General features: G+C 39.2%; 16 protein-coding genes and 1 long non-coding RNA gene across 20 annotated transcripts; 8 read left to right on the top strand and 9 right to left on the bottom strand.

Annotated features, from left to right (window-relative positions):
• Window positions 1-9,580: 9,580 nt before the first annotated feature.
• Window positions 9,581-27,477, bottom strand: LOC6568111 (transcription factor IIIB 90 kDa subunit). The gene is made up of 7 exons (XM_001994876.2): window positions 27,242-27,477; window positions 26,810-27,178; window positions 26,632-26,736; window positions 11,226-11,375; window positions 10,930-11,156; window positions 9,916-10,834; window positions 9,581-9,851 (listed from the first exon to the last, which is right to left on the bottom strand). Exons 1-7 carry the CDS (start codon window positions 27,312-27,314, stop codon window positions 9,691-9,693), a joined length of 2,004 nt encoding a protein of 667 aa, XP_001994912.1. The 5' UTR covers window positions 27,315-27,477; the 3' UTR covers window positions 9,581-9,690.
• Window positions 14,931-25,684, top strand: LOC6568112 (BTB/POZ domain-containing protein 6-B). The gene is made up of 6 exons (XM_032740512.2): window positions 14,931-15,008; window positions 20,649-21,067; window positions 23,021-23,545; window positions 23,608-23,761; window positions 23,815-24,489; window positions 24,564-25,684. Exons 2-6 carry the CDS (start codon window positions 20,764-20,766, stop codon window positions 25,120-25,122), a joined length of 2,217 nt encoding a protein of 738 aa, XP_032596403.1. The 5' UTR covers window positions 14,931-15,008; window positions 20,649-20,763; the 3' UTR covers window positions 25,123-25,684.
• Window positions 27,478-27,735: 258 nt separating the features above from the next.
• LOC6568110 (protein phosphatase 1 regulatory subunit 7) lies at window positions 27,736-28,968 on the top strand. The gene has a single exon (XM_001994875.3). The coding sequence runs from the start codon at window positions 27,890-27,892 to the stop codon at window positions 28,880-28,882; it is 993 nt and encodes a 330-aa protein (XP_001994911.2). The 5' UTR covers window positions 27,736-27,889; the 3' UTR covers window positions 28,883-28,968.
• A 134-nt stretch (window positions 28,969-29,102) lies between these two features.
• Window positions 29,103-30,721, bottom strand: LOC6568109 (protein CREG1). 3 transcript variants are annotated; one of them, XM_001994874.2, is made up of 4 exons: window positions 30,628-30,721; window positions 29,858-30,323; window positions 29,702-29,783; window positions 29,103-29,630 (listed from the first exon to the last, which is right to left on the bottom strand). In XM_001994874.2, the coding sequence occupies exons 2-4, from the start codon at window positions 30,302-30,304 to the stop codon at window positions 29,521-29,523; spliced, it is 639 nt and encodes a 212-aa protein (XP_001994910.1). In that variant the 5' UTR covers window positions 30,305-30,323; window positions 30,628-30,721; the 3' UTR covers window positions 29,103-29,520. The 3 variants fall into 3 exon arrangements, with proteins under 3 accessions (XP_001994910.1, XP_032596405.1, XP_043070923.1); XM_032740514.2 differs by having other exon boundaries at window positions 29,858-30,409; window positions 30,628-30,673; XM_043214988.1 differs by having other exon boundaries at window positions 29,858-30,392; window positions 30,628-30,653.
• A 1,748-nt stretch (window positions 30,722-32,469) lies between these two features.
• On the bottom strand, window positions 32,470-39,026 carry LOC6568108 (leucine-rich repeat protein soc-2 homolog). Of its 2 annotated transcripts, none has more exons than XM_032740513.2 (3): window positions 38,747-39,026; window positions 34,777-35,320; window positions 32,470-34,555 (listed from the first exon to the last, which is right to left on the bottom strand). In XM_032740513.2, exons 2-3 carry the CDS (start codon window positions 35,198-35,200, stop codon window positions 33,111-33,113), a joined length of 1,869 nt encoding a protein of 622 aa, XP_032596404.1. In that variant the 5' UTR covers window positions 35,201-35,320; window positions 38,747-39,026; the 3' UTR covers window positions 32,470-33,110. The 2 variants fall into 2 exon arrangements, with proteins under 2 accessions (XP_032596404.1, XP_001994909.1); XM_001994873.3 differs by lacking the exon at window positions 38,747-39,026 and adding an exon at window positions 37,202-37,254 and having other exon boundaries at window positions 32,490-34,555.
• A 287-nt stretch (window positions 39,027-39,313) lies between these two features.
• Window positions 39,314-39,688, bottom strand: LOC6568107 (U-Kazal-Dg21.2). Its single transcript, XM_001994872.2, has 3 exons — window positions 39,646-39,688; window positions 39,452-39,577; window positions 39,314-39,384 (listed from the first exon to the last, which is right to left on the bottom strand). The coding sequence occupies exons 1-3, from the start codon at window positions 39,671-39,673 to the stop codon at window positions 39,314-39,316; spliced, it is 225 nt and encodes a 74-aa protein (XP_001994908.1). The 5' UTR covers window positions 39,674-39,688.
• Window positions 39,689-39,896: 208 nt separating this feature from the next.
• LOC6568106 (U-Kazal-Dg21.2) lies at window positions 39,897-43,162 on the bottom strand. Its single transcript, XM_032740630.2, has 4 exons — window positions 43,146-43,162; window positions 40,368-40,655; window positions 40,114-40,293; window positions 39,897-40,044 (listed from the first exon to the last, which is right to left on the bottom strand). The coding sequence occupies exons 2-4, from the start codon at window positions 40,606-40,608 to the stop codon at window positions 40,004-40,006; spliced, it is 462 nt and encodes a 153-aa protein (XP_032596521.1). The 5' UTR covers window positions 40,609-40,655; window positions 43,146-43,162; the 3' UTR covers window positions 39,897-40,003.
• A 119-nt stretch (window positions 43,163-43,281) lies between these two features.
• On the bottom strand, window positions 43,282-43,605 carry LOC122322497. Its single transcript, XR_006246652.1, has 3 exons — window positions 43,564-43,605; window positions 43,445-43,494; window positions 43,282-43,390 (listed from the first exon to the last, which is right to left on the bottom strand). It is a non-coding gene; the product is annotated as an uncharacterized LOC122322497 (long non-coding RNA).
• Window positions 43,606-43,872: 267 nt separating this feature from the next.
• LOC116805837 (vasotab) lies at window positions 43,873-44,242 on the top strand. Its single transcript, XM_032740570.2, has 2 exons — window positions 43,873-44,063; window positions 44,121-44,242. The coding sequence occupies exons 1-2, from the start codon at window positions 43,922-43,924 to the stop codon at window positions 44,183-44,185; spliced, it is 207 nt and encodes a 68-aa protein (XP_032596461.2). The 5' UTR covers window positions 43,873-43,921; the 3' UTR covers window positions 44,186-44,242.
• A 428-nt stretch (window positions 44,243-44,670) lies between these two features.
• Window positions 44,671-45,960, top strand: LOC6568105 (aspartic proteinase A3). Its single transcript, XM_001994870.3, has one exon. The coding sequence runs from the start codon at window positions 44,676-44,678 to the stop codon at window positions 45,807-45,809; it is 1,134 nt and encodes a 377-aa protein (XP_001994906.2). The 5' UTR covers window positions 44,671-44,675; the 3' UTR covers window positions 45,810-45,960.
• A 417-nt stretch (window positions 45,961-46,377) lies between these two features.
• On the top strand, window positions 46,378-47,042 carry LOC6568104. The gene is made up of 4 exons (XM_032740566.2): window positions 46,378-46,391; window positions 46,463-46,645; window positions 46,713-46,865; window positions 46,933-47,042. The coding sequence occupies exons 2-4, from the start codon at window positions 46,471-46,473 to the stop codon at window positions 46,944-46,946; spliced, it is 342 nt and encodes a 113-aa protein (XP_032596457.1). The 5' UTR covers window positions 46,378-46,391; window positions 46,463-46,470; the 3' UTR covers window positions 46,947-47,042.
• Window positions 47,043-47,590: 548 nt separating this feature from the next.
• On the top strand, window positions 47,591-48,152 carry LOC116805840. Its single transcript, XM_032740619.2, has 3 exons — window positions 47,591-47,794; window positions 47,854-48,006; window positions 48,063-48,152. Exons 1-3 carry the CDS (start codon window positions 47,620-47,622, stop codon window positions 48,074-48,076), a joined length of 342 nt encoding a protein of 113 aa, XP_032596510.1. The 5' UTR covers window positions 47,591-47,619; the 3' UTR covers window positions 48,077-48,152.
• Window positions 48,153-49,587: 1,435 nt separating this feature from the next.
• LOC6568229 (U-Kazal-Dg21.2) lies at window positions 49,588-50,200 on the top strand. The gene is made up of 2 exons (XM_001994868.3): window positions 49,588-49,988; window positions 50,066-50,200. Exons 1-2 carry the CDS (start codon window positions 49,589-49,591, stop codon window positions 50,116-50,118), a joined length of 453 nt encoding a protein of 150 aa, XP_001994904.2. The 5' UTR covers window position 49,588; the 3' UTR covers window positions 50,119-50,200.
• Window positions 50,201-53,684: 3,484 nt separating this feature from the next.
• Window positions 53,685-73,895, top strand: LOC6568227 (peroxidase). The gene is made up of 10 exons (XM_043214962.1): window positions 53,685-54,214; window positions 63,608-63,766; window positions 69,112-69,194; window positions 69,274-69,364; window positions 71,340-71,728; window positions 71,788-71,961; window positions 72,090-73,020; window positions 73,081-73,359; window positions 73,418-73,514; window positions 73,599-73,895. The coding sequence occupies exons 1-10, from the start codon at window positions 54,204-54,206 to the stop codon at window positions 73,644-73,646; spliced, it is 2,262 nt and encodes a 753-aa protein (XP_043070897.1). The 5' UTR covers window positions 53,685-54,203; the 3' UTR covers window positions 73,647-73,895.
• On the bottom strand, window positions 67,294-68,837 carry LOC6570633 (bifunctional arginine demethylase and lysyl-hydroxylase psr-1). The gene is made up of 5 exons (XM_001996814.3): window positions 68,669-68,837; window positions 68,065-68,256; window positions 67,686-67,997; window positions 67,497-67,626; window positions 67,294-67,437 (listed from the first exon to the last, which is right to left on the bottom strand). Exons 1-5 carry the CDS (start codon window positions 68,801-68,803, stop codon window positions 67,352-67,354), a joined length of 855 nt encoding a protein of 284 aa, XP_001996850.2. The 5' UTR covers window positions 68,804-68,837; the 3' UTR covers window positions 67,294-67,351.
• A 201-nt stretch (window positions 73,896-74,096) lies between the features above and the next one.
• On the bottom strand, window positions 74,097-74,872 carry LOC6568226 (eclosion hormone). The gene is made up of 2 exons (XM_001994865.2): window positions 74,715-74,872; window positions 74,097-74,651 (listed from the first exon to the last, which is right to left on the bottom strand). Exons 1-2 carry the CDS (start codon window positions 74,821-74,823, stop codon window positions 74,467-74,469), a joined length of 294 nt encoding a protein of 97 aa, XP_001994901.1. The 5' UTR covers window positions 74,824-74,872; the 3' UTR covers window positions 74,097-74,466.
• A 24,090-nt stretch (window positions 74,873-98,962) lies between these two features.
• Window positions 98,963-122,605, bottom strand: LOC6568225 (Down syndrome cell adhesion molecule-like protein Dscam2). The gene is made up of 33 exons (XM_032740715.2): window positions 122,525-122,605; window positions 121,674-121,932; window positions 118,464-118,606; window positions 117,019-117,180; window positions 116,480-116,629; window positions 116,293-116,413; window positions 114,129-114,246; window positions 113,618-113,841; window positions 111,358-111,485; window positions 111,132-111,232; window positions 110,761-110,965; window positions 109,033-109,164; window positions 108,760-108,909; window positions 108,514-108,659; window positions 108,256-108,391; window positions 107,806-107,925; window positions 107,459-107,611; window positions 106,868-107,390; window positions 106,591-106,801; window positions 106,263-106,518; window positions 105,752-105,895; window positions 104,564-104,872; window positions 104,284-104,439; window positions 103,895-104,074; window positions 103,440-103,814; window positions 103,122-103,247; window positions 102,146-102,461; window positions 101,597-101,760; window positions 101,239-101,487; window positions 100,681-100,902; window positions 100,422-100,617; window positions 99,578-99,823; window positions 98,963-99,441 (listed from the first exon to the last, which is right to left on the bottom strand). The coding sequence occupies exons 1-33, from the start codon at window positions 122,556-122,558 to the stop codon at window positions 99,390-99,392; spliced, it is 6,207 nt and encodes a 2,068-aa protein (XP_032596606.1). The 5' UTR covers window positions 122,559-122,605; the 3' UTR covers window positions 98,963-99,389.
• Window positions 122,606-141,354: the final 18,749 nt, after the last annotated feature.

Genomic DNA, 141,354 nt, shown 5'->3' on the forward strand with positions numbered 1-141,354 from the left:
GAGATGCTGTCTTGCTGATAAGGCCAGGTATCGCGACTACCAAACGGCATCGAGCTAACAAATAGAGGAAGAAGAGAACAGTGCCAAATAATCGCGGGGTTGCTAAAAGCTAAATACCTATACTCGTTATATATAAAATATAGCGGAATAATAACAACCTATTCTGATTATCTTTACTGCGCATGCGTAATGGCAATTTGAGTGAAGTACAGGCAAATACTGGGAACAGTTATGAAATGACGGTGTTTCAAATAAAATTGATAGCATTCCTTAAGTGTATTCAATTAAATAAAGTAAAGTAAAAGACATAAATTGAAAAAATGCATTGTCTTCATATATTATATATGAAGAAAGCTAGAAAATTGTAACACATTTTAATAGCATAAAAATGATTATCATGATTTCATGATAATTAATAACAGATTTCAATCATCATAATACATTTTATATTAAATATATTATATTATTGCTAAAAATATAATATATTTATATAAATTTGTACCCATAGATGAAAAATTAAATTATATATTAAATATATTATATTATTGCTAAAATATAATACAAATATGTACCCATAGATGAGAAAGTCATATTAAAAAGTTGAATACGAAATACCAATAAAAAAATAAATAAACTATTAACCTAACCTAATTTATTGAAATTTTTCTCATATTTTGATTGATAGCCTAACAAAATAATATATGTGTCTGTGTACACACATAGTTGTGACAGTGGGTATTGTCCTTTAAAGATAGAAGATGTTATATATTTTTACCAAATGCCAAGCAAATTGCTTAATACCTCAGATTTATGATCCCAGAGCAGCTCGAACGTCTGCCCAAAAGCAACCACAAACCACTATCTGCCCGAATAAAAATGAGCTTGCAATATTTTTGGGCTACATATGTATATGTATTTTTATCTACATCTATATAATGAGCTAAAAATGTAATCTAAAAGCCAGAGCAAATTGCCAGAGCCTAAGCAGTTGCTCATGCGGATTTGGTATTATGGTTCAGCACTGCTGCACTTATCGCGCAATTGACATTGCTATAGAGTTGGGTAAATACCCACAAATACATTCATTCACACACACACACACATATATTCATACAAATAAGGGATGAGAAGGATAGTTCTTTATATATATATATATATCTATGATTATGGTATATGGTCAAGTCATATGCGGCATTCCAATGAGATAAAAGTTGTTTATAATATAAAAACGATACACATACTCATACGTTCATATACATATAAATATAAATGTATATATTTGTGTATATGTATGTATAATATAGTGATTGTGTGTGCGTATATCATAGCGAAGTGCACATCATGATTTTATTAAATGGAGTCTGATGTATTTATTGTCCGGCAGCAACGTGACTTGTGAATTGATTTCATTAAACGTAAAAACTTAACAAAGCACCGCCGTCGCTCCAGCAACATTTTTGGCAGCGACTTGCTATATATATATCGCTGTATAGATAAATATTTTCCTATGCTACTGTCCACACCAGCTTGCATGCATCTGTGTGTATGTGTGTGCGTGTGTGTGTGTGTGTGTTTGTGTTGGCTTAAGGACATCTATCGTTAGTAGCACTCCGGCCAGTACAGCGAGCAAAATCATTGACCAATAGCAACAGCGTCGGACATCAAGCATGGAATATCAATGCGGTCAAGTGGATGACTGCCCAGCTAACTGTGCAGCCAGCAAAGCAGGGCTGCGGTCCAACTGACCAACTGACTAACTGATTGAAGGACTAAAGGACTGACTGGGCAGGCAGGCTGTGGCTTTCGGCCATTTCGCTAGCCACAAATCGTCAAATTGTGTGCGGGACTTTGGCTGGTTATATTTTGTACAAATAACGTTGATAGGGTTGGCCGACTTAACGCACATAATACAGATTAGCAACAGGCCAGACATGTTGCCACAATCGAGCAGTCGGCGACGACAATTCCAAATATACATTTGCTTTGAGACCAGCTGCTTAATTAAAGCCGCTCAACTTTCAGCTGAATGTCCTTCGGCCAGGCATTCGTATTCATTCGTCTGGCTTTAAAGACATTCCCCATCCACATTCACCAACGCCATTTTATACCTTGTTTTGTGTGTGTCCTTGCAATGCAGCACGAAGCGCTTGCAAACAATTTATATTAAATGTGCTTTTAATTGCCGCCGAGTGTGTGGAGGAGAGGAGAATAAGGAAAAGGACGGGTGTGAATCAGCGCAACGGACGGAGTTTCAAGGCGTTTCAACGCCATACGTTGACATGAAAAATGTTCGGCACGAGTTCTCCCTTTCTCCCTCTCTCTGTCTCTCGCCCCCTATCTCTCTCTTGAACCCACTCCCATTGCAGAGCTAACGAGGCGAATGCGCGATGCCTGAATGCCAGCTAATTTCTGCACAAAATGATAAATTTCTAAGTTAAATACAACTTACAGTAGTCCTTCCACACACACACGCACAAATGTGTATAAGCAAAGGCAGACTTAAGGCTTTATTACTTTGCCCATAAGTGAGCTGAAGGGGGTGGCAGCCACGCCCACTCGTTGTTGTTGCTGCTGCACTGTAAGTTGTCCCTCTTTTAAAAATGTTGGCGGCAAGAACCACTTACATGAGCCATTTGCATCATATTTCTGTTGTCATTTGTTGACATTTTACTTGCTTTGTGTTAGGACGGCGGCTTTCTGCAATTGTGTATGTGTGTGCATGTGTGAGTGTGTGTGTGTGTGTGTGTGTGTGAGTGCGTATGTCATGTTTGACGTATACTTAATGTGCAGTCATTATTTTCGAAGAAACAAGCGCACAAGCAAACCAGCCAGCCAGTCTGCCAGTCTGCCAGTCCAGCCAAGCAACATCAAGAACATGAAAAAGCATGCAATGGCAAAAGGCAAAAGGCAGCAAGGCAAATAAAAACGTTTTACTACATAAAGAAAACCCACCACGCCCACTTAATGTGGGGCCAACAGAAAGTTGTCGGCTGGCCTGTCCTGTTGACCAAATAAAAATCAAGCAAACGTTGCACAGGCTGCTTCATCATTGCTTACCATTCTGCTGGCTGGCCAGTCTCGGGGCTTGGCTAATTGTTTTGGACCCAGTCCATCGTTTCTTACCAATCAGTCGAGCGAGCACTAATTAATTATCTGGGCATATGCCACACCATATTGAAAGCTGATTTTTCGCTGATTTTTGTTTAACTTTGCCTTGCTAATTAGCGGAAATTTAATGGTCGACTCCCAACCACAAGAACTATTTGACTGGCAGGCAAATATAAAACTTTACTACACAAAAAGTTTGCAACAGCTTATATAAACTATTATTTCAATTTTTTTTTTTATAGCTTAAAGTTGCCGTATGCAAACAAAATTTGTTAGTTACTTGCTCTAAAAAGCTCTTCTATGGCAAAGACATTTTTGGTATTCCACATAATCTGTTTGCTCTTTGAATCTTAGCACGCAGTTTTCTCCTACGCTAATAAATTAGCCAAGTGATAGGTGCAAATTTTAATTGCCACGGCTGTCATTTTCAACAAGCAGCTTTGTCGACAAATTTTTGGGTCTAAAACTTATCAACTATTAGAGGCCAGAACTTTATTACAAGTTTTAACGTATTAAAGCCGTTAACTTGAAGCACTTTGTAGCTTTCAGCTATCATTGTTCTAAATTCGACAACGAAAATCTGCAGGTTCTCCAACATAAATTGTTATGCACTTTTGGCAATTAAGCAATTATTTAAGCTTAACAATTGTCTTAAATGTTGAAATGTATATGATTAATATAAATATTCATATTTGCAATTCTTGGTATTGAAACTGTATTATAATTTGTTAAAAATATGTAAAAGATCAATACAACATTCCGATTACTAATGTTAATAACAGAAGATATCGATACTGCGCTCGATACCTTTACTTAAGAATACATTGAATAAATTCTTCTTAGTCTAACCGCCAAACATAGTGCATCACTTTTTGCCGCTTAAAAAACCCAACATAATTATATTGTTTTTGTTTTACTTTTCGACGTGCCTTAGATGCTAATGCAAAATGAACTTAAGCCATTTCAAGTATACCTTTATTATAATCAATATTACAAAGCTTTTTAAATTAAATTCAGTGCCTGTTTGGCAATCTGAAGGAAAAGAAAAAACACAACAGTTTTTTTTTCATATTACATTGCGATATTTATGTTTTCAATTTAAAAAACGGAGCTGTGATTTAGTAAGTTTGCCAATTCGGTGCGACATTTTTGTGCGGCAATTAACTAAATGACTGTCTCGACATTTAGCTAATTTGGCATGGCGTCAAGCAGCCAAACGCAGCGCTGCCAATTGGCGTCAACGCAACAACGCATTGCCGCCATTTTGTTTTATCTCACACGGTTAGCGATGGCGCCGAAAAGCCGTTTGTAACATTTAGTCCGGAGATATTTTTATATATATATTTTTTTTTTGCTTGCACCGGAAAAAAGTGCAGCGTTTTTGTGGCGCCCACGATATGATGCTTTTAATTTTATTTTTTTTTTATCTATTATGTGGCAGGCGAGCGAGGCAAGTCGATTTATGATTATAGGTTTGAGCAACGCGTCGGTTATTAAGGTCCATTTTGCTTATCTCGGTAGCCGCACATAACGCTAAATATTCGTTGGGTCTTACACATTACGCAGCGCTGCACTCAAATTTCACACTTAAATAAACAACTTCCAAGCTGGCTGCTGGCTTGCTGGCTGCTGGTTTGCTGGCTGCTGGCTGCAAGTTCCACCCGTCCGAAATGGGAATCCGAGTTCAGGCTTTCGGCCCACGGACCACGGCTCCCATCGCCCATCGTCCGTCTCCCATCTCCTTGGGTGCTTGGCCTACTTTTGTGTCCGCAAACTACTAACTGGCAAACACAATACCCAGCCACACATACAATAACAAAGGCTCGTGAGCTGTTGGCATACACGCATAAATTGAACAATGCCTCGCTCCTTGTGCTACTGCTCTTGTGCCACGGGCTGTGACACGGCACAAACTGCGCCACATGTTATGAATGTGGTGGGGGGAGGCGTTGTGGCTGAGGCGTGGCTATTGGGCGTTAGAGTGTTTGCATGGCTTTGGGGTTAACTTGCTTAAAGTGCTTTTACTACGCTTAATTCGCATAATTAATTTTGTTAGTAAACTTTGGGCTAATACATATTTTTCCACTGCTGATGCGAATGTTGTTCCTGTTCATGTTGGTGTTGGTGTTGTTGTCTTTGTTTTTGTTGTAGCTGTTGTTACTTTTGCACCCCATATACACAGTCGTATACACACACACACACACACACATAGAGATGGGTGCTGTTTATGTGTTTGCCATTTTATGTTTATTCATTGAATTTATGCCATTATCGTTGCCTATTTTGCGGCGCAGATCCTGCCAACCTGCTGCCATAAATGCAGGTCCAAGTGTGTGTGTGTGTGTGTGTGTGTGTGTGTGTGTGACTGTGTTAACCCGGCAGGGCAGGTAATTGCAGTCGTGTTTTGCAATCACAGCCATGCATAGTTTGCCAGGCACTTCATGTTCAATACACAGACAACTCACGTGTAATTGTGTGTGTGTGTGTGTGGGCTTAATGCTGCCAGCGGAATAATGGAAGGTGGTCTGCATTATTTACTTTATTAGTGAGTATTTGCATGCAGGCCGAAATGTGCGTGGTTTATTTATGCCAATCTGTGTGTGTGTGTGTTCATTTAAGGGTTTATGCGCTGCTTGCCTGCTGCTTGGCAGCTGGAAATTGTCTGTTAACTGCCGTTGCGCAGCAGCCCAGATTGACCAATACTTAACTGACCTCTCCACAGTGGCTTTGCCATTTGATGTCGATTTCAAATGCTAACCCTTTAGTCCTTTAGACCAGCCGCTCTAATTGCGCTCGCATTTAGTGTTGACTTTGTGTAAGCGCGTGAGGTAATTGACAATAAATGAGCAAGCAGCATTGCCAAGCCCATTACCAATTGTTAAGTTGTAGCTTAAAAGCGTTTAAGAAAAGCTTAAGATATTAACGATAATCTGTTATATTTGTTATATTTGAATGTTTAATGATAAATAGTTGATTTTGTCACATTGTATTTATTATTACAATTAATAATATACATTTACTGTAGTTTTGCTTTAATTTTAAATGTAAGCAGACAGCTTAAACAATCCCTCTTCCGCCCAGTCTGGAATTCGAGCCCGTAAAGACCTAGCCACTTATATAACTTCATAATCAATCACAGCAGAAAGGTGGCCACAAAATAATAATATTTGCAACTGAAACAAACTAATACTGGTAATATATATTAAAATGTGAGCTAATTTTTTAGATTTTGATGTTATATTACGAATCCCCTTAATGAAATACCACAGTGTGTGTATAGAAACCAATTACTAAACAAATCATTTAGTAACGAAATTAATTGGTGGGTAGCTGTGTAAAAAGCATTTAATTTATTCATGCCACCGAAACTACAAAACAACATGTATAATTAGCGCATAAATTAGATACACACAATTTGTAAGTACATATGCATATATACATATGTGTGTAATGACATTGGAATAAATCAAGTTAAACAAAATTTAAGTGCCACCTGCCGTGGGAAACTCACACACACACACCCACTTCTAAATGTGTAGAAAATCGCGTGAAAATAATCTGATTTCGCTGTGGCAAATGTGAATATAATTTTAGGCATGGTTATCTTACTCATGGGATCCATGGAGTCTCGATGCTCCAATTAAAAAGCGGTTTCTGCCATGTTTTTCGAAAATTTCTAAGGATTTGTTGGAACTCGAGTGCCATGTCGAATATTTTGTTGTGACCAGGACCACCAACCAAAGAATATCCTTTGATTGATCTACTGGTGACATTTTTAAAAGTGATGGGTATCTACGATGAATCTGTAATCCTTGAATGCATTCCAATAGTGTTGATCCTTGTGATTCTAGTACAGCAAGTGAAAATAGGTCCTACTTTTGCAAAGTGGAGTCGAATTATAATTTTAACAGCAATTTTAAAGCAAATCACTCATCCATATTGACCAGGGATATGGCCAAGTTAAGTCCTTTTTTTAGCTTAATGGAAAAAAAGCCATGAATCGAATTCGCCTACACATTCTATCCAAAACAGCAGGTCGCAAGAAAACGAAGCAGAATAATAATATTTGCCATTCGATAAAAGAATAATTTCGTTTTTGGCACACTAAGGGTGTGTCTATTTATAACCTGGTTTGGCCTATAACTTGATTTGTTTGCCATTGTACAGCTTCGTGCAATGTTTATTTTTGATTAACAACAATTTATTGACCACCTACGTAGCTCTTCAGAAAATATAATCGGCAATATCATTCAGATGGGTATTGCTAGGACGCAGGCTAATAGCTTTTAAAATGCTCTCTGCTACTGATTGGCATGTCCTTTCGCCATTGGCCACAAATTAAAATCCGCAAATCCATAGGCAATGTGTAAAGAGCGGTAAAAAAAAAAAAAACCAACCGACTGAAAGAAAAAACCATAAAAATGGCTTCAGCTTGGCAATCTTTTTAATTAAACTGCATTAAAATACAAATATAATACGTCAGCGTTAAAACTACATACACGTAGGTGGGCATAAATATATATATATGTATATATTAAATATATATAAAATGTGTATATATGAAAAAAAAAGAGAATTTTTTAATTACAGGACCGCAGATGACAGTTAACAAAGGCACATAAAGGCGCGTTGTTCATGACAGAAAATGTTTAAAGATTAATAGCTTTAATGATTAATGAATGGATTATTCCCAAATTATGCACATCAAAAGCGCTACTTAAACTGCACTCAATTTCCAATTCGTAAAATTGTTTCTTCCTTTCTATTAATGGCTCTGTCTGTATCTCCATCTCCACCTCTGTTGCTTTCTATTCTGCATAAATTTGGGGCAATGCTTGGTTTATTTTGGCCGCCCAGAAGCCAGAAAACTTTCAAATATCTGGATGGCGGCGAGAGTAGAAAGAGTTGTCCCTCTAATTGCCATTTGGCTGTCACATTTAGCTGGATTTACATGTGCATACATTTGACGTTATTATATAAAGTTGGCCGCTGGCAGCTAATCCAGTGCCACGCCCATAACTGTAACTGCACTCCAAGTAATCTAAGTGGACGTGTGCGTTTTATTAATCATTTGCTTTAAGCTCGGAGCTTATGCAAATTTGCGGACAGGCATTAAATGCACGCAAATTTGCTACAGCCCTTTACCCGTTGCTAATATTTACGACCTGAACCTCTACGGCATGCAAAACAAAGTCGTTTATCAGCCCAGCTCCAGGAGACAAAGCAAACAACATTACCGTACCGGAGAACAAGCCCTACCCATTCCGTATACACACCCGATTCTCTAACAGAACACCAAGCCATTCCAGATTACTTAGTATATCGATATGTGTACTTCGAAATTACAAATGATTCTGAATAGATTCTGAAATTGGCTTACTGAAAGTGAATATTTTACAAGAGTCCTTAGGGTTTAAGGTTTCCACAATCCACAATTAATATTTATTTTATTATTCAATTTTGGATAATCTAATATGTAATTTTATTTAACATTTTTGTTTATTTAAAGCCTCGGTTCCAAAGAGATATAAAAGAATATAAGGATTTTAACTTATCTATGAATATAATACTGGTTATATTTAAAAAGAGTATCATTGTTTAAATGACTACAAATACATACCTCATACAATATCTTCAAGATTAAGTTCCTTGAAGCGGTATCCTATTTAAGACTTTGTATTCATGTTTTAAGTGCAACTTAAAGTGAAAGCTAAGAACTGCAGCAACTGTGAACACAATACGTCGACTCAAGTTACGAAGATACCAAACCGGAAATGGTAATTGTGCAACAGCCCAAAAGTATGAAACACTTTGCGAATTGTTAACTTAGTTCGGCTGCCGTGCGCAAGCAACTAAATTAACACTAATTACAGCGTAATAACTATAAAATCGCAAAGACAAGTGCTTCAAGGACTCAACGGCTCATTGCCGAGCACTTGGCACTCAACAGTACCGGCCAGCCCGTGGAGCCCCAGTCGAGCAGCCAACTCAAGTTCTTGGCTACCGACATCTCTGACCGGCTGGCTGCATGGCTGGCTGGCTGGCTGGCTGGCTGCCTGGTCGACTTGCCGCCTGGGGCGCAACAGCAACAACAAGAAGCAAGCACACAACACACAGTGAGCGCAAAACATGATTAAGGGTGAAATATTTATTTGCAGCACTTGGAGGCGCGCCACGGCAGCGCCAACAATTAGAAGCAAACTAACAACAAAGAGGCAGCAACAGACCCCAACATTCCACCAACACCATCCACTCGACTTCACTTCACTTGAGGCCTGGAGGCAACGGCAACACGGCTTAAACATGTAAATGGCTGCGTTAAGGCCATGGGGCAGGAGGAAGCGATGATTTAATGGCTGCTAACGCGCAAAAACAGACGGGGAAACTGCAACAAGTGCAGCTAGTGGAAAGTGGCAAGAAAAGCAACACAAGGAAACAGGACCGAGTAAAAAAACAGAATACACTCGAACAAGGTGGATAAAAAATTGAATGCTTAATTTAATTATAATATGAGTTGTCGCTGATTAGTGTATAAAAATAATCATGCAGAATGTGCGCCAATTCTAAATGCAATTGCTTAGTTTAATATTCTTCCTCTTCATCGAAGCCATAGCCGTATTCGTCGTCTTCATCGCCAGCGCCCTGGTTCAGCATGTCCTGCAGCGTTGCCTCTGGCTCCGGTTCGGGGTCGACATCGACATCGGCATCTGCCTCATCTGCCTCGGCCTCCTCGTCCAAGTCATCTGAAAATGCAGTGATTTAAATACAAACTATGCCAAAAAGTAAAGCGCACAAAACTCAACTCACCTGGCTCAACGGCAATCTCCGGCTTTGCCTCCAGCTGTTCCTCGGACTGAGTGACGGACAGTGCCGCCTCCACTTTGACGCGCTTTCGACTGGGTCCTGGCATATCGTAGTTGGGTTTATCCCGGCTATTTTTGCTCGAGATGGGTCCCTCCTCGACAATGACGGGCGTCTGTTCCAGTTCCTCCAGTGTCTTGGGTTTCATGGGCTCCGGTGCTGACTCACTGTCGCCTGTTAATGTGCCCATGCCTTCGGTGAGGGTCTTCAAAATGTCATAGTTAATTTTACTGGAGATCTTCTTTTCCTGCAGCATTTTTTCGATGGCCTCGCCAGCTGTCGACGATGGTCCGATGACCTTTTTGCGCGGCTTACGCTTCTTCTTCTCCGGCTTGCCCTCCTCACGTTCCTTGGCCAGGCGCTCCTCGCGCTCCTGCTGCTCGCGAAGGAATTCGGCATTTAGATTTTTCCACATATCCAACTTAGTGTCCGCCTCCTGCTCCGTCAGCACGTACTGATCCAGCTCCTCATCGTTCAGATCATCTATGAATAGTTCCGTCTCAGCTGGCTGTTTGGCACGCTCCACATCCGCCAGTTCGCTTTCGGTCACACGGCAAATGGCCTCGATATCCGGACGGAGTCCCTCGATGACGGCACTGGTCATGACCGCTTGCGGCTTTGAGTCCTCCGTGTTGCTTGTGATAAACTCTTTAATCACCTCGGCATTGGATGCCTCAATAAACTGTATGGACTCCTCCATTTCCAGTTCCTTTTCCGAGATCGGTTGGGATCTGCTGGACTGAGCAGACTCCTCCTTCTTGCGTTTTGAAGCCTTTCGCAGTAGACTGTCCGTGTATTTACCAATATCCTTCTCCAAATGCGCATCGATTTCCTTCTGCAGCTCCGTTAATTCATGCACGCCCATCTAAATGATAGAATGAGTTTAGATCAAGGTCAAACCTTAACTATTGGCCAAAAAAAATACAACTAAATCCGATTGGATTAGAGTTACATACTCACATTTTGGATGAGCTCACGATCTTTAATGCGTGCCGCTTTAAACGATGGCGGGTCCTGTTCACGCTCCAAATCGACGGTCATGAACTCCTCGAGGGTCAATCCACCCGAGGGCGTTTCGGCGAACTCGGACAAACGCTTGCGCAGCGTGGACTCGTGTATTTTAACCACACCGATAACATCGGCCAGGGTGCGACTGAACTCGTGCATGCGAGCGGCAATCAACAGTGCTGAAAAATCCCAAAGAACACATATTAAATAGAGTTGCCAATTAAACGAGCGAGGAAGGCACAACTCACCAGCGCCGCAGAGTCCTGTGGGCCGACGACCCGAGTGCATGCAATCCTTCTTCATGCGTTGCACAATGCGCAGCGCCGTCATGGACACCTCGTGCGTCTTGGCGCCCAGCTGGAGTCGGTTCGCGAAGCGCATTATGTACAGACAGGGATCTGCAAATAAGGAATTTGTCAATCAAAAGCACCAAACCAAAAAAAAAAGAAAAAAAAAGAAAAGAGAGCAACATGTTTTCTGCTCTTAATTCAAACTTCAGGGCCAACGCAAGTCGGATCAGCAGCAACAGCAGCAGCAGAAGAACTTGTTCAGCGACCTTCAATGCGGCTCTAAGCATTGAAATCGAAAATAGTCAATAACCGGCCAGAGCCGAAAAACAAACTTGAACCCCAGCGCTAAGCTGCTATATATTTATTTTTTTTTCTCGTTTTTTTTATGTTTAATTCATTCAACTTTTACAAGATGCTGACATTGGGCGCCGTCACGAAAGACATGCAACGAGAGCGAGCCAAAGATTGAGTAAGAGCGTGAGAGAGAGAGAGAGAACAGACAGAGAGAGGGAGAGAAAACGCGACAGCTGCAAAGTGGGCTTTTTTTTGTAGCATGCGATAATTTTTTGTTAAAGCTGAAAATGCAAGATAATATTGCGCATACGTCACGTTGCGCATGGCACGAAGCATTTTTATTCTCGCTCTTTTTTATGTGTTTGCCCATCAAACGAGAAATTAGTTCTACTTGGACTGGAAAAAAGGTGAGACCCATCAGCGTGTTGCAATTAGTAATTGACCAATAGCAAACATCGGCAATAACCACAAACAAACAAAGAGCAGCCGACGACAAACACGCAACAGCCTATTTGGCTCGAAAATGTGCGAAAAAGTGTGTGAAGAGCCCAAGCAACAACAACAAAGAAAGAAGGCTTTCTGACGCATGTCGAAGATTAAACACCCTCTTAGACCGGAGACAAATTGGCATTGTCTCAAATTTACTATAAGTTTAAGAACCTATTTATTATTCTTGAACATAAGTGAAGAGTTTGGTCAGGATAAATTGTTTATATAAAAACTGGTCTCTCGGCTGATTATTCCTGTGACAGCTATAGGATAAAGTAGTCTGATATTAATGACATTTTTGTCCAAATTTCATCAAGATAGCTTTAAAGCTGAGCGACTAGTGTGCGTAGACAGATTAACAAGTCCACAAAAATATACACGGCTGGTCACGCTGATCAGAAATATATATATTTTATGGCGCCTGAGACGTCGGCTGCAGTGCGTTACACATATCACGACCAAATTATAATGGCTTCTACAAGGGCATAAAAACAATACAAACATGAAAAGCAAATACCAAATACTAAATATTCAATACAAATGACTAAGTCCACAATAGACCACAACAGGCAACCTTGTGTTGCGATCTGCGCAAAGCGAGACGATGCTAATATTTGAGAAGCAATTCAGTTGAGACACAAGGGGAGGCAGGAAGGAAGTGAAGGAGGAAGTGTGGCAAACAGTTAAGACTATGCACAAGTGAGTTGACCGTCAAACGGCAGCCTTAAATTTGCATTCAACGCATCATACAAAACTGAATTATTAAATTGAAGTAAAGAAATTGTGCACACATGCTGTATGTGTGTGTGTGCGTATGTGTGTGTGTGCGTATGTGTGTGTGCGCGTGTGTGTGTGTGTGTAGGGGAGAGGGGATGTGCCAGACCGCACATTAGCCCATTGGGCCGACCCTTAAGAGTTGTTTATGCAACAACTTGACACACTGAGGCTGCTGTTAAGCGTCGACGGCAATTACAACCACAGCGCTTATCGCAAAATCCGGCAACAGTGCTTGAAAAAATATTTATTAAACCCTAATGAATGCGCATATTTGAGGCAGCCGGGTCCTGCCTTACTTCTACCCCTCACCATACCAACCACACCCACCATACCCACTCATTCTCGACTGCCGAGTCAAGTGGCTCCACTTGAAAAATGATGCCGTTGTCGCTGCTGTTGCTGCATTGACCCTTCTCTGCAGCAGACAGTCATCCACAGCAGCTGTTGCAGTTGCTAGCTGGTTGCAAACGTTCATCTACTGTTTGACAGTTGCCCGGTGGAGTCCATGTGGGTGGTGGATTGTAAGGAGAGCGGGGCTGTGGCGGGGAGGTGTTGCGTTTACGGTGTCCGCTGCTGCTAATGGTTTCTTAATGTTTCCCTGTCCGCCAAATGGCGTTCATTGCAAGCGAGAAGAGCCAGTTAAATTATTATTATTTAAACTTTATTTTTGCGTTTGTCATGACAGCAATTATCGTTTTGGGCGTTCCCATCCCGCCCCAGCACCTCCACTCCTTCTCTCTCTCTCCCTCTCTGGCCAATTCACATTGTGCCCTTGCCAAATGGCAGCAATTTGGTTAAACGCTTTCCTTGCCGCAATTAACTTTGCTCTTTGGCTTAATTGCAATTTAATTTAGCCACGATTAATTATTAACTAGTATTGCGTCAGTGGTTTGCACAAATATATTTGGCAATAACTAAATCAACAAACCTCCATTAGCCGCATTCTGTTTCAATCAATTAACAATAAATTAAGCACAAGTCCAAGCCCAAGCTGAACGGATTGCGTTTATATATCAAAAAATACATACATTCACATAAACATTTACGCTGTAAATCTATTTTAAGCACACAAATTAGTTATTTTGGAATATTACCAGAAATTATTATAATCGTTAATTGGGTGACATCAAAATTAGTCGCTCAATTTTGAAGCTATCTTGTCGAAACTTGGCATACATCCGTCACATATTACGTAGCTAGTCGGATCGACTCACTATATCATATAGCTGCCATTGGAACGATCTGTTCCCAGATGGCTTGTAAGAAAACCTTTTTTAATTAGCAAGTTACTCCAACTCAACATGCGTACTAAGATCAGACTACAATTTCATATAGTTTTCACGGAAGCAATCGATCGAAAGATGAGTTTTTTATATGAGAAGCTTTTTGTTGTCTAAGTTATCCGAACTCATTGGATGTGCTTCTTATTGAGCTAGTAATATTTGTACAAAATCATCATATGACTTTCATGGGAACAATCGATTGATATTTTAAATTTATGTTCAAATTTAGATGATGCATATTTTCTTTTTAAAACTACTTAAACAAAATCTTCGATTACCCCATTGAAATAGTGTGCATATAGAAATGATATCATTTTCATTCAATTTAAGCGATTAAGACATCAACTTGCATATTTATGTCTCGCAAATTGCTTACTTTTTAAGCTATATTCACTGTACTCCGATGTCAACTTCATTTCAAGCTGTAAGACCTTATGCAAAGGGTAAAAAAAAATAAAAATACAAAAATTAACGCTTGTCAAAAGCTGGGCATAAAAATCAAATTGAATTTGTAAACAAAACTTTGTTCACACACATCTGCAAATAATCAGTGAACAACAAAAAATAAAATAAATAAAGTTACCCACACGAATCACGCTCAATTCTCGCATGCGATAAATATATGTACATATATATACATATATATATATAATATATCTCAGGTGTCTCTCAAGGCAACGCATCAGCAGCTGAGCAACAAAAAAAAAAAAAAGAAAAAAAAACACATGAGTCGCTGCCGGCGCTCAGCGATTGTCAAGCTGCTTCGTGGCTGTCGTCGTGTCATTACGAATTCGTTCGTTGACTCGCGAACAACACTCGAATCGGTCAGCCAGCAACAGCAAGCAGAAGAGACGATCGACGCGCATGCGCAAAAAAAAAACAAACCAGATGATATAAAGTAAACACATGTAAAATATATCGGTAAAAATTGAATGCTCAAATGTATCTGACTGTCTTTGAGCATCTTCGTGAGTAACTGTTTGAATAATTTTAATTGTGTTGACGTTTTAATTTATGTGCAATTTAGCTGAGAGCCGGCAAAGTGCGTGCAGCAACAACAACAACAATAACAGCGCCAAATGTCTAAAAATAAACAACAACAAAAACAGTTCACATCAAGTGAAGTGCAATGCAATTAACAAAACGCAAACTCAACAACTAAATAGAATAAAATTACGCTGCTTGATATTCATTTCGCCGGGTTATTTTTTGTTTTCATTCATTCTCTTCGTATCTCTCTCTCTCTCCCTGCCTCTCCTTTTCTCTTTCTCTCTTTTTCTTGTGTTACTCGTTGATCCAATGTAAAACTCGTTGACCTCAATGTAGAAAACAGTGTGATTTAAATACAATTATATATCAGTGCCAGTTTACAAAACTATAACAATATTTTGATAATATATTAAAACCTGCCTTAAACCAATAGGTCTACTAAACTAGTAAAAAGAAACAGTTTTGTGTAAGCAAAAAAAAAAAAAAAAATGGTGATGCGTATACTAAAATTAGCTATTAGCAGCAAGTCAAACAAACTAAAGTTCAAGTATGGCCGCATGTCATACGATTTTATTAGAATGTTAGTTGAACATTCTGAATAACTAACTAACTAAAGTAAACAATTGGCAGGCAGTGTTCTTAACTCAGCGCGGCACAATAAAGTGTGCCGAATGATTTGGCACAATTTTGACAACTCACTGATTGGTCATTGTGAGTCGCCACCAGTGTTGAATAGCACTCGAGTCTAATGAGTGACTGAATTGTGTCGTGTTTCTCAATAATACTCAACAACACTGCATTTCCCAATAGCATACAAAATTCTACTACTACTAATAATTAAAAAAAAAAAAAATTCATTTAATTAACGTTTGCACAGTGCATTGTTAATGCGACAGCGACTTTAGCTGTAATTTCAACTTATTATCATTACGTCTTTTGCACCTCGAAATATAATTAATATATTTACCATATAATTTGCCCAAAGCTGTTATTTACTTTCCTTAATAATCAGTTATTTGCCAAGTTAAGGTTTAAGGTACAGCAGCCACGATCAGGCCCTGCACTTATTTACAAATATATTTAGATTCCATTTTGTCTACGCCAGCCAAATACCAATAGCAACAAAAACACAATTTCGCCCCACCCATTGCTAGACTACAATAAATAAGCAGCGTTTATGTATTCTCATTGAAATTCCGCTTGAGAAGCGTGAGCGACTGAATATTTAAATATTAAATAATACAAAAATAGAAGGGGATGGGAGGGGATGGGGGAGGGGGGGAATACAAAAACAAACATTTTTTGGACAACCCGAAAACCTGATGACAATTCAATGCCGCTTTAGAATATTGTCAAGCTTAAGAAATTGTGCAAATAAAGCTTACAAAGCTACAAAACTGGTTTTTTCATTTTGCGCAAAGGGGAAAATAAGAAAGACCAACAATTCAATCAAAATATATAAAATAGATATTTATATATATATATATATGAATATACATATTGAGAATGTCACAAGAAGGCGCAAACAAAAACCAAATAATGCGAATCACTCTAAGCTCGATAAAGAACACAACTTTGGATGTGCGTATGTATGTGTGTTTGTGTGTGTGAGTGATTATGGGGGGATTTTTGAACTCATTGTGAAACACTTTGAAAACACTTCAAAAGCCATTCAAAACAGAAAAATAATGTTAAGTCGGCAAGTCATTAGACTAAATGCAGCATGACATACCAAAAAAAAAAGAAAAAACGCACAACAAAAATTTGATTTGTGCATACAATGTATATATTTATATGTACATGAATGTATTTGCACAAAAAGAAATATTGAAAACGTGTTTTAAAAAAACTGCACACTAATGTCTATAAAATTATCTGCAAATCAAAGCGTCTAAACCGCAAGGCCCAACCGACTGACTGACTTAATGAGTGACTAACTGACTGACTGACTAACCCCAACCGACACCTGACTAGCTGACTACCTGGCTGGTTGAGTGAATGATTGCAAAACCACCTAAGGGCACTTGAAACGAGGCATAAAGTAATTTGACAACACCTAGCACAACTAACACAGACTACACAACACAGCACAACAGATCCCAGGCGTCAACATAAAGAATTGCAACTGAAAGATGAGTGCAGATCATAATGACGATCAGCAGATACTCTCAGCTGTCAAATGAACGAGTCTCAGTTCTTAGTAGAAACCGTGTAGATTCAATGGCAAAAGGGCAATCATATTTGACCCACTGCAGTAAAATTATATATATGCAGTTATCTGAGACCTTTTCTAACAATACTTAATTATGGATTATTTTTGAATAATTTCTATAAACATATGCTAATAGTCTTTAACGATTTGTAAAAGCAGTTTTTGGTTAACAGGAATAATAAACACTTTTATATACCTAAATATATCCCTTGAGTTGTAGCATATATTTAAATATTAAACAGACTGAAATGCTTATCTCCACTCAGCATTTGATGCTGATCAAGATTGTATATAGTTAATGCCTATTAGATACTTTTGCACAACTTTATTATAACCTTCTTCTGAGTTTGTATGGTCTCAGGGTATTAAAATAAGATATAGCCTTTAGGCTGAACATTTAAGAATGCTGTACTCGAATGTGGTCGACTACGATATACCCTGAACCCAGCTGCTCAATTTATTTTATACCACATATATTGGCAAAATTCCCTTTGACTAACATATTCCGTATCTGAACTTGATGAAATTTTTGCAATTGGTCAAAACTATATCAATTTATATTATTCATCAATCAAATTAATCTTTATGAATCGATACGCGTTATCCGATAATCGGTAAACTTGATAAAACTTATATTTCAAATTTCAAGTCTATAGCTCTGAGCGTCTCTACGATCGGTTTGTTCAAACAGACCGACCAACTTGGTTAAATAAGCTCGGCTTTTCATGCTGATCAATTATATTTATACTTTCTATATAATATTTACAGTTCCTTCTGCTTGTTACATACTTTGGGCATAGCCAATATACCCTTTCAACCCATTTTTAATAGTTCAGGGTATATAAATAAAAATCTTTGCTACATTTTCTTGCAATCCCTAGCTTAACAGCTTAGCCGTAATGCCCTTTTTATTGGGCTACACGATCAGACAAGCTCTTGTAATTAAAGCGCTAAATCGACAAATCAACAGCCACGTTAGCGAATGGCTGCTCAGACGGCGATGGCTTAGATTCAAAAGCCAAGCATGTTTTGGCCATCTAGTTTTGTTGTTGTTGTTTTTTTTTTTTATTTGTGGGGAGGGGGGGAGGTCATATTTTGGTAATCAGCGCAAATGCGTTGCTATTGCACAATCGGCTTGAAAATATAAGAAAATGCAACAAAATATGTATAATATACATATATGTTATGTATATATATTTTAAATTGGCTTGTAGTAATATGAGCAAAGGTATAATGAGAAAACAAAAGACAAAACCAACTCAGCAGCAGCGCCGCAAAGTTAACAAATAAACCGCAAACAGTTAAAACAAAAGTAAAAATAAAAAATAAAACTCTTCAGTTTTTTTTTTTGTTTTTTTTTCTTGTATTTTTGGTCTTTTCATTTCTTTGCACTGAGCGCGTGTAATGAGGAAATAAAAATCGAAAGTGTTACGCGGGCGTTGTTTTGTGGTCGCTTTGGGGTCTGGGTCTGTGCTTGTCGCATGTCTGCCCCCGTTCATCGTCCATCGTCCATCGTCCGTCGCTCGGTCTGACCCGGCCTGGCCCCAATGTGGGTCGACGCTTGCAATTAAAGATGTAATGAAAACAACTCAGCGAAGCCAACGAGACAGCGCCAAAAAAAAAAAAATACATAAATTAGGAAAAGGGCGCGTCGAGTTAATGCAAGCGGCAAATTTGAAATGCGCTTACAAAACTGGCAAAAGTCAAAGCGGAACAACACAAATTAACTAAGAACTCAATTCCCAATGCGAAAATGTGCATAAGTAAAACAACAACACAGCAGAAAAAAAAACAAAAACAAAAAAAAAAACAGCAGCAGAACCTTTAATAAAAAACAAGAGAAAATAAAAAAAAAATCACTAAGCTGATGAATACTAAACGTGACTCGGTTGTCAAGCGGTGAAATGCATTTAGCATAAATTGCAATTTTGTCTGACAAATAAGTATACGTATACTATATAGTTTATTATATATATATCTCTCTCTCTCTATATGTATATATATATATATAAAGTTTTATTAGTGCTAGTAAAATATTTATGAAAAACTTTAACTATTTTCTTTCTTTTGTCTGTTTAAAGCACACCTCTGTACTGGTATATAATATCTGTACCTGATATGTATATCTATTCATATATATTACAGATATTATTATATATCAAATAGAAAAGCTCGCTCAAAAATTGAGTTGCAAAACATTTGTAATACAAGGATCTTTAAGACAAGCAAATTACTATTACCATATTGGATTACAATACTATAATTATACAGTACATGTACATTATATATGCGCGGTATTTAAGCTTTTCTCTGGTTTTTATTACGTTTTATATACACTCTTTCAAAATCCGTTTTCTTCGACTCTCATTTGTACTCAAATCGTGGCTCAGTCATTAAAAAATAATTATTTCATATATTTTTTAATTATTATTTTCAATCATTTTTGCATTATTTTTAATTGCATTCCAGTAGCCATGCCCAATTAAATGGTATATGCCATTTCAAACGCTGCTCGTAGTTTCAAAAAAAAAAAAAAATAATAATAATAATTTCGAGATCATCAAAAATCATCTAATTAAAAGATCTACAAATTGCGTTTGCGGAAATAATCAGAAGTCCAAAATTTCAGTGGGTGCCGAACAAATAATTTGTCAGTTGCTAATTGTAAAGCGAATTCCCGCAGCCCCCTCCTCCACCCCCTCACACATACCCTCAGGCACACAGTCAGCAGCATGACGCTACAAAATTGTATTGTCCAGTATATGTGTGGGTGTATATGTGTGTGTGTGTGTATGTGTGTGAGTGTGTGTTTACTGTTGACGTTTTGTTTTGGTTACGGACTTCGCAGTGCTGCCTATTAAAATTAGCCGCTTGCATAATTTCCGTTGTGCCCGCAATCCGCGCCGGACATCTGTGTGGATTCTGTCTAAGACAATGGCTGTGAAATTGAAAGCAGCGCGGATTGCGTGAGCAGAGAGCACAGAGAAAGATAAAGAGAGAGCAGCTGAGAGCGACCCATATACAATGAGCCACAGCCGAGTCAGTTTTATGTGGCTAAGAAAAACCCGAAGAAAAATAAGCGATGCGTGTGGAAATAAAAATGGGAAGTTAAAGTGGAAGTGGATGTGGAAGTGGAAGTGAAAGTGCAGCTCAGAAGCTCAGGAGATTGGGAACAAAGCGGGTTAGAGAGAGAGGGAGACAGAGAGAGAGAGAGAGAGAGAGACAGAGAAAGAAAAGTAGAGTTCGGAGAGAGAGACAGCTAGAGAGAGTTCAGTGACTGTAATTAATATTGTTATATAATAAGATCACGTTATTTTTTCCTCTCTTTTTGATTAGTTACAGGAAAAAAAAAGCCGTGGGAGTCGCAACACGAGTAGCGTGACTGTAAAAGTAAAAAACAAAAAACCAAAAAGAAAAAGATGCCAAAACTGGACGCAATGATGCTGCAAAGATGATCGAGGCGTTCGCAAACCATTTAAGCAGTCATCTGGGCCGTCATCTGTTCTACTGGGCAACAGTCGATACGTCGAAGGCGCCAACTGGCCACGGCCTCAATCTGCGTCTCTCCGAGCTCATCAATCGATTTCACGGTCCCCTCGAGCGGGGCGTTCAGGTGCTCGATCATCTGTTGACCCTCGAAGAGGACGACTTTGCCGGCCATTGGGGCAGCGCCTATGCCCACAACTATGAGCCGGAATATGCGGCACGTGTACCGGAAAACGAGGAACAGCCGCCGCCCGAACACCAACGCAACAGTAAGTTTATTGATATTGATAAGGAGGGGGCGAAAACCATTGAAAATTCATTGGCGTAGAGGTCAACAACATAATTTTTATTTTCGTTAACTGGCTTTCTTAAGTCTGTGCCGGCTGCACAGAAGCAACAAACTGGTTTTGCGTAGAAACAAACAAACCTTCAGTGTTGACAGCATTGATGACCAAAAAAAAAAAAAAAAAAGAAAAACAACAAGCGACCAAAAACCAAATCAATTTCAAGTTCAAATTTTTTTTCGTTTGGTGGTCGTATTAAATTTATGCGCTACGCAGCTATAATCAATAGCAGTATTCGTCCACAGTATACAGTCGTATATATATAAATGACTCAAGTTTAAAACCATGCGCTTATATACTCATCTACATATATGAATAGTTGTATATATACACCTGATGCTGCTGCTGCAAGGCTATGTAAATGTTTTGGGACTCACGTACGCATTGACGTTTTTTATAATGGGGCAGCGTAAAGTGCGCGAGCGCGCACACGGGTTATCAAATTAGCATGACGGAAATATATATTAGCTGCAGCCGTGATATAATCAATAAATTACGGCCCAAAAGCGCTTGCAAAACAGATGTGAAGCTAATTGAAAATCAAAACACGCGCGCAGCAGCGCATAGTTGCCAAGAGGCTGACTGCTATAGCACACGACAATTCCAATGCAACGCTGTTGTAGATTGTAGACAGCTGCCTATTGACATACCGCCACAATCTATCGATTTAATTTATCATCTGCCGACTTCGACAAGTTCTTTTTAGCCGATACACGAAAATTTTACTTCACTTTAAAATGACGTGAAAATTATGTCGCCTATTAATTGAAGACAAAAATTTGCACTTCATGCCACCAAATACAAATAAAGGCAAAGTGCGCACACACACATGAACTAGTGAGAAATAGTTGATTTGCTGAGCTCTCTGGAAATTTTCCGTTCTCCAACTGCACAGCAGAAAAAAATAAGCAAACAAAACGCAATCATGGCCAGCAGCAGCAGCAATAATCATAATAATAGCAGCAATAATAATGCATTAAATCGATTCTCGTTAAAATCGACCAACAAGCGCAATCAGGAATCCATGTCGCACTCTCAGCTAAATGGCGGCTGGATAAATGGTAAGAAAATACACAAAATAGCAGGTGCGTCGCCTATGCATCGTATGTGTGTGTGTGTGTTATCGATTTTCCACAAAGCAAGCAGCGACTGTTGTGTTAGGCTTGCTTGTGTGTGTGTGTGTGAATTTGCGACGAGTTAAAAGGTGACGACGATTAAGTCTAGATTTTTATTTAGTGCATTTTAATTTAAGGATAAACACGAACTTGAATTAAGCTCACTCTAAAAAATATCAAACAAATTGTTTAGTTTAGCTCCCGATTTGCGTTTACAGCTAAAATTCGAATATATCACGCGATTCTGTCATATAGTAAACAACAAACAAGGCTAAATTTTCAAACTTTGCTCCGAACACACACAAACATATACATACACCACATATATATATATATATATTTATGCACTCATACAAACAGAAGAAGCGCGTTATTATTTTTATTTATGTATTTATGCAGACAAAGGTGATTTTTTTATTTTTTGGGGGGCGCCCGTGCTAAATCTCGCTAGCTGCAGATTTAGCAGCAGCAGCAGCTATTTTTGGACTCCCCACTTTACGATTGAGCTGTGCGCGCGTCTGCAATAGGGGAGCGTCACAGGAGAGGGTGGGGGCCGCCGCATTTGGTGCAGCCCCAACAAATGGGGACACCAAGTACAACTGGTAACGCATTAGCGGAAGTGAGGTCGAGGCGACAAACGGTTGCCAAATGTTGCAGCGCATTCTGCAGAGACTGGCGGACTTCGGTTGGGAATGACTTAGATAGTTTAGCAATATTGAAATCGGCGTTTCATTTTCTAAATTTATAATGTCTGCATTTGCAGTGGAGACGCTCAACAATGGCAACGGACTCTTGCACTCGCCACCGCACAATCACCAGCAGCAGCAGCAACAACAGCGCAACGCGGCACTCACCTCACCGGGAGCGGGTGCAGGTCCAGGTGCGGGTTCGGGCAGCGCCACCGATCACAATATACAAATCACACAGCCGATAAGTGCACCATCCTCGCCACTGGCCTCGCCGGGTGCGTTGAACGGGGGCAGCAACAGCGGCAGCAGTCCCACCACCTTCAGTCTGCCCTCCAGTTCGGCGGCAGCAGCGGCCATTGCCTCAGCAGCGGCGGCAGCCAATGCTGCGAATGCAACCTCAACGCTCAGCAGCGGCAGCGGTTCGTATGTTTGTGCAGCGGGCAGCAATAGCAGCTATGCCGCTGTGGGCGCCTCGAATGCAATCGACACCGCCGATCCGAATTGGCAGGCGAGCAAGGCAACTGTGTTGGAACGCAATGCGGCCATGTTCAACAACGAACTGTTGTCGGATGTCAAGTTCATTGTGGGCAGCGAGTTCGGTAGGTCAAAGGTGGTCTGTCCACTTAATGCCAGCCTTAACTTAATGTCTGTCTTCGTTTAGATTTCGATCCCATTCAAACAATACCCGCACACAAATATATACTCGCCACGGGCAGCTCGGTGTTCTTTGCCATGTTCTACGGCGGTCTGGCGGAGAACAAGCAGGAGATCAAGGTGCCCGATGTGGAGCCAACGGCATTTTTAACATTGCTTAGGTAAGAAGCGTCGTAGTTGTCATAATTGTCACTGCTGACACATTAATTTTTAGGTATCTGTATTGTGATGAAATCAAATTGGAGCCTGAACACATTTTGGCCACTTTGTATGCAGCCAAGAAGTATATTGTGCCACATTTGGCGCGCGCCTGTGTCAATTATCTCGAAGTTAAGTTGACGGCAAAAAACGCCTGCCTACTTCTCAGTCAATCGCGTCTATTCGAGGAGCCCGAACTGATGCAACGTTGCTGGGAAGTGATCGATGCCCAGGCCGAGATGGCGGTTAAGTCCGAAGATTTCGTGGACATTGACCTCAAAACGTTCGAGTCGATATTGTCGCGCGAGACGCTCAACTGCAAGGAGATCCATCTGTTCGAGGCTGCCCTCAATTGGGCCATGAATGCCTGCGAGAAGATGAGCATCGATGAGACGTCAACGAATAAGCGGCGTGTGCTCGGCCAGGCGCTGCATTTGATACGCATACCTACGATGACGCTGGAGGAGTTTGCGAACGGTGTCGCCCAGACGGGCATACTCACATCTCAGGAGACAATCGATATGTTCCTGCATTTCACGGCCAAACAGAAGCCCAGCCTCAGCTTCCCAACGCGAACGCGTGCGGGTCTCAAAACCCAAGTCTGTCATCGTTTTCAATCGTGCGCCTATCGCTCAAATCAATGGCGCTATCGCGGTCGCTGCGATTCCATACAATTCTCAGTGGATCGTAGGTAAGTTGGAGGCGAGCAGGGCACAGAAAGATACGAAAATCTTGTAACAAAAATCTCAATCTTCTACCCTGTAGAATTTTCATTGTGGGCTTTGGCCTCTATGGTTCGTCGACGGGTGCGGCCAACTACAATGTGAAGATTGAGCTGAAGCGTTTGGGTCGCACCCTTGCGGAGAACGATACAAAGTTCTTTTCGGATGGGTCGAGCAACACGTTCCACGTATTCTTCGAGAATCCCATACAGATTGAGCCCGAGTGCTGTTACACCGCCTCGGTCATACTGGATGGCAACGAGCTGAGCTTCTTTGGCCAGGAGGGTATGTCCGATGTGCTCATGGGCAATGTTACATTCCAATTCCAGTGTTCGTCGGAGAGTACCAACGGCACCGGCGTTCAGGGCGGCCAAATACCCGAGCTAATCTTCTATGGACCAACGAACACAGTCACCGCCCTCAACTCGCCGACAAGCTCAATATGCGCCGCACCCATCGGCGCAACATCGGCTGCCACAAATGGTGTCAGCAATGGCGGAACAGCTACAAATGCGACCAGCAATCTTAACAATGCTGCTGCTGCTGCGGATGAGCTGCCTGTGGCTAGCACCGCGGCGAGCAGTGATAGCAGCAACACCTGATGCGCACAGCTTTACTGCGCCGAGTGGCAGGGTGCCTGCTACTATCGCCAGCAGTCGCAACAGTCGCAGCAGCAGAAGAGACCAACACAAATACAACAAACAACACAAAATCGGAACTCATGGGTTTTCAGTGCAACACAAACACAACAAGGCAAATTGGAGTTTTAAAACGGAAAACAAGCGATATTAGCATGATAATATATACATACATAAATATGTAGTTAATAAATATATACGCATACATATATATATACCAATCGCGATTATATATTAGAGTGCTCTAGTTCTCGTAGTACATAGTTATACATATGTATATATATATATACATTAAAAAAAACATATATATATATGTGTATAGAGTCTGTTGGTAAATGCATACAAAAATATTTTAAACTCGAATATATATATACCCAAAAATAAAGGAAAACAACCTGAGACTTTGCACTGAGATGGTAATCGGAGAGGCATCTTCAACAAGCAAAGTGAACAACGGGCAATCAATCAGACAAGCTAATGATGATGATAACTAAATCTATATTCTAAACAAAAATTGAATGCGAAGCGCACGACATACATACACACATATAACAATCATATTTTTTGCCAGCATATATATACATATAAATACGGATATATACTATATATACACTTACGTCATTTTATGCGTACGCATTTGAGAGCCAAGATACACATTTAATGATATACACCGTACACAATTAATCAGAGTTAGGATCGGCGGCCCAATCTCTTAACAAATCTTTATGTATAATGTATACGCAATTGTAGCGGCAATATTTTGAGTACACTCGACATATGATGTATCTATCCATCACACCCAAGTTTTAGAGTTGATTACGTATGATTATAATATACTGCATGAATATATAGAAAAAGAATCTAATGCAACATTAAAACCCCTTCCAGCCAATTTCGCACCAATTCTTCTAGGCTGCACTGCGCAACAATGATAGTTTTGTTCAATTTTTTTTTTTTTTGTTTCTTTGGAAATTGTACTGATTTTTGGTTTTTCGAATATCTATGTGTAAGACAAATGTTATCCTATATTGAATATGAACTCTTTGAATTATGCATTATGACTATTAACCAATAAAATACATTATTAGATTTTTTCGAATTTAAATAACTATAATTGAATAAATGTTGGGTGAACTAATTGGACGGTAATCTTCAGATCTGCTCTTCACAACAAACCTAATACAAGTAATAAAGAAACGATCCTGGATATAGAAACGAGGCTATCTCGGACAAATGGGAATGATATATGTTAACACTTAAATCTTGAAGACTAAAAGAGCTGAAGACAACACATTTGATATGCACATCATTTCTAATTTACCACATGCGCTTAAAGATTCTATTAACAATATAGAGTTGAATAAATTGCAAACCTTGCACAAGAAGCACCCTCGACCAGGTCAAGAACAAGTTGACTCAAAGATGCAGTCTTAAAGAATTAGAGCCATAATCAAGTGGTCAATCACAACTCACCAACGGATGGTATATTGATGCACAGGGCATGCGATAACTTCAGGTAGGTGCGTCCCAGCTCATACGAGCAGATCTGTTGTACATCGCTAATGTCGATAAGTAAATCTGCAAACACAACACAGACAAACAACAGCATACAATTGTTATGTCAATAGTCAAACTGATTTTGATCACTTACGTGAGGTGCCCTCAGTGCGGCAAGTCATGTAGACGCAGGCCGCATAGATGTGGGTGCTCTTGCGGCCACGCGTCAGATGGCGATGCAGAGCCATCTTGAAGAAATTGAGCGCAGTGTCCGCGTAGTGCTGGGTCAGCTGTAGCTGCTGGCAGAGCAAGGTGATGTCACGTTTGGCCTTCTTGATGGTAACTTCGCGCGACTCGGTGCCGGAGCCCACCTGGAACTTGCCATAGCCATAGTTGGTGGCACCACCCGACGACTCGGCGGAGACAAACTGTCCAATGGCGGCGGCGCCATGGCCCATCTCCTCGAACTGCACCTCAGAGACGATAAGCGAATCCTCCAGCACAGAACCGCAATTCATGCAGACTGTGTACATCAGTAATGAAGTTAGTAATCAGTGGATGGATAAATATATATATGTATACTTACCGCGATCGCCGCGTGCATTATCCTCTTCGATCTCATTGGATCCGCAATTGCGACACTTTAAACCCGTCGACATGATGCTCGATAATTGCGATAATTTGACGAATTCAATGGTATTATAAAATGTATAAGACTATTTAGCCTTTAGCAACGTCATTCAGGACATTTTAATTGTTGTCTTATGTGCACAAACTATATTTTAAACCAAAAATAAAGTCGCACGCTTCCTAAGAAAAATACAAAACACATATTTACAGCTGTTGCGCTCAGTACGCTGACGACATTATTAATAGTAGACAAAATACTGGTTTCTTAATAAATCAAAATCTTCTGTTGTTGTGTTGTTGTATTTTTAAATCAACATAGATTTTCAGATCATTATAACGAATTGAAAGTGTAGTTTGTAAGTAAATGAGGAATTATACACAAATAATATTGATTTGTTCACAAGCTTGCAGCACTTATGCTACCTGCATACCAAGCGCAAATAATCGAACGGCAACGATTTGGGTGACTTTCCAACACTGATTCACAGTCGACAAAAACATAACTAAAAAATCGACGAGAGCAGACCAAGCGGCATTTTACAATTGTGTTAAATATATTGTGAAATTCATCAAATCAATCAATTCATACAAGAACAGCGCTTTTATGAATATGGCCGACGGTGATAATCCAATACCGATAAGTGGCGGCGCCAAGCCATCAGCGGGCATGAAGATAATACCCGGCGAGCCGATTGCCTCCATTGAGGAAATCGTGATGATCGATCCCGAATGCTACGAACTGGATCTGAATCATCATCGCATCGACAAACTGGAAAATTTCGAGCCACTCAAACAAATTGAGCGATTGTATCTGCGATGGAATCTCATCAAGAAGATTGAAAATCTGGAGATGCTGACAACGCTTGTGGAGCTGGAACTGTACGATAATCAAATCACACAGATTGAGAATCTGGATAAGCTGGACAATCTGGAAATATTGGATCTCAGTTTCAATCGGCTGACCAAAATCGAGAACTTGGACAAGCTAATGAAATTGGAGAAACTCTATTTTGTTGCGAACAAACTCACCGTAATTGAGAACGTTGGCATGCTGACAAATCTTACCATGCTGGAGTTGGGCGACAATAAGCTGAAGAAAATCGAGAATATCGAGACTTTGGTCAATTTACGACAGCTGTTCCTCGGCAAGAATAAGATTGGCAAAATTGAGAATCTCGAGACGCTAGTCAATCTGGAGATATTGAGTCTTCAGGCCAATCGTATTATCAAGATTGAGAACTTGGAAAAGCTGACCAATTTGCAGGAGCTCTACCTATCGGAGAATGGCATTGAGACCATTGAGAATCTGTCGGAGAACAAAAGCTTGGATACCCTCGATCTGGCCAAGAACAGATTGAAGCTCATTGGCAACCTGGAGGCGCTCGATCAGCTCGAGGAGATCTGGTTAAATGACAATGGCATTGCCGATTGGAAAAACCTTGAGGTGCTCAAGGAGAACAAATCGCTGAAAACCATCTACTTGGAGCATAATCCAGTGGCGACAGACATCCGCTATCGCTCCAAATTGCGCGACATTCTACCCCAGCTGCAGAAAATAGATGCCACACTGTGCGTCTTGCCGGGATCCCAGGCGTAGGGCTCTGAAACACCCAATATCGAATCCACATATTAAAATTGTTTAAAAAAATAAAATAAAATAAAACCATTAGAAGAAAAATATATATACATATTTAAAATTTGACTGTTCCTTGAATTTGTTAGATCTTCACTACATTCTTAATCTTGAAGCTATTGCTTTTGAAAATCGTTTCAAAATTAATTTTGCACAAAAGGTACAGAGAAACGTTCAACTTTGATATTGTTGCCGAAACTTAAAATTTATTTGTTCTTAGGTCACATTTTATGCCATATTTGTTATCAATTTTTTATAATTTGGAATTACAATATCACATAAAAGTCTGTGTTGAGACAGAGACAAAGAGGGATAAATTGATAAATTGAAAAAACAAACAAAAAAAATATATATAATTATAACAAAAAACAATGGCAATATATACATGTATTCATATATATATATATATATATATATATATATATATATATGAATACATGTATATATATGAATCAATCGTCAGTTCAATGTGAAAGTCTGCTTATCATTTAACTTAGTATTTGTTGTTTCCTGGTTAGTAAACAAAAGATTGGGGCGTCGAGTGTGTGTTCTTATATACAAATACCCCTAAGTATAGCCCAGTATTAGTGTTCGTGGTCAGTTCAGATATTAATGGCGTAATAGTCGGAGGCGCTAACTTTGTGCGGACCACCATAGAAATCCAGTACAAATATATTCTGAATGTCCAATTCGCACAGGTAGAAAGCATGTACTGCAAAAATACAACCGAAATCGGAAGAAGTGAGAGCAGCAGGTATTATTTAAAGTAATTGATGGGATTACCTTTGATCCAGTTAGCCGCTGCTGGATGGCGATTGATAAATATAGCTTGTTCCTGCTTAAAGCTTGGAGAATTCTCTGGTACCTGTTAGAGTAAAGATTGTATTGTAATGATTGAGATGCTTTTGATAGATCGATTTATCGGGTACCAACACAGACCTTTATGACCTGACCACTGATTATGACACGCGCACAGGTGGGTTCCATGGGATCCTTGTTGGTATTCTTGCAGTTCAGCGTTTGTTCGTCCGTAAACATAAAGGTCACTTTGTTGTCGTTTTGCCAATCGGGCCCTGTGAAATCCAGATCGGTTAGCATGAAGCGTATTATGCCCGATGATTTGCCCTTCAGATTATTGTCATCAATGGAGATAATATTGACCATGGGATAGCCATTCACAACGTCATTGGTCGAAATGCTGCCCACTGCCGCCCAATTGGCACGATGCACCAATTCCCTAGCGATCTTGGTATGATTCAGTCCCAGCTGCCGCCTGTACTCAGCGATAATTCGAGCATCCTGCAGAGCCGAATAGGCCTGCGTCAGGCCAACGGAAGCGCAGCCAACCGCAATTAACAGCATCCAAATACAACCGGCCGAATACATTCTGTTGTTGTTCTGGTAACTTTCAAATAACAGCGATCATTAACTGTTAATGTTGAACGATTCTCTTCGAAATGCGCACTGGTGTCGTCTATTAAAAATGCACCACTTTTAAATGCAAAACGCATTTTCAAAAAACCACATAATTATATATATATAATATATATATGCGATAAGTACGTATGTACTCAATACACTTGACTTGTGCGAACAAAGGGCAGCTAGAAACTCTTTGAGTTACTTCAAGTTTCTTAGGAAACTGATAAAAGGCATTCCAAATTCGCAATTTTCACTTCACAATTACATTTTATTTTTATCTTACTTACCTTCGTTTTTTCTATGTGATTATTATATACTAAAATCATTAACGACTGTTGTCTTTCCTGCAGAGAGACAGAGTCAAAGTCGGTGTCGACGTGCGTTCTGCGTTGTATTCAGATTGTCTTTGTTATCGTCAATGAGTCTATCAGCTGTTCTCTGCTCTCTCCCTCTCTCTCTCAATCTCTCTCTCTCACTCACATACACATACATATTCGGAGCGATAACAGTTGTTGATGTTCCAGTTAGCATAGAAGCTATTAAGCTCTGTTTAACATTGAATTTTAACATTTTGTTTTTATTTCTCAAATATGTTTCGTTTGTTTAGGAATAGCTTTACATTTTGACTTTCTCATCGCATCGCCTCCAACTCGCTATAGACTAACATATATTTTTTCGTAACTTGTACTTACAATTTCAATTTCATTTTTAACTTGACTGTGTTTGTTTCAATTTCATCGTCTCTACAGTTTTAGTTTTACATGGCACATACATATGATGTATGTATGTATGCATGTATTGTGTGTGTGTGCTTCAGGTGTGCGAACATTTTCAACATTTATTTCTATTTTGTTACGTTTCCGTTTTTGTTTTTTGTACCGTTTTCTGAATTTTACGTTTTTCGTACTTTGTTTACTATTCTGTTAAATTTGTTTTTTGTTTTTTTTTTTTTGTAATTAGATTACATCGGCCAGTGCCATTTTATTTGACAAATCTCATGGATACTTCAAATAAAACATTTATACTTGTAGATTGTTCAAGTGTTTTTAAAAAATAGTTGTATATGTATATGTATAATATGTATGCATGTATGTATGTATGTATGTAAGAGTGTAAAAGTGTAGCTTTAGCTCATATGATTTATATGCATATAGTAAAAGTTAGCTTCGTTGATTTAGATTTGTTCTCAAAATAATGATTTAAAGCCCATTTGCGTTGTAACAGAGAGCAGCTCAATTTCTGTTTTGTTTTTCTTTTCTTTTTAAAAAACTTGCAGTTCTCTTCATACAAAAATAAATTGTGCAATGTTTAAAAGACTGAAAGAGTTTTGAGCTGTTTAGACATAATATTCATTGAATGAGGCTTTAAACCCCACTTACAACACTGATAATTATATATATATATAAATACATATATATATGTATGTGTGTGTGTGTGTAGATAGAACCCGAATGTGCCGAGACATTCGAAAGATTCAATTGTTATCTCTAGTTACTTATTAATTAAGTGGCATTACACTACTCGTAGTAGTATTGTATTTTTTTTCCTTGCTTGCCATACAAAAATTTTATTGATTATTGCTAACCAAATGCATCAAATCATAATTAACAATTCAATATTTGTACAAATCATTTATAAATATGCACACACAAACACACACATCAATTTTTTTGCTTACATTAACTGCATTGTTCTTTTGTTTTTGTTATTTTTTTTTAACACTTCGGCTACTAAACACCATTTCAAATGTTTAAACATACATATAATGCATGCATTAGTTTATAATACGTTAAGTATATATATATGTATTTATTACATCCATATACCATATGCGGCGCTACAAGCAATTCCATGTTTATGGTTAATACACAAATATGTACTTAAAGTTAAAGTGCACCATTTGAATACATATGTATGTAGTATAATTTAATACACAGTACATAGCTTGATGCGCTCCAAAAAACTAGCCGTCATCGATTTCAAATCAAATTATTTTTTAATACTTTTTTTTCTTCTTCTGTTTTTGTGTCGTTAATATTCTTGCGCTTATACAAAGTAGTCTACTAATTATGTTTATATATATATATATATGTGTGTAAATATGTATATCTTTTAAGTTTTAATTAGTATTTTTTTATTATTATTTTTTTTTTTTAAACAATTCCTTGGCGCTTGCGTATTTTTTGTATGGTTTGAACATTCGATTTAGCTTTCCTTTGTGACAGATAAGTTTGTAAATGTCTTTAAACGAGTATCGAACGCAAAAAAGTCTAAGGTTTAGTATTTAATTTCATTTAGTTTAATTTCATTTAGTGTAGTTTTCGTTCAATGATTTGTTTGTTGTGTTTATGACTAGCTTGGAAGCATTAAACTAAAACCTAAACGTTGAGAACCAAATAATCATATCATATCATGTCGCTAAGCAGCATCAAACATCAACTTAAAGGTAAAAGCAAATCGGGGCAGTTTTACAATACGCGGGACATTGGTATAACATTTTAAAGCTATCATTTGCCAGGCAACTCCGCTCCTCACGCGATGATTTCTTGTCTTCGATTGTGTTTCGATTTTGATGCTGGGAGAGATTAGGCATAGCCAGGTGGAGAACTAGAACTCTCTAACTGAGCTCGCACCGTTAGCGCCGTTCGCTTGCCCCGCCTGCCGCCTGTTTGCCACCGGCATGCGTCTGTTGCTCCGTTCCCGTATGCAGCTCGTACTGATAGTAGCAATCGCTGCCCACGTACACGGTGCGCCAGACGCCATCCACATCTCACATTTGCCGGTATGGCGAGTGCATCTTGAGCCACTGCAGCACCAGCGATGGTCCACCAGCTTGTATCTCGGGCGGAATGGTGCCCAACGGGCATTTGTCAATGTTTAAATATTTCAGATTTTGGCACAGCGCCAGCTCGAAGGGTAACTTCTCCAGCCCTGGATTCTGATTGATATAAAGGTTCTCCAGGCTCTCCAAGGAGCCAATCTCCTCGGGCAAAAACTGCAGATTGTTCTCGCTTACCGACAGATGTGTCAGATTGCTCAAATGGCCAACGCTGCGGGGCAACATTGTTATCTGATTGGTTTGCAAAATCAGACGCTGCAGCTCGTGCAGCAGGCCAATCTCATGGGGCAGCACCTCGATGCGATTCTCCTCCAGATCCAGAATGCGCAATTTGCGCAAATTGCCAATCGTATTGGGTATCTTCTTGAGCATGTTATTGGACAGTATGAGTATTTCCAGATTTTGCAAATTCATGATATCATCGGGCAGTTTCTGCAGCGCATTGGTGGCCAAATTCAGTTCCACCATATTCACCCAGGTGCCCACATCCAGCGGCAAGGCGGTCAGCATATTCTCCTTCATGTTCAGCTTGGTCAAGCCCTTGGCCCTCGAGAATATCCCATACGGTATCTTGTCAATGCGATTGTGCTCCAAATTGATGCTGTACACATTTGTAAACTGTGCCGGACCTCCGGTCGGATAGCTGGTGAACTGATTGCGCGACAATGTGATCGAGGTCAATGCACTCAAGCTGGCCAGCATGCCATCCGGCAGCTGGGTGATCCCATTGCCCTCCACGTTGAACTCGTCCATGCTTTTGCAGTTCTTCAGCGAGACGGGCACACAGTTTAGGCGATTGTAGCGCAGCCCGAGACGCACCAGCGACTTCAGATTGCCAATGCTGTCGGGTATGTCCAGCAGTTCGTTGTGCTGTAAATCGAGCGCACTCAGATTCACACAGTTGCCAATGTCCTCGGGCAGGTGCTCCAAATGATTGTGTGACACATCCAGTGTGGTCAGATTGACCAGCGCACCAATGGCGCTGCCCAGCTCCTTGATCTTGTTCTCGCGCAGACTCAACATTGTAAGATTGACCAGCTGGCGCAGATCATCCGCCACCGTTGTGATTCTATTGAAGCGCAGATAGAGCGTCGTCAACGAGCGAAGTCTATAGATGACCGATGGTATTTCGGCCAGTTTGTTGTGCCGCAAATCGAGCACCTTGAGCTGTGTGCAATGCTTCAATGATTCGGGCAGCGATGTCAGCGAGTTCTCATTCAAGGCCAGATTACGCAAATTCACCAGGCAACCAATCTCTGTGGGCAGCTGTCCAATCTTGTTGCTGTACAAGTACAGCTCGGTGAGATGCACGCACTCCCTAACCGTATTGGGCAGCACAGTGATGGAGGATTTGCTCAGGTCCAGACGCTTGATGCCTATGGGTAAACAAGGACAGCATTTGAATAAAGATCCATGCTAATACACATTAAAAAATGTGGGTTCAGATTTTAGGTATCGTATAAAACAATCTATTATTTTAATTTGCCAAGTTGTTTCATTTTAAAATTAAAGTTTATTTATTGAGAATTTCTCGAATTTAAATTGAACTATGCTTTCAATTATATATACTATATTTTTTGCTGTGTATTCGACTTACCTTCGTCTCGGCAACGTTGCAGTGCCTTGATCACATCCTGATCCGCCTGGATATTCTTGACAATCTTCTTGGTGGTGGGCTTGGGTTTATTTGATTCCGGATGCTTGACCGTCACCATTTTGGGACGCGTCTCGGGCGGCATGTTTCCGTTGTTTTCGTTGTTGTGTGTCAGGCTGTGACCGTTGCTGCTCGCCGGATTAGCGCCGCCGCCACCGCCGCTGCCGCCACCGTTGAGTGTGCCTTTGTTACTGTTGGGTGCTGTATCTGTGCCACTGCCACCGCCAGCGTTGTTGCCACCGCCTCCGCCGCCGCCGCCAAAGCAATGTGTCGCCTCCGATGGACCGCTGCCGTTACTCTCCGGATGCCCTGTGGACGATAGCGATGTATTCGATGCTGTTGCACCAGACGAGGAGCACAAGTTCATAATTTTGCCCAGTCTTGCGGTCACCGGCGACAATACGTTGCCCAGATGAATGCCAAAGCGACGACAACAACCACAACAACAACAGCTCCAGCCACAGCCAGTGGAACTCGTTGCTCTACCCTGCAACAATCAGATAAAGACAAGCGCAGTAAGAAACAGTGTTGGTGTGTATACAGTGTGTAAATCTGTTTATTATTGCTGCAGTTTATCAATTGTGCGTCATATGCGGGGAACAGACAGACAGACAGTCGGACAGACGGACAGAGCGACAGAGAGTTGTGCGTCATCGTCAAAAGTTACTCGTTGACAATGGCTAAGAACGCGCCACGCAATTTATGGTTTTTGCTTTTGTTTTATCCGTTGCCGCCATTAGCATGCGATTCAGCAAGTTGCCCATCAGCTTTGCTCAAACTCTATGCTCGAAATCAATAATCAGCAAACCACCAGTCGCATCAATAACAATGTGTGCACCTCTCTCTCTCTCTCTTCTCTCTCTCTTTTCTCTCTCTCTTTTCTCTCTCTCTCTCTCTCTTTTCTCTCTAGCAATTGAGCTTGTAATTACATGCTTGGCAATTTGTTCGATTATTATTATCAACAATCAATAAGTTTAAAAATAAGTCAAATGCAAAAGCAGCATAAAATGAAGAGAAAGTGAACTTTATGCATGTTTATACATATTATTTTAAATGCAAAATAATGTTTTGTTCTTTAATTTATTTGTAAGAGAAAGTGAATCCAATATTAATAATATATTTATATATAATTTCTATAAATAATAATATATTTATTTTTGTACCTAAGCCGTTACAAGCCTTTAAACAAAATGCTGTTTTACTCTATTTAAGATTTAAACTTCTCCACTGGCGAATATTAGATAATCATATACATAAATAACCGTTTGCATGTATATATGTATCTATGTATTTAAATGCATTTACCACAATCTGTTTTTATTAACAATAACAACAACCAAATTAATGCTGGTCTTGAAAAAGTGGACAAGTTTCAAGTTTCGAGTAGCTGATAATTCCTGGAAGAGGATTGATCCAATGAGGATTGCACACGAACCACAACCACAACAAGGATAATAGCAGTAAAAAGCTTAAATTACTGTTATGCGGCATTACACTTGAGCACACACACACACATACACGCACACACACACATATGCAAAGACCACACTGCATTGTTATTTCAATTTGAGAGAAACCGATCAAATTTCCAGTAAGTCATAAGTGCAATTCTGTGTAAGAGTGTATGTGCTTGTGTGTGTACGTGTGCTTACAGAAAATACAATCAAAAGTTAGCAAGATATTTCAGTGGAATTTTTTATATGGCAACTGATTTGATGTGATAACGAGGAGTTAAAGAGGCACAAACTATATTACAAAAGACTGACTCATGTTGCAAGTCTGAATTCTGTTTCTGATTTTGATTCATGACAAATTTCCATTGCCTCTTTGATAATTATAAGGCATTGTGCACAAGATTCCCTCCTTCTTTATACAAATGCTTATTATTTTGCCTCTTGTTCGTGTTGTTGTTGTTCTTGTCACATCGTCGCATAAATTGTGCTGCGGTCGTTCGGCTCTTGTTGTGGGTGGCGGATGCGAAACGAAACAAAGCAAGAGAGATGAGCGCTAATCGCTTACCTGTGATTTGTGCCGTAACTGTTCTTCAGTTGAGAATCATATAAGTATCTGTATATATATGAATATATATATATATATATATATATATATATATTAATAGAAACTACGTTCATAAAGATAGCAAGTCCGTGGCAAAAAGTTTGCGCTTTAGTCCTTATCTTGCGATAGCATATCTGTTACAGGTCTTATCAGAGATATCTAAATTTTCAAAACAATATTCAGCCATGTTGAGAATCCAACCAAGTCACAGTTATAACAAAATCAAAGAAATTGCTCATCTCTAGCGACTATTTAACACACAAACACACGCATATGTAAACACACAGGCCACCCGCACATAAACACTTACAGTTTCTATTTAGGAGCCATCAATTATTATTTGAAATACTTTTTGTTTTTTTTTTGCTGTCTTTTTAATGCTGTTTTTCTTTATTTATATTGTTCTCAGCAAGCACAAATTAAAATTGCGGCAGCGACCGAAAAACACGAATGAGCCAATTTTACACAACACTAACAGATAACATACAGCTATGGGCACCCGAAAACTTTAACATTGTATAATATGTTATTAACACCGCATTCTTAATTGTTGCTGGAAAAGCGGCGCCTTAAGTTTATCAATCAAAACAAATATTGTTTCTGGTGGGCAATTAAGCAAGGATTCTTTTAAGGACAGGTTTACTTAAAAAGAAAGTTTGTGTAGACGGTGTCTAATAAAAAAACCTGCGAACAACACTCGAAATTGAACATAACAGCTGTCGACATTCAGAAACGATAACAAAGTAATAAAGAGCAGTAACAGAACAGCTGTGCTTAGCTATTTATCGATTATTTATTTCAAATTAGAAATCAAAATTGTTGTAACGAACAGAAAAAGGACGGATGAATGTAAGAAAACGATATTCAATACGACATTAATAATATAATAAAATTAATTGTGTTAACAAAGCAAATGCTGATAAGCGAGTTGTACAGATTTAACGAAACATAGATTGCGCCATGTACGTTACCAGCTTTCTATTGATCCAAAAGAAGTTTAATTCCTTTTGGGGATAAGAATAATAATATTAAAAACTGTGTTTTCGGTATGAAATTAAATTTAACGACTAGCCTAAATGATTATATTCCAGCTAGGGCTTACTCGCTGTAGGTATATATTTCATAAGATAAAAATTGAGCATTATTTTCTCAAGAGAGAAATAGTGTGTCCCATATGTAAAATATATATATTCATTTTGAAAATTGCACTTGAGAATTAATGGGAAATGCGCAGTTTAAATAATGGCACACACGCCTTGTGGGTGGGTGGCAAACCATACTGCACCCACTTGGCGGCATTTAAATCTTTCGTGGTCTAGGTCTAGGTCATTGAAGTGTGGCCATTGTTATCCAGTGGCAGGGTCACACTCTCACTCACATTTGCATATGCATTAGACACACACTGTCAGACATTCATCCATACACACATTGTGTGTTTTGCACGTATATTCGTATGCATGTGTCTCCTTATGGGTACATATTGGTGCGTATGTATATATATATATATATATATATATATATATGTGTGTGTATATTATATCCCTTCATATAAACTTCAGCAATATTTTGTGATTTTTTATATTCTTGTGTATAAATGTACATATATACATTTACTTATGTTTGTAGTTCAGAATGCAACAATGGGGCTGAAATGTATGCTTCGAAATGTGGCCAGCAGACATGAAAACATTTTCACAGACACTCACACACACACACACATACAGAGATACACACAATAGACGGACATTAGATTGTTATACATAAATGATGCGCAATTTGCTGGAAATTTTGCAACTGTATGCGGAAAACAGATTAAATGTCAAGCCAATTAGCAATTGGGTGAAAAATAACTAACCTGTGTTTAGATCGCCAAGCGAATAACTGCTGGCGAACTTAGCCGAAAAACGCCTTCAGTTGGAGGTTATTATTATTTTCTTTTTTTTGCTTGCTGGTTGCGTTCCCTGCCTTCCCAAATTAAGTTTTTCTTGTCGTTGTCTGCGATTTTTTTTTTTTTTGTTGGTATTATGTACACTTTTTGTTTTTCCTCGCGCACGTCGTGTGAGCGTAAGTGAAAATTTATTATAATTTGTAGCGTAGTTTTACAAGTTGTGTACAAATTTCGAACACAATTTAAAGGGTTAGCACATTTTTTGTGGGTGTTGTTATATTTTAAAAACTGGGAAAAACTTGCTTTAAAAATTTAATTATCGCTTATTTAAGTAGTAGTGGCGTGACGATACTACAGTTTAGTCAGAGAGAGAGTTACACATAAAAACAGCAGCAACGACGGCAGCAGCAGCAGCAGTCTCGGGATATATGTATATCCTGGCGACTATTGAGACACAACCACAAAACAATATTTTGTGATCAACGCATGCGCGGTTACAACTGGCGCCATCTACCGTGAGTTTAATAACCGCCGCTAGAGCTCCAATTTTTGTAGCTCCTTATTGCTGATGATTTCACAAGCTTTTTCCGATACAATTTGATATGCTAAATATAAAAATGCATTTAAACTTTTTTGTATTTGTATTTAGTCAGATTAATATGTGCCACATACCCTTCTGATACTTGCAGTTGTACATTTCCATTACACAGATGTTGGCAAAGGTGCGAAAACATCCATCATGCTGAGCACAAACCACGCGATAGACTCTGGGACACACATCATGACACTTGGTGGACGCTGAAAATGCACCCAAAAATGAAAAAAATATGTTATTCGAGTTTTCAGTTTTCGAAACAGTGACTTACCTTGCACACTCAACAGCTGTCCATACATAGCATCAATTGACGCTAGCAAAATCATCACAAAAACTTTACTTTTATAATTTTCCATTTTGAATTTGTGACTTGCTCCAACTTGGCAAATTTTTGTAATAAAATTAAAATTCAATAATAACTCGTAAGGCGTTTTGCTGAATGTTTTATATATTTGCTGTACGCATTTGTTGTAAACAATTATGTCAATATTATCTTTTAAAAATATTCTAGAAGGTCAACAGTTGCAGTTGTTATTTTCGTTTGTTTATTTTTTAACATATTTATGAAGCATTCGCTTATATTATATGAATGCAAGAGTTCTGGTCTCTACTGCGTTTCAAGTGAAGATCTAATTGCGCGCGCACTCACCCTCAGTCATACCCACATAAGCTGCAATCAAAGGGAAAGGAAAAATCATTTTGAATACACGTGATAATACTAATATGATGTGGAACATACCTATTCCACTCTGGCAAGCATATTGATTTAGCACGCATTCATTGAGGAAAGTGATTGACTTCCATTCTGGGGTGTTGTTTGCATTCATTTCAGGGAACGAGCCACAAACTCCCCTGCCTTCAAATGGACATATTTGAGGACATTTTGTCACGCATTCCTCTCGTGTTGTTTGCGTCATTTCTAAATGGAATTCAAAAAATCATGTGTTACTCGTTGTACAAAACTAAAACTTACTGAAATGCAGTTCATCTAACCTTTTTTGCAACTATTTACGCGTGAACAGTTTTCCGATGCGAATAGGCAGCCATTCTGAAAGACACGACATTGACCATCGACAATGCTCCAAACTATATCCTTGTAGTACGGGGAGCAGCGAAATGCCAAAACACATCGTCTGGGACAGACTGCCGCCTGTAGCCTAGTCGCGGCTAGTCTAGCCGTGCTCAGGCAAACTAAAACGCCGAACAGTGCAATAAATAGCGACGACTTGTACATATTACTAGCGGAGAAATTGGCTAACTAAGGGTTGGCATGATCTGAAACTGGCATTTATACGAAATTGGGTTTTTGATCTGCTTTGTTAACTAGACAACAGAAATGCGTTTTATACATTTTTCAGTTGTGCAAATATAATTATCCAAGGTGTTGTCACTTAACCCGTACGTATGTAAATCAATAAACAACGAATTTTATAAAGCACAAAGCATACAGAAGAGTGTCAAGATGGAAAATTCTTCTCATGCGTATATATGATATATATACCAATTTTTATTTTATTAACTTAACAGAGCGATTGACAGTAGTTCAAGATTTCTATTTCGATTTATTTATTTTTTTTTTAATAATATTTTATATATTTATTTTTTTTATTTTGCTACAAAATAAGCACATAAGCTTTAAAAAAAAATATTCATATTTTTAACTTTATAAAGAGACCGACATTATGTGAAGATTTCCAGTACTATTTCTAATTTGAAATAATAAATATCTAAGTAATAAAAGATCTATGAGATTAATTTTGTTAAAATGTACAACTTATTATGCCATATTAGGATTAATATCAACTTACTACGTTGTATGCCTTTCATCTACTTCAAATAATGTTGTTGTTAAGATTTTTGCGTCAGCTTTTTGAAAAGTCTGTTTTCTCTTATTTTCAGATCGTCACCAAATTTCAAATTTTGCATTGGCAGTTGAATAAACACAGATGCCATAAATCGGGGTACAAAAATAGTTAATTAGAAATTGTTAAATTTATAATTTGGCATCAAATTTTAATTTGCCACATATTAGTTTTATTGTGAAAACACCAGGCACCTGTTTTGAGATGAGGCAACAGATCAGTTTACCTGTGGAGCCTGTTATGCGACTGTTTTCAGATCAATTGGTCACTTTTTGTAAGCAGACCGAAGACCGAAGACCGAAGTAACCAAGAAATATCTTCTTCAATTGCCCGTCTCCGGTCGCTGGGCGATTTTTGAAAGTCATCTTCAAAGTTGGTGTTGTTATGCAGGTTTTTTTTATTTTATTATTTTGCTTCGCTATGTTATTCGCACATTTCGAAAGTAAAATCTTTCCTTTTGACTGTAATTGAGTTTGGTGCTTGAAATTGCCTCGATTTTGAAAGAGTCAAGTGCTGCGGTAATAAATCGCCTCTCCATCAGCTCGACGACAAAGCAGACTTTGATTTAAACGCCCACCCAGGGGCTGCCTCTGAACCAGCCAACAGCCAGCCAGTGAATGCCACTTTGTTTTATCTTGTCAGCAATTGGAAATGTGTTTACCTTTGAGTGTGTTAAGTTTTAAGTTTAAGTTAAGTTTTTCTATTAGATTAAGCTTTTGGTTATATTTCTTCGTCGTTTGGAAGGTATATCGTTGTATTCACATAGTGTTAGTAGTATTCTTGCTGGTCCTTTAATTTATGTATTGATAATATTCGTAGTTGCTGTTATTTTCGCTTTTCTGCTGACTGATATGGTAATAATGCGCTTTAATTTAAAAGCTGTCGGACAACTTTATATACAGATGAACGATCCACACCCACATGATAAATATTTGTATGTATATATATCTGACTGAACTTCTAAACGGTAAATAAAAGTTGGTGTTGAGTTGAATCCAATCGAATCGAATCGATTCGTGGCATGAAATGAATTGAATAAACTGCAAATCTAATGATTTAAACAGGCAGCATGTAAGTTTGCAGCACGCCTAGGCGCAGATCACCTAAGGTTGTCTATGATTAATGAGAGTCATTGAAAAGACGGTGGCTTAAAGGTCACGTGGTCAGCCAAATAGCCCCGTTGCACCGTTACTCAGCAAATATTATCTGGTTATTAAGGTGTAAAAGTACCTGGAAATTACGGTTCAAAGAATTCATTAAATACGTTTATCTGTGCAGTAAAACCATATCCGAAATGGGAATCACTATTACATATTTGTTTCACATCTGTTTTAGAGGTGATATTATTGTTATTGTTTAGAACTTCTGTAGTAAACCAGGGTATCATTTCTTTTTGTATAAGCTATTTTTTTTAGGATAACTTATTTGGTCTTACTAATGATTGGCTGATGAACTTGCCAATTTAAGTGACCGGTGTATTGTTGAGCTTGAGGTGCGCACTCTCCAGTGCCAGTGTATTGTTAAATATTAATGTATCACCTACTAGTACCGTTTTTTTTTTTTTTTTTTTACAATGATATATTTATAAAATTATTCAACCATATTAATAATAAAAAAACTTCAATAATTATATTTCTTACTATTAATGATTTGGATATATTCAAAGTAATTTAGGGCATTTCGCCAATTACGAGTTGCGCTTGTTTAAATACGCTGACCTTTTCAAACTTTATGGTTTGTTCATCCGCGCTTGTACGACACACGAAAGCTGATAAGAACTTATCTCAAAAAAATTGCTTGTGTTTGTAAGTAGGGCGTGGACCACACCGCTGACTGATCATTCACGTCTTCTTTGATTAACTTTTAAGGTAATCTTATTAATATCTTATTAATAATAAATCGGAATTACTTGATTTCAATATAGCGAATATGCGCGGGTCGGGATCCGTGGGATGAAGTTGTCCTCTTGGATTAAACGCACTTCCTCACTTCCGTCCCGTTGCCTAGCGACGCTTCTGATGTCGATGCAATGAAGTTAGGTTGACTAATTACAACCTCGTCGGGGTGAATCACTCCCGCGGTGTACCTTATGAAGGCGTGCAGCTGGCTCAAACTGGTGGCAGGTCTGGTCCATACTCTTTGCCCAAGAATGGCCTATAAGGTTGAAAGTGGTTCGAATATTTTTATTTCACCGATTTCAGCACATACCTTTTTATTATCCACCGCACTTTCACAGTAATATATCTATTTGTAATGCCCTGTAACTTATGAGGTTACAATCACGAGTTTTTACACAATGTTTTCTATATTGTCGATTCGCAACATACACGACTTCTTTGTTTCAATAACCTTGGCCGTTTGACCGCAACAAGACCTCACTCGAGCTTATTGCAAAGCTTCTTGCTGAGCGCTTCTTGAGTGAGCGATTTCGTGCTGCGTTCTGAGTGGCTCTCTTCTCGTCGGTTATTTGCCTATCTCTCCGTTTGAACGGCCGTCTAATCAACAACGACAAATTTATTAAATGACTACTACACTTCTCAGAGTGAAACCAGTTGTCAATGGCTTGATAATATTAGTATATAAACCTGACATTGTCATCGAAATAAACTAGTCGTCAAAACACTTTCCGCTACAATGAAGTTCTGTTTTGCTTTAATCAGTGTGCTCCTCTGCTGTGGCTTAACTATGGTCGCCGGGGAATGTCCTTCAATTTGTCTAGCAGTTTTTAGTCCGGTTTGTGGAGAAGCTCGAGTTGGTGGTCGACCGATCCAATGTACCTTTTCCAATAGTTGTACGATGGGCGTCAGTTCCTGCACCAAGGGCATAAGTAAGTTGTCTAATATCAAATAAGGTATCTTCATTAAATAATATATTTATTTTACAGAATGGCGTCAAATTGGTGAGGGAGAGTGCAGTAGGTCTTCTGCCCGCTGCAACAGTCTTAAATAAGCCAGTTATTACCAAAAGTGCTCATTTTATAATATAATAAATTTCTTTAACAAGAAACAAGTTTTTTTTTATTAACGTTGGTGTACAAAAATACTTAAAAATCTGCGTCTATAAATTAGGCAAAAAAAAGAAGAGGTATGTTCAGTTCCATAAAGATTCTTTGGATTAGCATCAAAGTCAACTTGTACGTCGGTCGTTTGCTTTCCACAAGGCAAATCTTATGGCAAAAACTAATCCGCTTAGAATTTTTATTATTTAACAGCTCCAATAGTAATGAAAACCAAGTTGTTGTTATTATATACCCATTACATTGGCAAAGCTTGTGTAAATCAAACTTTAAATCATTATTTACGACTAAAATAAAAAAATTATTTGTGGCACACTTTTTGCTTGGCTAATGGGCCAATTACAACGAACAGCTGTGGTTGATTACCAAATCCAGAAAATATGACCCAAATGTGCTTTAGTTCAAGTTAAAACTTCAGTCAAGATGCCACGAACTTGGTTGTTATTTCTCAGCGAGATGCTGATTTTCTTTTATACGTTGGCTGTGATGAGTGTCCTGCGAGTGGCATTGGAGGTACAGGAAAAGACAATGGACAGTCAGCTATATGTGAGTCTGTTTGCTTTAGAGAAGCTGCAGCTTGTGCTGGAGAATCGCGAGAATGTGGAGTATTATGGACGCATTGGAATGGGTACACCGCCCCAGTTATTTAGAGTGCTCTTCGATACCGGTTCGGCCAATACTTGGCTGCCTTCATGCAATTGCCCCGATAATAATATAGCCTGCCAGCGTCACAGTCGCTACAAAGCGCACAAGTCAAAAAGTTATGTGAAAAATGGACACAACTTCTCCATTGCATATGGCAATGGACATGTGAGTGGCTATCTGTCCCAGGACACAATACAAGTGGGCGATGCGATAGTACCAGGCTTGATATTTGGCGAGACATTGTCGCATCATCAATCGACCTTCGAAGGTACGACTTTCGATGGCATTGTTGGGCTGGGCTTCAGCCAAATTGGTTGGCAAAACTCGACCCCGTTCCTGGAGCTCTTCTGCCAGCAGCATCAATTCGAGCGATGCATATTCTCTGTTTATCTGCGTCGCATGCCCGGCGAACTCTACGGAGGCGAGATTATATTTGGGGGCATCGATAGCTCCCGCTACAAGGGCGTGTTGCACTATGTACCTGTGTCTGTTGTCGGTTACTGGCAGTTTGAAATATCGGCCATATTTGTGGACAGTCGTCCCTTCCATGGCCCAGTCACTGCCATTTTGGATACGGGTACCTCACTGATTCTAATACCTCAGACCGTCTTCAGTCAGGTACAAGAGGCGATTGGGGCAAAGATAAAGAACGATAGCTATGCCGTCAGCTGTGACAGGCAGGGGCTGCTGGATATTCAGTTTCAAATTGGAGACGAGAGCTTTACACTAAGGCCCGAAGACTATGTAGTAAGACTAGAGACTGCAGAGGAGACGACTTGTACAAGTGGATTTGCGCCAATCGAAAGCAGTTTCTGGGTGCTTGGAGATATCTTCTTGGCGCGCTTCTATACTGTTTATGATGCGGAGGCCAAACGCATTGGACTTGCCGAAGCAGTCCTAGATTTGGACTAGTATTTTATACAACATTAATTATTATTTTATTTCAAGAAATAAAACCATAAAAATTATAATTATCAAATAAAAATACAGAGTACACAAACAAATAGTATTTTGTGATTAAATATTCAAATGAAATATCTACTTATGTGAACGAAGATAGCCTTCGCTTATTATTATAATATAATATTATAATGTAATTTAATATTCGTTATTAATTAATTATTATATTATTATATTAATTATTAATTACACAAAATTGATTTCAGAATTAATTGCATTGCTTCTCATTAACCATTAAAAAGTATGAACAACAATTATTAATTGTTACTACGGTGACAATAAAAAAATATAGAGACAATAGATGTATTATACATTTGTTTGGTATTGCCTGAAACGTACATTATAACTATTGGATAAACCCATATAATTTATTTTATATTTAGTCAGCAGAGTAAAAACCAGAAAGCACGAAATTCTAGACGAAAATGTTGTTTATGATCTAAATGTGTTGTGTTTGAGAGAATGAAACCTGTTTATTTAATTAGCTGATAAGGCGCCCGTTGTTTATGCGTTTTAGCATTTGTTCTAAACACGGTAATACGTTGATATATTCTATCATGATTTTGAGGCGCTGGTCAACAGGTTATATTTATCTGCTTATTTAGTATTTGAAATGAAGTTGATGTTGGCAGTTTGTTTGGGGCTCTGCCTTGCATTGGGCCACGTAAATGCAAATTGCTCGGATGTCTGTTCCGATACTGAGGATGTTGTGTGGGCCATGGGAGCAGGCTGCCAAGTCTTTCGCAATAAGTGTTACTTTGATAAGGCGAACTGTACTCGACGGCCAGGTGAGCTATGAACAATAGACATGCAGTTAATCAAAGAGTACTTATAAATACCGTTGACTATTTACAGCCCTGACTGTCAGTACCAAGGAGGAGTGCCAAAAGCACTGCAGTACTGCTTGCCCACAGATTTATGCTCCAGTCAAGGGCACCTACAGAGGAGAAGTGAAATTCTTTGGAAATGCGTGCGAAAAGTTGGAATATACTTGCGCAACCGGTGAAAGTAAGAGTGACTTATTTATAATGCATCTGTATAAAACATTTAACAACATTTTACTTATTTTTTCTAGCATTTTTGGACTGATAATTTTCAGAAAATGATTTATAAATGGACACCTACGCAGCTAGTGGAAAAATCCGAAATAAAACATTTTATGCAAATTCCAATTCTCAAAAATTATGTTATATCTTGTATTTCTATTTAATTGATCTCTTTTCATATTATTTGATATTACAAATTAAAGCGTCTGTGAGTTTAGAAGCATTCAAATGTGATGTAAATGTGAAAGATATCTCCGAAATATAATAACTATAAACTTTTCATTGTATTTAACCTTTTTTTTTTAAAACCTTTGAGCAAAATTTTTTTTAAATTATTAAGGCTTTTTTCTATTTTTCTCAAGTATATATCTTAATAATAAAAAATATTTCTAAAAGTAGACAAAAAAACTTTTCTGAAATTTTGCATAATAATGAATGGCGATTTACGAAAATAAACTTTTTTTTTTGAGTGTAGTCAATTTTTATAATGTTTTTGCTCGGCATAACATTAAATTGTTTAATAACTCGAATAGTCACGTTCGTATGTCGACCAGACTCATAATAAACTTACATTGTGTTGCTTGAATAGTATAAAAACGCCAATATTTTTTGTATCCACATTACCTATAGATACTAGCTCGACGAAATTACTATTCTGTCGTCAGTGTTAGTTATTAAATTGACGGTGATCTTGCGTGTTATAAGCGTGTTTGAAAATGAAAGTATTTTTGGGGTTTTGTTTGGTTTTCTGCCTAGCAGTGAGCCATGTTAATGCCAATTGTTCGGCTGATTGTCCCGATACCGAGGACGTTGTTTGGGCTTTGGACGGAACATGTTTGGTTTTCCGCAATAAATGTTACTTTGATAAGGAGAACTGCGAGCGCATGCCTCGTAAGTATAAAGTTTGTAATGTAAAAGTGTATATTATTAAAATGATATACATTTTATAGCCATGTATATTGTTTCCAAGGAGGAGTGTCAGAAAAAATGTGCTGATACTTGTACAACAATTCATCAGCCAGTTACGGGCACATACAATGGGGAAGTGAAGCATTTTGGTAATCCATGCTTAAAGAGTTTACATTCCTGCAGAACTGGCGAAAGTAAGTCAAATTATTTTCAAAATATAACATTTAATACAAGCTTAAATTATTTTCAGCATTTGTGGACTAAGGAAAATAAATACTTATATATTTGTGAAATAAAAGAAAATAATAAAAGATGCAGGAATCTTACATTTGAGATCTCAGCAAATATAGTTTCAATGATTAAGATTAAGAAACACAACAGCATTACTATTCATATATACTATGTAATAATCGCTTATTCAGTTAACCTCAATTATTCAATTCAATTCTCGACTGCAGAGTAAAACCAGTTAAATAATTCTCAGGTGCACTTTTTTATGTTCGCTAAGCCCAATGCACAAATTATATTTAATTTGCTTAATTTCAATGTGTTCACGCAACTCAGGTTGCAACTGTGGATCCATAATTTACCGACACATCAAAATAGGATAGAATATTTTCTTAATGGCTATAGAAATTAATTGGTCCGCTTTCAATTATTTAATTACCTAGTTAGATCAGAGATTTTAATGAATTCTCTTCAGAAGGCAAGATTGAAAATTAATTGTGAGAACAAATTGGGGCAGCGCAAAAGGCATATTATCTGTTCTTTAATTTATTGTTAATTGTTTAATGTGTATCATAAGTCATAAGTTGACTAAAGGACCAAAAATAGTTGCCATTTTCGTTTTCCTGTCGAGTTGTCTTGTCTGTGGAATTGTAGCCCAGCGTCCGTCTGCGGAAGGACTTCCATCCGTTCATATTACTTCCGTTTCTAGCCGACCTGCAGCTTTCCGTGGACCAACAGTTGCCGGACCACTCAAGGTATTAAGTGGCAGACGTCCAGCTGCTTCAGCCTACGGATCTGATGCGTCTGCACGGTACTGCGACCTTTTGTAACTGTAGTTCCAACTAATATTTGGGATAAACGCTCATCTTCCTATCGTTCTGCAGTTGCTGCGCCTTTCAGAGACCGACTGTCAATGGATCTCCAGCTACTGCTTCTGCCGTCTTTCCATTAGTTACTTAGCGATCAATGCTTCCTGAAGTTGGGGAAAGCGAATTCCAAATTTTGAAGTTGGTACGTCTGGTCGCACTCAACGTGGCTACGATTCTCGCAATGTTAATCCCAACGCTGCCAACTTTTATCTGGCGACAACCACTAACATTTTAAATAAATAAAATTAAACCTTACAACATATTATTTTAATTAAATTAAATTAATTTAATTTAAAAAACTAATTTACTATCATTTTATGACCAGATTAAAATATGTGTTTTGCAATTTTTCTATGTACTCCAAACAGAAAATAGTTTGATAAGTTTATTAATATTTCACTGAAGCTTTAATGAAAGGCAAAGATAACATATAATTTATAACTAAATACATTTAAAATTGAAAAACTAATAAAAATTAATTTTATTATCAATTAAAATACAGTTTTAAAGTATATTTATTGTATTATACTGATTACAAAAAGCACGACTGTTGTTTCACTATCTCATATCCATGGGGAATCACGCAATGCGGTAAAGCTCTCTGTCATCACTCAACGACAAATCGTATAAAAACGGGTTTGTATTTACTCGATTTGCCAAGTTGGGTGTCTACTTTTAGATGAGTAAGATGTCGAGGCATAGACCAATAAGTATATTTTCGCTGGGAATCACACTGGCTCTACTATTGGGCTGGTTTGAGTGCATTCAAGCTCGTCACAGTTTGTTCGATTGCAATGTGCAATATAAATGCTCAGGTGAAAAGGAGTATGTTTGGGCAACCGATGAGGAGCGATGCCACATTATCCACAATAGGTGCTTGCTAAAAGTTGAGCAATGTGCCCGCCGCAACCAAGGAAAATCGGAGCTGGTTGAAACAGATAGGGAGACTTGCAAGCAGAACTGTGAAAAGGTGTGCATGAGAAACTTTGAGCCGGTCTGTGCCCAGTTCTTCCAGGAGGAATATATAACCTTTAGCAATGAGTGTGAGATGCGGAATTATATGTGTACTCATGAGAGAGGTGAGTAATTTTGAATATTCAATTGTATTTTTTTATTTTAACGAGGATATTGAATTTCTTTTTTAATTTCTTAATAGCCTATTCGTACTACGCAATTGGAGAATGTGTGGAGTCTCCATCATCGAATTGAATCTAAGCATATTTTGTATAATTATAACGAACGCTATAAATAAATATAAATAGAATAAATCTTAAACACTGTTTAACTTATACAATATTTTGGATGATAATATTATTGTATAGGGATGAATAAGATTTCAATCCCAGAAAAGGAAGCACGTTCATAATATCACTCAGAATATTAATTACCTGCCTTTAACCACTCAACTCTGACACATTTTGTTACAATTTGAAGTGTGAAATGTCAAAATTTGCTGAATGAATTTAGCTTTATAGGAGCTATAAAAGATTCGTGCTTGATCAAAATAGTGTCAGTTGTCAGTTCAAACACAATTTGGACTTTCATTATGGCTATTACTTTGCTAGTCCTGCTCAGTTGTCTGGCTTACGGAGTCATTGCCCATCCTCCAGCATCTGCTTACTTGTCATTAGTTGGAGCTGGTCATGTTGTTTACAGTGGATGTGGATCGGCCGACTTACAATGGAATCGCTTGTCATCCAATTTCAACTGTTAGAATCGGTGGAATCGGTCCAATCTCATCTGGCTATCAGCATAGTACTGCTAATCAACAATCGCATCAGTTTCCCGCTTACGGTTCCGTGAGTGGCTATCAAACAATCGTTGCTTCTGCCATCGATCAAAACCTGGTCAACTCTGGCTATCATCATGTCATTCCCGCTGCTGTCAACTCTGGCCACAGTCATCATACGATCTCCAGTAAATATTCCAATGCTCCCTACTAAATATACTGCTCTGCAATCTTGCCTTGACGTTATGCAATCTGAACTTTTAACGCTGCTAACAATTAATTAATTATTTTTTCTCTACAATTTTTGTTCATATACGATTAGAAAATAATTTAAAATGTAATCATTGCTAATAAAAGAAACACAATTTATCTACAATAATATGTGTACTTATAATTCAAGTTTTAAGCTGCACTTAGCAATTTTGACAACAGATTTTGGCCAACTGCTAAAACAATGCATAATACATGAGCTATGTTGTTATGACCGTAGCTCAGTGAATTTAATGCCAATTCCTCATTAGCTGTCGCCATCGATATAATTGGCATATAGAAGAGTTTATTATTACCTAAATTTTGGGTTGGTTGTATTTAAGCTTTGCCTGCTTAGGTGCTCAGCGAAAGAAAAAATAGGTAAAACGAAAAAAAAGCAAAAAATCGTTCGAAAGATATTTGAAAAGCAACCTTCGCACACCCAATGGTTAAATGGCTCAGGGTTGGATATGGTCAAATTATGTTTTCTTAGCTCATATGCAACAATATAAGCAAATTATGCTTACAATTGTCTAAGATATAGCAAATCCAATTGCTTCGATAAGTGGCTCTTTGGCGAAAATGAAATGTCATGGCAATAATGATAAAAGAAATCTATACAAAAAACTGTGAGCAAATTACAAAACCCAGCATTGTGGATAACAACTGCGTCACATTATGTAAGCGTAATAAAATTGGCTTACACGCTACACAGGCCACTAGGGAACATGTGCCCGAGGCGCCCTGAATCTCTAGCCAGTTATGACTCATTCGCCGTGTTGTCGCCAGCTGTGCATTTGGGGTGTCAGCCGAGTGCCAAGAGTTTTAATTTCTAAAACACATTCGTGCGGTTTTCTTATACAATTAGCCAGTCGGCCATTAAATCAGCACAAAAACATATCAACAATTGCTCAATCGCTTCGATCAACTAACAAATAACATTGTGCCAAAAATTGACATTTTGTAAGCATTTGAAAAGTGAATGCAGCAGCAGCAGCAGCAGCAGCAACAGCAACAACAACAATAACAAGTCTACATGCGGTGCGTTGGTAAAAATCTTGATCATGTTAAGAATGCCTGCAAGGTTGTCTGCAGCAACTGTAGCAGGCATTCAGCGCCTCCAACTTAATTAAATTGGCTTAACATGGACCATTTGTGGCTTAGTTGGCTGCTGTGGCCGGCTAATCAAATGGCCCAAATGAAGGCGTTTTTGCAATTAAGTTTCGAAAAAGCAACGAGCGCTTTATCAGCCAGTGCTGATGCACTCGTGCACCAACTGATATGCGCTAAATATTAATTAAACAACTCAATGACAGGCAAGAAAAATAAGTAACTAATATGCCAACATGCTAATGTTTTGCTCTACATTGACGCTGTGCGTAAACAAAAATGTCACACGACATTAAAATTTAATGGCATGTTTAATAAACTAGACACAAAATTTAACAAAAACGAACTAAATGTAATGCAGTCAAACCAGGTCGATAACGTAGATTGTAATGCGCATAAAAAATTGTCTCTTGTTGGCTAAGATAAAAGAGCAGCAGCAACAACAACCAGAAAACCACTTTTCAAAAATGCGTGGAGCTCGTGGCACACTGTGGTTGTTCTCGTTGTTATTCTCTTTTATAGCTTTTTTTATTTAACGCAGCTCGAGTGATTGCACAATTTTCTTGCGTTCATGCAAAGCAATTGTAAAGGCAACAAAGCCGAAGCCAAAATCTAAGGCCACAAAAACCAACATAGAAAATAAAAAAATATTCAATTTGTAAGTGTGGTTCAAACTTGAATAATTTTAACTGCTTGGCGATTTGACGTTTTGTCGCGCTTTGGATTTATTTAATTAGATTTTCTGTAGATATTTGTTATGAGTGTTATTTGAGATTAAAGCTGATTTGCTTGTGTGTCTAGTTCGTTTAATACAATTACTTTAATATGACTGCTCGAAGTATACATTTCGAGAAGCAATTTCAATGTAGATTCTTAATAATTTTTAATTACAGTACAAATAATCATTACACACAATATAAAAATTATATGGCCTTATTTTGGATTTGGAATACTTGTTGTATAGATGTTTGCCGGATTAATTAATTTTATTTTCTACATATTTGTATATTCACAAAGAAATATAAACAAATTTGTGCTTTCTAACGTGTATTTATACAAGATGAAATTTAGAGCAAATATCTAACTATCTGTCAGGCCCATCGCATCACGTACTCATGTAAGTCAAAGCAATACAAAAGACTTAGGCAACAAACTTTGTTGCACTCTACTCAATACACCGCCACGCTGAAAAGTCACCACACGTAAGAAAACTCACCACACTAATGGCAGTGGTAGCCTCCAATTCGCACTCGAACACGACGAAGTGTTGTCGTTTTGGCTCAAGCCAAACTCAAAGTCGAGCTCGAATCCGCTGCAGAGAAGTTCGCTGGCGCCGACGCGTTGGTCTTTTGGGCGTTTGTTTTGCCGGTGTTGTTGGTAGCTGTTTGTTTGGCTGATAACCAAATTACTTGGCAAATATCGAGACCGTTGTATTGGCCTGCTATCGCTATCGTCGTCGTCGCCGCTGACGTTGCCGCTGTCGATGCTGTTGTCGCTGTTGTCGCTGCTGTTGTTGCCGTTGGCGTTGGCGTTGTTGCTGCGACGCTGACGTTGACGTTGACGCAGTCGCAGCCGCATTCAAGTCGACAAGTTATTTGGTTTTGTGTGGCAGCATTGGGCTGCTGACTTCAGTTATTTGTTGGACACTCGCCGTGGCGGTACTGCAAGCGGCTAACGGTATTGGCACATGTGTTGAACGTGTGGAACTGATAATAAAACGATCAACAAGTGCAGTGAAAAGAACCAAAAAATAATATTCACAAATAAAAGAAATACAACGCGACGAAAGTTAAAACGTTAATAGCACACGTGCTTAACCCACATTGCCGGCTTTTGGGAGAGAAGAAACTAAAAAAAAGTGTTAAATAAAAAAAAAAACGAAAGACTTACGAAACAAACTTGAAGTAGATTGTGTGTTTGAACTTTGCAGGTGACGTGCTGCACTTTGGCCAGCCAACACGAGGCTCTAAAAATAATTAAGGCCAAGTTAAAAGAGAAAAAGAAACCAAACGAAAACAAAACGATCATCGCAATCTGCGTGGGCAGTCGCAACGTTCCACTTTATTGCTTCGACGACCGTAATTGGATTAAGTTTGCAGCTTTTTGGTGTTTGCGTGCGAAAATCGACGCAAAAACGCATTTAAAGAAGTCATTAGTAGCTACAGCGACGACCAACGGCCAAGTGGCAACGTGCAACGTCAACAAAATGATTTTAAGGTATGTCGCCTGATCCACTCAGTTCAATTCAACTAGTTGTTAGTTGGTTAGCTGAAAGTATTTGTATCTATTTCTGTGCCACACTAATTAGTTGCAGTTGTCTTTGTTGCATTTTATGGCACGGCGCCTTACAACACATTGTTTAAGTTCATTTTTGACCACCGAAAGAGCGTGAATGTGTGGCACAAACCCTGTTTACATTTCCAGCTAGCTAAGTCATTTTATGTAATATTTTATGCCTACCGCTGGGTTATGACAACTTTCTGTTCAGCACTTTACCGTTGCTTTCTTGGCGTGGCACTTGACTGGAAAGTTCTGCGTGACCACCAGAGAAATTTTATGTGAGTTCTGTTGACGCTGTCTAATAAACTGCCATATGCCATGTTTGTGTTTTGATTAACACATTTATATTCAGGTTGTATATATGTATTTTGGAATGTCAGCCGCAAACGGCAGCGTCGATCCATTACTAACTGTGTAATTGCTGAAGTTGCGGCTTAATGTGTTCTATAAAAAGGCAAAGCCGAAGTACCACATCTTGTTATATTTTGATACAACAAAGTATATCCGCTGTGCTGCGATGACTTCCGAAAACTTTCTTTTTTTGGACACGCGCCAATCACAGCTTACAATTAATGATCTTTTTAGCAACGCACAGCCAAACTAATCATCACAGACAGCCTCTAGGCAGAGCTTAGCTTAGCTTAGCCTAATGAGCGTATAGGTCATGCTCTTGGCTTAGTGGTAGTAACTGCTGTATGGCGCTTATTTCGTCATTCACACCTACTTAAATTGAGCTCAGCTTGACTACAGTCTCGTTTGAAAAGCAATTAGGTGCCAGCCAGCATTGCAAAGGTGAAAGATAAGATTTTAAGCTGGTCAAAGCAATATGGATATTATTGAACTCGTCGGCAAGTCAAAGCAAGGCGTATAATCACATAATTGCAAGGTAGTCCACTCGCTGGATTTTCAACGCTTTAAGGCAAGCCAGAGAGTGGTGTGTTGTGGGCGTAACCATATCCGACTTGGGTCAGACACTGCCAGAAACCTTTCAGTATTTATTTTTTTGACTAACGGCAGTTCGCAGCTAAACTAACACCAACAATAAACGAAGACTGGGCTAACAATTTACAGCAATAATATTGAGTTATCGCATTGTTGTTAATTGCCAGTTGCTGGCGTTTGTTGACTTGTTCTGTGTCTCGACGGCGGTCATAAAATATAGCTATTAGTAAACCTGAAATAGGAACAGAGCGTAACTTTTGAAATATGCCTTGGCTATGCTCTGTGTAGAAGGGGGGCGTTAACGAGGTCATTAACATTGCTCGCAAAGTTTAACTCGAGTTACACAATTGGCCAAATGCTTGCCAGTTGTTGATTTGGAATTCATGTTCAACCAGTTGTCTGCCTGACCGTCTGCGTCTGCATTTGTCCACTTTACTTTCTCCTTAAATGTAGAAGACAAGCCAAACAGAAAAAATAAAATAAAATAAAACAGCCTTAAGTGCAATGCGAAGTCGATTTCCTGCTGCAATCGCTGGCAATTCCTCAACTGAAACTGGGCTGCATCTGCCTCGAGACTTGCTAGAAATCCGGTTCGCTTAAGTATTATAAAATTAAGACATAATTGTGACTACAGAGCAAGTGAAATGGCTCCAACAGAGCAGCCAACAGGTAGTTACAGAAAGATTATACCGGCATCAACAGACCGCACTCTGATCACCGACAGTTAGCTTCAACGGATTTGTGTCAAGGCTGCTGATGCTCAGCCTGCATTTTGCCAATTTGCATGCAATTTCTGTGCCGCAGCCACAATTGAGGCACAAATCGCAGCTGTCGATTGTTGGGCGTGTTTCTTTCGAAATTGGAAAGCGCCTAAATAACACTTCGAGGTGCTGCTATAAAGGCGCATCGTGTTGCGTTTTAATGAGCGGTTGACCGTATCACAATATTTATTTGATCAAAGTCACATATCAGCAGCTCACAAAGAGCTATCGAGAAAATCAGCAGTTGTCTCTTTTGTAACATTAAAAAAAAACCGTATAAGGTTCAAGCAAAGGCAACGGCAACTGCAGCAGCCGTGAATTGTGGTAAGATTGTGTGCTGGTTTTTTACTTTAATCATTTTTTCTTTTATTTTATCTGTGCATCGTTTTTGGTCATGTGCTTTGCTACAATTACTCGCATAATGCCAATTCCTTGCCTCCTCTCATCTACTCTGAGGCAACCAGCCACGTGACGTTTTTTATATTTTTTTTATTTATTATTATTCCTTTTAACATAAACATTTTTGAAGCAAATTGTTTTTGTGCGGCTGACATTGATGGGTTATGCGGCACTTGGCTTGGTGCTCGATTTTCAAAGTGAATGTTAACCCAACATTCACTTTTGATTTACAGATCTTTGAAATTTTATTTTAACTGATGCGCCATAATACTCGACACTTAACTTAAATTAACCGAAATAATTGTGGTTTCAAAATTGATGCTCATGCTGCCCACAACATGAATTTATTTTTGGAATTGTATTTTAAATTTTTACTTTTAATTGAGTTTCTGGCTGAGTTTTTCATTTAGGGCAATGGTAATGATGCCCTTTGAAAGACCAGCGTCTTTAAAGATACGAATAATGAGTGGGCCAAGCAAGTGAAGGACGGCTGGCAAAAAAGTATACGCTATTCACAAGCATTTCGACATTTATGTTTATACTTGGCTTGAAGTAAAAGTATTTATGTCTAATGATGCAGAGTAATCAACAATCGAATTGCCACTTTTATTTGTTTGTGCTAATTCATAAGCTTTGGTGTAGAAATTTTCTTTTTTCTAAGATGGTACATTCACCAAATCTGCTGATTCACAGTCGAGAAAGTGTTACAAATAACTACTATGACAAATGAATGTTATTTATATGCCTTTGTATATCATACATACCACATACGGACATGAGCTAGCTAGCAAGCGTGTGAACCGAAAGTGAAAAGTATCTTTTCGGATCTTTGGTCTACATATCTAAAATCATGAAAACGCGGTCTTTTTGCGCTTATCAGTCAAGACCGCGTAGAAAACGCCGACGCCGGTATTAATTAATATGCAGTAGCTGTTGGCGATCGTGCAGCAGAATGAAGCGCCTTGGATCGACAATAACAAAGTCTTATAGATCGTGAGAGCCAAGCTAACCCAAATATCTCTTGGATGGTTTTTGTTTCTCTTCTTTTGTGATTTTTTTTTTGGTTTGATTTCATGTGCTGATCTCAAAATGATGTGGCAATTGAAAGCACAACTATGTAGCACAAAAAAATATGAAACATATGCAGTTATTTGTGAAGTGTTGCATATTTAGCTGAAATGCTATTTAAACAAAGCATAATGCTGCATGTTGGCATGCAAAGCTACGCAACAGTCGAACACACAAATCTATATTGTATCCAAAACTGAACAAATCTACCGAAAATACCTAGGCGATAATCACTCGCTCATTTGTAGGCAGGCCAAGTGGAGTGGCTCTTGCATCATTCGCACTTAAATTGATGATGATGACGATGTGCCAATTGTTAGGCATTTGAAGTCATAGCCAAAGACACCGTCGTTGAGTTATTGAATTCATGCAACAATTTGGTAATTGTTGAAAAACAAATGGTGCAACAAAGTGGGGAAAGGCGTTTCTAAACATACAAGCACCACATTTGGTATGTAGGTGTCGCATGAGGATGCTCAGCTGAGACTCAGACTTCGGTTCAAGTTTTAAAGTTAGGCTAAGAAAGTCAAGGCAGCTGAGTTGTACAAAAGCAAACCGAAATCAAAAAGATCAACATCAGCAAATGAAAAAGTTGTTTGTATTTGATTTATGTATTTACAATCGATCGCTGGCCTGGACAGCAGCGAGTTTTGCATTGAGCTTTTGCACTTCAGAAAATGCAATGCAATTTGGTCAATAATCTGGCATTGAAATGAACCGCTTGTACAGTATTTAAATCGGTGTTAAGCACTGCAATTTGTTTGCAATTAGTTGCACCGCTGCCAGTCATAAATCTGCAAAGGCGGTCTGCTTGCTGCGGTCTCAACTAATAAGCTATTGCTCCGCAGATCGCCTACTTAGTTATCAATGGACAACTGGACAACTGGTCAACTGCACAACATGGCGTATGCGCAACAAATATTAAATGCGTGTCAGTTGGCGATAGTATCAGCAAACAGCAAAATCAGCTGCTGCTGAGCTTTGGCCTGTCTCCGCTTTACATTCTAATCGAATGAATTCGATATATTTAAGTCTATAAACTGCACGTTAGCCGTGTCAGATGTTTATCTATGGCATGTCGATTGCGTGCCGCGCTCCTTTGGGGTGATATATCAAAACCCTTCAAGAGATCACGTCGATTTCATTAAATTTATAGGTTTCTTTGCGCGTTTTTTTTTTGGGTCAAATCGTTAGCATGCTTATTAGCCCATAACACAGAGACATGAAACGTGTTTGTCTCTGCACATATGGCCGATTTACGGCACAATAAAAAGATCGACACTAATGCCACATAAATGCGATTCGTGTTGCAATTGGCCAATGGTTTATTAAGTATGCGCCATGTGTGCGCTATTGATTTCATTTTTTAGCACTTGTTGCGTTTGAAATGGTGAACGGATGTGATGACATGTCTGTGGCTTAAACTCAGCCTGGTCCGATCAGCTTCGATTCTGTCTAGAGCGAGATTCACTTGGACTTTAGTAATTGGCCGGTGCAGCCGGTGCACAAACTGATTGAGCAAACCTGAATGCAACAATTAAAATCTTATGAATTTGGTACTGGCAGTCCATTAGATACGAGAAGCCAGACTCGCCAATATCAGGTTTTTAGTAAATAGCAGTTAGTGTCCAGCATTTGGTCACAATAATATTTATGAATGACTTTTAGTTCATACACAAGCTTGAATACAATAAGCTGAAACATTCGAAAGACTATTAAGATTTGTATTATTAGAGAATAAATATATTTATTTAATTATAATAACAATCGCCAGCCTCAAAAATGTATACACTTTAAATTATACAAAACTCAATAAAATATGAATTGTTATTTGAAAAATTATAAAAACAATTGCTGACCGTTAAGGTCTTTAGAGATAAAAATACATTAGACTTAAAATATTACAGACCTTTATTTTAATAATGAATACATTTACTTAATAAATAATAAACACAATTCACAGCCTCAAAATTAATAGAGAATTTTATTTTACAATCTGTCCAAGATACATATTAGCTACTCAAAACCGTTTCATTTCTCTCAGATTGTCAGTGAATACGAAAAATAGAACTCGGAACTATCTAGAAAATGCATCCTTATAATAAGGGTGTGTATTTTTGGGGAACTCTTAAGCAAATGTTCGTAATTTGATGTCAAAATTCACACACGTTTTAAATGCCTTAACCAAGTGGGGTTTCATACCGTATTTTGAATGCGATTCCTTTGCTATTTTTGTTAACAATCAGGGCAAATTTATGCGCATTTCAACACCTTATCAAGAAAACCAAACCCTCTGGGTTGCAAGCAATTTACATATAAATCCCAAAAGACAATGCTGCTCGATGTGGTAAGCAACACCAACAGCAGCATCACAATCAGCAACAACAATAAAGAGTCCACATCGAATGCCCAACAAAAGGTCCTATGCACTTGCCGCGCCTCTGGGCCTGGGCGATGTGCTATATAAGACTTATACATATGAATGCCAGCTAAGAGATGATATAACGATGAAAAATTTACAACATCAAACAATGCCACAACAATGGAAGTGCAACAGCAACATTAACAATGACAATAACGACAACAATAACCGTGCAACGGGCAATTAATGTAGTGCTGATAGATATTATTAACAAATGTCAACATTGGACGCATTTTTAATATGTGGAGATTAGTGGCTCCCATTTCAGGCCTCTGAATGTAGTTTTTGGTAACAATGTTGAAAGTTCAGCCTGCATCATTGTTAGCTGTTAGTTATTGTTAAAGGCTTTTTGGCCCGTCTGGGGCTGACAAAAAAGGTCGCTTCTGGATTTGGCTTAAGTTTTTGGGCATACACTCAAAGTAGGTAAAGTCGGCGGCCCAAGTCCCAAATGTGGTCAACAATTGTTTAGTTGGATAGGTGGAACCAAAGCTGGGTGCTATGCAAGTGCCTTGAATTGTTAGATAAGTTGCAGTTGTGGTTTAAAAATATATATACATTGATGCATGTTTATTTGAAAAGTCGTTTGCAGCAGCCACCAAAAAATTAATTGAGTCTTGCGGGCAGATGTAAAACTTGACGCTGCATGAATATGCAATAATGTTGTTGCCGTTTTGTTCGACTTTTGGCCAGAAGGACGTTTACTGTTTGTGTGTGTGTGTGTGTGCGTGTGTGTGCGTGAACGCCTTTCACAAAAGCTGTCGCCCCAATGGCGAGCAACAATTAATTGACTTACGCAGTGGCCAGCTGGCTGTTGATCTGTTGGCCTGCATGCAATCAAGTCAACTCAACTGTTCAATTTTGTCAGGCGTGGCCAATTGGCATCCACAACTAGCCAATCACTGCGTGGGCGCCGGAGCCTTTTACTGCGTTCTAATTGCCTTGGATTGGCAGCTTAAAAAACCCAAAGAGCCGGCCAATCAACTAGTTTACTTAACATTTAATTATCAACATTGCACACTTTTCGCAGCTTTTAGCGGCTCATAATTTCGTAATGCTGCCTTGAACCATTTTGATTTTGTGTTGCTGGCACTTTTATTTGTGTATTTATGCAATCAACAAGTGGCGCTTGATTGCAAATAAAATATTTAACGAACGAGCGACGGGAAAAGTTTGCAAAAAAATTTGGGCTATCTAATGGTCAAATTGGGTGAGCATCAGTAAAATGTGAATTCCCCTTTATTTATTAAACTGCGAAAAGTCAGGTGTGTGACAAGTGTATGAAACTATTTAACAATTGAATTTAGATTTTGCCAGGCTGTATACTTTGAATATATTTATCAATTATTATTTTTTTTTAATTTTCAAAAATTAATATTTTTAATTAATAAATAAGTACTCAATATTAACCCTAAATGCGCAATCGACATTACTATTAGTACATGGGCCTTCAGAAATGATCCACCATCCTGAGTGTATGATTTAAGAGTGTGTAAAATTATTAAGCAGTTCGTGAACTAGAAATTTTAGCTTACCTTCAAGTCTCTTGCAATTCAATAATCCCACCAAGCATCGATTTTTGATAGAGCACATAGTAGTACGGTTATGGACACTTAAGGTAGCGCAGACAGGATCTTCCTCCATAGGACATATACCGCAATGAAATGGTCCAAGCTGACTGCTGATACCGGACAGGGCGCAGATGCTAACAACGATCACGAAGAGAACTGTATGCGATTTCATATTAAATGGAGTTATGAAGTACTTGTGTAGCCTCGTTTGGTTTAACTGCGCCTTATATAGTGCCAAAAATGTACACCTGTCATGTGTTTATAAGTACATAATTAAAGGTGATCGGCCATAGATTTTGCCATATTAAAATTCAGAATACAATAATAAATAAATTAAAACGCAACACTTGTGCAAATTTTCTAAAAAATTTATTAAACATTCAGGTCATTGCACATTGCGAGAATAAAGCGTTACACATTTTGTTTTCTGACTTTTGATGTGCATCTTTCTGCTTTACCAATTGCATTCATATTATGGTGGATATGTATTTATTCTTTTATATTTTGAAAATAGGTTGATTATTGAGACACTAAAAACCTGCAATCATTTGTATTCCTAGTGCAAGCTGATTGGGTAATGGCCCTCCAACCTGAATGAGAGATTTGAGAGTCAGTAAAATGTTGTAAATTATTTATAAAATATATATTTTTGCTTACTTTGACCTCTCCGGCAAGTCTGAAGTCTGAGCATGCATATATTGAGGAAAGTGCAAATGCTAGTCTCTCTGCCGCGATTCCAGCTGGCGCAGACAGGCCTGTTTTCTCTAGTACAAAAACTGGGGCATTTTGTGGAACCACCCCTACTGCTGACACCGGACAGGGCGAAGATGCTTACAGCGATCACAAAAAGAATTGTTTGGGATTTCATGTTGACGGCAGTGCTTGAAGTACTTGTGTGACCACATAGGGTTTAATTGAGTCTTATATAGTCTCAGGAACGTCTAGAACTTCGTACAGCTCAACAATAGTAAGAATATAATAATACAATTCATCTCTAAATATAGACCAGTCATATATTTATAAGTGGCGATACATAATTAAAGGAGATCGCCCATACATTTCACCATAATACAATTTGTAGGACAACATTAAATGAATCGAAATGAAACACTTGTGCAAACTTGCCAAACAGTTTGATTCAATGTGCTAGTCAATACAATAATAGTTTATTAAATTCAGGCGCATTGCGAGAATAAAGCGATACACAATTGGCATTCAATGTGCAGCTGGTGTTTTTACATTTGCAATGGCATTAAGAGTGTGCTGGCAACGCATAGCTGCTGGATGTACACTTGTCACATTGGTGCTCAAATTACAAGAGGGCATCAACGAAATCAGATACAGTAGCAGCTAAGAAGAAGAAAAAGAAAGCCTCACTACAAAGGCACAAATTGAATTCGATGCGGAAAGTGAAAGGATTTAAGTGCGTTTTATTTGGCTTACACAAGAGCGAAACATCGCCCTAAGCAGCTCTTTTTCATCAAAAAGCCAAAGCAATAGATCACAAATGAACATGGCCAGATGGCAGGGCCAACACAGGGCACTTTCACTGTTAATGTTATTGTTGTTGCTACTGTTGTTGTTGCTGGCAGCATTAACAATCGATACTTATAAAAAGTCATTAACAATCGGACAAAAATAAATATGTGTTTGTTTCAGGCGGCAAAAGGCTAACAAGCCATTTACATCAACACGTGCCCTCCGTCATAAATTTGACTCAATAAAAGCAAGGTTACCAGCTGTCAAGCAGCCAGACACCGCGAAAATGTGGCCAAAAAACAATGCACAGCACACAAAACAATTGCAATTCATATTGATAAAATTCAGAGCGAATCGACAACTGGTATTGCTGCTGCTGCTGCTACTTTTGGCCAGTTGGTGATTAATAGGCCACGTTGCTGGCAAAACGATTTTATGCTCACAAATACACACATATTTACCATATGCACATGTTCTAAATTTTTATTTGACCTTCTCTTTTTATTGAAAATCAAATAGTTTTAATATTCGATATGTAATTAATAAAAATGATCGTAAGTTATTTTAATTTATTTGAAAAATTGTATTGAATTTGTGCCTTGAATAGCATTAAATAAGCTGTGGCTTGTAGCACTTGATACAACCATTAATAATTATTAAAATTAATATGTATTTTTTTTGTTATCCACAGAATACTTGTGCTGGGTCTGCTGAGTATTGCACAGGCGCAATACCATCAATTTGCGGCGCCACAGCACTCCGCCCATGGCTCGGACTGTGCCCTGCTGCTGGCCGGACCGGGTCGTTCTTCGGTCTATGACTATAATGTGAATCTGTTTCGCGGCACGCAGTGAGTACCACAACAAATGCAAATAGAAAATGTGGCAAGCACACAATTGGCATTCTGGGTTACGTTTGCGCTCAAATATTTAAACGTTGACACCAAAAGAAAAAAAAAATATTTAAAAATAAAATGTTAGAATGCTAAACAGACAGTCATAAATCTTTCCTACCGTCGACTCATTGCCTGTCGATACTCTACACCTACGACACACAATGTCTGGGGGCTTTGAGCTAATCATTAACAGCAGTGGCGACAACAACGTGGCGGCATGTTGAAATTGTTTGTCTTGCCAAATGGGCAACGGGGGCAAATGTTGCACGCCTGGGAGCAAGTCTTCAACTTGCGATGACTCGCGTGTCTCTGGCTGGCACTGGGACTGCGGCTCAAATAGTCACTCAACGCAGCGGGTTAGCGTTGTGCGACTGTATTGCCAACAGTAAGAGGCATGCTGAGCGATTGGATCTGCTGTTGGACAGGAGAGTAGCTAAGACCTTTCAGTTAGCAGACAGCTACATTAGCAGTTAATGCCTGATTTGTTGAAGGAATGCACTTTTATAAACATATTTACATATATTTATGAAATATTTACCATTTCTGACTTTGTAGTTTGAACATGGGTATATTTATCTGAACATCACTAAAGTCCTGCAATCGTTGGGAACGTAGCATCCATTCTAAGTGGGCGATTTAAGAGTCAGTGAAGTTTGGAAGTTATTCATGACATGTATATTTTTACTTACTTTGATGTCTACTACAAATCTGAAGTCTCATCAAGCAGAAATTATTTAAAGTGCAGATGCTAATGTTTCTGCCACGACTCCTTTATTCCATTTTACATGCAGTGGGGCATTTTCCTGGCGAACCCCTACTGCTGGCACCGGACAGGGAGCAGACGCTAACACCAAGCAGTAAAAGAATTGTCCGAGTTTTCATATTGAAGGCAGAGTTAGAGTTTGAGTGTGTCTTATATAGTTTCATGATTGACCAGAACTTTGAATATCTTAACAATAGTAAGATAGATAGATCTTAACAATAGTAGAATAGAATTCATATTTATAATTCAACACGAAATGTACTCATAAGTGCGGAGATATTATTAAAACTGAGACACCATACATTTTGCCATAATACAATTCATGGCAAAATATTAAATTAATCGAAATGAAACACTTGTGCAAATTTTCCAAAACCTCCATTAAACATTCTGGTCTATATGAAAATGGTTTATTACATAAATTTTTTGACTTCTAACTGGCTTCGGGTATGCAGCTTGTATTTTTGCTGCAATAAGCAAATGAGTTATTGACCTCGACTTCGGATACGCTGTCTTCGGCTCAACGTGAAAATATAGAGTCATGTGATGCGAACGCGTCTGTTTGACGGCACTTGACAATCCGCCACAGATTTGTTCGTAAAAACCACACAGCAGCAGGCACGGCTGCTGCAGCAGCCACAGCAGCAGCAGTAAACCAACAGCAAATACAAAAAAAAAACAAAGCAGCAACAAAACCTATACAAATAAATGGCATTGCAACACTTAAAGCACCTGTGGTGCGACGCGACTTCAGCTGCTGCACGGCCGCCTCTTCTATTGATGGCAAACTGAAGTTTTGAAACGATTTCGAAATGTGACTTTGAAAAATAAAAAAAAAACAAAAAAAACAAAAAAGAAAATGTCTGAACTTCGACCATGCACAACAATGCTGCAGAGCTGCAACACAGACGGTTACAATTTAAATGTCGCACGATCGGGCTATAACAAATTTTTATATATAGGGGTCACCAGAGAGTTGAGCTAATTTTGGAGGGGCTGCCTGATGCGAAAACGTGACTCGACAACTATTTGGCTTTGGCCTGGCTATTGAACTTTGTTGCGGCCGGCAAAAATGCAGTCTACAATCGCAGCAGTCACAACAACCTACTTAAAAGCTAAATACTGGTTTGCCGACCTGGGCCACTTTCATTGCTGCTGCTGATGCTGCTCTGATATGTAGTCATTTTATATTTGTTGTCTCCTCCTCTTTCCCGAGTGTCGTCTGCGTAACTGTGGTAGCTACGGTGCACGTCTCGGTTATGCCACAAGGCCCCAAAAACTCACCAGCGCATAGATAGCTGATATATATATGTATATATATATATTTTTTTTTTGAGTGCTGTATCTGTAGATTTACAACACGCTTTTGCAATTACTCACAACTTACAATATTACGCATACGCCACGCCGGCCCGTGCAACCAAATACAGTTTCACTTTTAGCAGGAAGCATTCGCTTGTATCTCGCGCACCTGCAAACGCGAATTGATTTCATAGTGCAACAGTACACATCCATACATACACACATACATTTATTCAAACAACTAATGCAGTACCAGAGCAACCCAATCAGGATAACCAAGTCGATTCCAGTGCGTGCCGCATGCAAGCAACTTTCTAGCTGGCCCAAGACTCTGGCTAACTGCCCACCAGCCAATCCAATGCGCACATTGAACTTTCCATCAGCAATAAATTACAAAATTAACTCGCAGACCAGTTAAGTGCAAGACGCCATTTTGCATTTGACAAATTTTAACCAAAAAATAAGAGTGCAATCTTCCAGCAACATTTGCTTGGCACCCTTACTGAGCAAGAGTTATTGAATTTAAGTGAGACTCATTGAAGAATTAACGAAAACTCTTTAAAAACGATTTCTTAATAAATTTGACAGTATCTATTCATAAATATAAAAGTAAAAATTGTAAAGTTCCTCTATGAATTTGTGATTGAAAATGATTACAAGCGATGTAACTATTTAATTGATATTTGACAAGATTTAATATGTATAAAAACTAAATTCTTGTATATCTCTGAAGACTTATATGACATGAAATATATTGGAAAAAATATGTATTTATATATATATATTTTTTTATTTTTTCCAAAGTAATGCGGGGAAAATTATAACAAGAATGTGGAAAATGCTGGCACACTTTTGATTAATGAAATACAATAAATTGATTTCTACGGATATTAACCAATTTTAGAGGTTAATTACTGCTACAATTTTAAGATATTATGGGCCAAAGTAATTTTTCCTGCAGTGTCGCATACCTAATATCAATATCATTATATCCACAGTTGCATATGCAGCGTGGCACACACAGAAAAAATAGATGCAAGTTCGCGAAGAATGTCGTCCATTGCTTAAATGGTTTTGCATTGCGTGACTAGGCAATGTGTTGGGTGCTATGGCGTTTATGTGCGTATGTGTGATAAGCTGTTGTTGTTGCTGTTGTTATAATTATTTAATACTTACGCATTGTTAACATGTATCGTTGTCACCTGACACGCGTTTTACATGTCGCTCCATTTGAGGAAGTCGCTGTAGCCCCATTTTTAGCGGGGTATTTACGACGAGAAATTTGCGTGTTTTGGCATTTAATTAACAAACCGGCTACAAACGCAAATGCAATGTTCAAGTTAAGTTAAGTTGTTACTGTTACAGTTACAATTACTGTTTAGCTCATTTTTTTATTTGGCAAAAAGATGATGTGAGTGCTGCTTCCTGTTGACAAAAAAAAAAAAACAAAAAACTCACTTGAAAATGCGTTCGACTTAGTCGTATTCAGCGCCAATGGTGAGACTAACAGTGCCCGGTTGCACAAATGTTTGATGATACCATCTATTAGTATCCAAAACAACTGCAAATGCAATAAAATACTAGAATTTTAAAGACATACATTTCAATTCACCAACTTACTGATATCTCCCTGTTGTACAACCACTTCAAAACGTCGACATTGGAAATAGCATTCGGGTGGTGGCACCAGCAGCCAGCGTTTGCTGCCAGCCAACTGCGCCTGCCACGATGGCAAACGAACATTGTCAATCTGGTTGAAAGTAAGTCCTGTTAAGCCAATTAAAAACCTTATTAAGCCACAATACTCACATGCATTTGGGCGCCTAGGCCAGCTGTGCCAATGAAAAACCAATCGACAGCATTATTCTCTGATCGCTCGGGCAGAAAATAGGGTCGACCATAATGCTTGCGAAACTCCTCGGCAGTCTCGGCATTGCAATTGCTCCAGCCAAAGTACCAGGGCAACTCATCCGACTGCAATTCGATGCGTGACTGCGGCATGTCCAGAGCCTCGTAAATGTCCTGAAACCCCGTTTTGTATGGTAAAAACTGGCAGTCTCGTATGCGCTGCTTGCGCTTAGCCTTGCCGTAGACGCCCCGAAAGTACTCGTAATTGAAGAGCTACAAACGACAATGGTTTTTAAGAGTGTATTTTAATTAGGTGCCGCTGTTTTGTGTGTTAACTCACCGTTGTTGCTGTCCAGTTCTGCATGGCATCGCTGACAATGACCGGCGCACCCGTGTATGCATATTCCGTCTCGAATGTGGCAGCACTAAGGTCGCTTAGGCGCGGTACACTCTCGATGTTGGCGCAGAAACCACACCGCTCTGGTGGTCGCAACGCATAACGCAAGGGGCGTGGCAGTGACAAAGCACAGCGCTATGAATAGCAAAAAGAAAGAACGGTTATTTAAGGCACGCCACACACTAAATAGCCTTGCAGACCGCATATTTCATTTTAATTATTAATTGAAAAATTCGACAAAGCTTAGTGATTTTGTGCAGTCCAAATATGTTGGTGAAAACCACACTTTCGATCGATTTTTGCCATGTGATATATATAAATAAAATCAATTGATCAAGCAGGCATACATGATTATATCTACTTTCATATTGATACTCATACAGAATACATACACCTAATGGTCACGGAGATGTCTTCTTCAATGTGTTACAGGCTTACGTCAAAATTACAATTATTAAAAAACAATTATTTTACCCTAGATTGCTATTTGTTATATTTAAGAAAACTTAGCTTTCATTGTTTAGTTTTCTGCGGCAAGTTCACTCACCTGTCCCTGCAACTCCGTATGGTAGTAATTCAGCAACCAAATAGCCAAGACACACAACAGCACAATTTTGACGAACCTTATCAGTTGTTGAGTGCGTGCGGATGCCTTGCAGTGCTTGTGCAACATCTGTTGCATTGTGGCACTCAGTTCAGCTGCTCGATGTGTCCACAATATTTGTATCAGCTTTCTACGCGCTTGTTCCATGTTGCCTCGTCTAAGTCACGTATTCAACTGTGGCCAGATCTAGTTGGCAGCCAAACATTTCCGTTTCCTGCTGCCATCTGCTGCCTGCTGGCCTGTCAATAATTTGATTATCAGACACCACGCAGGCTGTGTGTGTAGGCGTGTGGGGTGTGTGGTTAGCATGTGATAGCGACAAATTGCCAGCCATTGTCAATAAAATTCAATATTCTCCTTTCTTGTTTTGCCATTTTCTTTCGCAGTAATCCATACAACAGCGGTGCTGGCACTTGTATCACCTATGATGCCATCAATGCGGCCTATTCGGATGCACGCAAGCGTATACGTAAGTGTTTTTTTTATACAATGCGTAGATAAGTGAATTATTGATAGACATATATGCATTTATCTGATGCACTTTGCAGGTGTGGCCGAGCCCAAGTCCGACTGGAAGCCTGAGGAACTGGCCACCGTGGGCGAGCTACTGCTCGATATATCCATACAATTGGCGCGAACGTAAGTAAATGTTATGGCTATGAATGCTGAACGCATTTGAAAGTTGCGCCTGACACGCCCACTGTCCCAATATATGATTGCCAAATAACGCATGACATGGCACTTAAGTCGTGCCGTTGCACGTTGTCTGCCCGTCAGTCCGTTCGTCCGTTCGCCCGTCCGTCAGACCGCCCGCAGCCATAAATATGTATGAGCTTAGAGCTGGAGCTTAACTGAACTGAGCTCAACTAAACAGAACTGAATTGGTGCTGCTTGCCACCCAGCCTGGCTGCCTGGCTGGCTGCCTTCAAGGTTCTGCGGATTGGTTGGATTTGAAAGTTTGGCACATGCAAATGCTAATTACAATGCCAAAATTGCTGTAGCTATCGATGTCGTCGCTGGCTTTGATTGATGTCCAATTGGCCACCTGTAGTGTGCGGGTCCCAGCCAGATTTTATACATATTTATTTTTTTTTTGCGTCATTAAAAACTTCTTCGAACTGGCGTAACTTCATTTAATTTATTTTCGGCTTGCCTCGAAATGTTTTTGCCAAGCTATTTGCTGTGCTCGCATCACCAAAACATAAACAAAATGCGACTTATGCAATCCGAAAGACTGTTTGGGATGGCAGTCTCAGTGAGAGTGCGCGTGACTGCCCCATCCAACCAGAAAACACAAAAAGAAGCCAGCTGAGGATGCAACATAATATTTCCAGTTTTGTTGGTTGGCCAACTGGCGTTTTGTGGGTAAGCGGGTTGCCAAGTTAGTTGGCCAAAGCCACCACGATTCCGCAGTTCCACTCACAGTTGCAGCCTGTGTGACTTTAGCGTATGTGACTTTCTTTTTTACCTCATCGCTCAACCATCTAATGCAAATACGAAATCGGCTAGAGGATCATCAGCGCTGCAGCTGCAGTTGTATAATCCTATGACTATGGTCTTTGGAGCCGCCCAATTAAATAAAGGATTTTTTTTTTTAAATTTCGTTCGCAAATTTTATAGCCATTTTTATCGCACTTAAAATCTATTTTGAAATGCAGCTTGCATAAGCTTAAATATTAGAATGGATGATGATGATTTTAACTAAGAATATTGGCAATTCGTATGAATATAATAGAAAGCTTTACATTTGGAGGAAGTACTTATATATATTATTTAAGCATCTTGCCTAATAGATAGTTGGTACTTAAATTTAATTTGAATTTCCTTTTAGTTAACTATTAGCTTATTTTCAATGCTGTGGACAGGTATTAAACACTCTTTTGAATACTTTTCGTTTGGCAGCTTTTTTGTTTTGTAGCCATTTCCTCAGCTTGGCTAATTTATGCACCTTCAGTCCATTTAACCGCTGGCCCAATTGAGTGTAAAGTTTTTTTTTCCCATCTTCATATCAGCTTTGCACTATCTTCCGAGCCAAAAACAATAGATTTACCTTCCCTTTGCAGTCCCTTTGCTCAGGTTTTTACAGTTTTTCTCACTTTCCCATTGCACTTGAGGAAGTATCGGATCACAAATTTATTATGCACCAACCCCAACAGAGTTTTTTTTATTTTGTATTTTTTGTTGTTTTATATTTGGCACTTTGGGCAGCAATAGATACAAGATAAGCGACGCTTATTTTACAGGCCACAGGCCAGGCAGTCGGCTTCAATAAAATGGCAAGTGGCTTAAATTGAAAGCGAATAGTTTGTCATCGATGTCAGAGTAAAATCTAAAATCAGCACAGCAATGTCTGTCACTGTAAGCTGTTAGTCGTGCCAAAAGCGCGTTAATTGCATGCCGCTCACTAACCGGCAAAAATTGATAATTTTGCAATTTTTTTGACAAATTGCAAAATATCAGCACGAAGGAGAACTAAACGGGCCAAACAGGAAAATGCCAAGTTGAGCGATATCCGCAGCAATTGCCGGCTAATTCAGATACGATTCAGATACAATTTGTCAGCATTTGGCCACAGTTGTTGGCCTGTCAACTAATTTATAATAATTTCCTGCAGCTATGGCCTGTCCTATGAGGAAATCGAGAAGGGTCTGCCCACAATTGACACATCCAAGACGCTGATTCGTGAGGTCTGTCCGCCGTTCTTTGCCGGCGTCGAGTGCCGACCGGGAAAATATCGTCGTTTTGATGGCCTCTGCAACAATATCGAGCATCCCACTTGGGGTGCGGCCAATTCACCGTTCCAGCGTCTGATTGGCCCACTCTACGCGGATGGCATCAACGCACCGCGCATTTCGTTAACCGGTCGCGATTTGCCCTATTCGCGTGTGGTCTCGCGCACAATGCATCCCGATGATGGGTATCATGATCACGCCGGCACCGTTATGGTCATTGCCTGGGGTCAGTTCATGGATCACGACTTTACGCTGACGGGCACACCTTTGGGTAGGTCGAGCAACTGTGCGATCCGAACAGCTTTAAAGAGCAATTCACTCCAATTACAGATCCCGTCAATCGCAACGATCCAGAGGAGTGCTGCAAGCGTCCCCTACATCTGAAGCATCCATATTGTAATGAGATACGCATCCCCGATGACGATTACTTCTATCGCCTCTTTAATGTCAAGTGTATTGATTTCGTGCGTGGATTCCCATCGCCGAGGCCAGGCTGTCGCTTGGGTGAGTCAACTGGTTATTTGCCATATTCAATTATTTATGCTGACTCGGGAAAACATTCATTAAACAAAATCAAATTAATTTCAAGCAAATCAACAAATTTCAAACTGAAAATTTGATTTAATTTTTAGGTTCTCGCCAGCAATTTAATACGTTGACTGGTGTCATTGATGCCAACACTGTCTATGGTGTTAAGGAATCGTTTGCACGCAAACTGCGTACTGGCTATGGCGGTCTGATGCGCATGAATCCTGTGTTCCAGGAGTATGGCCTGAAGGATTTGCTGCCTCTTAAGCTGGACATTCCCGATGAGGGCTGCACACGACCCAATAAGAGCATGTACTGCTTTGAGGGTGGCGAGATTCGCGTCAATGAGCAACTGGTGCTAACCTGTATGCACACGCTAATGGCGAGGGAGCATAATCGTCTGGCCACCGGACTATCGCAGGTCAATCAGCACTGGGATGACGAGACGTTGTTCCAGGAGGCACGACGCATCAATATTGCCATTGTGCAGCATGTGACATATAATGAGTTCCTACCCATTTTGCTGGGTAAGGAGGTGATGGAGAAGTTTGGCCTGGTGCTGCAGAAGGATGGCTACTGGGACGGATATGAGTCGACTGTGAATCCGGGCATAATTGACTCATTTGCTGGTGCTGCTTTCCGCTTTGGGCATTCTCTGCTGCCCACTGCTGTGGAGCGCTGGTCAAAGGCACACAAATTTATAGCCTCCAAGCGATTGTCGGACCTGATTCGTCGTCCCTATGATTTGTATAGAGCTGGCGTACTGGACGAATACTTTATGGGTCTGATGAATCAGGTGGCACAAGCAATGGATGACTCCATTACCCAAGAGGTGACCAATCATCTGTTTAAGAAGGAGGGCGCCCGCTTCGGCATGGACCTCGTCTCATTCAACATGCAACGTGGCCGTGAATTCGGAATACCCGGCTATATGGAGTTCCGCAAGTTCTGCGGACTGCCCACCTCCAATACCTGGGACGAGATGTACGGCTCCATGCCCAATGAGACTGTGTTGCGTTATGGCAGCATATTCGAGTAAGAATTAGTTAGACAAGTGCACAGCCATAGTCCATTATTCAATTATTTGTTCATTAGGCATCCTGGTGACATTGACTTGTGGTCTGGTGGTGTGTCGGAGAAGTCACTGCCTGGCTCCATGCTGGGACCGACATTTGCTTGTGTGATTGCCACACAGATGAGCTACTTGCGACGCGGCGATCGCTTCTGGTATGAGTTGCCCAATCAGCCATCGTCCTTTACGCCCGAACAGTTGCAGGAGATACGCAAGGCGAAACTCTCCCGTTTGATTTGTGACAATACCGATTTGATTGATACCGTTCAAATCTATCCAATGGTTTTGCCCGATCATGAAATGTAAGTTGATTTATTTTGCTACTTGAATGTGAACTAATTTAACACTTTTTTTTATCAGTAATCCACGCGTGCCATGCAAGAGCGGCATTATACCCTCTATCGATCTGAGCAAATGGGCAGACTTTGGGGGTCATGGTGTGGACTCGTCTGTCTATGTAAGCAGGAGCAAATTTTGAGCTCGAAATAGATACATATATGAGTACTTTAAATTGTACTAATATGCGTTTGTTCACTTCCAGAACTATATCAATGAAATTCCCGACACGCTGCTCAACTTTAGAAAATAAAGAAAATCATTTGGTTGAATGGTTTTCGCATAACTCTATACATTTGGCAATGAAGACAACTTTAAATCCTGTGCATACATTTCCCAGTTCTACATTCTGCACCAACCATCGACACTTAGAAACTAACTATACCTAGTCTTTACTATCAATACTGAAACGCATCTTTCGCTTGAAAAGCATCCTTAAGCCTGTCTGTTGTAGTTTCACACTGCCATTTTCTATAGTGATTTCCAACATTTCCATGCATTATCCATACATTTTTTTTGTATATATGTATTATTTTAAAATAGCAAAAATACAGGGTAAGTTAAAAGAAGGCCGTCAATAAAACACACAAGACCTTGGATAATATTAAAATATATGAATATTTCGTTGTAAGTTTTGTATATGCAAAAGATATCATTTAAATAAAATTAAAAAAAATATTAAAAAAATAAAACAATGTATGAATAGTAGTTTAAATTCTGTTAATTATTTAATGTTGATTATTATTATAACTATAGGTTGGTAAGTAAGTACTATAGGAACTTCTTTGATAACGTGCTGAGGTCTGCCGGAAACTCTTTGTTAAGTGTTTTAGTTAAAGCCATTAATTCGTATATCGTTAACGCCAGTTTCAGTTTCAGTATCGTCGTGGTCGTCATCATCCAAGATTGTGTTGAGCATCGCATCGCATCGCATCGTATCGCATCACCTCGCATCGCCGTGACCCAAAAACTCGTTTGAGTCACACCGGCGATAAAAATACACGCCCGCATACAAACACATACACACACACATAAATATACAGTTTTAAGAGACGGATACATCTGTCCAGCCTCTACTCGAGCGCATTGATGAACGGCGCTATAGAGCCAAGATCTTCGCAATCGGGTATCGCTTTACCTTTGAACTTGAGACAGGACTCGGCACAGGTTTGGCCCTGGAAGTAATCGCCAAACATTTTCTTACACTGGGCGCAATTGTTCAGACAAATCTGTATAAAATCAATGCCGCCCATGGGATCTATAGATATCAATTAATGAAAAGTTATATATTACTCAGATGCCATATCCTCGTCTCGCTTACCAAAACGCTTGCCATAGTGTCCTATGGAGGGAATCGCCTCACCGAACTGAAGCAGACAAAGAGCAGTCAGCACAATGCTTATTAGCAGCAGATTCTTATTGGTGCACATGGTTGCAATGGTCAGGCTCTCTGTCAAATGAATATAGAGTATAAATTGCTTTTAAATTTTGTACTTTTAATACGTGCAAAGTAGCATATGCGACCGTTGTGCGCCAAGTGCGATGTTGAAATAATTAAACGTACGTTTGTCTCTTGTTATTTTATAGGCGACGCGACCCAAACGCAGATGCGAAAGCTTAACAACGTCAAGAAGTCTGAAACGGTTCAGAGCGGCTACAACAACAACAACAGCAACAACAATAAGCGCTTCAAGCCGGTCTCCGAGAGTCCGGAGTACGTCAGATATTTGTACAAAAAGAAATAAAAACGAGATCAAAACAAATTCAATAAAATGGCAATTTGCTTATTATTATTATTGTTCCCTATGCAAATGATATGTGTTGGATTTGTTTATTCATTTCATAAAGGCTACTAAGGAATTGTTAGAGGAGTCGCGAGAGTCTTTGTTTAGTTTTGCATAATAATATAGATAATCAGATATTGTGGCATTTTAATAGACAAGCTAATGGGAAATTAAATGTTTTTCGTTTACATATTTTATTTTTGAGAAGGTTTTTCGATATGTAAAATGCGTTTTAAAGTTTAGACGAGGTGATCTTTAATCTGGTTTATCTATTCATAATTTGAGAAGAAATCCATCGAAAAAAATTCCCCACTCTCAAGAACAAATGAATTAAAATTCACCGGCTCACTGAAAGAAAGTGAAAATCATATGGAAAGTAACAACAGGAAACGGACTCAGCCGAACTGCAACCGATGTCATATGTTAAAATTGTAATTAATGCAAATCGAATGAGGCCAAGTTGTTGGTCGTTCGATCGCCTGATCACTCATTAATTAATGGCGCTGTAACTGCAGCTCAAATCGTATAACGTAGCACAAAGTTGGACAGCGTCGTTGGCGCCGGCGCCGGAGCCGGAGCCAGAACAACAATAATAATAATTTACAAACCAATAAATTGCGTAAAATTCTTTTGTCCCAACCGGACACATGGCTGCTGCTGCAGCCGCTGCTGCTGCTGTTGCTGCCAACGACTGGTTTAGCACCAAATTACATTACGGCTTGCGGCTACACGCTGTCTGGCAGCCTGTCAGCGGGTATCGTCACATTGTTTTTATACCCTTGCGGAAGGAGTGTTATTCGCAATTGCATCGCTCATTGGAAATACAAAAAAAAACTTATTTATGTAGATGGCGAACTGAATTCGCTTTCACATCTCGCTAAATTGGCATAACATTATTGTAGATATCTCGGAAAGGATCAATGCAAAATTTAATTCTTTTTTTTAAAAAATGTTTTTTCTTAAGCCACAAATTTGTATAGTCTTTCAAAATGTTCTATATAGATCAACTCCCCTTCAAGCAATCGTTTGGAAAATAATGTTTTAAGTAAGCCTCCAAATGCAGTTGCTTTAAATCAGCTGTGTCATCTATCGGCAGAGTATTTTATCTTCGGCACAACGCTGATAACAGATCTGTGTTGTTTTGTTGTGCACTTTTTAAAATCAATTTGTACAGTTTTTGCTCAAACAAAACGCTTGTAATTATATATTCACTAGTCAGCTATGTAAATCGTGGGAAAATTTCAAGTTATGCTAATTTGATGTCAACTAAACGATTTGATTGCACTTTATATGTATTTTATAAGCTAATTGCCAACACGCGCCGCACGTATGAGTAATGTGAATTGAGTGTTAAACATGTCGTATACGTCACATGCAGTTGGTGGGTGTGACACTTGAACTGACAGCAGTTCTTGCCTAATTGATTTGGTGACGTACACAAAACTCGAGTGCTCGAGACTCACCGGTAGTTAAGATCTTAAGTGATCTGACAGCGGTACTTGGTGGTTGGCGCGGTTGTGGGTTTGTTGCGAATTCGATGTGATGGTTTTTTTTTGATTTTGGTGTTGGTGTTGGCGGCGGGTTTGTTTGCTGAAAACTGGTTCTGCAGCGACTGTTGCCGAAGTGCAGAGTTCTTATTGTATTTATACAATTGGTATAGCTTGACTGTTGTCTGTTGTCAGGGGCCCCTTGGGTGATATTGTGCGCAAATAAATCAATTTGTCTCGGCAACAAACATCTAATTGAATATTTGCTTGCTAGTAAACAAAAACTTACTTCCGCTGACAGCTACTTTCTTGAGTGGTTTTCACAGCACGCTGTATTGGCTGGATGTCACTTATCCAGTTTAATTGCGTTTCTTTCATGACAACTGTGTAGCAATATAAACGGATTATACAATCGAAAGCTTTAAAGCAGGAAATAAAAATATAAGCTTGCCAAAACTTATAGGGTTTCCATTTGCCAGGTAGGTGATACTGCTTGCTAGCTACATATATCAATCATGAATGTAGGATTGATTCAATTATTCTATTGCAAGAATTCAGTTGATTTTGCATAGTTCCCTTTTGTTCTAAGTTCCGTTGGTAAATTTTGAAATTTACATGTAATTGTTTTTGTCCTTAATTGCGAACTGAACTTACGGCTTTTACACTGCCTTCAGAACAGATACATTATTATGATTAATTAATTTAAACTGTCTGATATCAATTTGTTCTTTCTTTAATTCTGTCACTGATTCCATTTTTAAATTTAAATTCAAATAATAAACTGCTTTCTTACCAGCTGTGTAGATAATTTGCACTGCTTGCAAGCCAACGTTTTATTGCACACTTGGCAACACTTTTTGTGGTTCAAAGACTCACTTTGAAAAAGTCACTAGATGGCGCCACGTGGTCTAATTTGGAAAGCGAGTTGATAGCTGGAAGTTAAGTACTTTAGACCCAATATTTTATACTATTTAAGAGTGAACCATTATCATTATTATTATTATATTATTTTAGATGCTTATATATATATATATATTTAAATCTTTTTCTTATGATAGTTTGAAGTCTTGTAAGAAATTGTTAATTTTACGCTGAAACTGATTAATGTCATTCGTGCAGAATATAAAACATGCTTCTATTTAACTAAGGCTTCATAAAGCCAATCAGTCGCTCTTCAATTTAAATCTCATTATTGAAGTGCCAAATTAAGATCTCCGTCGAACATGAGTTGAGAAGTTGGATAAGCCTGAAAACTGGACGATGGCTGCTGGCTGCTGGCTGCTTTCGGTTGATAGCCATTCGCTGTTGAAATTCCACAAAAACCAAAAATTCTCGAAATTGAACGGCATTCGAATGAGTTTGGTAGTTTTTATTTGTATGTTTGTTTGTTGCGCTGTGTGAGTACATTTGCAGTCGTATTGAAAGTGTTGCCGTACAAGCAAACATCAACGCCTGCGAAATGTGAAAACTTTTATTAGTGGCTGTTGCCTCTCTCAAGGCGCAGCGGGTAAATCAGCAAAAGATTTTCTTCAATGCAGGGCAATTTATTGCATTTTATTTTCTTTTTTTTATAACTATTTTGCTGTGCTGGACTTTATTTTGTGCAGCAGCAACTTTTATTTTAAGCCAAGTAGAGGTTTGGCTGCGTTTATTTATGAACTCTGCTCGAAATCGATGCGTTTACTCCTATGTGGCTCAATACTTTGCAACATTTGCCATTCTCTTTCATGCCACAGTCGACGAAGGCTCAATATTTCAGTCACGTAAGCATTAAATTTCGAGCTCAGACAATACGCTCATTGTACCAGTGATTTTAGCTTCAAGATATTGCTGTTTATATATATAAATTTATATATATATATATATACATATATATATATATGGCAGCGGCCAGAAAACATGACAATAGCGAAATGAAGCCTATTGGTTTGTAGCTGCTGGCTGCCAGCAAACTTTCTCAATTCGGGCCAACTTTATTTTAAATGCATATAATCGCAGTATTCTTTAGCAAGTCACGCACTGAACGGTAAAAAAAAGAAAAACAACAACAAAAACCGGACAATGTCTGTCTAAAATGAGACACTTTATTTAGTTTCACTTGTTAATCATGAATAAATTCCTTGCCTTGACCAAAAATAAAACATACTTCAAATACTTGAAAATAATTGGTAACTATAAACCCATTTTATGCCCAACTGAGCAAGGGATTCTTGCTAGTAAAATTTAGGGCTGCCAGCCAACGTGTCATATGCGTAATTAAGCACACCTTCCTCCTGCTCATCGCTCACCCGTCCCCCCGCCCCGCCCCCTCAACTGCCACTGTTTTGCTGCCAGGACATGCTAAAAACGTGTTAATCCCCAAACTAATTTGACGTTGACGTGCGGGGTGATTTTTTTTCCCTTTTTAGGGGTAGACGAGTTAATTGTTTTTCGTCTCACCTTACACTGGGGCTTTTGTGGGGCTTTAAAGTCGGGCTCATTACAGCGTTCACAAATTAGATAAAGCTCACTTAAAGTCTGACAATTAGTTGCAACTTAAAGAAAATTGCATCTAGCCAGCATTCAATTGCCATTAACTGGCCCCCAAAGCTATCAGTGAGAAGGGGTTATGGGATTGTGATTCGGATTGGGATTGGTGACATTTACGACGACTGCCGACCGCCCGTTGCGCTCCGTGTGCTCAAAATGAAATCAGTGAAATGCTGGAAATTAAAAAATAACGAGATAATTAAAAGCCATCCCGCAGTTATTTGCGTATATGTCCTTTGCGCACGTAGAGCAGCTTAAGTAGCGACATTGTGGGCGCCTCTCAGGGGCTGGGTTGAGTTGTTTGCTGTTTGTTGCTGTTGCTCCTGCTCCTACTCGTACTCCTGCTCCTGCTCTTGATGCTACTTTTGTGATGGTGACTTCATGCCAGACCGCCGTAAATATATATATACTCGTATATATATTTGTGTATGCATGTGCCATGGAAATTGCCCCCACTCACACAGAGAGCGGGTTATCATGCCACTCACTTTGTCAGGAAGCTGCATTCGTTTCAGATATTCACTATATATACGTATTTTTTGCTGACTCTGTGAAAGCGCCTTAGCACAACATAAATACATTATTGTCTAATTTATGTACTTAACTGGACATTATTTAAATTACATACATTAAAAATGAAAAACAGAAAGTACAAAATACTCACTTAATCACCACTCAATTGGAGCTATATTTTTAGGTTAATGAATGACACTCACAAGACTCGCAATATATTCTAATTATTCCTATTATTGTCTTTCATTTGATCTACTGAAATCTTTTAATATAATTCAGCCGCTCTGTTGCAGTAGATACTTTAACTCATTTGATATACGAATATAAAAATTTAATGGCTTAAACAGTTCGGGATGAACAAAATGGATTGTAACGAAATTACTTAATATTGATGCACATTTAATTACTTACATCATTTGAATTGTATTCATTTATTGGCTGTCTGCACTTTGAATAAAATGCCTTTTAAGTGCCCAGATCAACTGGCCACTGTTTCTACTTACTGACGGTTTTATGTGTTGTAAAAAATCATTGTAATACAAATGCATTTAATGAAATGATGTTTTTCTTTTTATTTTATTTATTTTTACACAATTCAATAATTTCCGTAGGGCATTAAATATGTTAAAAGGGTGTAACCAAATGTAATTCAAATATCAATAGCTAACAATAAAACATTAATTACATGGATATATTCGCATTTAAGCATTATACATATTTCATTTGTCGTTTTAATTGCAAACTACTTATGCGCAGCTGTAAATAATTAAAGAGCATTACAATTTTAATGATAACCGTCATCCAACAATGACACGGAAATTAAATAAACTACGAGTTTTGCATCTCATCTCTTAATTCAGTCATCGCGCCTGTCATTCAATTACGTGCTGCTTTTTAATTGACCACTAAAATTGACCAAGGCTTGAAATAAAACGAATCCTACCTAATTAGCTCATTCCGGAATTTCACTAATTAAGTTTAATATATATGTACACATTTGCAATAATTATAACTAATTACTCTGCAAAGCTTTCGAATACTAAATTACAGATTTAATTAACCGATGCGAATACTTTTTATCAATTAAGATTCCTTTAAAGATAATAGAAATCTGACGGCACAATAAATATTAAATTAAATTAAACTATATTTCAGGTAATCAACTTCAAAGGATGTTAACTGAAGAATATTTAACAATTAGAATTGTTTTATTTTGATTCCTAAAATGAAAACAGAGCAAATATCGTTTAAAGTTATGAGCCATAAAATATGTTGAAAATATGTAAAAGATCAATACAACATTCCGATTACTAATGTTAATAACAGAAAATATCGATACTGCGCTCGATACCTTAACTTAAGAATACATTGAATAGAAGTTCTTCTTAGTCTAACCACCAAACCTAGTGCATCACTTTTTGCCGCTTTCAAAACCCGACAAAATAATATAATGTTTGATTGATTTTTCATTTTATTTTTGAAATACTCCGATTTAATTTGAAACATATTTCAAAATTAAGATAATCTTCTGCATCAGATCTAAATATAGGGTGTCACCTGGTTGAGTACAAGCGATTCAAATAGCCTGTTATCATAACTAAATCAGGCCTAGAGATTTTCATGCAACTTCATTAGTTGTCAAAATAATGAAACCTAATTGCATTGATTAAAACGGCCGCTTTTGTATTTGGCTGGGGCTGGCTGACAATATTGTGTAAATTTAGCGACAATTTCAATACACTGGCCAACAAAGGAAGCAATTTCATATGCTATTGTGCTAAACAGTGAAGTTGAGTGCAATGTCATGAATACAGTGCCACAATAGATTATAATTATTGTCAAGCCGCTGGCCGAATGCAATCACAATTCGGGCAAGGCAAACTTCAAAGGAAATCAAGTAAATCCAGTGAATAGCCACAGGCTTGAGGATTAAAGTCAGAGAAGCATGTGCTTTAAGCGCCCTAGCACCAAAAACTGTTTATTGAATGTGCTAGCATTTTTTGGTGCACTTGGATATTTATCCAGTGTATTCTCATTGGCCAAAAAAAAAAAAAATAGCCTTGAAGTTACTTGGGGCAAGTTGGGGCGTTCGTCTTCGTGTCCGTTTCGTGGCGGCATTGTAAAAGTTTCCTTTTTGGTTCTAGAGCCTTTTTTATTTGAGTTTTCACTTACCTTTCGCTTAAGTGTTCCATCGCCAGGACCATTTGCCATTTGTTTTGGCACAACACACTGCCGACACGAGGGGGCAATGCGGGGCCGCAGCCAAAGGGGGCAATGTGAAAAGTTTTGTGCCAAAGGTAGCCTAGCCTGACAGGATAGGCAGCTGCTGAGCGTGCGGGCTACTTTTATGATTATTGCTTTCTGGCGCTTTCTTGGAATGAAGGTATCTCTATCTACGTGAATGGGGATGAAGTACGTATGTATATAAATATATATATATATAAATATATATATATATAAATATATATTTGTGTGTATGCATTCTGTATACAGATGGTCTTAAGTGCGCCTTAATGTGGATTTTAAGCATATCTGGCTATAAGCTTGTGATTTAAGACGCCTACAATGCTACACGTTTTGGCGTGCTGCCATCAAACGTTGACACCCTCTCTTCACACACACACACACACATGCACACTCAGGCAGCTGCAACCCTCGACGGTTTCAGTCTGTCTGTCTGCCTGAAAATGCACTTCACTTTGTCTAATTGTAAAATAAATAAATGAAATAAAAACGTGAAGTGGTAATGGTGGGAGAACAAAAAAAAAGAGAATAAAAGATGGTGAAGACCTGCTTCGACTTGCTGCTAACAGCACATCTCTTATGAACACCAACAGTCAGACATACCCGCAGCTATTCAGCGCCAGCACAAAATATGTTTGCTGAAGTGCAGTCAAAGAAATACTGTCAAAAATAATAAATCATCGTGTAGGAAACGTTGGAAGAAACGCAAGGTGTTGCCAGCCACTTGGCAGTTCTAGCCAAAGACAGCAGTCGAGTGGCCCAAAGCAAAGAAGCTTTCAATATCTAGAGCAAAGCGCTAAGCAGACAGGCATCTCAGCAAGGCGCTCCTGAGGCTTGGCTGACTATCTGACTGGCACCTAAACAGACTGACTGACTGAGTGACTGACTGACTGACGGGCGTTCACTTAAACAACTCGAAAGCAACAACAGCAATCAGTAAGAATTCCCCCCAGACAGTTGCTTTGGCTGGGGATTTCTGTTTGCATCCCCTATTGTGGCCAGCGTCTCCTCTTCAAAGTCGACGAAGTTGTTTAAGTACTTTGCGGACAAAATGGCTTGCCGCCGCAATTTATATAAATTTTAATTTTAATAAAGTGTTTGCGCTGCACTTGTGGCACACTCGAGCTGATACTCATAGAATTATGAATTAATTATTTTAGTCGGTTGCTGGCTCTGACCAGCTTAGCTTTGCTTTAGCTTCAATTCCTCTCATCCTCAGTATAATTTTGTTATCTTGTTCGAGTTCTTGTTTTGTTTCGACTTGCGCTTGCTCGACAGATGAAAGTCTACTTGTGGAATGGTTTTACATCGCATGCATGGCTCCCTTCTAGAGCATCCACGGTGATCTTGTGGGCAACACTGGCCGAGAGCTCAGTCTTGTGGCTAACATATTGGCCCCGTTAAGGAATTCAGAAAGCTGATTTAAGCGAAAATGCAGAGTTTATTAAAAGCTTAATATGTTTCAGCAAATTTAGCTTGGTGTTGTAGATCAAACTGACACGTTTTCAGCTTTGGCCACCGGGTGTCCTGTGTGCATTTATTGCAACCACAACTCAATGCTTATACGCTGCCAGCAGAATCGTGCTTCACATGATATGCTTTCATTTATTCTTGCACACAAAATGAATGAAGTTTGTAAATTGAATACAACTCAATTAAATGGCCGTCGATTTGCTAACGCCTTAATAGAGGCGAAAAACAATAACAGGGCCTGTTACGCTAACTGAAGAACAATGTTAAAAAGTTCAAGCCCGGCCAAAAAGTTGCTGGCACAATTTGAATGAAGCGCGCAAATTGAATAAAAGGCCAACGCCACAGCTCAAGCAGAAAAAATGCTGGTGGTGATAAAATCATCAGTTTGCCTGCTCTTTCAGTAATGTTATCTTCTTTTCTTTTACAACGTAACTTTCTTCTTTTTTTTTCTTTTTTTTTTGGTGCAATTTTTCCGCTTTGGGATCAACTGTGACCGAGGAATAGAAGGAGGAGCTGGTGAGTTAGCCATGCGGGCAGGCTGAAAATAAATTTTTATTGCACGAGCGAATTCAATAAAGTGGGCGTTGAATGGCACAATGGTTTTGGTTAGGCGAATTGGAGTTTTGGAAATCGCACACTTCTTAATTTAATTTGATTTTTATTACAAACAGAGAGGCAGAGGCGGAAGAAGACAAATGATAGACAGCGAGAGAGTCATAGAATAAGCAAATCTAAGTATACATAAATAGAGAATAGATGTTGAAGGTGAATAGGAGAGAAACTGATTTATAAGGAATAAGTGTTAATTTACTTAAATCTATTCGATAATTAAACTAAAAAAAGAGGAAATTCAGTTGCCGAGCTCCCTTTTAACAAGAAGTAATTTACTAAGAAGTATTTTTAATTCAATAAGTAATAGGGACAAATTGGTATTGCTATAGTAAATACAATCTAAAATAAATTGTACATATATCAATGGCAAGTGAATCAATATATCTTTGTTATTAATATTATTTGACATTAAAGTAATGATTCTGTATCCATCTAACTGCGAAACATTGACGGAAGAAGTAACAAATTGGTATATATTTATTATAATTTATTCTTACTTCAATAAGTTATAGATAACAAATTGGAATTCTTTAGTAAACTTAATTTGAAATATATATAAATATATATTGATGCATAAATGTACGTAATCTTTTTACTATCATTCAAACTTGACATTAAAGTGAGGGACCCTTATGCATCTAACTGTTGTAAATTAATGTCGATTTATGTAAATATCCATTTGATGCGCTATAAAATATTCACAGCAACAACAACAAGAACAGCAAAAACCATACAAAGGGGAGTGACCAAAGCGGATAGTGCATTATATCAAATTTGAATGCATTGACCAAAACGGCGCATTACGCAAACATAATGCGGCCAGATAACCGCACCCAAGTGTGTGTGTGTGTGTGTGTATGTGTGTGTGTGTGTAAATATATATAGTTACTTATGTATACATGTAGATATCTGGATGAATTGAATTTAATTTTATGCATTTGCAGTATCAACGCATAAATTATGATAAAAGGCATAAAATATACATGTTGCAGGGTTTGTGGCAGGGGAGGGGCAACTAAACCGACAGAGTCGACTAAATTATGTTGATGACCCGGCAGTGGGGGTGGTTGGGCGACCCCATTGGGTGGGTTCACATAATCAACATTAATATGCGAGCCAATGTTTTAGTTTGGGCTTTATGCAAAAACAATGTCAAAGGTCAACTGCCACAGATGTTTGCTAAATTTGCCAGGCAGAGATACACACACATGCACAAAAACATAAAAATAGCCAATTCAAAGTTCAGGCAAATGGTTGCACAGGCTCTAGGGGACACCTGTTCGCAGTTGTCATATGTATGATACCACTGGACATCAGCTAATCCGGCTGAGCTCCAATTTGGTGAACATGTCCTCTCAATTTTCTTCTTTTTTTTTGTTCCATTTAATTTTTTTCTTCTACTTTGCTGTCCGTTTTAGCGCTCATTTCGTACAGGAGTTGCCCAGTTAACTGGGCAGGTGAAATGTGCACGTGTGTGCGCAATTAGCAGACTGAATGTTGCCAGAGCCAAAAGGCTCTTTTGCTTCCATTAATATGCCGTCAGCAGGCTGGCCATTTGGTTCAACTTGTAGTCACTTTATGGTCAACTACGGACAAAAAAAGAAAAAAGAAACATGTGCAAAAAGCGCATTGCAAACTAATTGAAAACACTTCAAAGGATCCAGATACCAAATATATCAATAGCACAAGGCAATACAACGGGCAGTTGCCGAATGTCAAATGAACAAACTAACGACAGCCCTTGTTTATGCCTTTCACGCTTGGTTGGCTAATATGCATGAGCAATCAGTGCACGGCCTATGCTATATATACATAAAAAATATATATGTATATAATAATTTGTCTATTCATGCCTCATAGAGCAAAACTGCTGCTGGTTCGCAAAAGCGTAGAGAATTTTCACTCCCAATCTTTAAGGAAAATCTGGCCATACACTGAAATTGTGAAATCGACTTATACACACACATGTATATATATATATACATATATATATGTATATATACTGGAGTTTGCATAGCTTATGGGCAGATTTGTAGTTTAATATATGTATTCTGTCTCCAGCTGGACTTCGATATCGAACCCTCAACAATAAGTTGATAAAATGCCTTTCATTTTCCTTTTGTGTGTGCCTTCATCCTGCTACAAAATCAATTTACAACGGAAGCTTGCTTGCATAACCCTTGAGACACGTAATCCCGTTTATATGTTTGTACGGCAATGTGCACGAATCACACACACACACACGCACACACCTACACACAAGCTCATGTGGATGTGGATGTGAACCTCCCTTGACATTTTACAAAATTGTTTCACAGGTAGAGTTTGAATGTCTAAGGACAATGTCGGTGTATTCCATTGCTCAACGTTGTTGTGGACTAGTTGCAGTTTTCGCATATCGATCACATTGTCTTTTGGGACAGCACGTGACCCAATGCCAATAGCACAACATTCTATCTAGTGTGTGTAGAGCATTGTGTATGTGTGTGTGTGTAAGTGATTCGATTGCATTTTATAATTGCCTTATGCCTGCCAATATTTATTTGCCCTGGTTTGCTTTTGTTCATAAATATTTAGCAGCAGGCTTTTATTGCTTCGTCATGCGCCTGCTTTTGAGTTCTTTTGTTTTTTTCTTTATAATTTATTACCAAGTAAAAATATATTTAAATTCGCCTCTCTAAATCACTGCCAAGTTTTGCACTTCTTAAAGCCTTTTCATCTGGTTGCTTATCTATTAAACTAATGAATTTCAAAGAAAAAAACTTTAGATCCATAATTGAAAAATAATATTGGTAAGACAACACATAGATTATACTCAGATGCCATACCAGTCACAACAAAGCTGCAAATGAACAGAAAGCTTACACCCGGGCTATAATATAATTTAAATTCTGGTAAAATATTTGCATTCATCTATTTAAAAAACGAGTTCATTCTCGTGTATCCTCTCAAGTCCTATCAAAAAGTTAAAAGAAAATTATTTTTTCAAGTGAATGGTGCCAGAGATAGATAACACTTTAAATGGATTAATTAAACAAACTTTAAAATGTGAAATGCATTTAAATTGCAAAGCGTCGAGACTTTAGAAATTTCATTTTGTTTCTTGTCTCATTTCTCATTTCTTTTGGACTTAAGCAAAGAGCAGCAGCAATAGAAAATGCTTAGTTTTAGCAGCTGATTTATTAGCAACAGAAAAGTAAAATATGTAAAATAATAAAATCGCTGCAAGTGATGATTGGGTGAGTGGGTGATTTTAGGACTTGCTAACTGACTAAGCGAATTAGATCGAAGACGCAGAAAGCCACTCTCAATGTAAACTTGATTGCATTGCTTGAGCCGGGGTCGACAGCCACTCAAAGTTTTTCAAAGTTTGTGCGCAACAACTCATTGTTGAGCAAAATGGACGATAGCCACCCAGTTATCCAGTCATCCAGTCAGTCAGTCCCCCCAGTCTGGAGCACCTTTTGTGCAGCTGCAGCTGCAGTCAAAGTTGCCTTGGATGGGGCTTGGCAACATTGCGCAAATTCAATTGATTTGCCTCTGAAGTGCAGTGCGTTTTTAAGCGCTCCACAAATACAACTAATGCAATGCATACCCCAAAAAACTTGGCTAAGTGATTCTGCAAACTTATTCACTGATGAAACTATATCCAAGTACGCTTATCGTTCCGTTGTTTTTTTTTTGCTTCCTTTTGGTTTTGCATTCGCTTCTATCTAATGTTTTTCTCTCATTTGGTTGTAATTAAACTGATTGATTTTTCAGATTCGGCCAAAAGCATTCGCTATGCGAAATTTTGTGATTGCCTTGCACTTATGCATTTTTTTTTTGTCTATTTGTTTGTTACTTTGGATTTTAAATGGCTTACCAAACATTATGGCCCGGTTGAAAATGGAACATCACAACCACATTCTCGCTGAGATTGCCCGAAGGGATGGAAGGGAATCGAGGCGGCCATTATTTATGCGGCTCTGTTTTTCAACATTTTTATTGGCATTTTCAGTTTGCGTAACAAGTTTGGCTAATTTATTACAATGGACGCCTCGTAAATTGCGATGCCGCGTCCGTGTCCGTTTCCGAGCCCGCCTGACATTCGGCCGGCAATGAGGACGTTAATGCCCAAAATTTATTCGCATTGCCCGCAATACAGAAAGCGACTCACGCTTCACAATTTAATTTATATGGCCAAGCACTTCAGAGCCCGATGGTGGGAGAAGCGTCCTTTGAAGCGTCTTTGTGCCCGCTGCATAATCCAAGCTAATTAGCACCAATTGTCGCTGTCATAAAGCGCATCCTTGCGAGCCACTTAGGCGAACCATTGACAAATAAGCACGCTTGTCAACCTGGGCAGGTGGCAGCAGCGGTTGATTGGCAAATTAATTAGCTGTCAATTGGAAGAAGAAGTTTCTTTTTGGCAACGCAAGTTTAATTAGGTTTTTGCTAATGTCTGAAGAGTTTAGCTCATGTCTGTCTGTAAATGTTTGTGTATGTCTGTAAATATCTGACGTGACATTCCTTAACTTGCCACATCCAACTAACCACAAAAGTGATTGCTGAGAAACACGCAACTCACAAAGTCTCTAACGAGCCCCAGATGTTTGCACCTGCTGAGCAATTAATCCGCATATCTGAAATGCATCAAATAACTTTAAATAACTACAACGAATGCGAATGTTATTCAGTATTGCGTAAAGCAGCTGCTTCAATCAATTTATTTTAAAATGTGCATGTTGGTTGTTGCGATACACTCAAATGAGAATGTGAAAGAATTCATTTTACGTATCGTTTACTTTTCGTTTGCTAAGATGAAACCCAAAATTAAATAAAACAAACAAACATCACAAACAGCTTGTTGTTTAATTGTAATATTGAGTTTTGTTTCACTTCAACGAGGAAACAAAACATTCATTTTGAAACGTTACAAATTATTGAGTATACTTTACTTAATTGAGTATTCCTGAGCGAATCGTTTATGATCTAACAATTTTATAATATTAAACAAAATAAACAAATAAATTTATCGAGATGTTTATTTTGTTTCTTGTTGAAATAATCCAATTCGCAACCATCTTGAATATAAACACCTTTATTGCGTCTGAGGACCCAAAGCAGTAAAACCTGAATCGTAAATATGCACTGTCCAATGAGTAGTTGGCAAATGTATTGTATGTTAAAGAATTTACGACACCTTCTAACTTCGATTGTCAGCCCGCACCCACACATACACAGATATATATATATATATATATATATATAGAGAGAGAGAGAGAGAGAGTCTTATCTACATATATTGGTAAGGTTGCTTAGCAATTCCTTGCAGGTTTTATTCTGTTCTATGTGTATAAATCAGCCAAGGTGGGCGATTTAAACTTCTGCAAAGCCATACTATGTATAAATGAGGCAATCAGCTTGAGTGCTTTTTTGCATTTGCATATAATGTTGCAGCAGGCGATTGGCCATTCATTGAATTCACTTTCAATCTTAAACTCATTGAGCAATTAAGTTTCATCCAACTAGATTTGAGCCTGTCAAATTGAACAAATCATTTTGTAATAGCTGCAATAAGCAATGCACTTATTATTAATATCGATATAAATAAGAGAATATTGTGCCAATGGAATTGCACAAATAATATGAATGAATGCAACTTCCTTTTCAACAACAGCTTCCGCTGACTTTGACAGTAGAGAAAAATATAATAAATAAATAAATAAACGAAGAGAAAATGCAAGTGCAGATTTCCGTTTGTTGCTAGCTTGTTGCTGCCAGCATATCAGTTGACAATTGGCAATAAGAAATGCAGTCCACTTTCAGCTCTGAGCTAACGAGCATGCACACAAACACACATGCACACACTAACACACACACACACACACACACTAACACACACTAACACACACACGTTACGGATAGGGAGTCGAATGCACAAAGTGACATTTTGCCAAGAAGTCCATGTTGCAGCTGCAATGCCATCAAAAATTTATGAATTTGTTGATTTGACGGAAGTAAATATTTGGCAAACGGATGTATTCGGTGTGTGTGTGTATGTGTGTGTGTGTGTGTGTGTGTGTGTGTGTGTGTGTGTGTGTGTGTGTGTGTGTGTATGTACTCCAATTGCCGAGTCGTCGTCGTAAATGCTGTCTAGAGCCTGTTGTGCTAAGAGCAATGTAAAAAATTGATTAGTTGGCCAAGAGCAATGCTATGCTGGCATTCAATTCCTCTACACGAATTTGGCAATTCATCAAAGTATCTCAGCCCGATGCCAAGGCTTCTCCGCCCCCTCTCTCCAACTACTTTATCAATTAGTTTGTACGATATGCTTTTTGCAATATATGCACGTAAATGTTATCAGCGTCAAAATGCGTTTTGAACTCCGGCTTGGGGGCTGTCAATTTTGGGGGCAAATGCAAATCTATGACACGCTACAAGCGCATGCCCAATCTCAAATGTGGCATATTCAAATCGTGCAACATTTTCGTAATGTTGCAGTTCGCTTAATGTCTATGTATGTGTGTGACTGTGTGTGAGTTGGTTTGCATTAACGCACGCACAGACGCCAAAAATGGCTGCCAGGCTGCCGCTGTCTGTGTGCTGTTCAACTAAGCATATCGACGTCAATAAATCATCCAATAATGCGCTGATGCTGATGCTGATGCTGATGGTGATGCTGAAGCAGTGCATAGCGCAAATGGCACTGCATCTGCAAGCCGTCTGATGTGGGCGTGCATGTGAAGGAGGGTTGTGGCTCTGAACTAGCTTGGCTGGCATGTCTTTAGCCATTTCCGGAGTTACGTACGAGCTGCTGTTGTTAGCTGAGTGCTTTTTAACTTGGGCTGTGGCAATCACTGTCGCAGCTGGAGTCGGAGTCGGAGTTGGAGTCGTAGTCTGTGGTGCCGATGGTGACGGTGGCTTTAGTGTACTTGCAATCTGTGGCTGTGGTGCACTTATGTTTGCAGATTGTCAGCATAAAATGCAAGAAGAGCATTTCACAGATTGAATTTTATTCGGTTGCGGTTATTTCGAGCCATTACAACTAGCATTTACATTACTTGAGTGTGGGTGTTGGGAGTGCATCAATTTAACAAATGAAGCTTAGTATGTGTCTGATGACAAACCTGAAACGCTTTTTCCTGTTAAGTGGCTGCCATTTGTTGTGCTGCATATTGCAGCGTCAATTTTGTTTTGTCAACCAACTCAAAAACACTCCCCAAGCTAACACTGTTGGCACGAAAGTTAATTATATTTTGTTTGTTTGTTGGCAAACGTTCATTTTGATATGGCACACCATGGCAACGTGGCATCTCGTAAGACCTAATCAATTCATCGCTAATGCGACATTGCAGCAAACTGTGAAGGAGTGACTCCTATTGCTATTGCAACTCCTACTCCCACGCCGGCTGCCTTTCACCTCTCTGAGCTCAGTCGTGTGAAAAATAGTTTCGTTATGGCAGACACGCACACACATCACCTCCATGCCCAACCGGCCCCACTTTCGTGTTGCGTCTGGCAAACGACGTTACTTAACTTTGCTCCATCGACATTAATGCGATTTTAATGCGCTGATTTGATTGAAGCCAATTGACAGTTTGCTCTTTTGCTCTCAGCAAATAGACGGAAATGCGGCACGAGAAGACGACACAACCAACGAAGAGGATAAAAAGAAAAGCCAAAAGAGAATTTCTCTTTTTTTTTTAATTCAAATTGTAAATGGAAAATTGAAAAATTATGTTAGTCCTTTTCTTTGACGGAAATTTCAATTTCCTACGCTCAATTCGTAAGTTGGATGCCATAATTTTGTTTTACTAATATATATATATATATATATATATATATATATATATGTCAGTCTGATATTTAATTTGTATGCTTTGTGGCCATTGAAGTGAGTTACAGTGAAAGAGTAGACACTTTAAGTTTGAAGCCTTCTCTTCAAAATAGCTGGAGGCAACGCGACAAATTGTTTGAAAGCCGTGCACGACTTAGGTTACCAAGTTTATAGGTGAATGGTATGATCTAAAGTAACCGGTCTAGTTCAATTTATGCCATATGGTATGATTAACCTAGTTTTCCAAAATATGCTTTGCTGCAATTTGGTAATCAAAGTCACAAGGCCATCGACAAGACCAACTGCATATCTAATTCGGTGTCGTACAGCGACTCTGAACAGCATTTGAGGGCATTTGCAAATTCTGTTGGTCCATCTCTGATTAACCTGTGCAGAAGCAGCTGTGCGGTACTTCTTTTGCAAATTCCAGGTGCACAAGGGACATGCGAACATGCAGAGCATGCACCTATGCCCATTGACACACACACACACACATGGCAGTGACACACACATGGCAGTGACATGCTTATGGTCACCAAAAAGGTGAGCTAACCGCTTCTGTCAGAAATTGACATCGTTGCCAGGTCAACGTTTAATTAGAGTAATTAAGACCAGACAAGCGATGCATTAATAAGCTGCAGCAATCTGGCAACCCGGCAACCTGTCGACCTCCTCACCTGTTAAATCGTTTATCTTACGACTCGCGTTGACCTGTAATGTGGCTGGCGCTTGCTCGCAGGACATTTATGCAAATCAAAGTCGGACGAAGATGACATGCTTCGTTCGGTATGCTAAATGTCAAATGTCTGACTTCAATTGCAGTGGGTCAAATTTATGCGTAGCCAACGAGCACAAGACTCTCGTCTACCTGCAGCTGCTGCAGCATTAATAAGTAAAATGATTAAAGTTTGGGGTTCGCATTTGCAATGCATTTGCACTTGAGTCAACTTTTTATCATGCAAATCAGACTGTGGTAATTATACATACATTTGATGCATATCATTAGCATGCATGGGCAATGAGTGCACTTTAGAGAGATGGAGACACAGACCGAGACTTTGTCGCAGCTGCTGCTGTAGCTGGTGCATATTTTATAGCGGCCAAAGGCAATTGGCTTTTTAAATATTGCCACTCGTTTTCAATTTCTTAGCAGCAATTCCATTTGCATTTTTGCCTTTGACATTATTGTGAGTACCCTCCCAACCGTATTGACATGGGACTGCAGGGAACAGTCCATCCGTTCCGGCAAAGCAAGTAGCCGTACTCAGTCCGGCTATGAATTTCCGCTTCCGCTTACCATGCGACACGCTTTGCCCAAGCACTCAAGTGTAAAAAGTGCCTTTCAAGTTATTTTCCGGTTTCTATTTTACCATCTTCGCTTTCTTCTTATTCGTATTTGTGCTGCTACAGTATCCGTATCTATATCTGTCAGAGTCTCCTTTGTTTCGGGTTATTTTTATTTTCTTTCTTGATTAGAATTTTATACTCATGAATTTTCATTTCCGCTGTTGAATTTTTTGCTTTGGCAACGGTTATCTGTCGTCATTGAATTCCTTAGAGCTGTGTCAATAAACAACAAACAAAAAGCTGAAACAAATAAATACTCCAATGCAGTAAATCAATTGCAATTGAAAAATGGGTGGTAAGGCTACTAAAACCAGTGCCGAATTATACATTTTTAAACAGAGCTTTTATAATGAGTTTAAGCGCAGTAAAGACTTAGGCTTATACAATACAGCATCATGAATTCCTAAAAATAAAATTGTTGGGACAGGTCCTTGATAGAGCCTCACAAGCGATATTTAAGTTGATCCGTTTAAGTTGATTTTGTCTCACATTCTTACAGTTTTCCTTAAATTTAATTAGCTTGAAATCGAATAGCTGGAAAACAAGAAAGTTTGGTAAAACAGTTTACATACAATTTTCCCCCTTTTGGTTAACTAATAAATCTAAAGAAAAGCTAAAAAGGGTTGATCAATCTTCATGAGTGAGGACAAACTGTTTTATATTCATTATATACATATATTTATTTATTTGTGTGAGTGTATCTCTCTTTTGTGTATTCCCAGTCCAACGACTAGATGCGCATTGCAAATAATCAGCCCGGTGTTGACCTGATTACAAAATCTCCTCTTCTCCCAGCGGCAGACAGTTGCAGTGGCTGCTATTAATTTACCGTCGCTTTAATTAATAGAAACATTTTCCTTTTCCCCATTTTGCACTAATTACAATTTGTAATAATATCGATTATATAAGTCAAAAGCAGGCCTTCGGCAGATCCAAACATAATTTCGTTCTTGCTGTGGTCCAGATTAAATTAATTGAACTCAATTTAATAACGGTTCAGTTAATATATATAAGTGTGCAATAAAAACAGTTGGGAAATTGATTCTGTTGGACATTTCAATAGGTTGATTAAAATATTGCATATATACTATTACGTATAATTGTTGTATTATCGCTTTTAATCAATTTATCATATGAAAGCTATATATTCGGAGAAAAGCGGGTTTGTTTAAAAGATTCATTGGATAAAAATATGAATGGTGAATCTATTGTTACTGACTGAACTCACTTAGTGCCTTTTAGTTGCATAGCTACTCAGGATGTTCACCTGCCTGCACCTGATTCCTTCCATTGCATTCCATGTCCATGTCACATTCGGGAATTTTACTCGCTTTTTTTGCCAGTTTCATTAGATTTCATAAGCGTTCTCCATTTGAATTGGAGCTCTTACACACAATTGCCTTCGTTTCCAGTTGAATCAGTTTCAATTTGCTTAGACCATGAACACGACACGCACAGATGGCAGTGTCGCTGGCGGCAACTGTAGCAAGCATTGTTGTCAGCCATCTCTCACACACACACACACACACACACACATGCATATAGTATATGGATGCGATCAACGTTGAATGAGCAGAAACAAAGGCAAGTAAACGAGTAAGGCAAAAAGCTCGATATGCAAACTAAACGCCTGACACAAAATTAACAAGTCGTTGCTTTGTTCTTGTTAAAGTTGCAGTTGCAGTTGCTGTATCTCTACGCATTTCAATGTTGCGACGAAGCGTAAAGATAGCATATATACTCAGCCTTACACGTATATACAACCTCCCTTTCCATATTAAATGGTTGAGTGCAATAAAAATTACATATTTTTGATTAACCGAAATATCAATATGAATTTGTTCATATTTTCAGTTAAAAATTGTTAACAAAACCTAAATACCAAATAAGAATTCTGAGCACAGCTGTTAAATATATTATTTTAATTTGATCTTAATTTAAACTAATCTGGCGCTTTGTGTGCAAAAACCTATATTCAAAATTTAAGTCTCTGACTTATCTTTAGCTCTTATATACAGACGGACTCGTCTGTATAGAGTCGGCTGTTGATCCTAATCAAGATATAACATTTTTAATGGGATCAAAGGTGTCTCATTCTGCATTTAAAATTCGCCCGAAACAATATAACCACTTTTTTTTTAATGGGTTGAGTGTATGAGAATGTAATTTGTTGTAGAAATACATTGTACTCTTGGCGAAAAAGTACCTGGGTAAGTAATTTTCGTAATTTAAACCTTTTCTACCTGTTGTTTTTTTCTTGCTGTCTGTGTCTGGCATAGGCCTGTGTTTTGTGGAAAACGCAGCGTAAGTTGAGTTAAAATGACGTCAATTTGAATTGTAATGACTGACAGACAGACAGACAGACCAGCATATTGCATAACCCCGCCACTAACAATAGCTTTTGTGTAAATAGTTGAATGGTGCAAAGATTATTATTGCATTATAATGAATTGAGTGCCACACATGTTGCACACAGGTGTTCTCTCGGTGAGCTAAGCCTGTGATAATTCAAATAATGATGACGCTCAACTACAGCAGACAAATAGACTAGCACCCGTTGTCAGAGCCGCAACCACAGCGCAGCATCCGGCTCTGCACGCCCATGCCAGTGCATCCGTCTGGCGGGCAATGCAAAAGCACTTTATTTAAGTGAGTCCCACATGAATAGCACTTGGCTGGCTCGCTGGCTACCGAGCGGGCGGCGCTGCAGCAGGGAAGCTTGACGGGCGGGCGGGCGGGTGTCTGAGCTTGTATTTGTAACACTTCTTTGCATATTTTTTTATATTTTATACATTGTTTTTTTTTTTATACATCCACTGTCTTTATAAAGCATTCATATGCAGCAGCTACCCTTCTGCGGGTGCCGTAACCACAGCTATCCCACACCCAATTTTATTTAACCCTACACTAAGAAAATATTTGTAGTATTGGTTGCCTAACAGAAAATCAAAGTTGTAAAATGTAGTTAATTTAGAAAATGGTTTTTATATTTTATTTTTATTTTATGAATATTTGAATATGAATATTTCAATTAAGTCTAAAAATATTAAGCAAAATATGGAAATATTACAAGTGATCTTGCTTTTAACTTTCATTTGAATTCCTTACAATTATTAAACATTGCTTTTTCCAAGTGTCCTTTATGTGTAAGCATGCACATATAGAAATACGTATTTGTCTTTGGCAGCAGATGTTTGGCAGGGCTGTGGCTGTGGCTGCGGCTGTGGCAGCTTGTGCTTGCCTCATTATGTTGAGTTGGCTGTTTGCCTTATTGCAGCAGGCCAAGTGTTATTCAGACAGCTAAATATTCGCTTTAAAGATTGCCAGTTGCCAAAGTACTTTGATTTAGAGAGCACATCTCATATTATAATCCTTTCAGATGCACTTGAGAGCTCATAGAGAATGCACAAACAAAAATATTTCCATTTTCAACCATATTTTGCTTACTGTATTTATAAGCTTTAGGCCAGATTACTTTGGTAGAGTAACACGAAGACAGTTGTTTGGCAATTTGTGACCACTCAGGCATAAAATGAAATGTTAATGAAAACCGAAAATAATTTACCTTTTAGTAATTTGAAAATTTTAATTAAATGCATTGCCTGCCTGCCAGCGGCTGCTAAGCCTTACAATCCGAACAATCTCAGTTATGGCCGAAACGTGCCGAGTCCGATCTGCCTCTGGGCGCCATGTGCAACTGCATCAACGCATATTTGCATTCGGGTGCCGTGTGCTGTGTAGATAATGTCCTACACATGACAGGCGGCTCAGAGCGGTTCACTCCAACATGGCAATAATAGAACTCTTACAAACAAAACCATACATATACCCACATCCACACAGGCACATATTTGCATAGGTTGGCTGTTATTAAATGCATGTGCAGCTTTCATTCGACCCACGCCTCTCTGCTCCGTTATCAGCGTGTGTAGTATGTGTGGGTGTGGGTGTGTGTGTGGGTGTGCCTATGTTTATCCTGTATGCATTTCGAGTACATTTTGAACAAGTGTGCAGCATGTACTACTAACCCCTTGCCATTTTCGGACTTTGAATTTGCTTAAATTGCATTGTTGTCGTTGTGAATGTTGCTGTTGTTGTTGCTGCCGCTCGGTGTGCGTCCATTGCCATTTAGTGATTATTCGCCTAGGCTTACAGCCAGCAGCTTTAACTAATTGAAATCGATTTTGGCCGGCAGTCGAGTGCATTTTTCTAAGTGCTGCCATCGAGAATCATGTCAACCACACACACACAAGCACACACACTTACCTAATGCTTTTCATGCGTGTGGCTGTTATATCGATTTTGGATATTTGTTTGTAACCTCGTAGCTGATAAAACTTGCATGGATCTAAAGTGCACTTTAATATACTAAGAAAATTAAAGTACATCTTTGTCGTCGTTGTGTTGCGTCTTTTCATTCTTAATTATACTGCTTGAGCGCAGACTAAGCTCCTTGGGCCGTAAGCTGCTTTTCACAACATTAACTAGGTTTTGGAACAACAACAGCTAATTAGCAAGGTGATTATTCTGGTAAAGTTGATGCCAATCGAAAGTTTGCTGGAGTGAGCAAAACTTCAATTGGTCTGGCATTCCAGTAGCAAGCTAAATAACCGAAGTTTCAGTTGAAAACACTAATCGCAAGTTAGTTCCAGTTTAGCTTTGCATGTGTGCACAACAGAATAACAGATCTAAAGTGCATTTGAATTTGATTGTATTGCGTATACGCAATGTGAACTTTGTTGCGCCTAAAAGATGCCACACTTTTTATGACTTGCTGGGAAGCGTCGTGTTGCACGTCGCCTGTTGGCCCTCTTACAACTGCCGTTAGCTGATGTCGAAGTGCCAGACACTGCAGACAAATGTTGCCCTACTGAAATGACTTTAAATTCAGTTGCAAACATTCTGAGAGATTGACAAACTTTTGCCGTCACAGGTAAATATTGCAACCCCACATCATGCATGCTTAATGTGCTCATTTTTGTGGGTATGTAGTGGCTTCTTCTGTATGTCTGTGCGTATGTTTGTGCGTATCAAAGTACCAAAGATATCTTGTGGCTTAATCTACCAGCTGAAATTGAAGCCACAATGCGGTGTGCAGTCCAAATACAACAGAGCTGCATTCACTGTGCTGATTGTAGTTGCTGTTCCTGTTGTTGCAAACTGAATTAGTTTACAGCTACTGTTGGCTTGTGGCAAGCCTGTATTGCATTTGATTGATTTGGTTATACTCATTTGCTAGCGCAAATATTGGTTTAGTGGCTTCGCAGGTGGACTCTGCCGAAACTGCCAATGCCAATCGGAGTTGGTTGTTTTAGCTATGGGTTTCAATTTAAAAAGTGTAGTTTAATAAAATTACCATGAAATTGATTTTTGTTTATCTTTATACACCTTTTATTTAATTAATTTTTTTGTTGTTAGTATTTGCATTTTGTGTTGCTTTGGTTTTGTTTTGGTTCACATACATGTATATATATATTTATATATTTACCTAAGATACCAATACAATTTCATTGTTGATTATCTATTTTAATTAAATTCCATAATTATCATATTTGACTTAAAATTAACAGCAACATTATTTCGAATGTGCGACTTTAAAAGTGTAAAAATCAATTTCAATAAAAAGAAACAACTTCGAACAAAAAGAAGAAGAACCAACCAACGCACCAGTTGAGTAAAGCACTTTGTCCAATTAAAATGCTGTTGAAATCAATTGCAGAAATAAATACTTTTAAACAATTAAATTTATCACAACAAATTGAAACAGATACTTATACACTCGTATGTGTGTGTGTAAATATTCCCCTAGATACTTATGGCTAGCAGACATTTAACGAGTGTTTGTTGTATGAGAACTTCTGAAAAATCTGTGAGAACTCTTTTGGGCTTACAGTCAATTTAACATACGTTTAGATTTGTATAGTCTTTGATTTGCATTAGCGAGAATTACGCGTGCTGGCTTAAATACTACAGTTTAGTTTACACTTAACGAACAACAATTAGAGTTGAGTTTGAGCTATCGACTTGCTCGATTAAGTAAATGCAGTTAAATGCCTCAGTTGTGTATAAGTGTATCGGTGTCGGTGTTTTTCTTTGCGTTTCTTTTGTTTTGTTTTTTATTTTGAGTCTGTGTTCTGGCCAAGTTAGTTAAGAGTCAGCGTTGGCTCTTTGCGGCTAGGCTAGTATTAAACGTGTATCGTGTATTCTTGACGCTCCTGCTCCTTCTTCTCGTGATACCTAAGGGTCGCAGGCTGGTTAGTTTTTTGCAGTTCAAGTTCAAGTTCAAGTTCAAGGTTGGTAGACGCTACAGCATGCAACAAACTACAGTCAAGCACTGGGATCACCGATTCTACACGTTCAATGATCAGCTTACCTTGCCAACAATGAGGTCAGCTCCTCTCGATCCATTTTCGCCAGCTGCGCCTCGCTGGTGTTTTCCATCACCCGCTGCACCTCCAAGTCCAAGGCGCGCTGCTCCCGCTCGCACTCCGCTTGATCCCCAAATTCGCGGGCATCGTGGAAAGCAGCCGGCGGACGAAAACCGCTCGATAAATCGCCGCCTGTCATGGCAGCAATGGAGGCGGCCAATGAGGCGGCGGTTTCAACCTCACTGCCAGCGCTATAAGGGGCAATATAATTTTGGTAATGTGCTCGAATTATTTGTGTTAGCTATTGATTGAGACAACAATGTCACAAAATAACACATGTTTTTATGGTAAGGCTGTAACCGAATTTCTCTGTAATGAAAATCTTTTCAACTTTGTCTACAGGTTGTAAGCCAATAAAATGGCAAATTTTAAAAAGAGATGCAAACCTATAAATTAATTTTTCACAAATTTTAAAGTTTATGTTTGAAATGGTAATTGAATTTACTACTACAAAATTAGCACAAAAGAAATGAATTTGAGTGAATGCTTTACAGTTTAATTCGACTAATCTGAAATATTAAAGTTAATGCAACATCTATTTTTAAGAAAGCTTTTCATTACTTCATAAATAACGATAAACTTGAATTGTTTATGCCAGAAATAATTAATTACCTTATTATAAAAATATAAAAGACTACTTAAAGACGGTTTCAGCCTTACTGTATTTTGGTTGTTGCATATTGTGATAAGTTGCTTAATTGACGTGTTATTTCTCTTAAATGTATTTGTTTGTTTCTTTTTTCATGAGTTTTCAATTCGGATTGTTTAGGGCTTAGGTACCTGAACTACCTGTTGTTACTACCAGGGCACTTTCGTCGCTCCAGCGTTTGGTTGCCCGATTGCGAAGCATGCTTCCGGTTGCGCTGTCCCGCGCTGCGCTTCTCCGCCGGCATGCCAATGTGCCGTGGCGTATTCAATCGTCGCTCCAGCGCCGGTGAGCCCTGGTCATTGTTCGACTCGGTGCTCGAGTCGGGCCGAAACATATCTGAAATATAACAGGCATTGTTCGATGCGCACACATGGCCAAAATCCCGTGCGGCATACGCACCTACAACAGCCCGTCCATCGCTGCTGCGCGACGACTTGCAAGGAACTCGATAGGTGGGCATGTTGGAGAACTCGGTGCTGGGGCTGATGCTGGTATCCGACTCCGACTCAGCCACCACGCCAGCATTACCACTCTTGGCGCTCCGTGCACCACTCGACTTCTTTGGGTGACCGGACTGCGAGCCAGCCACAATAGTCATTGATTTGCTCAGCGTGGATTCGTCTGCACAGAGGAAAAAACATGTTCCTCGGTCTTTAAAACTACTCAAATGTACTTATTAACAATGCTTATACTACAGTACGCAGTTCTTCTTTCTTTGGCATGTTCATGGCTATATTTTGCTGTGTTATATGTACTACGTATAAATAATTTAATTTTAAAAGAGTTAATTTAGGCTAAATAAAAACTATTACTACAAAATTTCCCCATGTATAATTTATAATATGGTGCTGTGTTTAAGAATATTTGATTAAACCTTACTTCTTACATGGTTGGATAACTGCAGACCGATTTTAGCAAGTCTAAGGCTCCAGCTAAAGTACCCATACTTGGACTTACCATCGGTATTGTAGTAGCGTTGTTTGTGCCAGCTGGACTTGCTCTTGACATGTCCGAAGCCCGCATTTGGCAGCAGTGGATAGGCCGTGGCATTTAGATTCTCGCCCTCCGGATGTCCGAATGTTTTGAACTGCATGGTGTAGTCATGCGGCGTTTGGGCGGCTAGCCCCCGTGTGGGCGTCTTTGCCGGTGCCCCTGTTCGTCCGCCATTCACACTGAACGTGGCATATGGCGAAATCTCGTACATTTCTAAGTAAGTCATGGCGAAGGAAAAAAAAAAGAAGATATGCGGAATGTGAGAAGGTTTAATTGTTACCTAGTGCTGGTCACGTGCACAGCCTAATGTCGCCCAACTCACCGGACTCGTTGCTCTTGTCCACCGTCTTGACCGGCGAGGCGCTGTAGACCTGCTGATTACGTCGATTCTCGTGCTCCTCCTTGAAGTCACCGGGTAGGGCCCGAGACTCGTAGCCCTCGGCAATGGGGCCGCAAAGAGTGCGGCGATGTTTGATGGTCAGTGCGCTGAAAGAAAATGGAAACCGTTGCTCAACGATTAGACGTCTAATTAAACTAGTCACTGAACGAAATGCGATTCTATTGGCCAGGTCAAGGGGCGATAAGTTGCTTAGCAAAGATTGACAAATTGCTTTTTGTCCTGCGAGAGTATGAGCAAATATTATTGATTTTCCCATAACCGTGGGCTTAATTGAAAAAAGGAAAAAGAAAAACCAACAACTCTTTGTGAGGAAACAAAAATAAATGGCATTTCATTTGATTTTTTGATCCACTTTCACCTGGCGCTCTACCCAGCCAGCCCAGTTAATTAAGGCTTAATTAACGTTCGCAAGCAATTACTGGCTCGCCGCTGCCAATTCAATTTAAGTCCCCTTAGATTTCTAGCACTTACATCGTCATGATGGCCACTGTGATTATGACAACGACAATTAACGTTGCCAACCAATCACCGTTGGTTGGATTTGTCGCATTTATCAGATTGTTCATCAAATCATTTTCCGAGGGGAATACGGAAGGCGGTGGTATGGTGATGCCATCCAAGCTCGTTGTGCTAAAATGATAATGCTCCGTCGTTTTTCCCGCATCGTTGGTAGCGGAGATGCGCAGCTGGTACCATTTCGAGGGCAGAAAGTCACAGAATATTAAATTTTCACGATTCTCTTCCGCGTTCGAAATATCCGATGTGACAACTGTCCAGCGTATGTCGCCTGGGGAACGGCCAGCAAATAAGTCCACAAAAAAAATAAAATAAAACAAAATAAATATGTCAGTTTTTGTTCAGCCATAAGGAAATTATACATCATACGCAGCGTTGCACGCGACATCATTTAAAAAATTGTATAAATATTTATGAATAAAATTGTATGTTCATTGCTCAGTTAAGTGAAAACATAAATAATTGTATTCATTTAATAAAATCACAGTCGAATAATATGTAACACGTCGAGTTTCAAATGCTCTTGAAAAACGCTGGATATTTGTGCTGACAGACAGTGCTGCTGGGATTATAAGCTCACAGGAGAAATAAAAATGATATTCGAATACTATCAATATAATGTGCATAATTTAATTTAAATTTCCACTAAATTTGCACCTAATGTGTTGTTTTCCTTTTAACTATTTATCACTCGGTAATCTAACAATGCATTCGCGTTATGTACTAACAAACTGTTATTATTATCATTTTTTTTTCAGAATACAATTTAAATCAGCAGAAATACATCACGGACTAAAATGGACTGATACATTTATTTTTGTATTTTTATTATTTTTTGTTATGAGTGATGGATTTGATTAAGTTTTAATAGCTTTTGCGAGAGTTGGCATTGGCAGGTGTGACTGTGCATTAATTACAATTTGCAACTTACCTAACGGTCGATGCTCTATGGAAAAATGGTGTATGCTGCAGCCGCCATTATGCCACGATGACAGCTTCAAATTCACACAGGTTGCATTTGTGGCAATTAGTTCATTGCCATTGGGCGCCTGCGAGGCTGTGTGTGTGAAATGGAAATGAATATGGAAATGAACATATGTGGGAAATGCTCAGCAGCCAGTGCTCATTGTGGTCAACTGAAAATTTGAATGCGGCCACAGGAAGTGCATTCGTACTTGCTACTCGACTACTCGTTGGTGGTCCAGCATAAGTACTTATGTATGCAAATGGACGAGATGAGAGCACACACCTTTTCCCTTGGTCCAGACATTAATTTCCTCGCTGGGTGCACCATCGCCCACCAAATTGTGGGCCGACATTTTTATAATGTACTGATTTCCGCACTTCAGGCCAGTCATTGTGTAAGCGTTGTTCTCCGGCAGCAGCTCCGTCTGTGCCCAGGTATCACCAGCCGTATGATATGAAATTGTGTAGCCCTGCAGCGGTGCTCCGCCATCCTCGGGCGCATCCCAACTGACACGTATGCTGTCAGCGGAAGCATACTGCACGATGATTTGTGGTGCGGCCGGTGGCTTCATAGCAATCACCTGATATTGGATTTCGTCACTACCAAAGAGATTGTTTGCCGTACACGTATAATTTCCGGACAGACTGCCTTCGACGCCTGTCGACCGTCGAGTGACGTGAAAAACCCGATCAAAAGATGTAAATGCAAATATTTTTGCAGCACAGCTGTTTACTTACGATGTATTCGCAAATTGCCCTCATTGGTTACCTCATAAAAGGGGCTAAATGTAACGGGTCGATCGCGAGTCAACCAACGCGCCCTTGGCGTGGGATTGCCCACAGCGAGGCATTCGAGCACAAGCCGTGTGCCGACAGCCTTCCGCACCACCTGACCGAATGAGGCAATGCGTGCAGGTGCTACAATAAACAAACGGTCAAACAAACACATAAAGAAAAACAGTACACACAGTTAGGAGCATGGAATTAAAGTGTTGGCTTCGCACTGTTGCGGTTATTTCGGTAAACACGGCGGCTAAATGTGAAAATTTTAATTAAAACGAAAATCGCACAAAACATGAGCCGTGTAGATGACTTTAAAGAGTTGCAGTTGCAGCTGCGATACCTACCTCGTGTATTGGTGGCCTGGGCCACCACAGATGTGGGCTCACCCTCACCCACCGACGTGGATGCTGATACCCAGAACTCGTACATTTGATTTTCGGCCAGGCTGCGTGCCTCGAACGTCACCGGATATCCGTTCTCGTCAACGCGTACCATGTGAGCTGATCGCAAAAAAAAAAAAAAAAAGATAGACAACAAAATATTGATAGTTGCCTTGTGTGCTGTGTGTTGGCCATGCGCATTTTTCTTTCTTTTCTTTTTGGGCAGGGGGAGAGGGGTACTCACTCTTGGTTTGGCCCTTGCGACCCGCTTCGCGTGCATACACCGTGTAATGCGATATGATGCCGTTGCGATTCTTTGGTGGCAGCCATGAAATTAAAATCGAATCAGCTGTCAAGGCAGCCGCTTTAATGGCTGCCGGCGCATCGGGCACATCGTCATCGGTTTGGCAAAATAATGGTTGACTGGCTAGGCCATCGCCGGTGGCTGTGTAGGCCAATGCTCGAATCGAATAGTTTGTTGCCTTGAGCAGTGTATGCAGATAGGTTTCCAAATTCGATGTGCGTTTGATCTCCAGTTTGGCGGGGAAGTCAACTGTGAAATTGAATAAATAAATCATTTCATTTTGCAATGAATCCCAAATAACACCAACAAGAATACTTAGTTACTTCACAATGCTGGTTATGCGCTCAACTTCTTTATGAACCAAAAGTTTTGTAGAAGCTGTGCTTATTACTTTTAAACTGTTGTGCACATTAAAAAAGTTTTTACACAATTTTGTGTATTGAGTTATTTTAAAATATTTAAATTATATAGCATCAAGTTGATTTTGTGATTGAATTGAAAAAATCTATTTAAATTTATGACTTGAATTTTTAATACACTGTTTAGTGCGATGGCTTGTGATTTGACGATATTAAAAATGTAGTTTAATGAAAAGTCAAATGTGTGAAGTTAACTATAAGAAAACTATAAATCACTTCACGAATTGTTTAAAAAATCCAATGATGAAGACAAACTGCACTGTGTTGATCTTTTGTTTTGCGACTGTGTAATAGCAGAGTCACTTTGGGTTTAATCGACTTAAGTAGATGACAAGTCTGGCTGCTTGGACCGTATAAATAGTATCGATTGCCAAGTATGTACATTGATTTGATAAGCGCTGCCAATATCCACAACTTTCCTGCTCATCAATGTGCTGACGCACAGCGCCCATTCAGCCCGGCGCCAAAACCAATAAACCCAAGCAACTAACTTGCTGCCTGCCTGCCTGCCTCGGTTTCAACTCTTAACCCCTAGCCGACTGCACAATCATATCGATTGGTGTTTGCACAGCGCTCTTCGTTTGCAATATCAACAAAATCAGCGCCATAAAGTGCCAACTGGCAACCACAAAATCTAGACTGTTAGCTGGATGCACTGGATGTACTGCATTTCCAAAGCAGCCACTGGCTGGGTGAAACCTATACTCACTTTGATGCACTATGGGGCGATATAAAATTTTATATCCCTGTATTATGCCGCCATGGAATTGCAGCGGTGGCTCCAGCCATGAAATTTTCAAACTCTGCGATGATAGCGCTGAGCAGTTAACTGTTTGTGGTGCAGCCTCCGGCACTGCAAAGAATGCAAATAGAATCAAAATAAAATCATAATAAATTTCAAGATTTTCAATTTGGAAATTAATTACAACTTTCATCATGTATCAAAACAAAAAATAAGACTTTCTTAAATTAAAAATAATAACATTTTTAATTTGTATTTAATAGTAATAAAATTGTAAGTACAAATTCTAATAATAGGCTCGATTTGCAGAGTTTAGGTTTTGAAAACTCATTCAACTCAATTATAATATATATATTTAATATTGTAGTCTTATGAAAATTTGGCACAATCTATCTGTCAACTTAAATTAAGTCGACAAAAGGTAAAGGGCTAAAATAATAAAATAGATATGTATATATATAGTGTTAAGTATTCTTACCGCCTTCGGCTGTGGTTCCAAAAATTGGCGCACTCCACGGTCCGGAGCCAAAGCTGTTGAGAGCACGCACGGTCACTGCATATCGAGTGTACTTACGGAGGCCACGGAGAGTGGCCTTGGTGGTTGCCCAGCCACTGACGATGACCGATTTGAGAGAGCTGTTAACCACGCTGATGTAGTTAATGTTCTGTTTCTCCTCGGAGCAGTTGACGGTGTAGCCAATGAGTTCGCCGTTCCACGACTCTCGCGGCGGTATCTGCAATTGGTTGGTTAGTGTGACAAACTGTAGAGAACGGAAAGCGCTGCAGGGCTAGTCTGTGGCACGCACCTGCCACGTAATTATCAGTTCACTTTCGCCGCCCGTTTGCACCTGCACATTGGACGGTGACTCTGTCGGCGCCTCCTCCTGCGTTTTGAGCACAATCGAATCTGTGTATGCGCTGCGCTCAATCTCGTTGATGGCCTGCATGCGTATGAGGAATGTCGTTGCCGGTGACAAACCCGCCACAATAGCGTTCTCACGCAGATCACTGTCATAGCTAATGAGAGAGGGCAGAGTCTATCAAGGATTCAGGATAGCGGTCAATAGAAACACACACACACACCTGCGACTAATGCTAGTCGATGGCAGCGTAACATTGATAACATTAATGCCATTCCAATCTCCACCTGCGGCTCCCAACGCGGCATGTGACTGCAAATACTTGAGCGCCTGGTACTGCACCAGGTAACTGAGCACCGGAGAGTTGCCATCAAAGGGTCGCCGCCAGCTGAGCTTGACGGTGCGTGAGCCCACCTCGAAGACCTCCAAATTGGAGGGTGTGTCGGGACGCTCTTGGACGGCGAGAAAAACAACCTGCTCTGCCCGACCGTATGGATTCTCGGCAATGCAACGATACACGCCCGAATCATGACGATCCGAGTGGCCAATGGTCAATTGCGAGTCGACGCCCTTTTCGGTTTTCATCTCCGCAATACTGAAGCGAAAGTTATTCAGATCGATGCGTCCATTGTTTTGCGTCCAGGCAATGCTGATGGGCTCATCGCCTTTCGCATGGCAGTCCAATGTGACCGGATCATTGCGACGTGAGCTGACATTCCTCGCAGGCTGTTCAAAACGTGCCGGTTCTGCAAGTTGTGTGTGTTACGTGGATTAAGGTAACTCCCTTGGCAACTCTATTGTTGTATACAATTACCATTCACATTGATGCGTATTATCTTCTTGAGACCAGCGCCAATTTCATTCGTGGCCTGGCACATATAGTATCCCTCATCGTTGTCCGTGGCCAAATTTAGTAGCAGCGAATGATTGCGCATGCTAAGTGGCTTGAAATCTTTGGAGGCTTTGCCTGTAAGAGACACATTTTAATTAAACAAATTGCGAGGCTCGCATACATTCAGCAACAGCAGCAGCAGCACCAGCACCAGCAGCTAATTAATAATAGAACGTTTCTGACTTTTGGGTGTGCACGTTTAACCCAACCAATTTGAATGTAGTCGGGCGACTGTTAAGCTGCTTGGGCAGAGAGATTGGCAAACTTACCTTGTCCTTTGAACCAGGTAATAGCTGGAATCGGATATCCTTCCGCCTCGCAATTTATCGATATTGTATTGCCCAACATAATGGCCGTATCCATGGGTTCATAGCTCCACCGTGGCGCCACTGAAATGTGATACGTGACCGGGGAGGCAGTACCGAAAACGTAACGAATGAAAGCGCGCCAAGTAAACAACAAAATTAACAACTTGCTGTTTGTGTTTCTCTTTCTCTCTATGTGTACACATATGCATGTGTGTGTGTGTGTGTGTGTGGAGTGTGTTTGGGTGTATAGCCAGCTCCCTAAAAGGGAGGCAAACTGGTGCACAAATCCTGCGTGATTTATTTTTTTTTGAAATAACAGCAAAGCGCACCAATAGATTCAGCAGCCAAGAAGGCTGCTCGTTCCACAATCAGCTTCTCACCTGCTGGATTTTCATGGACGAGCAAACTTACCGCGCACTTGCAGTTCCGCCGTATAGTTCACCTTGGCAGCCGCATTGCTGGCATAGCAGGTGTACTTGCCGCTATGCCTCGCGCTGATATCCTTGAACACCAGCAGCGAGTAAAACTCTTCCTTCTTTTCGGTAATCTTGTAAATTGAAAGACACACAGAAAAGGTGCAGCATCAGCATCAGCATCAGCAGTTGTAACAAAATTGTTTCACAAGATACGCTAAATGCAACGATAGTTCGACAACTTTGGCAAACTCACCTGCAGGCTGAGGGGTATGGAACTGTCATCCTTCTTCCAACTAAAGTAAATGGGCATGTCGCCAGAGGATACAGCGCAGGTGATTTGTGCTCGTCCGCCCTCCTGCAGATTCTTAGGGAACTTGAAAGCCTCAATGACGGGCGGACCTGGTGAGCGATTAGCCAACGTGGCAGACATTAATACGACAACCAACTGAAGGACTCAGACTCTCTGAGTCTTTGAGTCTCTCTGCTCCATTCAACTTACTGTTCACATTCAATTGCATGTCGCGACGCGCCTCCTCTCCCGCCCGACTGCGCACAATGCACGTGTATATGCCCTGATCCCTGCCGGGCTCCACATTCTTGATGACAAGCTGACCGCCCTCCGGCACCGTTGCCAGTGTATAGTGTGTGCCTGTACCGATGAGAGAGTGACAATAAAATTGTGTGTAGAAAATGTTGTCATGCGCTAAGCAGCGCATGCCACGCCCCATGATCAATACCCCCTGTCCATTTGTTTGCTTGCAATTTGTCTTACTTGTTGTCAATTCCTGATGCGCCTTCTCCCAACGAATTTGGTCAATGGGATAGCCGGCAAACGGACATCGCACAATTATGTCCTCTCCTGCAACGGCCTTAACGGGTCCAATGGCACGCACATAAGGCGGTCCTGCGTGTGTGTGTGGGAAAGAGCATTGTGTAATTTATAAAATTTGTTTCAAAATGCAATTAGGCAGAAATGCATCGCAAATGCTTAATAATTCAAATTATATTCTATTCGGACACACATGTGAAATTAATGGCCAAAACGTAAATGCAGCTGACGACAAAGGATGCAATTTGCAATGGCGCTAATGCAGCACGTTGCATGCGTTGCATAAATTGCAAAATGCATAATTAAACAGTTTGATCAGTATTCTGCATGGAGAATTGCCCCACATCCCACACTGCGTATGCGTGATATGCGGTTACATCACGCAAAATTGTATTAAATCTGCAACCGTCCATCATACAATAAGATGTAAGCTGTTTATAACTATGCGTACAATTGCCAAACATTTCCAACTCAATGATCAAGAGAAGCTAAACAAAATATATGTCTGAGCTTCATTTATATAACTACAACTGAGAGGCAAGTGTGAGGTTGTTTATATTGATGAATTATATATATAATATGTACATATTTAATAATATATATTTAAAGATTATATTGCTTTAATTGAACCCATGATTAAAGAAATCTATATTGATGAACAATATATCCTTCATTAAAAAGTTGAAATCTTCTTTTACATTATACAATTTTCATAGTTAGAGAGGCAAGGCATTTCTTCCAACTTCTATATACCTAAGAATAAGAGCTGCGGGAACTTGAACTAATCCACTCGTGAGAACTTTGCCATTCGAATTTCAATCGCTTTGCTTTCTGTTGCTTTGCCGAGTGGACAAGCTTAATTTGATTTTACGATTTGGCTGCAAGTGCGAGGCCAAGGGCTCAAAAGTGCCATTTATATAGATATTACATAGATATCAAATATACGGATACACTTACACAGGCTGCAGGCAAGTGAGATAGTAGCAAATAGATAGCATCAATCAAGATTCACGCTGAAGGAGGGGCACATGATTAATATATGTCAGATCCGCATTTGGTTATGCATTATTAACACATTAAGAAAGCATTATCGAAACAGCTTAAAATGCTTCAATACTCGAATATGTGATACAACCAAATTGCATAAAATGAAAGAGCAGGCCTTAACTGTATTTGTATTTGTACTTTAATGGCCAGAGTTTATAGTCTGATTTGGTTGTGATTACATTGCGAGGCGGTTGATTGTAAGCTGCTAGGGAAAATGAGATTGTCCTTGCTAAAAATTCAGTTTTCAACGGCTCAGCGGCTTTATATCGATGGCGACTTTATCGCCATCAGGGATTTTTCTTAGAATTTTACGCTGAATGTGTGAATATGTATATATATGTATATATATATATGTGTGTATATATTTTTCCGACGTGTCTATTTTTGCCTTTTGTCACGTTGCCTTGGCAAAATGTATGTATTTCCAATCAGTGCGGATGCGGCAGGAGCTCTCACAAAATTCATGGCTCAGCGTCTTTTGTGATTTGTATTGTGTGGCAGACAAAAAAGGACCTTTGAAATGCGATAGTCTACGAGGACTATCTGTAGCATGGGCATACCTTGTTGGTTGCACAATGGAGGTCATGTCGAATAATTGATTTTGTTGGTAATTTATTAACTCACCGTAAACATTCAGACGGGCAGAGTGCTCAATATTGCCCATGGAATTGCTGGCCACACACCTGTACAGGCCGCCATCGTCTGGACGGACATGCGAGATATTTAAATGGCTTATCACATCGCCAGATATGTCGACAAATTGGCCAATTGCAAAACGATGATGCAGAGACACATCCATAATAGGCTGCGAGTCCAAAAGCCAGGCGAACTGCAACGAGACACGCAGCAGATAATCAATAAGAAGCTGACAGAATACGGCCAGTGCATAATATGTGCGTGTGTTTAATCAATGCGTTTGTGAGTGGTTGTGTGTGCTGATGTGTAAAGTCAACAATGCATAATAATAATAATAGCAATAAAACATTTCAACTTACTTGCGGCGGCGGAGAGCCGCTGGCTGAGCACTTAAGCGATATTAATGGCCCCGGACGCACATTCTGCTCAATGAACGTGTAAATCAATTCGGGCACTGTGTCTGCAACGGCAAAGAGGCAAAAGCACACGGCTCTGATAAATGCCAAACCCTGTCTCATAAACTATGCATGAGTGGGTAGTAGCGAGTAGTAGCATCCACACACACAAAAACCCATTTCAACTTACCGCCCAACTTCAGCTCGGCCATCGCCTGCGCACTGGCGCGCTGATTCTCCACGAGACATTGATAGACACCGCGGTCGCGTCGCCCCACATTAAGCACCAGCAACGAGCTCTTCGATAGGAAACGTATGCTGACACAAGACAAAAAGAAAATTTATATATATATATATACAAAAATGAGAATTTTCGAAAAATCAGTAAAAAAAAAATTTACATGTATATATAAAAAATGAAAACTTTGAATTTTACGGTCGGACATTACCGACTGGATAATGCACTAGGCTCTAGCTTTATTGGGAAGTATCTTAAATGTAACTATAAAACTGAGGTATATCTTAAATAAGTTTATTGCTTTTTATATAATCCAATATATTTCGATCTCCGTCGGGATTAACACAATTAACAATTTATATATTCGTATTGGTAAATTTCAAATACCTTACGAAGTTTTTGCAATAAGTATTTCGATATATTTTAACAAATGATGTTCACAGCTTTTTACTCCTGATGGAAATATATGTTTTTATCGATTTGCCTGACTAACGCGGACTTATTCAAATAATGTGTGTATTGCATAAAACGAATATGTCTTTATCCTTTTTAGGATTACGTCAAAAAAAAGAAGAAAGGACTATTTAAACTTTAACAGGCAAGCGTTCACTTCAAAAGTGGCAACGTTGCATGAAAAAAGCCGAGTTTACAAAATACAATAAGCTCACGCCATTTTGTAAGCTAAAAGTCTAAGCGAATGTGTTGGCGAATATTTGTGTACAAGTAAATATGTGTGTATATGTGTGAATATGTGTGTGTGTGTGTTTTTTTCATCCTGTGCATTTGCTTTTTGTTCGCTCAGGCGAAATTTGTTATTTATTTTATTAGCATAAGCATAAAAATTTCTGCTTGATTTGTTATGCTGATTTGCTTCAGCTCATCTCGGTCTTACCCTTTAGGCCCCTTACTCTCTCTCTCTCTGTCTCTCTCTTTTACTCTCTTTCTCTCTCACACTGCTTGCGCTTGACCGCATCTTCTTTGGTGTATATCCTTGGGCAACAGCTGGTCAGCGCACCCACACACACAAGCAAGCACAGCAGTTCAAAGACACACACATTTACACATATAGTCGAATGATGTTTGTTTTTCCAAGCTGTTTGTACTCAGGGCTGTTTTCCAGCTTCAATGTATGTACGTATACATGGTTGTCAGCATATATGGCCTATATGTGTATATATACATATATATGTATATATTTTGTGCTGATGTGCCTGAGTATTCGTGTTTGCATTTTGCTTGGCCAAGCTGCGTATTATGCTGATTTCACGTAATTTGCATTAAATTATCAAGATGTGTTCAACCCATTCAAGTGGATATATGTGTGTGTGTGTGTGGGCACATCCAGAGTATCACAACCGGCTAGTGGCAGCCAGCTTGGCAATCTGCCGCTCCTAAGATTAACATAATTTATGTTTTGTATGCACACATACATACATATTATACACATGGTCATCTGCAAACTAGTATTCTATTTAATTTTAATTAGTTGCACAAATGAACGAAAACAAATGAATTTGCTTGCTTAAGCAATGTTTTGTTTGTCAGCTTTTGTGAAAACTTTTACAAGAATCGCCTAACCGACAGCTTAACTTTGTAATCTCCTCTTTTTATACTAGTTCACAGCCAATTTACGCATTCTCGACAATTGATTCAAATTCTCGAACATTCACTGCAATCCATCAGCATATTTGAGCATTGACCTCGACACGCATCACCAACCGGAAAACTATGGAAAATAGCACAAAGCTTTTAAGCAATCAGTCAATGGCTTGCAAAAAAAAAAAAAAAAACTGCTATTATAAAAAACGGAAACTAAAATATAGCCGAATAAATAAAATGGAAAATGAAATTGTAGCTGGCAACAAATGAAGTTCAGCTCGAACCCCGCAGTTAATCCATCGCTCATCAATAATAATACACAGCAATATGGCTTTTTTTTTGTTTTGCCAGGAGCACCCCTAACAACGGCACTGCAATAACAAGAGCGCTTACTCTACGGCTTTATCACAATTTTTCATTCTTTTTTTTTTTTTTGGCTTTCGTGTTTTTTTTTTTTTTGTTTTTGGCAAGCAAAAATTTTTGCAAATGTAAAAACAGATACAAATCGAAGTGGCCTGTGTTCATTGCTAGTTCCATGCACACAATGTTGCATGTTGCATGTTGCATGTATGCATGTTACTGTTATTGTTGTTGTTACAAGTACTATACTTACTTATCCCGACCGGTGCTGAGTGCATTATTCGCTTGCAGCGGTTTGCCATTGTGCAGCCAGTCGATGGCATCGATCGCCGAGCCAGTTGTTGTGCAATTGAAAATTGCCGTTCCGCCCGAATTGACAATTTGTACTTGCGGCAGTATATGCACCGAGACAAACGTATTTACACTGAGCCGAATTTCAATGCGTTGCTCCCCAAACTGATTCGATGCCTGGCAAATCTGCAAAAGCACAACCAGAGGGCGAAATGGGTCGATATATAAGCCAGCCAAAATCAATCAACTCTTTGATACATATACATCACCATCATACATTGTGAATACATGGCACAATCTACGAGGACTGCATATACGTAAGCCTTATACATGACAGACTATGCATTAAATACAATATTTCACTGGCAGTCAATCTGACAGAGAGTCAAACTGCTTGAATTGTGCAAACTGATTGACTGACTAACTGACAGTCAGCGCCTGTCAGCGTGTTTGAGGTTACTGCTCATACTCACCCATTTGCCCGCGTCCCGCTCGTCAGCATTTTTGATAAGCAACAATGTTCGCGATAGTATCACCCGCTGTGACGATGGTATGGGATATAGTGCTGCCGAGTCTGAAACGCGATACCAGCTGCAAGTCATATATATAAATATAAATATGAAATCGTTAGTTATGTGATGAGAGCGATAGCTGACATCTTGCGTTTTAAATGCGAGAGTCGAGAAAAGTTTGACTAGAAACTGCATTTGCAGTGCACAGTTCTCAAATTTTAAACAATAATTTGCTTATAATATTAATTTAACAATTTAATATACAAAGTTTAACTGTCCCTCACACTAAATAAAAAAGTTTCATGAATATTGGATTTGAATATATATCATTTGTATCTTTTAATTAATTGTTATTGATAAAATCCAAAGCCTGTTCGAAAACTCAAAACACAAAAACTAAATCTTATTGATCAAATATTAACGTCAATATAAGAAATTTGGTGCCTCACTATAATTGCAGTAAATCCATATTGACAGGCGAGCAGATAAATATGGCTTAATGGACTCTAATCCTGATGAAGAATAAGTATAATCCCAATTTATGGTTTCGGGCACGCCCTTAAGCGAATTTTAATATTTTTTTTATAAACTCATATTCTCAGAGTGATTAATTAGAGTATACATGTTCGAAGGACCATTTCAATACGTAAGACATCTGATAGCAATAATATGTTACTTATAATGCACTCAGCATGAGTATACCAAAAGTAGTTTAACAAAATTGTATAACCTCTATGACTTATTTATAAACAGTTGGGTTTTATTCGCTGGCAAAAAGTAAATATTCAAGACATTTAGCATGCTTGCCTCGAGCGCGCACGTACAAGTTCACACACGCACACACACCTAAACCAACACACAGAAACACTCACAAAAACATACACAGGGACAAGCTGAGATATATGTATATTATGATGAAATCAATAAGAAGCGCTCAACTTGTAAGCCATAAACCGATTTCACTCATCGCCCATGCAAGCCACGTAGACAGCTCGGACTAAACTTCAGCTAAAAACAAAATTATCGCATTTTTCTCGCATTTATAGTAATCATAATGTGCTCGAGGATGGCATATCGACTGAGCGACTGAGAGAGATGGCTAGATACAAATATAGAGATAGAAAATCATTTATGCTGGAAATATGCTGTTTAAATCTCGAGTCTTGTTGACTGGCATTCGCCTGCTCTGTGGTTTGCCATTTGAAAATATTTCAGGCATTTCACGATTCTAGACCAGACGGCGTCCCCTTTGCATGTTTGCCTGGTGTCTGTTTGGATTTTCACTGGCACTTGGTGTAGGTCTCTTACCCCGTCAAATTCCCCTTGCGTTATGACTATCTCTCTCTCTGTTTCTCTCACCGTGTCTGTATTTCTCTTTCTCTCGTGGGCACACATCAAGTGCCTATGACTGCATGAAATTTTAATAAGCCTGACTAAGTGAAGAGCAGACTTCTAAATTTTCCTTTGTCATAGTGGCATTGGCCTGTCAATAAACCAGGTCTCTGCTAATTAGTGGCGAACTTCTTTGTAATATGATATATTTTATTTCCTGACTTTGAGTGTCGGTTGTTCTTTTTTTCTTTTTGCTCTTGTTATTATTTACCAAAATTGGTTTTTATTGATTGAGCAGTTAGAAGTGTTGACTTTTGTAAGCCGATACGTTGAGTATGCTCAGTGGCTGGATAAACAAGATGATAACGTTCATGGTGAGTATCTTGCCTGACAGACACTTCGTTTATTAGTTTCTTTTTTCTGCACTCAGCTGTACTGTGCCGGGTCAGTGAAATTAAGACCCCATTAACACATGGCTAATACGCAGCTATTAAAAAGCTTTTTACATGCTGCTGCTGCCAGCCAAAATCCGACGTGGAGTTCCCGTAATTAGCACTAACACAACAGTCTCTAATATGCAATAAAACCAGGGTCCCTGGCAAACATTCAAATGCACTTAAGTGTTGTCTCTATAAATGGAGCCAGGCCCACTGGCATCCCGTGTGTATTCGTTGTGCGTGCTGGTATTTTATTGCCACAGATACAAGTTGGCAGCTGCACAGATACCAATGCCCAATACAATTGGCAAGAGGCAACAGACATTTAGAACTTGGAAATTGGTTGCGTTACTCACGTGAATATGGGAAATGGATTGCCCTGAATGTTGCAAGGCAAATGCACATCGTTGCCCCGCTCCACATGTATCTCCATCACTGGCTTTTGACTGGTGCGTGGTGCCAGATTCTTGCTTAGCTCTGCAACAAATGTCAATTCCGCTTGGCATTAATAATCTTAGCTTACCCAATTTCTTTTTGCCTTACCTTTCACCTGTAGCATGACAGCATCACTTCGCTGTCTATCGCCATTCAGTGTGTTTGTAACAAGGCAACTGAATTTCGCCAGACCATCCTCGGATCGCACGGAACGCACGTAAAGCTCACCGGAGGCAGCCAGAACGACATAGCGACCAGCTGCAGTGAATCCAATGTCATAGAGTAATTCGTAAAATTCATAAAAAACTATAGTTTCAACAAAGTGCTAAAAAAACAACAACAAAAAATTAAAATAAAAACCAAACAACCGAAAAACCAAAAATGAATAACAAAATCAAGTTTCTCGCTGCGTATACGTAACATTTATCAATAAATGTCAACGCTACCAGGAATACAAAAGCAACTGTGTATCCCCCAGGACATGATCCACACCAGTAACAACGACAACAACAATAACGAACAAGCAAAAACAGAAACAACTACAATGCGAGTATGAGCACATAAATTTCAGCTGCAGATAAACACCCACACAAACACGTATTGTGTTCAGTGTGCATGTGTGTGTGTAAAACTGTGGCAACACTCACCAACATCCGACAGTTCCGGCAGCAGTATCTCCTCGCCTCGATGCCAACTGGCCACGCGCACATAAGGCCGCACATATTCCGGTATAGCGCACTTAATCAACGCCGAATTTCCCAAATAGACTTCAGTGTTTTCCACGTGCACATGAAACTGACGACGCACCACTACACAAAGGAGAAAAACAGCAACGGGAGCAACAAAAAATTGAAACAGAAACAGATGAGAATCTGAGAAATTGTCGAAAATCAACAAACGTTGCATGCCTATTGGGCCAAAAACTGCCCTTGGGCAGAATGCGTAAAACGCTTCTGGTTGAGAGGGGAGGCGGGTGGACTGTCACTAGGCCTGGGAAAATGGGGAAAGCACAGCATAGCAGGATGAATTGAAGCGCAGCATGCGGGACAATAAACGCAGCACAATGCAAAAATGGCAGCAGTTTAAATGAATGAAATTGCTTGAAATTACATGCGAATCGGATGTGAAGAGCATAAAGAAAGAAAACAGACAAAAAATAAAAATGGGAAAAGGGAAAAAAGGAAAATGGAAAATGGAAAACACCGTCACGCGACAATATATATGAGTCGTAAAAATATCAGAAATGATACACATGAAAAATTCGAAGCGTAAATATTGAATGAGATTTTAAGCGACTATCATACATCGTTGGTTTCCCAGCTCAAATCGAATAGCACTGCTTCAAGTAGGATTGCTGGATTGCAACGACTGTATTGGCTGTGGCAATGCTAAAGAAATCAACATTGACCATATCCAAGTCACATTTTTAAGCCATGCAAAATAACCATTAATGGATTAATTCAAAAATATCTTTGTACATTTAATGGCAACTCGTAAAATACAAATTATATCATCGATTGAATAATTGATATGAATAAAGATCAAATATTTTAATCTAAAAATAAAAGTTGATTTAATATACATGTATATTTCTAATTGATTGAACTATATTTAAAACAAATATTTATAGATTTGCGTACTTTTGACAACCACAAAGCAATTCAGTGGCGCGTTCTGTCTTTCTTTACGGTATGCGGTGCACGATTGTGATAGGAAATGCGCCGGAAATTAAAATGTTATGTGCAGAAATCAAAAACTGACTCACAGTTGACAATTATGACGCAGCGACTGTCAAAACTGAGCGGCAACAAAATCATGATAGCTACATAAACACATATATAGATTCATCTATGAGCAAAGTGGTTTCTAGAAAATATCAGGAAAGAGCTGCAGGAGCAGTCGCCAAACGTGCATAGCCTGAAAATGTGCATTGCACCACGCATAAAGGTGTGTGTATGTGTGTGTGTGTGTGTGTGTGTGTGTGTGTGTGTGTGTGTAGCTATTTGTATTTGTGGCTTGTTGTGCATGCTAATGGAGCCGCCATACACTCCATGGTTGCAGCGTCAGCTACTTTAGTTTACTTTCCGCTTACCTGCTTGCACCTGCACATTGCGACTCAATATTGTGCCGGCCTCATTGCTGGCTCGGCAACGGTAGGTGGCTTCGTGTACATCCGTGCGATAATATTGCGCCAAAAACGGTGGGAAGTGCAATGTGCCATTGCCAGATATTTTTCTGAAAATACACACAAACCATGAGAAGAAAGGCAAAGAATATATACATGCAGTATTGCAATATTTTTAGTACGCAAAGTCTTGGGGCTTTCATCGTTATTTATTTATACACATTGAGAGCGTTACACAAAAATTTGTTGTACAAAAACATGCCAAAATGGAAGCCACTTTGCCGGTGAACATTTCTATATTGCAACTATAGGCGAAGATTTGCATAAAAATGCAATAAACCCGAGGGTCCTCCACACGGTGGACGGCGTGTGTGCGGGACCAGAGACGACGTAAGCAGATGGCGGATGCATTTGCAAAGACAGCTACTAACAATGGGAGTTAGCAAGCTCGTAAGGATCGGTGCTTTAGCTGCTGACAAAGGAAGGAAATGCATATAAAAAAATATAATCTCACAAAGAGAGATAAGGCAGTAAGCAACATTTGGACTAACTGCGGCGTTAAGCTTAATCGAAATAATTTATTTTTATTTTTTTGTTATGAATCCATAGATCAAAAATAATTTAATGTAAATATTGATGGACGAGCTTATTGTATACAAATTTGATCGATCGTTTGCACCTTCCGTTTTTCCGTTTTTTTATATTCTTGATTAAATTGAATGAACTTTTCTTCATCTGTCTCAATCTTCTTATCGATTTACTGGCCACACGGTGGTCTTAAAGCATTTAATGATTTATTTAAATAAATTATTCTTTTTCGTTTGTTATACTATTTTCAAATATTTAAAACCAAATTCAAAGTCTCTTTTAGCTATTTTATTAACATTTAATTGGCCCTGAGGCTTGAATGACAATCCCAACCAATCAACATTCCTTCACATAACTTATTCTGGGCACATCGAAAGCGCACGAAGGCAAAGTCCGGACCGTTATCCACAGCATTCCAATGAAAGCACAAAGGATAGCATTCCCATCCAATGTTCGCTAATCATCACAGCTGACTAACAAGCAGCAGCGCGAATGATGCGACCACGGAAGTGGGAGGAGGAATGGTTTTGACACAGAGGACAACAACCGGAGCACGGCAAAAAGCATCAAAAAACTTCATCAAGCGCAGTTTTCCAAAATGTTTAAGTGCTGGCAATTTGTTTACGTCTATTGCGTTTGCATAGAGCCAAAAGGAAAAAAAAATAAATAAATAACTACAAAAGCTCAGTGCTCTATGGGTTGGCGAGATAAGTATACATTCCGTACCCTCATACCCGAAAATGTCACTTGAACTCAACTATGCTCTTTACCAGCTTAAAATAAAATTGGTTTCATTTCCATGCAGCTCGGTTGCGTCCAGAGCTCATTTTGGAGGCCAGGACTCGCAGCAACCACACACCACACACACCATTCACACTGACAGACTGCCGTAGACACACAGTCATCCACAGCGAGTGTAACGTGAATTGCCTGGCTTATGTGCATATGTGTATGTTTATTCAGCCCACATGATCACGTACTACTTCCAATGACATTTCATTTTGCAAAACATCAAAATTCTTTTAGGACATTTTTACCAAGCTCTATTGCTTCAATGGCGTGTGCTTGCATTTATTTTTTTATTCATATTTTACTCTGGGCAAATGCTTAAATTATTTTTATTTTTAAATCAACCGACCACCGAGCTTATTCACAACAGCTTCAACATACAAGACGCGACTTCGACACGATTTCGTTATAAAAACAAACAGAGAAAACGGCTAGTTTCATACTCTTGAAGACCACTAAAAGTGCTTGATTTTGAACTGTGTGTTCCTATTCGAGATATGTTTCTAATCTTTAGGAAACGTAAAAAATTACTGATATTTTTCATAAATAAAATGGGTATTATTTAAATAGCACACAAAACAAGGGCTATCTTACGTACTCTGAATATAAGAAGCCCTCGCATTTATCTAAATAACCTTAAAGCTGATGAAAGGGACACAGACAGACGTCATTACTCTATCGACTTGACCTGTGATGCTGATCAAGAAAATAAATAATTTATGTGGTTAGAGACGTCTTTTTCTATGCATTGAAAACTTCTTGTCAAAATTATAATACACCCTGCATGGATATAAAAATAAACTCACATAATATGGTCTTTAAAAACTAAACTCTTTGGTACAATTATAGCCAAGTTATGAGTTCCTAAGTAGAATACGTGTGAAATGGTATTTTAGAGCGACTAGTTTTCATAAGCTCTAACATACCATATCGATTTAACTCATAGAATCAAGATCAAGAATATTCTTCTTTTTCGCGCTGAGAAAATGTCCTGATTCAAGTGTAAATTATAGTGATTTGCTAGTTTATCATATTATACAAAATTGTCACGCTCTTAAAGTTGATTTTTCATAATCCGTGTCGCTTCCGACACGTGCTCATCTCTACTTGGTCACAGCTAAACAGAAATGGTATGCATTTATTTCTCAAAGCAAAGCCACATTTAATTTTTACATTTGAGCTTTCATAGTGCATAGAAAAAGTGACGACAACAACAACGGCTTGACAGCATTTTAATATTTTAAAAGTTAAGAGCAAACGAGGGAAAGGTTGACTGTCTGCCTGTCAGTTAGTCTGCATAACATTAACATATGAACTGGCGGGCATTTTAAGGAATGCGAGTCTGCAGTTGTTGTTGCTGTTGCTGTCTGCCAGCCACGCATTGCTTTTGTTTCTAATTTCTTTGGCCCTTTTAGGCAGGCACGTAAAACAGAGCACACTTATTGTTTGGCAGCTAAACAAAACCCCTTTTAATGCTGTGGCCTTTCATTCGTGGCCTGTCACTGGCAACATTGATTTTGACTGGGTTCATGCAAAAATATGTAGCATACTTTTGGTTGAATTTCCACCAGATAAGCTGCCAGGCTTAAAAAGTTTTGCGACTGGCTCGGCATGCCAAGTGAAAACAAGCTAGTAGACATCTTTAATTTGCCCACAAGCTGAAGCCACAACAGTGTGACTCAAGCAACCGCAGACGCAGCCGCAGCCGCATCCGACAGGCACCCAGGCAGCCAGCCAGCCAGCTGGCGCACCCACTTAATATTAGACATACGCATGGTTGTTGAAACCGCAAAAACTTACCTAAGTCCGGGTACCTGGCTTGCCAGCGTGCCGTCGCGCATCACCCAGGACACAACTGGCGCTGGATTTCCGTGCGCCGTGCAACTAACCTGTGCGCCCGTATCGTTCCCAAACAGCAAACGGGGTGAGGGCTCCAGCAGGAACGTGGGCACCCGTAAGCCGCTTGTGGCCTCTGCTGGCAACGGTAGCTCCAGCACCAGCAGCCCCACAGTCAACAGCACAAGCAGCAGCAGCAGCCTCGCATTCTCCGCAATAATTGCTGCGAAGTAAAAGGTTTTTTGGAGAAAGGCAGCGTAATTATAATCATCATGTAATTATGTGAATGCATTTGTTTATGTGTGTGGATTGTTTCAGTGCCAGTTGCAATGCTAACTATAGCAGTAGCAATTGTGGTAGTTGTTGTTACTGCCAGTTGTTGCTCGGTTGCATGTGCGAGTCTGTTTCAAGTGCAACTTATAAAATGCGGCTAATTTGGATTCGGTTTCATTCACCCACCAGCAGAACCAGCAGCAAGCGCATGGCTTTAATTTGGGCAGCACTTGAGTCTGGTGGGGCGTAGACGAGGCAGCCACTTGTGTGTGTGTATTTGAGTGTATGTGTGTGTGTGTGTGTGTGTGTGCAATTTCACTTTTTGATATATTTATGGCTGCTCTTGTGCGTCTGAAGTTTGTTTATCCAGCTCAAAACTCGCTTAACTGTTACACGTATGCAGTAAAGTTGTTGCCAATAGCGATGAAGGCAACTACTACATGCAACAACAAGCAACAACCAAATCAACAACAACAAACAGCAAAAGCAGTTGCTGTACCAGCAAGGGTATCGTCAACAGAAGTCAGCAATTAGTTACCTACCTTTCTCTCTGGCTAGAAGCAATAGTAAACCCATTTCGTTGCATGTATGTTTTATATATGTATATGTGTATATATATATATATATGTATTTGCTTTTACGTGTTATCCTTGCCTTATGCTCTCTGTTATTAATAAATTAAATTTCTTTTACTTTTATGTGCAGTTTCTATTTGACTGCTGTTTGGTTAGTGAGGTTATTTTCTTTTCTCTGATTGTTGCCTTAAACTTTCGATTGCATTTATTCTGCTTCACGCTGACTTCGTCGCCGTCCACCTGTACAAGAGAATAAAAGTCCAAGATTGGATTGCAGTTTGATTAATTTAATTATTTAAAATAATGCATAATTTAAATGATAATTTTAAATTATATTCAAACAGAAAATGTACTTTATTGGCGATCTAAATTAAGGTTTAATAGTCTATAAACTCAACTTGAAAAAATAATATGTGTGTGTATATAGATAATTTATAGCTTCGTTAAACATTGAATAATATTTCCATAATATTCAGTAGGTTATACACAATTATGCATATCAGAATAATATGTGCTGCGACTAAAGTCTACATTTCTTGAATAAAATAATAAACCCCAAAATGAGATCTCATTACGGTGACTGCACATGAATTTATTAATTAATATACAAAAGAAAGAAAATAGTAAACAAAGCGCGCATTAAAAGTGACTTGAATGCCATTAGATTATTTCATAACATGTTTATTGTTATTTTACTGTATGCATAACAGTAGAGCTCAACTACGAGATGCGACAACTCAACGCACAACGACCATAACAACTGAACAAATAATAAACAGAGATTCCTATATATGCCACAGAAAGTGGCAGACAGGCACATATCGCACAGATGTGTGGAATCAGTCAGTCCGCAATGGGATCTCAGATCACTCAGACAACAACAACAATAGCAACAACAGCAACAACAACAAACACAACAATAATAACAGCCTGCCTAAGTTTGCATTGCCATACAGCTTTGCTGCGTACTTTGTAAATACATTTAACGAGTATTTATGAGCGAGCATACGAAATGAATGACTTCTGGCATCATTAAATTTTATTCGAAATGGCCACGCCCACACGCCCACAAGCCTTGCAAGCATAACTACAATGAAAGTAGATACATACGAGTATGCGAGATACATGTTTTGAGGTCGAGGAGTTTGACGTGGCTAGATGTGAGTGCGAGGTTGAGCTTTAACAGTGAATGTTCGTCTATTCAGAAGAGTTTTGCTGCTAGACCCAACAAAAGCGAAATTCACAGAATTCTTATTACACAGTATGATTGCCACGCCCCAAACCCCCTTCCAAGGCAGGCACTTTGCGTCTTAGCAGCGACTAAACAAACATCATCATGACACCCATTACAAGAATCGACATCATGCCAATGGCAAGGGGGTGTGAGGGTCACACTTTAGAGTCCTTTCATGTTTGCAACTTGACACCTTTTCAGCGGGGCCAGCACCGGATGCGAATCCTGGTCGACTCCATATGAGTCTGAAGCGTTGCGTCTGTTTGCATTTAATTGAGAATTTAAAATGATTTGTTTATTCGTTTTCTTTTTTTGTCTTCTTTTTTATGCTGCGTCTTTTGTTAAAAAATTTGCTGCGAGCATTTTGGTTCTTTGCTCAGCACTTGGACGGTGTCGTCGTTACACAAAAAATTGAGTGTGTCGACCACCCTCGAAGCTCCCTTGCCCCTAACCCTGTCGCATTCCCGCCACGCTCTCGTATGTGTGTAGATTTGTTTGCCTTTCATTTTTAATGAGTTTTTATTTTGCACACATCTGTGTATATGTGTGTGTTTTTTAACTGTACTGTCTGGCTTGGTTTCGCCGTGCAGGCGAGAGACGTGTGGCGGGCAGGCTTCAGTCGTCAGGATACACGCCGTATCCTTTGGCGCTCACAAGCGTTTACTTTTCCTTGTGTTCTTCTGTGTGTCATAACTGCTAACTGTCAGCAAATTTGACGCTAAATGTGTTGCGGCGCTTTAAATATGTCGCACTGGCTTACTGAATGTGTTTGTCTGTCTTACTGTATCTGTGTGTGTGTGTGTGTGAGTGTTTGTCTTAATGTATTTGTGTGTGTGTGGGAGTATTTAATGCATGTTTTTGTAGTGTGTGAGTCGGGCTGTAACAACTGTTTATCTGTCGGCAGTTTGTTGTGATAATCTGCTGTTCGCTTTGTGTCGGAAAAAGGCCAACAGTTCATGATCCTTTGCTGCTGTTGCTGCTGTTGCTGCTGCTGCTGCTGAAGGCCTCAAGCCAACAATGAGTGCTAAACGACTTCCCAAACCACAGACTACACTCGCAATAAAGGACAATGCTCGTAGCAATTCGAATACTATGACATGTGCTACAATGCGGTTGACAACAACTTTATAAAACCTTTGACTTGTATTCATTTGGACGTGTGTATATCCGACATATTTAACTGCCAGATACACTGTCTGCAATTCAAAAGTTTTATTAATCTCTACTGAGTTGGAGTGTGGATATGTAGCTTGTTTTTAATGATTTTGTATTTTTTTACATTTTATCGAGCTGCCCAATATTTACAACCAGGTAAAAATCTCTAAGACAAGTCAAATGTCTGTTAAGCAGCTATAATCAGAAACGATACAACCAAATCATATCCCTGGGAAAGTACAGACTAACAGGTCGCTTAGCTCTACTGGTATTATCAGATATTGTGACAATGTCTTCAAATCGACAACATATTGTTTGACTCATGAATGAATCAGGTTTCATGGTAGAGAAGACTAGCTAGCTGACTTCAGTGAAATCGCCAATAACAATAAAATTATTATCAGATATTATTTTCTGAATAAAAAAAGGTTTATCTCTAGATATTCTTCATATAAAGCACACTTAATTGCTACCCAACCAAGTGCTGACAATACTGAAGTGCGCATAATTAAAATAGATTGCATGGTAAATTGCATGACATCTCAAAGCTGAATGGGTTCTTGAGGTAAATGCAATTAACTTTCTAATTATGCCTGTTCAGTTGGTAATTAACAATGCAATTACCCGATTGCTAAATGTGTCAACAATCGATGCCTTCGTAATTATTCCCCTGGCTTTGCCAATTTCGTATTGAAAATGACAATAGAACACAAGGAGAACAACGTGCAATTCTATTTAAAAGCCGCAAGCACCTAAATAATGCATTGTGTATTGCCTCATTGTCTTCATTAAGACACCTGCACTCAATTGCATTGTCGACGCAACTGGAGTCGAATAATTACGGCTTGAGTACGTGCCACAACCCAAAGTAATCGGCTTCAGAAATGTGCACGTTGTTAGCCGGGCAATCAATCTTCAACAAGGAAAGACCAAAACATACACACACACATATATGTATATATATACATATATGTAAGCACACAAAAAGAAGTGGCAAGTACTTTATAATTGCAACTGGACTCGTTTGCAAATGCCACTCTGTTTCCTACTGTTCCACCCTGCCACAGTGCCACCATGTCACTCCTTTATTGAACGCGCTTTGCATCGCATTCTGTAGGCGTCTTGAGCACAAAAGTGTGTTTGTTTGCGCAACGTGAATGGCTTTAAGTGCGATACGCCACAACAAACAGGCACAAACGACAGCAGCAGCAGCAACAACAACAACACACAAAGCAACGCAGCCAGCTGTGCTGTGTTGCATGTGTTTTCGAAGCAACCGAGCGCAAATGCAACTCGGCCCGTTTCTCCCTCTGGGAATACCGGGGAAGTGGGCGTGGCTGGCGCTAAACGCTTTTGCCATCCGTTGCCACCACGCGAGGCGTCAAGCAATAATTTTCCTTCTTTTGAATCGAGCTGTTGAATCGTTTTAATGCTCGTCACCTGGGATGATTGTATTTTCTTTTTTCGATACACTTCCGCTGGGCATCATAATAAATGCACTCAAGTTGGCAGCAGAAAATAAAGAGAGAGACTCTCTTGATATATAAGCTGTAATAATAATAAATCGATTAATAGTAGCTTAATGCGTTTTAATTCTCAGCGGGTTCTGGCCTCGAGCAACCAAAGTTGTTTCCTTAGAAGTTATGGACATAAGGTCTGACTTAAATGTATAATTTTCTGATTTAAATAATACCCTTGATTTTAAATATTTTTTAAATAAACAATAATTTTATATGTTGATTAACTTATATCTCCAATCAACTAAAATCTATGTTGAAGGGCCAAGCCGTGTTATCTTCTCACAATTATACAAGATATCTAACAGATTTATTTGCATTATTTGACAAATTTACTCCTTTAACTTTCAATTGGTTAAGCAATTTATTTAGATAACTTTAAGATGTTTGCTAATTTCATTACTAGCATAAGGTACATTTTTGGCATTGTGGATTTGTGGGTTGCAATATACCAGAAAACCTCTGAAATGTTTCTTAAAGACATTTAGATAATGGAGTTACTAGTACATTTTTGTAATTTTTAATTTAATCAGCACTAAAATATCTATTGTATTTCCTATTGTAAAACCACTTTCACAATTCGAAGGGGATGAGTTTTCAATTTGAAAAACAATATTATTATGTGAATATGATTCTGATTTTAAATGTAAACAATTATGTATATTTTTATGGCAGTCGCAATTGCAGTTAGAGTATGTGCATTTCGACTCTTTAATATTTGCTTTGACTTCAAGGCCTTTTAATGTTTTTTTTTTATATATTTTTTTTGTAGCATGTTTATTCTTGCTATTTTCTTGCACCTGAATGCGAGTTGCAAAGTATGCAGCAACATATTCTGTGGCGGAGTAACGGTAAAAGCGGATGTGTTTGCGTTTAGCGTTGGTTGGCAGCTTGGCAATTTATGTGGCCGACTTCCTGAACGTGAATTTAAAGGCAACTTTAAGCGGAGCCCCCGACAATTTCCTGTTTGCACCAGGCCGCAACTCCAAGCACGCGCTCCTCTAATGCAAAACGTCTAAAAACAATGGATCCATTTGCACACACACTCACACACCCACACAGGCCAGGCTGAAGTGCAACTCTTTGGGCGAACCCGTAGCACAATGGGCCGGGTCGAAAGTCAAAGAGCATCCGTTGAGGGCGTTACGGGCGCGTTTGGGCACAGCGACAACGCACTCGTAAATGGCAGCGATTTTGCACAAAAGCGGCAACTGGAACAATGACAAGACTCGGCATCGGAACCGGGCTCAAACCCAACGCCAGCTGGCGAGTGACGACTCACGGCTGTTGATGGTTTGCGGAAATGCAGAGGCGACAAGCCACCTAATAACATTTTCCACAAGCAGCACCCGCAGCAGCAACAGCAACAGCAGCAGCAGCAGCGGGGCAAATATTACCCAACTGGTAACTGTGACTATGGCAGTAACCATTTGCGTGTTTCAACAAATGTTTGGCCACCTTTTATATAACATCAATTCTGGCGCAACGATTGTGTAAGAGAAAATTGTGAAGGGGCACAACAAAACGTAATGGTCGCGCTTTTTTTATGTTTCCTTTTTTTTTTTGGAATTTTTCTAAGCCATGAAAAACTTCCATTGTTGTTGGTTGTTTGGTTGCTGCAACACCAGGCCCTGCCGCTGCCACACCCCGCTCAGAGAGCAAGCGACTTGTGGGGCTTGGTCTTGGGCTTGTGCATTGTCACATTGACTCACCGCCGCTCGACCAGTCAGCCACTCGTTTCGCATTTTATCTCGGTCTGTTCTCTGCTCTCTGTGTGGGTGCCTGTGGCGCTTTAGAGTACCTTTGTTTTGCTGCTTTTTCTTCTTCGGCTTATTGTGGTTGCTGGCATGAATAAACCTGACTTGAGTGTATTGCTGGGGCGATGACGACGAAGCTGGCGACTGACTGTCACTGACATCGCCCGAGTGTCTGACAAATAAATTTAATTGGTACAAGGACCGCAAAGCCTTTACAATCCCCACGTTTTGATGCGTTGCAACTGCGACTGGCAGGTAAGTTATTTTGATAGCACCTTAAGCATATTAACCTCAGCTGAAAGTAATTGCACCATACTGCGAGAAGACATCGTAATGCGCACTAATGTGCTAAAGAAAAATAAAATAGTTCGTTGGAGCCATTAACAAGACAGAGCGAAACCATTTTTATACTTTTTGCTCAGCTGTAAAACGATTTTAGCCGCAAAAAAGAACTCTGAAATAAAACGTTTTTGTCTGATTTAGTTATTTCCACTAAACTACATTCCACAATACTACATTTAGTTATTACAATTCTGCTTTTATTTGATGTAACTAGCCGTGTAACTGTTTTTCAACAAATATTATTTTCATTTAATAAAAATCCAATATAAATTTCTAAATTCAATTCAATCTTTTGCATTTTTTTAAAACAAAATTTTGTATTGGATTTAGGTTGATTCTTTAAATATTAATTTTGTTTAATAACAAATGAAAGAACTAAACAAAAACTTTATCAAATTATGTGCGTATTTCTGACAATAACTCTTCAACGCGTTCCAATTCGAATCGAAGGCAATCAAATTTGCAGGCACTGCAAGGAAATGCTTTCACAGATTAAAGATTAATAACCAATCCAACTCGAAAAAACCCAAGCCGCAACATCTGCCCGCCTGTCCAGTTGCTGAGCAACATTTCAGCTTATCTGCGGTCCATGCATAATTCAACAGTTTGCCTGGCAAATGCCACAAGCATACATATGCCGAATTCCCAAAGACAAAACAGAGTCAAGTCGCATTCGAATAGCAAAACCCTGGAAAATATCCATTGGAATTTTGTCGGTATTGTGCAAATGGCATAGCAAAAGCAAAAGCAATGCAAAGCCAAGCTCAGTTTGTGCAAAATAATTCGAAAAATGACTAAACAAAGCAAGCAAGAATCGAAAAGCTGCAAAATGAAAATTGTAAATCATTCAACGAAATTACCTCGTTATCTTTGGCCACAGAGCGCGGCGAGCGCTTGGACGATCCTTGGGATCCTTTGGCTGGCTGCAGTTACATTGAGTTGTCTGGCATAAAATTGTGATTTTATTATTTTTGGCTCTGTGCCCAGAATGCGCTGCTTTGCAATTGCTTTGTCGCGTTCACACACAGATACACACACACACACACACACACGCACAGTCTAAAAGTCCCGCATATGCTGGCAGCTTTCACATGTAGCGATAACTGTGAGAGAGAGAAAAAAAAAACATTGCACAGATTGCGGCTGCATTCAACAATTGCCAAAAGGTAGCCAAAAAAGAAAAGGAAGGCAAAAAAATATAAAAGGAAGCAAAAATGAACCGCGACCATAAATTATACGCAGTGCATAGACGGACATTTTTATGGACTGTGAGTGGAAAGCGCCTAGACAGCGACTAGATTTCATTTTGCGTTCATTTTTTATTTTTGGCATTTCCCTTTCTGGCACTGTTGCCGCAATTTTTATCACACTTTGATAATCGTGTGGCACATGCTTCATGACACGTCACCGGCTGCGGCCGCAAACTACGTTGCCATTCGATTCAATTTGCGCGGCTCGCAGTTTTACACTCGATAAATGTCAACAAAGTGCTTTAGTCACTTATCGCGCGGCTTAGTTGCTGTTTTTTACTTGCCCCATGCCGCCTGCCACCTGCCAAATTTGCATATATTTGTGTGTCGTATTTCTATACAAGGTTTTTCTTGTTTGTTTGCTCGATTTCTTTGCTTTATTTGGTCACTCGTCACTCGCTTATGCGTTTATTGTGTGACCTTTTTCACACTTTTGTTGCCATTCTTGGATGATTTGGTTGGGGGCGACGAGCTTAGTACGCAAATTATTTCACCTTTTATTCAATTTACTTTATACACGGAACGTGACACTACTGTAAGTCGACATTGTGTGTGCAACAAAACGGCGAGCATCACACTTCCGGTGTGGGCAGTGGCAGTCCAAGGGTCGACAGGACTAACCCATACACACACACACACACACACACTCACAGAATGAAAGCGTTATTTGGTTGCCTGCAAAAACCCACTTTTGTTACATTTTTTATGCACACATTCGCTGGGACAAATAACCCGTAAAGTCAGTCAAATCCACGATAAAACCGAAATGCGCGCACAAACACACACACACAACGAACTTGCAAGTGTGTGTATGCATGTGTGTGTGTGTGTGTGTGTGCGTCAAATGTCAGCTTACGAAATGTTGCTGCATAGTTTTAGGCAGCAAAATACACACACACACACACACAAAAACTGGCGCGCACATAACGGTACAAATCCAAACACACACACACACACACATGCACACTTATGCTTGGCCACTATCACCGATGGGCCCTTTCCGGCCCCGAGGCGTCGAGAATGCCAGCATCCATTAATGCTTTTTCCATTAAATCCCCAAATAGTGCCTAACTCTCACACATTCAAACACACACAGTCCGGCCATTAGCCATGTGTGTGCGTGTGTGTGTGTGTGTATATGTGTGTGCGCCTAACTAATACTAAAATACACTTGGCCATGGCCATACTGACTAATACGCAACAGTTTCAATTTAGTCCGCTGAATGCGACCAAACAGTTCGAAACGCCGGCAATGACTGAGCTGAACATTGAAATTGCCTGCTGCTATGTTCTATGCTGTAGCATCCTCAATTGCCAGACAGACTGAGCGTCTGCGTCGACAGCGGCGTTGGCGTCGGCGTTGGCTTCGGCGTCAGCGCCTGTCGGTTGAGATTATCTTCGTCGGCTATTGCCCTTCGGCGCTCCTTTCGTTGTCGCTGTTATAACAGTAGCCAAAACGTTGCGCCATGATTGAACGACGCGCGCTGCGCTGCCAGCGGCGATGCAAACGCATTTTCTCTCTTTTTCTTTTTTTGTGGTGCTTTGGACTTTTTGCTCTCTTTACTATCTTTGCGAATGGCTTTCAATGTCGTTACTTATGCGATGCGCTTGCTTTCATCATTATTTCTGCTCTCTTGCACTATGGGACCATAGGGCAAAAGAGCAGAGAGGCATGCAGATTGAATAAGAGCGCTAGAGCGAGATAGAGAGAGAATACTGTCTCTCGCCATTATCTGGCATTGTTCTAAATGATTGAATTATGAAGCTGTAACTTCTTAATGTGAATTGTAATAAAAACTGAAGTGTTGACATTTTAATAGCTCGCTGCTCTTAGCGTTTGTAATAAATAAAGCTATAAATATAAAAATATATATATACAATTCTTATTATTATTATACTATTATTATTATGTTATTATTATTATATAATAATAAGTTTTTGCTGTCTTACTAAATGAGTACGTTTTGTAAGGAATTTTTTTTTTAAATGGTTTATATATTTATATATATAATTTCAACTACAACATTTTCAATTGATTCCAAATGCAAACGTACAAGTTTTCATTTAACGGAAACGTCTTTACTATGTCATCCACATATTTAAGTACACTTTACAATCCGCATCGTAGAAGTGGTTTTCTAGAGGCACTTCATCTCTTCCCTGGGCAGCTGACATCATAAATCACTCAAATGTGCAACGCCCCGATGTCATATTGGCGCCAAAAGTTATGCTACATAAAATACGACAGCGTCATCAACCCCCACCCCCATCGACCCCACCCACAGCATGACCACTTGTCCGTCGCCTACTACGCAACTTTTAGCGTAAAATGTCATTCACTATTCGCGCGCATTTTTCGCATATCGCTGTTTATTTATATTCGTGGCGAACATATGCAGAAGCACGTGTTGCTTCCCCTTGGCGTACTCTCTGCTGTCAACAAAGCAAGTGCGCCGGCGCGCTCTTACGACGCCGACAGCGACGTCGCTGCCTGCGTTGGAAAGTTTAAAGCCTGACCTACGACAAGCAAGCGAAGCACCGAAGCATCTATTGAATGACGACTAAAAAGATGCATGTATTTGTATGAATGTGTGTGTGTATATGTGTGTGTGTGTTTGCATGCTTGTCTGCTGAATACGTCAATGATGTGCATGAGAGCGTGAGAGATGGAGAGGGACAGAGAGAGACAGAGACAGAGCGAGAGAGAGAGAGAGAGAGAGAGAGCATCGCATAGCCTAAAGCTGTCAAAGCGCATTATCATTTTCATATATCATGCTTAATGCGGGATGATATTTTCATTTAGTTTGTCTGTTCGTATTACCACTATGCACTATGTAACTGTGTGTGTTGTAAGTGTGTGTGTATGTGTGCGTGTGTGGCTTGGTGTGAACGTGTACATTTAGCCATTATTTGCACAGCCACTAAACTTGCCAAATACTTGTGAGGCGAGCATTTCTGTGTTCAGAATAGATAAATCAACTCAGGTTTCATCATATTCAAAGTATGATAAACAGAGAGATAGGGACAGAGAGAGAGGGAGTGGGAGAGGGAGAGAGATGTTCAGGTGAGTAGGAAATAAATCAAGACGGGTTCTAATTTAGTTGCTACATAACTCAATTGGCAGGCAGGCAGGCAAACATATTTGCCGAGTCATTAATAACTGAAGCACAGAGAAAGTTATGTTACAGCTATTGCAGGCTGTGCTGTGTGCTGGGTTATTGCATATGATTTTCTAATTAAATTTGATGCCAGTTTGGGCCAGCAGAAGCACAAAATCAACAACAAAACCAAATGGAAGAGAAGCGATTGCCATTTTCTTATCCATCTATCACACATGAGTTGACAAAATGGAGCCTGGCCAAATCTTGGCGGCAACAGCAACAAATGACTCGGCCCATTTATGCAAAGCTCTTAAATAAATTACAAAATTGTAATAATTTAACGTGCACACCAGCGATGGCGGAGCTCCCAAACAGGATGAGGCGTCCTGCCGGGCACACGATGAGGCTATTGAAGTCCTTCCCAGCAAACAGCACACACAGCCAACCCAAGTGAGTATATACACTTGTATTTGTATTATTCGAGTATATATATACATATATATATGTATTTATATATATGTATGTATATATGTATACGTATATGTGTATAAGTGTATCAGTCCTGTTGCTTTTTGTGTCTGACTGCTTTGTGTGGCCTTTGGGTGCCTCGACGGCTCCTTTGCAATTTGTATTGTGTGAACTTGGGCAACACCAAATGGTATAATTTACGCAACTCGCTTATCTCGCCATTTAATTTAAGATTTACGGCTTTAATGGCTTTGCTGTTGCGCTTTTCTCTCTCTCTTTTTTTTTTTGTTAGCCAAGTGCCATTTAAGTTGTTATGAAAACAGTTTGTGGCAGCTAAAATTTTTAGGAATGGGCTTCAAAACATATCAGCACATCATTTATTTTTGAAATCGATACATTTCGATATTATTCAGTTTTTAGAATCAGATATACATCTTTTTACATTTTTCGTAATTGAAAATAGTTTTTATATAGTTGGACAATTTTTTAAAAATGTATTACGTTGATTTAATTAAGCGAAATATGTAAAACATTCTTAAAATTTTCTTAGTTCTTAGTGTAACAAGAATTTAACTTTCAAGACTTTAATTGTTCTTAAACTAAACAAAAATATAAGCAAGTAATATTTTATATATTAAAATTATTTTATTTTTAACATGATTGAATGTAATAAAAATCTTCTTAAGCCAAACAAGAATATACAAATGGGGCTTTTTTATCTCTGCATATAATTGCCAAAACATTAGCTTTACTCTTTGACAGACTTATGGTACTCAAAAAGAGTGTTAGAAATATAATAATAAACAACGCTTACTTAATAATTAAAATGTAGATTTGAATTATTTTTATTTGATTCTTAGCAGTTCTTAACAGCTCCAAACCACATAAATTCACAACATTTCTAGCCAGCCAGCCTTTCTGGATATCTCTCTGCCATCTGAGCAAAACCAGAACCAAACGTAATCGGTCGTTAAGACCTTTGTTTCCATCAACATTATATAAATGCCACATGCCGACATCAGATCTTACAGACAAGTTAGTTGCTTTGAGTCACTGCTTGAATAAGTTCGACCTAAATTTGGCTGAAGTGGAAGTAGATTAAGTGGAAGTAAGACGAGAGCTAAAACATCAAAACCAAGCTTCTCTTAAAAAAAAAAACACTTATTTAATACCGGAACAGGTTGTAACGCAGCAAATGACCAACCAGTCTGATGATCAGCGAGCTTATTCCAGTAAAAGTAGTTACTTAAGCCTAACAAAGAGAACCGGATGGCTAAATTCTGTTCTGCGAATAACCAAGAAGATGGAATGGGATAATGTAACAAATAAAAATGTTATTAACTTGGCTAAGGCGTAACAAAAAGTGGAAACAGCGACTAGATTGCAAATCGTCGAGCAGCGAACACTTATCAAGCTTTATTGTTAACGAATCTACTCTTTTAATGTACAGTTGCTAATTATTTCTAAGTAATTTATGTAGTGAGTATTAACTGTAAGCAGTCTAGACTCAATGTAGCTTTATGGCAATTTGTTAACCTGAAGCTATAAAAGCTTCAAGTTTCAGCAAGAAGAGAACAGTTTCAACTGAAGCATCAATTTGTACATTTCACTTCAGTTGAAAGTTTGAATATGGCTGCCAGTTTTGTTGTGCTCTACAACTGTCTAGTTCGTGGCCTCATAGTTCAACCCTCAGGACCTTTCTACCTGCCGCAGTCCGAAGATATACCAACTCCAGGCTTTGATTTAAATGAACCAGATATTTCAACAGGGAGTTCCGCAGTGCAATTGTTTTCCTGCTTATATGGAGTTAGCCAAATTCCGCAAGTATCAAATCCATGGACCGAAATCGATGCGGACCGTCGCATCTCGTTTGGCACTGTGGAAGTTTTCAATCACAACGCGCTGGATACCGATAAACCCATAGCCACCGACTATGAAAACAATTATCCAAGCCCGGGCTATCCAGTTGTGCCACCGCCTGCTCCTAAGCGTCGTCCGCCCGCCAAGAGCAAATGCCACATTATCAAATGCCCCAAGTTCATTCAAGCAACATATGGCACGGATGGCAGCAACTGTTACGAGTTTGACAATGCGTGTTTTCTGGCAGTCGCCAGCTGCAAACGTCACAATAATCGACTACCTCGTAAGTATTCAGACAGTCAATCTTATTTGTTTATTCTATTGACATTTGACATTGTTTTGCAGGGCTCAAAGAAGTCACCAAGAAACAGTGTGATACTACTACTAATTATTAATTGCTATCAGAGTATAGATTATAGCAATAAAAGTAAGGTATATTTATTAACAAGTTAAAGGATGATATGATATATATATGCATTACACTTGTAGATATATAAACACAAACGTTAAATTGAAGCTTTTGAAGTTTTTAAGAGACTTACGTGAAAATTCCACAGTTTTGTAAATCAAAGCTTTAGTTCCTATCGAATAGGTAAGCTGGATTATAAACTTAATCAGAGTCTTGTTCACATTTGATATTTTTGCTAATCAAGTCTGTATAAACATATTTTAGAGCATAAATATTATTATTATATATAGAGCCATTTGGGCTGACTGACAGATTGGTGATGAAACTGAAAATAAAGAAAATTTAATTGGTCTCAATTCGGTAGAAACTGCTTTAATTGCATTTAATGCATTTAAAATCAATCCTATATTCAAATTTGGATAAGAAACAAAATTCATTAAGTCCAAATAGAGTTAAAGTTGAGTTAAGTTCATTACCAGCTTCAAGTCGATTAAACAAGAGCTAAAAACTAAAGTTGCAAGTGTGCTAAAAATATAATTATACCACAACAATCAAAAGCAGCCATAGACAAATTATTAAATTCAGTCCTGCCACAATGCCAAAAATTGCCGACACCCCCTGGTTTTGCATCTACCCTGGCTGGCTACGCATAACTTTCAACGTACTGCCAGTACTGGGAAGTACAAAAACAAGGGCAGTTACAGCGATAACAACATGGGTGAAAGTGTTGCCAGTACACGAAAACTTTTGCCGGGCTAAAATGAACTCCGGCAAACGGGGTAAGCGGGTGTGTGGTTGGGTTAGTGGGTGGATGTGTGTCGTGTGGCATGCGATGGTGTGGACTGCAACCGCAAAACAGGGCCAGGCGCAAGCGGGTGGCCAACAAAATGCTCTTACAAAACCGCATCATTATCATGAACGGCAAGAAATAGAGCAGTGGTTAGGACGAAGCAGAAGGAGAGAAGAAGAAGAACAAGATGAGGATAAGGACGATGAGGACGACGGGGTAGCGGGTACATGAAACAGGAAGTGTTTGGTTGTGGCCAACCCAGGACAGCAATTTTGTGGGCTGCCTGGGTCGCTTGTTATATCAATGCTGGTAACAGCACAGCCAGCACAAAATTTAATAAGCGCTTTATTATATTTTAACAGCAACAACAGTAACAACACACACACACCCGTATAGTCATACGGCGAAGTTCGCTGGCAAACTGAACAGATCCGGACACTTGTTGATCCTGCCACTGCTGCTGCCTAAGCTCTCTCTCTCTCTCTCTCGCTCTCTCTCTCTCTCTCTCTCGCTCTCTCTCTGTGTCGTTATGTGCAGGACTTAAGCCGTGTGGCTGTTAGCTGGCAAAAGTGTTAATTGTTTAAGGTAAAATTTGTGTAGCATAATTTTGGGCGTGCACTTTTCAACTTTTGCTTAGCGAAGCGAAAAGTTTTTGCCGCCCCATCGCTATAATTATACAATTAGGTTTTTGGCAGATTTTTGGCGCGTTGAGCTGGCAAATTGTGCGCCGCATCAGCAAAACTGCCGAAAGGGAAAACTTCCCCACCCGTTTTTTTTTTTTTCAATTTTAGCCAGCATAATTCTGCTGAGTTTGGCATTTGACTTCATTTTTTTTTGGGTATATGTACATGTGTGTGTGTGTGTGTGTGTGTGTGTGCTTGGGCTGGGCTCTAATATGATTGTGTGGTCTCTTATGCGATTCTGTGGTCTTCTTTTCGATTCTGTGGTCTATGCAATGTCCGCATGCTTCGCACACGCTCCATTAGCTTTTATTGGGCAAAATACGAGAGCGAACACACTTTTAATTATTGTTGACTGGCTGAGCACATTTACCTGCCGCCCATGACCAGGGACAAATTGTGAGGTTCATAAATCATTCATGCCAAGACTTGTGGCAACAACAATAACAACCACAGCGAACAGCTTAATGAAATTGCATTAAGTCGGCTTTGGGGGTTTTGGGGTTTTGAGGCGACGACCAATTGTTTGTTAATGAAAATGGCATAATTTATGCAGGCGCTGATTTCAATTCATTGCTGTGGCTTTTAAATTTTGCAGCACATTTATCGTTACACCCAAGCAGACAGCCGTTGAGATGGGCATGGCTGGGATAAACACATATGGGAAATGCACACAGCAAGCGCTGTCTGTCATGGTGTGGCAATTATAGACAACGACTTGTTGGCGCCACGTAATTTCCGTTGATGCGTCACAATGCAATTATGTCCAATGATGTCCCTAGCCATCCTGACAAATCAGTCAGACGCACTGATAATGTCAGGCACACAGGCTTTATGAACAAAACAAAAACAAGAACAAAAAACAGAATATACTCGTACACAGCTAGATAATAAGAGAGAATCAAACCATGCCTCAGATGTCAACTGATGATGATGCAGCTTTTGTGCGTTAAGTTGTAGTTGACTTGAAGCTCTAAGTAGACAGAGTTCGAGAGAGGAATGGGGTAGAGTGTATGTGTATCTGTGTGTGTGTTTGTGTATTTGTGTGAGTGTGTGCGTGTGTTGCGCCAGCATTACTTGTCAAGTGAGCCTCAATTTCAATAGCGTTTAAGTATGTCGTCGTCGTCATCGTCATCGTCATCGTCGTTGTTGTTCTCATCGCCATCGTCGTCGTCATCGTCTGTGGCTGTGGTTGTTGCATTTGACACATAAGTGGCTTTTAATGATATCAAACTTCATGTGCTTCTTTCATTGCTATTACAGCCAGCTTTTCTCTATCTCTCCGTCACTAGGTCTCCTTACCTCTCTATCTGCACAGTTTGCATGTCTAACGATTCTGTAGAACTGTCATTTGCTCGCTCTTATTTGCAGTCCTATTCAGCAGATGGTAACAGACACTTAAAAGCGATAGTCAGATAGGCAAAGGGAATTGTGTAATGTGTAGGCAGTAACTATTGTCAGCTCCTCATAACAATAATTAATATTGTTCCAAGTGTTGGCCATAAAATAAAACACAAGTGAAGAGTCAAAGTTTGTTCACTCCCTGTAAAGCCTGTTAAATACTAATGACTCTAAAATAGATTCCCGCATGGCCAAGACATCATATTACCCAATTACAATTACTATGCACAGCTGCTGTTCTTCAAGTCTGCCCATTTTCATGACCACAATATAACATTTTCATAAAGTTATTGCGCTTAAAACTTTTTTGCTCTCCATCCTTAAACTTGAAATAAAAAAAAATGAAAAAAAAACAAAAATCATAAAACAATAATGTGCTAAAGTATTCCGCTATGAAATACCCTGTAAATAGTAAAATTTAAAATATATATTTATTAAATTGCTAAACTAAAGTTAGTTATTATCACACAACTCTTATCAAACATAATTTCTACTAATGCCAATTATCAAAAAAAAAATAAAAATAGTTGCAATATATTAGTCAACTTAGAATAAGAGATACTCAGATTGACTTGGATTTGGCTGCAGTTTTGAGCACTTGCTATTGGTAGACCGTAATTTGACTTGTGGTCAGTAGACAACAGCTGGCAACTAGCAGCCCAGTCGGCGACCCTTGTGAATTTGAAAAGTGCTTAGCCATGACAAAACCTTTTTTCCACTTAAAGGCCACTCGCCTACAACCGCCAAGGGATGTGGGTGTGTGAGCTGATCTGGTGGTAGGGAAGCATGAAGTGGGGTGAGGTCAGTTCGCGCCCAGGCCGCATTATTTCCAAGCGCCTGCCCAGCAGCTACTTTCAATGGCAGTTTTATGCGTCCGTCTCGACTTTTCTTTGCGCGCCTTTTCAATAATGAAAAAAAGTACGAGCTTTGAATTTACAAATGATACAGCCGTGGGTGCTGTGCGGGGGTTGCGGATTGTCTGCAGACAACTACAATCGCAAAGGAAATAGGGAAAAGCAAAGTTTGGAAAGTGGACGTCGAAGTGGAAAAGGCAAATTAAATTATTTCTCATGAAAATGCGGCAAGGCGCCAACGACGACAAGGACAACGGGAACAGCAATGGCAACGGCAACGGCAACACCAACATCCACGAAGCCCAGCAAATTGAAAAGCGTTGACGGAAATAAAAACTAAAACGCGTTGCGCGTGGAAAATTACAATTAAATTGACTTTAGCGAAGATGCGATAAAAAAAAAATAAACAGTTCCAAATTAGCATAACTTAAAGACTTGGCAATCGACATGTCTGTCGTAAATGTGATGCATATTCGTCCCCTAAGCCGCTCGTACCTGCCAGACTATCCAGCTTATCCCCAACTCAACTGGCTTTTGTTATTAATGCCACTTGGCAGCTTTGCCTGTCCACTTCAGCTGGAGTGGTCGCTGTACCTGCATAGAGATACTGCAGATCTACAGTTTCAGCTCATACCCTACATCCCAACCCTGGACGTTCCTCCTTCGCTTTGCCGTGCGCCACTTGTCGCTGCAGTGCAGTGCGTCTTACACTTTTGCGAGCATAATAAAGTGCAGCAGTCAACCAGGCAGTCAGTCTGACAAGCAGCCCTCGTCGAGGGTTTCGGGCCAGCAGCAAAGCGTAAAATGTGAATAGACTCGGCGACTGTAGCTGGACTATGAAAAAGTTCAAGTCGGGGGCGTGTCGGGCATGCAAAAAACAAAAAGCATAACACACAAAAACAAAACAAAGGCAGTAAGCGTGTCCTGACTGGATAATTGAAAGCAACTTTTCTGACTTTACCCGCATGAAATTGGCTTCAGCTTTATATACGTAATATATATATATATATATATATATATAGATACATATATACTCTTTTTTGTAGTTACTTTTGTTATTGTTTCCATTGTCTTTCGGGCATGTAGTTGCTCCACACGGAAATTGAAATGTCAAGTGTGCTGCCATGTGTGAGCAATCCGGAGCAAAGAAGCTCAGCTATGGGTCTGCCTTTGGGGCTAAAGTGCATTTAATGGCATCGCTCCTTGGTTTTGGTCATCAGCTAGTTTTAAACGCATCAGCTGAGGTCGCAATCGATAGACTTAATTGTCATAAAGTGAAAGCACAGGGAATTCACCTTTTTTACCCGTAATGTGTATGTGGACATTGTTCGCTGCGGATCCTGTCTACTATTTGCTCTTCCTGGCTGCGCAAAGTTGACTGCTGTTTACTTAATCGAAAATACGTGATTTTACATAATTGGATTTTTTGATTTCACTCGCATTTCGGTTTTTAAAAACCGACGAGTGTCATTGGATGACGTAAATTGTTTTCCAATGCCTTCACAAATTGCCTTCAGTGTCATTTATGGGCATTTTGGGATTCCATTTTGTGGCAATGGCAGCCGTAGTATTATTGTGTACAACAAATACTATAACAAGTAAATGTTTGTAATTAAAATAGTTTTCTCCTTGTTGTTCTTCATATTAATTAATACACTCAGCAAAGGTAACACGGAGAAAAATTCGGAAACGTGTGAAAACTGAATAGAAAATGAAATTCACTAAAGTAAATGAAAGCCATTGCAATTAAATAATTGTCCGATATTGTCGAATATTTTCCAAAAAAAAGAAAAGCTGCTAAAGTGAATTAGAAATGAATTTAAATTGTTTGTTGTGATAACTTCAAAAAATGGAAAATATTCGACAAAATCGGATTATTATTTATTATCAAAATCAATGATACTTTAACATAAAATGATTATATTAGCAAACACTTTATTGTCATTATCCAGATGAAAACGGGGCGATTAAATGCATAC

The sequence above is a fragment of the Drosophila grimshawi genome, unplaced genomic scaffold (genome assembly GCF_018153295.1).
Source record: "Drosophila grimshawi isolate 15287-2541.00 unplaced genomic scaffold, ASM1815329v1 contig_311, whole genome shotgun sequence".
In the NCBI taxonomy this organism is placed as follows: domain Eukaryota; kingdom Metazoa; phylum Arthropoda; class Insecta; order Diptera; family Drosophilidae; genus Drosophila; species Drosophila grimshawi.

Bases quoted from the DNA above. Each gene is read 5' to 3' on its own strand.
- LOC6568112 (XM_032740512.2), top strand. From the start codon at position 20,764: ATGATCGAGGCGTTCGCAAACCATTTAAGCAGTCATCTGGGCCGTCAT. The intron at 21,068-23,020 runs GTAAGTTTATTG...CTGCATTTGCAG, and splicing joins GCCCGAACACCAACGCAACA to TGGAGACGCTCAACAATGGC. The intron at 23,546-23,607 runs GTAGGTCAAAGG...GTCTTCGTTTAG, and splicing joins CATTGTGGGCAGCGAGTTCG to ATTTCGATCCCATTCAAACA.
- LOC6568111 (XM_001994876.2), bottom strand. From the start codon at position 27,314: ATGTCGACGGGTTTAAAGTGTCGCAATTGCGGATCCAATGAGATCGAA. The intron at 11,157-11,225 runs GTGAGTTGTGCC...GGGATTTTTCAG, and splicing joins CACAGGACTCTGCGGCGCTG to CACTGTTGATTGCCGCTCGC. The intron at 9,852-9,915 runs GTGAGTTGAGTT...CTGCATTTTCAG, and splicing joins GGAGATTGCCGTTGAGCCAG to ATGACTTGGACGAGGAGGCC.
- LOC6568110 (XM_001994875.3), top strand. From the start codon at position 27,890: ATGAATATGGCCGACGGTGATAATCCAATACCGATAAGTGGCGGCGCC.
- LOC6568109 (XM_001994874.2), bottom strand. From the start codon at position 30,304: ATGTATTCGGCCGGTTGTATTTGGATGCTGTTAATTGCGGTTGGCTGC. The intron at 29,784-29,857 runs GTCTGTGTTGGT...TTACTCTAACAG, and splicing joins TCAGTGGTCAGGTCATAAAG to GTACCAGAGAATTCTCCAAG. The intron at 29,631-29,701 runs GTAATCCCATCA...GTATTTTTGCAG, and splicing joins AGCGGCTAACTGGATCAAAG to TACATGCTTTCTACCTGTGC.
- LOC6568108 (XM_032740513.2), bottom strand. From the start codon at position 35,200: ATGAACTTGTGCTCCTCGTCTGGTGCAACAGCATCGAATACATCGCTA. The intron at 34,556-34,776 runs GTAAGTCGAATA...GTTTACCCATAG, and splicing joins GCAACGTTGCCGAGACGAAG to GCATCAAGCGTCTGGACCTG.
- LOC6568107 (XM_001994872.2), bottom strand. From the start codon at position 39,673: ATGTATGGACAGCTGTTGAGTGTGCAAG. The intron at 39,578-39,645 runs GTAAGTCACTGT...GTGCATTTTCAG, and splicing joins ACAGCTGTTGAGTGTGCAAG to CGTCCACCAAGTGTCATGAT. The intron at 39,385-39,451 runs GTATGTGGCACA...TTTTATATTTAG, and splicing joins CAACTGCAAGTATCAGAAGG to CATATCAAATTGTATCGGAA.
- LOC6568106 (XM_032740630.2), bottom strand. From the start codon at position 40,608: ATGTACAAGTCGTCGCTATTTATTGCACTGTTCGGCGTTTTAGTTTGC. The intron at 40,294-40,367 runs GTTAGATGAACT...AATTCCATTTAG, and splicing joins CGTAAATAGTTGCAAAAAAG to AAATGACGCAAACAACACGA. The intron at 40,045-40,113 runs GTATGTTCCACA...CTTTGATTGCAG, and splicing joins TGCTTGCCAGAGTGGAATAG to CTTATGTGGGTATGACTGAG.
- LOC116805837 (XM_032740570.2), top strand. From the start codon at position 43,922: ATGGTCGCCGGGGAATGTCCTTCAATTTGTCTAGCAGTTTTTAGTCCG. The intron at 44,064-44,120 runs GTAAGTTGTCTA...TTTATTTTACAG, and splicing joins TTCCTGCACCAAGGGCATAA to AATGGCGTCAAATTGGTGAG.
- LOC6568105 (XM_001994870.3), top strand. From the start codon at position 44,676: ATGCCACGAACTTGGTTGTTATTTCTCAGCGAGATGCTGATTTTCTTT.
- LOC6568104 (XM_032740566.2), top strand. From the start codon at position 46,471: ATGAAGTTGATGTTGGCAGTTTGTTTGGGGCTCTGCCTTGCATTGGGC. The intron at 46,646-46,712 runs GTGAGCTATGAA...GACTATTTACAG, and splicing joins GAACTGTACTCGACGGCCAG to CCCTGACTGTCAGTACCAAG.
- LOC116805840 (XM_032740619.2), top strand. From the start codon at position 47,620: ATGAAAGTATTTTTGGGGTTTTGTTTGGTTTTCTGCCTAGCAGTGAGC. The intron at 47,795-47,853 runs GTAAGTATAAAG...TACATTTTATAG, and splicing joins GAACTGCGAGCGCATGCCTC to CCATGTATATTGTTTCCAAG.
- LOC6568229 (XM_001994868.3), top strand. From the start codon at position 49,589: ATGAGTAAGATGTCGAGGCATAGACCAATAAGTATATTTTCGCTGGGA. The intron at 49,989-50,065 runs GTGAGTAATTTT...ATTTCTTAATAG, and splicing joins TATGTGTACTCATGAGAGAG to CCTATTCGTACTACGCAATT.
- LOC6568227 (XM_043214962.1), top strand. The intron at 63,767-69,111 runs GTGAGTACCACA...TTTCTTTCGCAG, and splicing joins AATCTGTTTCGCGGCACGCA to TAATCCATACAACAGCGGTG. The intron at 73,021-73,080 runs GTAAGAATTAGT...TTTGTTCATTAG, and splicing joins CGTTATGGCAGCATATTCGA to GCATCCTGGTGACATTGACT.
- LOC6570633 (XM_001996814.3), bottom strand. From the start codon at position 68,803: ATGCAACAGATGTTGCACAAGCACTGCAAGGCATCCGCACGCACTCAA. The intron at 68,257-68,668 runs GTGAGTGAACTT...TGCTATTCATAG, and splicing joins ATACGGAGTTGCAGGGACAG to CGCTGTGCTTTGTCACTGCC. The intron at 67,438-67,496 runs GTAAGTTGGTGA...TTGCATTTGCAG, and splicing joins TGTACAACAGGGAGATATCA to TTGTTTTGGATACTAATAGA.
- LOC6568226 (XM_001994865.2), bottom strand. From the start codon at position 74,823: ATGTGCACCAATAAGAATCTGCTGCTAATAAGCATTGTGCTGACTGCT. The intron at 74,652-74,714 runs GTAAGCGAGACG...TGATATCTATAG, and splicing joins ACACTATGGCAAGCGTTTTG to ATCCCATGGGCGGCATTGAT.
- LOC6568225 (XM_032740715.2), bottom strand. From the start codon at position 122,558: ATGGGTTTACTATTGCTTCTAGCCAGAGAGAAAG. The intron at 110,966-111,131 runs GTAAGTTGAAAT...GTCTCGTTGCAG, and splicing joins GCGGCTCTCCGCCGCCGCAA to TTCGCCTGGCTTTTGGACTC. The intron at 108,392-108,513 runs GTGAGTTTGCCA...TCAATTTACAAG, and splicing joins CCATACCCCTCAGCCTGCAG to ATTACCGAAAAGAAGGAAGA.